Below are 111510 nucleotides of genomic sequence, written 5' to 3' on the forward strand. Positions count from 1 at the left end.
GATTCATGCTCTGAAGATGGCAATTCATTTTAATAAGTGTCCCTCCACCACCACCTGCCCCCATTGCTTTTTGCTTGTATTGTAATTTCAGTTGTATCATCTAAGGATGTGGTGAAAACCATTTGTTTGAAACTTATTGGAGAAGATGGTGCTTTGCTTGCACCCTGGTCTTGATCTTGAGACAGCATTCTCTTTACACCACGCTGGCAAGTGCCAGCTTGGAGAAATGGTTAAAGTGTTGGACTGGGACTCAGGAGATCCGGGTTCTAGTCCCCACATGGCCACGAAGACGGTCTCTCAGCTTCACCTACCTCACAAGGTTGTTATGAAGATAAAGAGGAGAGAAGGAAGACAATGGGAGTTGCCTTCGGTTCCTTGCAAGAACGGGCGAAGGGGAGATGTAAATATAACAACAACGCTAAGTGATTGGAGGTGGGGGGCAGGACATGCATGCGTGGGTTCAATCACACCATTAGCAAAAAATTCCTACTAATTTCATGGTTTGAGGGAAATTAATGATATTTTTGCAGGATGGGACTAAAACTTGCCTTGATGCGCATGCAACCAGCCTAACTATGCCCATTACTTATCCATTAGCAAATTTCTAAATCCCGGTCCCAAATATTTTGTGTATGACAAATATGTTGTTGTTGTTGTTATTATAATATTTGTATCCTGCCTTTTGCCCAATACTGTATTACATATGTGAACTGCCCAGAATGCTTGGGCTATTGGACGGTATAGAAATGCAATAAATAAATAAATAAATAAATGTGTAAGCAAGGGAATAACAGGATAATTACTGTGATTTCCTCCCACATGCCCTTAGCTTAGCACACCTGTCATGTGGATCGCGGAATTAAGACTTCCAATCCAATCTCTCTCGCACACACAGCTCCGTACAGAAGTTCTTTGTAAAAAACATCATTATCTTATTTTTCATTGTTTGAAGAGCAATTTACTTGTTTTTAATTTCAAATCAAGATGCTTCCCACCAGCGTCACACTGGTTTACCATGAAATTGTTTAGCAGCAAAATGCTTTGCTGAGGCTGAGTTGTTGGACTGTGGTGAACTTCCAGGGTCAGCACCAACCTAGAAGTTCCTGGTATTGCTTTTACATTCAGTAGAGGGAAGCACTGCTAATCAGCAAACTACAAATGATACCGGGGGACCATTTGAGCCCTCCCATTTTCTACTACGCCCCTAGTGACTGTTCAATTTTCTTTTGTTTTTTATTAGTCTATACTTGATATCCTACCAACAAAAAAGTGGATTTCAAAGCAGCCAAATCCCACTAAAATACATTTTTTAAAAAATAAATAAATCACCAAACACATAAAATATTAAAAGTTACACACACAAACACACAATCAATTCAGACAACGCGTTTCTCAACGGTGGTTTGGTTTAAGAACTTCACGGTGGAATTTTTATACAACCATTAAGAAATGTGTTGTCTGGCAGGAAAACTCCACCCCACAGTGGACTTTTCCAAAAAAACACTCCACGCTGAATATCCACACTGTGCAGAGGAGAGTGCCTGTACAACCATTGTGTTGTGTGGAGGGCTCCATGGAGTTTTTTGTTGCGTTAAGTTGACTTTTCCCGCTGGCTACAGAGTTCCCTGGCAAGAGGGGCGAAAGGTGTAAGTGCTGCTCTAGGAGAGCCTCCAGGATTGTTTTTTGTTTTTTGTTTTGTAGCAATAGCTGATGGGATACCATAGGGAGGACCGGGGGAGGAGAGAGGGCGGAGGAACTGTCAATCAAACGTCACGATGGATTTTACTCCACAGTAGGCCATAGTCACACAACGGTGGAGTAAGAACATGTGTGGGGAGTACCTCCTAAAAACTCAACCGCTGAGTGAAGTTTTCATAATGCGTTGACTAACATGTTGTCTGAACTGAGCCAGTGTAACAACAATAAGACCAGTCAACTAAAGCCTTCCTAAATAAGGACATTTTTGACCTGCTTCCTAAATTCACTCAATGAGCAGGCCATACAAAATAGATGGGATCCTGCCTCTTCATTGTGCCCATCTCAGGACTTTAGTGTCTTCTCCTCCTCTCTGAAGCCCATCCCTCATGTCCCCCAAATCTGCTCTGGAAGGCCCCCAATTTTCCAAAGAAGATTTGGAAGGCCATATGGGTGGATGCAGTGAGGAAGCGAGAACATGGAAGTTCCATTCCCCGGGTCCAACGCAAACACCTTCAGACAAGTTCCTCAGGAATCATGACATCTAGGCCCAACCCTAGCATTGGGTAGAATGAATCAGTCCACCTCAGTTGGAAGATTTTGAAGGACCATTAAAGGACAGCAAATTGCTGAGTTTAGATGATGATGATGATGATGATGATGATGATGATGATGATTAAGCGCGGGGGCACCATTTAGATATTCTACCTCAGGCACCAAAATGCCTTGGACAATCTCTGGCACCGCCTCAAAAAAGGTCCTGCTACTCCCCTTCACAAACCTGAAGGTTAAATTCAATTACCCATTCCATCTCATATCTGACCTTTTCTTTTCTTCACTGAGGCTCTTTTTAAAAACACACAATAATACACGCTTCTTTTCATGCATTGTTAGGGGTGGGGGTGAGATTTCTGATTCCACTGCAATAATAATAGCAAGTATTATTCACCTAAGATGTTTTTCTCGTCGTCACATTTCTATGCCCCTGTTTTATATTTTACTCCAGCCATGCTTTGCTCTTTCTCTCATAATAAAGCAGCAGAGCAGTGTGTAATTAAATATGACAGCAAGGTTTACAACCTTTTCTCAAACCTTCCTAGCTCCATTTAGTCTGCTTTATTTTATTTTATTTTTTTTTGTTTTAATTTCACAGATTTCTGAGAACAATAGGCTTGTCAGGAATTGTGAACATTTGGAGAGCAATATAATTTAGGAAACTTTGCCTCCATCTCTTCCTTTGTGACATCTCCATTCTTTCCTTTCCCATCTTCATTCTGGATGCTGCCAGCTTTAGCAAATTAATTGTTCTAATAGGGGGGGGAGTGCACAGGTCACCATTTGGAGCCTGTTGTGTGTGTTTTTCAATTCCAGATGTCTTCAGCATTAGATCTGGATATTGTACCCCATGTATATGAGCCGCCCTCATGGGAGAGTAACATACAAGCCAGGGCATCCCCACAGATCCTCCATCCCCAGGAGCCTCTGCTCACGCATTTTTTCTGCCTTCCTTTTGCAGTAGAGAAATTGTGTGAGAAGTGACTGGGCCACATTGTGTGGGATTTTTAAAAGCATGAATGAGGGCTGTATCTCAATATCAGAGCACATAACATAATATAAAAATATAATTTTCTTTTCATATCAACATGTATAGAATATTATAAATGTGCATGTCATACTCGTATTTCTGATCTTTCTCATTTTTCAAAGGAATTTTATACATATTTTGTTTCTAGACTTTGAAGGGAGGTGCAGGGTTTGACTATGTCCAGTGGAATCCCAAGCGTGTACTCTCAGGAGCCCCATTGAGTTTAATGGGACCTACTCACAAGTAAATAAGGCCAGATCCAGATTTGTAAAGGCCTGTAATGAACGTACCCTCCTGGAAAAGACCCACTATTCCTTCTGCAAGACTGCAAAAGTCATTCACTTCCGAAATTCATAATCCAAATCTATTATATCACACCCGTGAGTGCCAGGTTGCCAATTCAAGCCCCCCACTGCAACTTCTAACATTGTCCAAACCCAGGAAGGGTGACTTGTTGGGGTGGTTAACAAACCACCGCATCACTCTACAACAGGCCACGGGTTCTGGGTGGTTTAATAACCACCTCAATAAGCCAGGTTCAGACAACATTTTAATTTTTGTGAACCGCCCAGAGAGCTCCAGCTATTGGGCGGTATAGAAATGTAATAAATAAATAAATAAATAAACATGAGAAGCTGTGTCTGGTGAGGATAATTATGCAAATGCGCCGCACGCAACTTGCACGTGCAACATGGTTAACCATCATGTGATTGCGTGAACCAGGCCAATGAAACAACAGCAAGGACATAAGATTGGATCATGTTGAGTCTGGAGCTCAGCTTGACTGGCACTTCAACCACTCAGAGGCTCTGAGAGTTGCCTTGGATGGCTGGATGCTGGAAGAGGTCATGCCTTGGGGTGCTACCAATTAGAAAGTATTGTACAGCTTATTCTATCTTTTTCTCTCTAACAAATTTCCGGTGGTAAAAAAGAAAAGAAAAGATGGAAGGTGGGAAAACATGCAAGGGTTATGAGTGGAAGACAAATGATGTCTGGATCTCCATAACATTCCATGAATGAGACAGGGCAATGGTATGATAAAAGCCTCATCTTGTCTTTCACTGAGACCCTGAAGGTCCAAAACCATCATCTTTTTATTATATAGTTAATTAGAACACAAGGAAAAATTACATAAAGTGTATGTAACTGAGAAATGTATTTGTGTAAATAAAGTGAATTATATACTTCGATAAATGTATTTGAGAGGATGGTGACATCTGCTGGACAGTGCAGGTTGTTACAAATTATATTCCACTTCCTGTCACCTGCTAACCTAACTAGCTGAATTCATCTTTAAGACAATAAAATAAAAATGAGGAGAGAGAGAGAGAGAAAGGGAGAGGGAGAAATAGAATAAAGGTGTTATTATTGTACACTAAAAATTGGAATGTGAAGAATATTGGAATGCTTATGGTTTTAATCATTTCCCTGAAGAACACTGCTGCATAAAATATATACATGTTGGGGTTTTTAAATGTGCAGTAAAATTATTTTGTTTTGTAAAAAAAAAAAATCCTCTAAAACCCTAATCTATATAACTGAATTTAAGAATTTAGTATGGCATGTTCCTTCTCAAAATATTTTAGACATATACACCTTAAGGGGCCACAATCTAACAGAGAACTACATGTGTTTAAGAAAATGGATTCTCTTGAACTGCGGCCAGTGTAATGTGTGAAGTAGTCAAATGGATAAAACTCCCAGGTAGGTTTGACTTTCAGCATCTCTTTACAAATTAAGTAAATGGGGGTATAAGCCTATCAATGGCTACTACTCGTGATGACTATGTATTATCTCCAGTATCAGAGGCAGATATGCTTCTTTTTACCAGATGCTGAGGAGGAACATGAGCAGGAGATGCCACTGCACTGGTTTGCCACTGTGGGAACAGAATGCTGGACTACATAGGCCTTCCAACCTGATCCATCATGGTTCTTCTTATGTTCTTAAGGTTTCTGTAGCTCCAGTATTTTCATTCATTATTAAATATAGCCATTACTTCAGACATTGAATTAGTGGTGGACATGGACTCTTCTGCATTGGTGGATATGGACTTCTCTGCCTCCTCTTTCCTATGGCAGCCTCGCCGGACTCCTGAAAATACTACACAGAGAGTCAGGAGATCCTGCTGAATGAAGTGAGATGGAGCGTGGGAGAGAGGGGGTATTCCCACAAACTGGGCAGAGAGGCCTTTTGTGAGTGTAGTCCTTCCTCTCACAGAAAGTTCCTTCCTCTCATGGAAGGCAAATCCTGGATCCAACCCATTAACTCAATATGGCATCTCATCTTGCATACATTAAAATTACAGGACCTGTTGGTATGTAGTCATTTTTTACACCAGTCATAACAATTAACATGTTTTTATTAGTTTTTGATCCATAAAAATTATTCTACTTTTTGATAAGATAGTTATGAGACAAACTGAAGAAGCCTAACCTGGACACGGAGGATGTTAACAATTACAGGCCAGTGGTTAATATACCCTTCCTGGGCAAGGTGCTTGAGTGGGTGGTTGCAGGACAACTCCAGGCACTCTTGGATGAATCGGATTATCTAGATCCATTTCAATCGGGCTTCAGGCCTGATTTTGGAACAGAAACTGCCTTGGTTGCCCTATGGGATAACCTTTGCCGAGAGAGGGACAGGGGGAGTGCGACTCTGTTGACTCTATTGGACCTCTCAGCAGCTTTTGATACCATCGACCATGGCATATTCTTCTGGATAGGTTGTCTGGGCTGGGAGTTGGAGACACTGTGCTGCAGTGGTTCTGCTCCTACTTGGATGGCCAATTCCAGAAGATAGTGCTGGGGGATTATTGCTCTGTGCCATGGCATTTAGGCCATGGGGTTTCACAGGGCTCTATTTTATCTGCTATGCTGTTTAACATTTACATAGGGTGACATATGATCGGATTTGCCCGGATTTGCCCGGGTTTTTGATGGTAAATCCGGGAGGGGAAATCCGGATTTTTTTTTCAAAGAGCAGCTCTAATGGGAATTAACAAAAATGCTTATAACTCCGTCATTTTTTAAGATAAAGACATGAAACTTGGCACAATGGTAGCTCTTAGGAAAGGCTTTAGTCATACCAAATTTGAAACAGATCCGTTCATCCATTGTTTTTTTAGGAATTTTTTTAAAAATTGAGGTTTTAAAATTATTATTTTAAAAATCGTCATTTTTAAAGAAAGAGATGAAACTTTGCACCATGAAAAGATTTAGGTAGAGCTTTAGCCACACCAAATTTGAAACAGATCTGTTCATCCATTGATTTTTTAGGAATTTTTTAAAAAGTGAGGTTTTAAAATTATTATTTTTTAAATCATCATTTTTAAAGATAAAGAGATGAAACTTTGCACCATGAAAAGATTTAGGTAGAGCTTTAGCCACACCAAATTTGAAACAGATCCGTTCATCCATTGATTTTTTAGGAATTTTTTTAAAAAATGAGGTTTTAAAATTATTATTTTTAAACTGTCATTTTTAAAGATAAAAAGCTGAAAGCTGGCACCATGAAAGCTTTTAGGTAGAGCTTTAGCCATACCAAATTTGAAACAGATCTGGTGGCAGTAGCAAACCCTGTTAACAACAACAGCAGCTTGCAATGAGTGAAGATACAGTCAGAAAAGGTATTTGAGGGAAGGGGAGAATGCAACACACAGAGTATAGCAAAAGCTTAAAGGTACAGCAAAACCTACAAAAGTAGGAGTGAGTGAAGTTAATTTCAGATACATTGAATCTCTCACTTGTTCTTTATTTCAGCGATTTTAACATTAAGATGTTATGTAGAACAGATTTGTCTTAAATGTGTGCTGTAAAATCAGACATGTGACCAAGGCTATGTTCGGGTGGGCATGCCCCCTTGGTACTGGGCACGCCCCCTTGGGGGCGACCATGTTGTCCTCCTTTTTGGTTTCCAAAATATGGTCACCCTAATTTACATGAAACCACTGGGAGAGGTTATCCGGAGATGTGGGTTGAGGTGTCATCAATATGAGGATGACCCCAGCACTACCTCTCCTTTTCATCAAACCCAGGTGAGGCAGTGGCTGTTCTGAATCAGTGCCTGAGCACGGTAATGGACTGGATGAGGGCCAACAAACTGAGACTCAATCCAGACAAGATGGAGGTAATGTTAGCAGGTGGTTCGCCTGCCCAGCTAGGTGATGTTCACCCTGTTCTGGACGGGGTTGCACTCCCCCTAAAGGATTGGGTTCATAGTTTGGGAGTGCTCTTGGATCCAGAACTGTCACTTGAGGCACAGGTGAACTCAGTGGCAAAGAGCACCTTTTATCAGCTTAGGCTGATATATCAACTGTGCCCTTATCTGGACAGAGATAGCCTAGCTACAGTTATCCATGCTCTCATAACCTCTCGTTTGGATTACTGCAATGTGTTATACATAGGGCTGCCTTTGAAAACGGTCCGGAAACTTCAGCTGGTACAAAATAAGGCAGCATGTTTACTCAGGGAATGGCCACTGAGACCACATCACACCAGTCCTTTTCCAGCTTCATTGGCTGCTAGTCCAGGTCCGGGCCCAATTCAAAATGCTGGTATTAACATTTAAAGCCCTAAACAGCTTGGGGCCAGGCTAGCTGAAGGAACACCTCCTCCCATAAGTACCTACCCAGACCCTAAGGTCATCCTCAGGGTCCTTCTCCGTAAGCCCCTGCCAAAGGAAGTGAGACAGGTTGCTACTAGGAGGATGGCCTTCTCTGCTATGGCATCCCGGCTGTGGAATGAACTCCCTAAAGAGGTTTGCCTGGCACCTATGTTATACTCTTTTAGATGCCAGGTGAAGACCTTTTTATTCTCCCAGCATTTTATCAGTCTATAAACTAATTTTAACTTTCCTGTTTTAAATTTGTATTTTAAATTTATATTCTGCATTGCTGCTGATTTTATTCCTGGTTGTGTTTTTATATTGTATTTTATATCATGTTTTTATACTGTTTGTTTTATACTTTGAACGGTTTTAATTTCTGTGAACCGTCCAGAGAGCTTTGGCTATTAGGCGGTATAAAAATGCGATAAATAAATAAACTGCTCATAAGCACTGGAATACAATTCATACATTTTAAAATTTCCGTTCCTATATTATTTCACAACTACTCCCTCTTCTGGCCTTCTATACTCTTCCGAGAGTAAAATAAGATGACGCCTATTCTTCCGAGGGGGAGGACACTTCAAGGATAGCTGATCTTAGAGTACACCACAGACTAAAACCGGGGGTGGGGTGGGGCTTAAAGAAGGTGAAAGAAAGTTGGCCCGGCTAACTTCTCGCCGAAGGCTTCTTCAGAATCAGTCTCCCTGAAGTTAAAGCATTCTGAGAAAAGGCTTTCCGTTCTTCTTGAAAAGACAACTGTCTTTCTTAGTTTGCATACTTTTGCCTAGAAGAAAGTTCCTAGAAATTAGACTCCTATTACCTAGAAAGAAATTAGACTTCTCACTATCTTGATTTAGCATCTTTATGAAAGTGGTTTCTTTAAAGACATATCATTTCTGAAATCTCTACAAAAAGCAGGACTGGGTTATCTGTCGTATTCCCGAGTTGTAAGCAGAGAAAATGGGGCAGGAGACAACAATGTCAAGGAATTTCTCCAAGGGGAAGAGAAATTCTCTACCTTTCTCACACATAGAGATTACCATTGGCAGGGGTTGTAGCACAGCTTCTTTTTATGAGCTTACCTCATCACTGCATAGGGTGCTTGCTGTTTTTCTTTATTTATTTTTTCTTTATTTATTACATTTTTATACCACCCAATAGCCGAAGCTCTCTAGGCGGTTCACAAAAATTAAAACCATAATAAAACAACTAACAGGTTCTTCTCTCTATTACACAACTCTTTATTGCCCTGCAGTCTCCTGAAGTTCCAAAAATGAAAATCTAAACAAAAAAGCGTATGGGAAGATTTACCACATATAAACTGGGTTTGGATGACACGACGTGTTAAATAAACCTGGACTTTAACTGCAGTACTAGAGAGCAGGCTACAGGTTGCTGGAGAGACGCACACGCTCTCCTCGGCCAGCTCATAAGTAAGGAAAGAACAAGAACCCTAAGCCCAACCCATGAGAATTTCTCCCCCAAAATTTCTTCTGCTCTGAAACTCCCTTTTAAAGCAATTTCTTTTCTATCAGTTTGAATGAGAATGGTCCAAAAATGTGGAAGAAAATTTCAGCACAGCGCTAGTTTATTATTTATACCCCACACTTCTGCCCATGGACCAGTTAGAGGGGCTTAACAACAATAAACAAAGCAAAAATGAAAGACAAGCACATTAAAATATCAATTTAGCTTGTATCACACCCTTTTTTATTGAATACAATAATGAAAAGCAAGTGTGGAATGTGAAGGCTAATGGTCTCTGGAGATCCAGCACATTCCTTTTTACTGTCTACTGTGGCTGCAAATGCTTGGTTGGCTAATAAAAGAAGCTGTAAACCAGGAGGAGCTAGTGTAACCGATTATAGTGGAGATGTTACATTTCAAGAGATGGACAGGTTGCTTAACTGTAACTGTGGTTCTTCATCGTGGTCTCTATGCATCACACATATGGGCTTTGCGCCTGCGCAGAGACCAGACCGGAATCTCCAATAGCTTAGGGAAACGTTTTTGGGCGGGAACCCCTCCCCCGCGCTACCGCGCATGACCACGGGGTTCCCGCCCTTCCCTCAGTTCTTCGTCGTCCGCATTGTGCACAGACCTAGAAACCGTATTCTCTCCAGTTATCTTTAAACCTATACTTACCACTAAATTTTCCTCGTATTTTTCTTTCATCGTATCCTTCTTCGATTCTCTTTTCCTACTTTGCCTAAAAAAAAAAAAAAAAAAAAAAAAACAGTTATTCTTCTATCTTCCTTTTCTTTTTCTAGCGATCCTTCGATCGCGTTGGCGCCTCAGGCGCATGGCCGTTAGGGCCCCATTTCGTAAGTGCGTAAAATGTGGCTCTAAATTGCCACCAAAGGACGGTCACTCGCTCTGTGTGCTTTGCCTGGGTGAGGGACACAAGGTTCAGCAGTGCCATCATTGTATGGCGTTCACCAAACAAACGCGGAAGAACAGAGCGGATAGACTTCGGTCTATACTTTGGGAAAAAGCTCTACGAGCTACCGAGCCTACGCCTCAAAAGCGTAAGGAAAAATCCTCCTCAAGGGCAATGGAAGAGACCCATAGCCCTGAAGTTCAATCGATTGTTATCGATGAGGAGATGAGGGCGGATAACAGGGCCATACCCCTGACGCCAGGCCGATCTCTAGCGGTGTCTGCGGCAAGAAAGATTTCAAAGAAAGCCCGGACCCCTAAGTCGGCAGAACACTTAAAAAAGAAGAAGAAAAAGAGGAAGGACGCTGATAAACGTTCCTCTCCTAGGGTCGATACCGTACCCACGGTGCCCGCTAAACCTAGTTTGCCAGCGGCGACCTCGATACCGACGCAATCGTCGATGCCGACTCCGTTACCAACTGCAAGGAGTTCGATGTCGGAGGGCGAGATTCGTGACTCCACATCGGCTATCTCCGCACCGTACCCTTCGGTACCGTGCGCTACTGCTCCACAAGAACCAACTGGTCTCGCTGTGTCTACCTCTTATCGACAATTGCATTCTCCTAGACCTGACTTTGACCGCATTTCGCAGTACTCCGGTTTTCAAAGAGACTATTCTTATGACTGGGAATACTATCGTCCCCAAGAATTTTACCCAGCAGAACGGAGGCATTACGATCATTATGCTCATCCTCCTCCAAATGCAAGGGTCATTCAAATCCCTCCTGCTCTTCAATCTCACACTCCTCGTAGTCAGCACAGCAGAGTCGACCCTGCTGAACAGCGTTCTATACCGAGGCTGACAACACAGGTCTCTTCACCTCACCAAAGCCAGACCTTGCAGCCAGTGCGTCAAACACTGCAACCACAAGACTCTCCTGATGAGGACTATAGATCTGATTCAGACTCTGTGGTGTCGGTAGCCCCATCTATGCCTTCCCCCGATGACGTTGTAAACACACAAGAGCCCGTTTCCACATCGGAGGACATGGGAAACTTTACCGACCATGTAAGGCGGATGGCACGGACGTTGGGTCTCGATGTCGACCAACCGACAGAGGTCGATGATGACCCAATATATGATGTTATGCAAACGGAAGCTACCTCGACTATCGCTATCCCGTTCCCTCCTACCTTGCGGAGGACAGCACAATCCTCGTGGAAAACTCCTTGTGCAACTCAACCAACGTCTAAAAGACTTGAGTCGATGTACAAAATTAAAGAATCTGATGCAGACTTTCTATTCCAACACCCTAAACCTAATTCAATCGTTGTTGAATCTGCCCAAGGAAGATCCCAAAGAGTACATTCAGCCCCTACTGATAGAGAGGGCAGAAAATTGGACTATTTAGGCAGAAGGGTTTATGCGTCTTCTTCTCTAGGGATAAGAACTGCAGCGTATGAGGCTACGATGGCCAGATACCAGATATTCTTATTAGACAAGTTAAACTCCCTCTGTGACCATCTACCCGAGGAGAAAAAGGAGTTGGCAAAGATTTTCCAGACCGAAGCTACATCAATAGCTCGTCTCCAATTGAATTCAGCAAAACACCAGACGGATTCACATTCAAAATCAATGATGGGCTCCATAGCCCTACGTCGTCATGCTTGGTTAAGATCAGCCAACCTGACAAACGAAACAAAAACTAGGATTGAAAGTCTTCCATTTGATGGAGAAGGACTATTTAACAATAAAACTGACGAGTCCTTAGATTCAATATATAAGGCTCGCACAACAGCCAAGAAGATGGGCTTCTCGCAACCACAACCGCAATTTAAACAAAGGCGCTGGACTAGACAACCGTACCAACAGATGCAGCAGCGCCCTCAATACGACAAACAACCTGCAAAGCAGCAACAACTTCAAAGAAAGAGGCCGTATCAGGCCCGATACCAGCAAGGCAGACACCAGCCTGATTTCTCTAAAAGACAGCGGCTTTGACTTCTCCGTCCCAGGCCTACTACCATTTACCAACCGTCTAGCACCCAAGTACCATCAATGGGAGTCCATAACATCCGACTCCTGGGTGCTCACTATCATCAAGACGGGATACGCCATCGAATTCGATGCCCTCCCTTTTTCTTCGGGAGTGAAGATAACAGCACCATCCCCTCCTCTGCTGCTCGAGGTACAGACCTTGTTATCGAAGGGAGCCATCTCTCCCGTACCTGCGGAGGAACTCAACCAGGGATTTTTCTCCCGTTACTTCACGGTCCCGAAGAAAGATGGAGGTCTTCGTCCGATTATGGACTTAAGACAACTGAACAGATACATCACTCCAAAGAAGTTTCGTATGACAACAGTTACTTCAATCCTCCAACTGTTGCATACAGGGGTCTGGTTCGCGGTAGTAGACCTGAAGGATGCGTATTTCCACATCTCCATCAGGGAATCGCATCGAGCTTACCTACGGTTCGCCATCGGCGTCGAACAGTTCCAATTCAACGTCCTCCCTTTCGGCCTTGCGACGGCGCCGAGGGTCTTCACGAAGGTGATGGCTGTTGTGTGTGCCCACCTGCGAAAAAAGGAAATACATGTTTATCCATACATAGACGACTGGCTCCTGGTAGCGGAGGACAGTCACACGCTCCAGGAGAATATAGCCACGACTTTAGAACTTTTAGAATCCCTTGGCCTGTGGGTCAATCAGGAAAAATCTATACTGACTCCTCAGCGAACGATAGACTTCATAGGAGTGACTCTGTCGTCTCGAGATGGAAGAGCTTACCTCCCGTTAGCGAGGGCAAGGACACTTCGGGATCTAATTCTCGATGTCGAAACCCAAGCAAGACCTTCGGCATGGACAATCCAACGGTTGCTGGGTTTGATGGCGGCGACTACCGCTGTCATCAGATTCGCCAGACTGCGAATGAGGATTCTTCAAGGGTGGTTCTTGAAGACCTTCGATCTTCGACGCAACGCTCGCAGGACTTACCTTTCGATACCGAGTCAGGTTCGGGCGTCGTTGAAATGGTGGCTTTCGATGGAAAACCTCCTGGAAGGGATTCCTTTTCAGCAAGGAGCACCATCGCTTACCATCACGACAGATGCTTCTCTCGATGGATGGGGAGCTCACTGCAATTCGCTTACCGTCCAAGGTCGATGGTCCCCTCGGCAGAAAGGGGATCATATCAATCATCTGGAACTCTTGGCTGTGGAAAATGCTTTGAAAGCGTTTGCCCAGATCATCGAGGGCAAGGACGTTCTGATTGCAACAGACAATACCACTGTTGTCTGCTACATAAACAGGCAAGGGGGAACGAGGTCATACCCCTTAACCCGTTCTGCACTCAGGATCTGGAACTGGTGCATAAAGAGACAGACTTACCTGACTGCGATCCACGTAGCGGGGAAGGAGAACATCGTAGCGGACTCCCTAAGCAGGTCCTTCCATGTCAACCACGAATGGGAGCTCGATACCGAAGTAAGAAACAACCTCTTTCGGTATTGGGGCGATCCGGCCGTCGATGTCTTTGCCACTGCAGAAAACGCAGTCTGTACCAACTTCTGCAGCAGAGCAGGAAGCGGAAGGAACTCGCTAGGAGACGCTTTCGCAAGAACTTGGACGGGGGGACTATTATACATCTTCCCACCTTTCCCACTCCTAACAAAAGTCGTGGCCAAGATAAGAACAGACGGCACAAACTGTGTTCTGATCGCGCCGTGGTGGCCTCGACAACCATGGTTCCCCCATGTTCTTCGACTGTCGAGAAGGGACTACATCGAGCTACCATCGATACCGAGCCTTCTGTCTCGACACCAAGGCAGAGTTCGACACCCAGACCTCTCGACACTCAAGATGACGGCATGGAGAATAGTACCATAACCTCCGGTATCGAACAATTGACGGTACACAGTATTTTGACTGCGTCGAGGAAACCTTCGACAAGGAAATCGTATGCTGCTAAATGGCAGAGGTTTTCTAAGTTTGCACTGCAAATGAATCACATCGCTGAGACTTGTCCCGTCTCTGTGATTCTAGAATACCTACTCTCACTGTTCAAAGGAGGCTTAGGACTTTCGTCCATCAGGGTTCATTTAGCTGCCATCACTGCCTTTCATGAGGGTGTAGAAGGGTTCTCCCCCTTCTCCCACCCTACATCCAAGGAATTTTTAAGGGGTTTGAGAAACACTGTACCAGTCTCTAGAAATATCGTACCATCGTGGAGCTTGTCGGTTGTGCTCCATGCATTGACAAGAAAACCCTTCGAGCCTATGGCTACAACGAACTTAAGACTTTTAACTCTCAAGACTGTGTTCTTGGTGGCCATAACTTCAGCAAGGCGTGCAGGTGAGCTTAAAGCTCTAAGGATAGATGCTCCTTATACAATTTTTCACAATGACAAGGTTGTGTTGCGTACGGACCCATCTTTTTTACCAAAGGTTGTGACGCCTTTTCACCTGGCTCAGGACATTATTTTGCCAGCCTTTTTTCCAAACCCCACAACGCCTGCAGACACTGCTCTCCACATGTTGGACGTTAGAAGAGCTCTCTCTTTTTATAGAGCTAGGACTGAAGGATTTAGAAAATCCAAACAATTGTTTGTATGTTATGGTGAGCCTTATAAGGGACTCCCGGTGTCATGCCAGCGATTGTCACGCTGGATAGTAGAGACAATTGAACTTGCCTACTCTATCTCTAAACTAGAGATACATCGACCTGTGACAGCTCATTCAACCAGAGCGATGTCGACGTCGGTGGCCTTCAGCAGGGGTGTTCCACTTCAGGACGTTTGTAAGGCTGCAACTTGGTCCACCCCTTCTACATTTGTCAAGCATTATAGCTTGGACACTCGATCCAGACATGACTGTTCGTTTGGAAGGGCGGTGCTCTCGGAAGTGTTGAAATAGTACACCAACCCACCTCCAAAGGTATGTGAGCTTGTTACTCGCCCATATGTGTGATGCATAGAGACCACGATGAAGAAATGCAGGTTGCTTACCTGTAACTGTAGTTCTTCGAGTGGTCATCTATGCATTCACACAACCCACCCACCATCCCCTCTTGGTGGTGTGATATTTAATAATGACATTATTGACTAGGGATTATATTTTATCTTATTTATTGAATTACACTCATGTTTATGGGGGCACAATGCGGACTCCTGTAAACTGAGGGAAGGGCGGGAACCCCGTGGTCATGCGCGGTAGCGCGGGGGAGGGGTTCCCGCCCAAAAACGTTTCCCTAAGCTATTGGAGATTCCGGTCTGGTCTCTGCGCAGGCGCAAAGCCCATATGTGTGATGCATAGATGACCACTCGAAGAACTACAGTTACAGGTAAGCAACCTGCATTTCTTCAAGCGGTCACCTCTGCATTCACACATAAGGGTTCTGCGCCTGTGCAGAGCCCCAGCTCGGGAACATTCTATTCTCGCCTACCCCCTCAGTTCTTTTCCAACCGCCACTGTGCAAGCCTTGTGAGGAACTTTGTCCGTTGGATCGCCACAAAGAAGAAGGTCCAATTGTTACCAGGCAGGCATTGGAACTACCATTTACTATCTGAAGGGAAGCTACTGCTGCATGTCATTTCATTCAAGTGTCACTGTTCTAAAGCTCCATTTGAAAAAGTGACAAGCAGTTGCCAAGAGCAGCAATCAACAGTGCCCTTAAGACAGGCATGCTAAAGGGCCAAAAGGGATGAGAGACAGAACATTCATGATTAGATCTCAAAGGGTTGAATTCAGATTTAAGCTGGATCAACTGTGCTGTCAAAAGTTGATTTCCCCTGCCTCCTCCTTGCCATGGCAGCTCCCCTAAAAATGCCACACCTGCTGAAGGGGTAGAGAGCCCTTCTGTTGACCCTCAAATGGGGTGGAGAGGCTCGTTATTTCATCATGTAATTCTCTAATAAACACACGAGGCTAGAGGATTTAACGTAACCATTTACTTCTGATACTGCAGTATGGGGTGCTCTCCAATGATCTGCAAAATGGAGGCACCTCAAACAGAAATCCCACATACATTTATAGGCTCTGATGAGAAGTGGGTGTTAGCCTCTTGATTGGTCATTACATTCAAAGTCTTTTATTGGTCAGTTTTGGATTGAGGGGCAGGGGCAGTTCTCAGCCTTTAACTTAGTACATCACATTCCTTCACAGAGAATGAAATTTCCCCTGCTGACATCACTTCTGTGAGTGAAGACTTTCTCTCAGGTAAGGTTTCTTCCTCTCACAGAAGGCAGATTCTGGATCCAAGGCCCAATGTTCTTAATGTTTACCTAAAAACAGTTGTAGAGTGGTGAATGATGGTCTCAAATTGGAGTACAGGCTTTTCCCTCAATACTGCTTCCTGATCTAAACTCCCCTCTCTAGTTACACCTTTCCAGGCCCACAATGGGAAAATACCTTATTTGATATAAAATTGGGAGAGACAACCCATATTTAAGTGGCCAAATGCAAGGAGAGGGCTCTTGCTCTTGAAATTCTCTTCTACTACAGAGCCAAAAGTCCGCTTTTGCATCTTGTCATCATAGTCACATGATTGTGAACTTGAACTACTCTATAGGGGCAGAGGGAATGAGCTGGTTGCCTGGGCAAACATTCTTGAAGGCCAAACTGTGTCAGCTTTCTCAAAACTCACAAGATGCATGAAGCACATCAAAAGCATTTTAAAATATTGTAACGCTTGTGCTGAGTATAACCTACTTTTGAACATCAATTATCCCAGTTTGGGGCTCAAGAGAAATTTTAAACTTTTGAGAAGGGTAATAAGACTAACAGATGCTATGCACTTTCAATCCATGATGCTAAGGTTTTTGTTGTTTTAAATTGGATTTTAAAAAGGATAGGGCTATGGTTTATGAGCTGCAATTATAAAATATCCACCCCCAAGAACTAAGGAGTAGTGGGAAGTTAAAACGTGTGCTTTTATCTCATCTAAGGAAGTCAGAAAGCTGAAGGATGTCTAATTATATGAAATGAACAAATTCAACAACTAAAGCAATTTTAAACTTTGTGATCTAATGAACTCTTTAACTTCCCTCTTGCTCTAAAGTGGAAGTCACAAACTTCTATTTCTTTTCTCTACCTTCTTGTTTTTCCTTGGTGGGGGCTATGCGCCTTTAACAGCATGTCAGGCAGATACCCAACAGCTGGTTAACCTCTTCTCCACCTGCTGAATTTCTGCCTGTCAGAAAATTGATAAAAGAAATAGCCCTGCAAAAGGGGAGCGGGTATGACAGCACACTCGACTTCTCCCCTCTCCCTCACAGAGCTGTCCTAAATGAAGACTATTTCTCTCGAGCACCCTTACAGGGTTCACTTCATGCCCAGCCCTTGAGAGCTCCGATATATGAGCTCCAATTTATGCAGCGGACGCAATCCTAACATACTTTCTACTCTAGCCAGCAAGACCTATAGAACTCAATGGGATTTAGTATGCATGCGCAAAATTCCAGGAGCGCAACCCGTTTCCCGCCCTTTCCTTAAGACAGCAGTAAGGGAGGGGGGTATTGAGCAGAAAGGAGAGCCTGGTCGTAACATCCGGGCCTTTATGCTCTCAACCCGCGGCTTCCACCGCCCACCGTAAAGCTGCCTTTCCTATTGGTGGATCAGGCGTGACGTTTCTGGAAGAGGTGCGAGTGGAGAGGGAATGGGCGCGCGTTCGCATGTCTATAGTTCGAGTCGCCAGTTCCCTCCGTCCCTCCCATCATAGCTGCTTCTGGCAAGTTGGCAAAAGCAGCAGGGGATGATGGGAATTCAAGAGGGCGGGGCAGGCTTGCCTCGCCTCGCCTTTCAGGGGCGCGGTGAGGAGGTCTGGGCAGCGTGGGGTGTGAATTCCTTTTCTCTGTCACTAGGTGATAGGTAGTGGGGGAAAGCTAAGGTAGGGGGGATGTTAGGGGGGGATTGATTTTTAAGGGTGAGGATGTGAGGGGCGTTGGACACAGAAAATGGGGGGCAGGCGAATTGAATTTGGATTTTGATAGGAGAGAGATGAACAGTGTGGGTGTAGACAGCGTTCAGTTCGAGCTCACCAGGATTTAAGACCCAGAAGTTATTTATAATGCTATAGCTCTGGTCGGAGACCTCTGAATTGGTAAAATGGCGCCTCTGAGTATGTACAGAGAGCTTCCCTCTCACCATTACTTGGCCAGCCCCACGCATTTTAGATTAGGAGGACAAAGCTATCAGATCACGTGGCCTGCGTTTTAAGCATAATTTTGCTTTCTTTTGTTGTTTATTCGTTCAGTCGTTTCCGACTTTTCGTGACTTCATGGACCAGCCCACGCCAGAGCTTTCTGTCGGCTGTCGCCACCCCTAGCTCTCCCAAGGTCAAGTCTGTCATAGGAATTAAAATCCAGATGGAAGATGTCCTCATGGACCCCCCACACACATTAAAAACCCAGTTAGGGTGCAATCCTATGCATGTTTAGACAAAAATAAAAGGCCTACATGTATGCATTTAACTATGGGACTTATTTCTGAATAAAGATACTTAGAATTAGAATCTCTAAATGTTGCATCCTCTGCTACTCGCACTAATCCAAGATATGTGGAGGTTACTTGTGGCTATTTGGTGCACATACCCAAAAGTAATATGCAAGCCTTTCATTTAGCAATCTCATGATGATAAGATAGTGTGAGTGTGTGCATGTATGTATGAATAAATAGGGAGGACCTCTATAAAGCAAGTCTGGGAGTACACACAATACTCTTCCCCCTGTACTCATGCCATTTAATATCTGGGTGATAGATTCCTTCCTATCATACACAAAACTGCTGTATTAGAGGGAATGGTAACCATTCATTTATATAGGGAAATGTAAGTTGTGCACTCAGAAACGTCAGAATGGTTGGGGCTAGATCTGTAGCACCTTGACTTTGTCCCATATAAGTAAGTGACTTGAGTAGAATTAAATTCAGAAGTGACTTGATGAAATCTTTTGGTCTACTTCTTGAATAAAGATCACTTCTGCTCATTAAACTTAAGGCAGTAAATATTTTGTAACCTGTGTGCTTCTAGAAACAATTATGAAATTAACAAAGCTTACAGAACCTGTGGGAAGAACCATATTAGATCATATGTTGTCTTCAACAATAGGTAATTACATTTGTGCCTCATTACTGGCAGTAACCTCAGCCTGCAATACAAGATAATCTTTTCCAGGAGACCACAGAGTAGATGGACAGTTAATGCTTCTGCAGCAAAGGTAATCCAACAATTTATTTTATTTTTAAAAATTAAAATTTCTAACAAAACTAAAAATCAGTGTCTATATCTTAGGTAAAAAGAGTGGCATCAGGGCATTAATTTAAAAATATAGGAGGTACTCATATAGCACCCAGTTTAACCATGTCTTGTTTGCATAATGCAGACATTTTTTGAAAAAGAATGAGGGCTTTAGAAATGCTATATATTATAGATATGAAGTACATTACACTTTTCCTTATACATACTCTCTCCTTCCAACTCTTGGATGAGAATGAAAGATTGAACATAGTTTTAGAGAAGGGCAATAGAAAAGATCTTGGAAAAAGAACAAGTCTTTAGTAGCTCAGTGTACTGCATTTAGATTTTGGAAATAAAAGATCACAGTAAATACTTTCACTTGAGAAAAAGCTTCTGCAACCTACATGCTTTTGAATCTTGCAGAATAGGCATAAAGAGATGGCAAAGAATCAAAACTATATCAATTCAGCCTTAAGAACAAGGCTAATGTTAAGGGGTGGTTTAAATAGTAAAACTGGCTTTCAAGAAGAGTCTTGTAGATTAGGTGTACTGTTGGACTGCAATTGCCATCAGCCTTAGCAGTATAGCCAATGATCAGGGATAATGGGAATTGCAATCCAGCAACATCTGGAGGGGTATACATTCCTAATCACTGCTGTAGATCCATTATTTTTGCAAAGCCTTTACTCTGAGATTAGACATTTACTTCAACCAAAACATGCATTCCAGGCCTTTGCATGGCTGTTATACAAAGTGTCACATATACCCGTGTACACTATATACCAATCTATTAGTTGAAGGATTAAGACAGCAACGTGTTCCTGGTAAAATTTAAACTAGAACAAAGGGGAGCCAGGTTCAAATCGCCACTGAGCCATGGAGCCCATTGGTGACCATGAATCAGCAACTATCTCAGCCTAACCTGCCTCACAGGGTTGTTGTAAGGATTACCTGAATTGGGGGAGAGCCGTATGTGTGCCACACTGAGGTCCTTGTAGGAAGGGCTTTCTTTGTGGCAGCACAAAGGTACTCCCTGCACCAAGAAGTTAGGTCCTCTTTATCTGTGTTCTGCTGGCAATTGAAGACATTTCTGTTCAAGCAATCATTTGATTTTGTTGTTGCTGAATTTAATGTATTGGTTGTTAATTTTGGCTCTTTATTTTTTGTCTTTGCTGCTACTTTTATTTAGGTATAGATGTTTTAATGATTGAGGTGCTTGTGTGTATTTTAAGCTGCTTTGAGTAACTCGTTTTCTGGAGGGGAAAAGTATGACATGTATTTATTTTATTTATTTATTTATTTATTTAGAATATTTATATACTGCTCCTCATTGAAAACATTTCGGAGCGGTGTACAAGGTAAAATGAAAATAAAAACAGAATAAAACAGTTAAAACAAAATTTAAAAAGAAGCAAAACAACAACAACACAGAAATCCAAGGCTGCATGTTAAAAAAAAAAGGCTTCTTGGAATAAAGATGTTTTCAGGAGGCGCCGAAAGGAGTACAAGGTTGGCGCCTGCCTGACCTCCAGAGGCAGGGAATTCCACAGGAGGGGCGCCGCCACGCTGAAGGCTCTTCCCCTGGTGGATTCCAATCGGAGGATGGATCTAGGTGGAACCACCAGGAGCAGGCCCTCGGATGACCTCAGTGACTGGGCAGGTTGATAAGGGAGAAGGCGCTCTCTCAGGTATCCTGGCCCCAAGTTGTTTAGGGCTTTGTACACAAGTACAAGAACCTTAAACCTGGCCCGGTAGCGAATAGGCAGCCAGTGCAGTTCCCTCAGCAGAGGAGTTACATGCTGGAAAGGGGCAGCTCCAGACAACAGCCGAGCTGCAGCATTCTGCACTAGCTCCAGCTTCCAGAGCAGCTTCAAGGGCAGCCCCACATAGAGCGCATTGCAGTAATCCAATCTTGAGGTTACCAATGCCTGTACCACCATGGTCAAGCTATCCCTGTCCAGGAGAGGCCGTAGTTGGCGAACCAACCGAAGACGGTAAAAGGCATGCCGAGCCGTGGCGGCTACTTGAGCCTCCAACGACAGAAATGGGTCTAAGATTTCCTATATAATACATAATAAAAAGAGCAGATACACTACACTCACAATTTATGACACCTTAAAAACGTTTATCCATCTGCTACTGTTCATTTGGTTTTCATTAAAATAAAATAAAAAGCCTGATTGGATATAGGAAGTATTTAAGAGAGTTGTTGATGGAATAAGAGATTTCAAAGAACATCTAATCCAACCACCTGGTGGTGCAGGAAATCTGCAACTACAGATCCCCCAATATGTGGCTATTCAGCCTCTGCTTAAAAAATGCTAATGAATGAGAGTCCACCACTATCTGAACTGTACTGTCAGAAAGCTCTTCCTGATGTGGAGGAGAAATCCTCTTTCTTATAATTTGAACCAGTTGGTTTGAGTTCTACCATTTGCAGCAACAGAAAATACATTTGCTCCATTACTTGTCTGACAGCTCTTCAGATATGTGAAGGTGGCTATCATATTATCTCTTGATTGTCACTTCTCCATGCTAAACCTATCCACCTCCTTCAACCTTTCCTCATAGACCTCAACCTGCATTGTAATATCCTCATCCCTTGACAAGCTTATCTTCTATACTGCTCACAAAGTCATATCTCCTTTCCCTCTCCCATGTAGCCTCAGGCCTTAGCTAGACCGGACTTTATCATGGGGTGAACCCCGGGATCGTCCCTGTGCGTCCACATGACGCACAGGGGATCCTGGGATCAAGGAGGGATCATCCCTCCCTTGCCCTGGGATAAACCCTTCCCCTTTGGGCCCAATTTTTCCACGGTCCAGGGCTGAGCCTGAGACTGCAGAACGTGTGGCCCATTGCCACAGTTTGACCCAGCTCCGCACGAATACTCACACAAAGCTGGGAGCCGTGCACGGGGCGCAGCGCTCCCCAGGAGCACTGCGCCCATTGGGGTTAAGGTGGGGGGAGCGGGGAAAGTAGTTTAACATTTTTAAAAAACTTACCTTTAGCGCACAAGCGTTTGTGCGCTCTGTCCTCTTTAAAAATAAAAAAAGGCAGACGCAACACCTGTCTTCCTGAGGTCATCGTGCCTCACGTGTAAATGGAGGAGGGATCTCGCGGTAGTCACAACATGAGATCTTCCCTCCTCCGTCGCGGACTATAAGGTAAGTCTAGCTAAGGCCTCAGTTACCAGCATTCTTTGGCTGAGAATCATTCAGTAAAAAAATTGGCTCCAGATGTATGGAGAGAAGGAGGTATAAGGTGCCCTGAAACACAGTTGATGTGGGAATTATGCAGCCCCAGTTTATCTAGTGAATGAATACTACTACAGTAGATGTTCAGTAAAAGCTCTAGCTGAAAGAAAATGTACCAAAGCATACTTGCCGTATGTCCCTCTTCAGATGTTGGCGGTAACCAGAATGCCTATCAGTCATTTTTCTGTTTTCCCAAGATACGTTATTATTTCTCAACTTTTTCAGCCCTTTCCCTCCGCAGACCTGAGCAATGTCTTCTGATGAGCACTGGTCTCCAGGCGAAGATGACAGTCAAACATCTAAACTAGTTAGAAAATCTCGGGATTCCCCCTTCGTCCCCATAGGTGAGTTGAACCTTTAAGCATTCAAGAGATCGTGTTGAATACTATCTAGAGTATTGCTGTGGAGACCTGGGTTTCAATCCCTGCTTGGCAGTTAAGATCACTGGTTGATCTTGGACCTGTTGCACACACTCAGCTCAATCTACCTTACAAGGTTGTTGTGAAACTGAAATGGAGTAACTCTCATGTATGCTGTCTTGTGTTCTTTGGAAGAAGGGTGAGATATATATGTGAGACATAAAAACATAAGTAGTAGTAGTAGTAGAAAGGCTTAGTGTTATTGGTACAGCAGCATCTGAAGTCATAAATATGACATGCCTAAGAGTGATGTGGAGACAGTCACTCCAATCAAGGAACAGAGGTAGCAGTCTTATGCCCCCTAGATGGCATCTGGAAGGACATAGGATTGTTCAGCTTCCTGGCTCCAAGCTGGGATCCAGGAAACCATGCTGTCAACCGTGCTGGCTACCTCTGTGTGCACGCAAAATGGAAAGTGGAGATGGGGAAAAGATGCATTTCCAGGGGCGGGAAGAGGAAGAGACCAGCCTTTCCCTCTCTCCTCCAAAGCCACTGCTAGAGGGGCAAAAAACATCCACCTAGCTTAAGTGCAGGGCAAGTTTGGAGGCTTATGAGTAGCCAGGGTGCATCCCATAGGATTGTGTCTTTAATTACCTGTTCCATATATCTGGTTCCTATATCAAGCTGGGTTTTTTAAAAATAAATTTTGCTGTTTACCTGCGGGATCGCCTTCTCCCGTACAATACGCCCCACACATTCAAGTCTTCTGGGGAGAACTTACTTCAGTCAGCCAAAACTAGGCTGACAACTGTTACCCAGAGGACCTTTTCTTCTGTCGCCCCAACTGTGGAATGGCCTGCTGGAGGAGTTTCGGCAACTTAACCCTCCAAGTTTAAGACAGCTTTAAAGACAAACCTCTTCCGGCAGGCCTACCCAAATGAATTTCAAACCAAAGAATTTTAAGATGTCCTGATTGTTAGTTTAATATTATATTGGTCTTATATGTTCTTTTAATTAATTCTATGTATTTGATTTATATTGTATTGTTGTACTAATGTTGTTCCCCGCCTCAATCCAAAGGGAGAGGCAGGTAAGAAATGATGATGATGTTTTTGTTTGCTTTTATTGTTTTAAATTGTTCGCAAATTATTGCTGTCTGCTGCTTTGAGGGTCCTTTGACAGAATCACAGGATATAAATGTTTTAATAAAATTAATGTGCAGAAATGCTATTCTGTCTGTTCTGCTGTATCGGGGTTGGACTCGATGGCCTTATAGCCCCTTCCATACTATTCTATGATTCTATCTACAGAATGGCTTCTCTACTGTAGTGGAGAAGAGTCCACACTCAAGAATAGAAAAAAAATCCCATTAAGTACCCCAACAGGATGCCCAAGCTTATTCATTAGGCACTGTGTATTCACAGCCCAAGCCATTGGGTGCATAGCCTGTGCTGACAACAAGATTTTGTGGCTCAAGACCAGTATTTTGTAGCAAATTTCTTTCTTGTTTTAGAAATAATATACATTTAGAATCATGACTGGTTCTTTAACCCATGAAGTGATGGGGCTGAGCCTGCTGCGTGCTTGCCACTTCTGCTTCCCCTCTGGTTTTGTAAACAGCCCAGGAATGCCCCTTGATGCAACGAATGAACCTGGAATAAACAACCTCACTCGGGATGTAAGCTTCAATCACCCAGATCAGTAACCTCATACCAGTGAAGCTCTTATGCTAAATTTATTATGGAGCCTGACCATTCATGATGAGATGGTTAGATTGTTGTGCTCATTCAATCAGCATCTTGAGAACAAAATGGACCTTGAGAATGCAGAAATTGGAAAACCCTGGCATAAACAATAGGCAGGAAACTTAATATGTATCCATATCTGCATATGCTTTGGACGTAAGCCATCTTTTTAGAAAAGTCAATATATTTTATACTGACAAGTGAATGACATTTTCTTTTAGCGGTGAGGATTTCCTTTTTAAAAGATGTGCCCACGTTGAGAGAGGTAAGCAGAAACCTTGCAATCTGTCACCCATCAGCCTTCATTAGTCTTCCTTTCCATTTATCATCTCCAGAACTGTATCACAACAGGAGCCTTTCCAGAATTTAAAGTGATTTGTACATGCAATGGCCACGAACACATGCTAATTTGTATGCACTGTTGCCAATTAAGCTGGCTGCAAGGACACTGCTTGCCTCATTCAGACGACACTTGCAGTTGAAAGATAAAAAAGAAATGTCATTATATTCAATTATGTATCAAACGTGAAGAAACAAGAAAGCAATTTTACATTATCTGATTAATCTTCCAAGAGCAAGCCATTCAATAGATAAAGCTTAACACATCTGGATATCACTTCAGAGCAAAATAAAAAATTGAGAGTCGTTATGGTTACAGTGAATGTGTCTGGGAAACAACATCCAACTTCGCCCCAGAAAATGAAACATCCTGTTGAAACAAAAGGAGCTGGTGTTTACAATTTACTGCTTTAAACAACACTCTGATTCAAAAAGGAGCCTGTTTTAAAAATTCCGACCATTAAAATAAAATCATAGATTTGGTCACACACAACCTAGTGTTCAGAACAACAGAAATAATTTGGTATGTGTTATATCTAGGTTTTTCAGGTCGTCGCCCCCCACCCCACCCAAATTGGCCCTAGTGACTCTCGATATCAAGAGAGAATAACTTTGGCCCAGCCCACAAATTTAACAGAGACAAACTGGCACAACCCTATACAACTTGTCTACTCAAAAGTAAGTCCCATTAAGTTCAAGTGGAGCTTACTGCCAAGGATAAGATTACAGCCTGAAGCTGACTTTTCCCGTAATACTTACTGGAATGGGGACAAGCAAGCTGTAAGAAAAGGCAGAGAACAGGACCCTATGAATACGATTTATTTACCGGATTTGCATTTCATCCTTTCTCCAAGTTGCTAACATTGGCATAAAGGAGTTACTTCACTTTATACTCACAACAGCCTACTGAGTTTGGTAGGTTGAAGTGAACTTCATGGCTAAGCAGAGATATGAACCAAACTCACCATAGTCTCACCTGGTTCAGACATTACAGCGCAGACATCATGTTTAACCCATGATGAGTTGCAATGTCCGAGGGCGCCACTTTGCATATCTAACCCTTGTTTGCGGGTTGTGTGAATCGAGCAAACCTGGGTTATGCAAGGGTTAAACAACCGTCATATAACGCATGGTCTGTTCTAGGGTCATGCTTGCTGGGTTTGCCCCATACAACAACCCCGGGGCAGGGCTTGGATATGCAAAAAAGTGGCTGCATGCATCCCGCATATGCTTCAGCCTCCCTGTGGGTTAAATGACACATGCTAGGCTGTTGAGTCACGCAATATGGCCTATGTTGAGGACTCCACCAGTTAAGATTCAGGAAGGAACCCTGGGAAGCAGATGGTTACAGAGGTATTTATGTAATTTCATTGGACTACATGGAAACTTGGTCTGGACCAGTAGGGCTCTTTATGTGTTCATTACTGAACTTCATCTTTCTCTTTAATGTTCAGGGCTGGCGGGCTGCTTTGCTGTAGTAGGTTATGGTCTTTATAAGCTCAAGCACAGAGGAAGCCAAAAAATGTCAGTTCATCTCATCCACATGAGAGTTGCAGCGCAAGGCTTTGTTGTAGGTGCAATAACAATAGGTAAGACAACAAGTTCTGGTATCTAGTGGCCTTCAAAAATATTGTTGTTAAGTAATAACCCACCCCACTCCCGCAGTCCATAATTGCTAGAGGATATTGAAGCAACCATTAGCAACAACCATGTTTGGTTTCTTTCTTTTTTTTTAGGTGTTCTATATTCTATGTACACAGATTACATCAAAAACTTGGATGGGAGTGGGCCGAAGAAATGATCAACCTCACAGAAGGAGAGACGAAGAGCAAAGCATTACTTTTCAGTATTATTTTAGAATACCTATATGTATGAGAGCGTTTAAAAATGTATTCCAAGCATAGTGTCAAGATTTCTGCTAGCTCTGCTATTTATTAAAAGAGCTGCTATATGCTCAAGCCAAGCAGTGGACTTGTATCTGCGCTTGGTTTCCAAATGTAAATCCTCAACTTCGGAGCTTTGTGCTGGGTCTAGAGCAAGGGTGGGCAACTGGTGGCCTTCAGATGTTTTGCCCTAAAACTCCCATCAGACCTAAGAGCACAGACAGCAGGGAGGGATGATGGGAACTGCAGGCCAAAACATCTGGAGGAAAAAGCAGGGGAGATGAGCGTCCAAAGTAGGTCAGAAAGAAGAGAAATAGGTTCTCAGGATAAAAATAAATGTATTAACAAAAAGCCCAATGGATTTAGGCCTGTCCCTTGTTTTGAGGCATTCTTCAGGGGGCTGGAACATTAATGATAATTAAAATTACAAATTTGTTAATTTATTTTTGCATCCTAGGGAACCTTTTTCTCTTCTTTGTGACAAAACATCTGGAGGGCCACAAGTTGCCCACCCAGTCTAGAGCATCACTCCCAGGGTTTGGGGATGTTTCAGGGTTTCTGAAACACAAGCAATCATGCCTGTTATTCGAGCATTAACCTGGCTAATACATGAGCCTGTGATGCTGCCGTATACTGACTGAACCAGACTCAGACAATAGCTCTCCAAGGCCTCAGTTAGAGAACTCTGCTACTGGAAGTTCTTTTGGGGAATGTCAGGAATTGCTTGTAATGCATGTGCTCTGCCACTGAGTTAGGCTGCAATCCTGTGCCCATTTATCTGGGAGTAACATCAATAGGACTTTACTTCTATGTATAGGATTGCACTGTTCCAAGTCCTTCCCCAACATCCATCTCAAAACACAGGAAGAACAGAATAAGGCCACTTTTAGTTGCACATGTCAGGAAGCCAGGATTGGCTGCAGCTCCTTGTTAAATGCTCAAACAGTGGCAATTGACAGCTTATGTTGGCGTAAGGTATGAAATGGCCTTCAAATACAATGCAATTAATTTCATTTTGAGAGATGACAGAGTCAACCACATTACCTTGGGGATAGGCCCTCTCTCCGGGAACAGCTTGATCATCTGCATTTTTCTGCCAAGTGATAAAGGGAATTCTATAGCACATCAGATGATAATGTGTGGTAAAATACAGAGAAAAGTGTGTGATAAAACCTGTATGAGCTCAAGAGTTTTTCTGCATTATCTGCTCTAGAATTCTGTATTGCCTGCTTTTTCTTTTCTTCCATTCTACTCCTGCAGCAGCTTCCATGGAATTTACTTTGCTTCTATTTCACACTCATGCTGTAATTAATCCTATGGTAGTTTCTCCACAATCACAACTCTTCCCCCCGACCCCAATAATGTTTAAAAAAGAGGTGGAATGGAACTAGTTAATATATTTCAGTCATTCCTTTTACAAGAATGTATATCAGAAGACAATCAGTATTAACAGAGGAGACTGGATAACAAGATTAGAAGCCAAAAAAAAAGATGAATGTATTTGACATATTTATTTGAAAATCCGGACCTCCATTGGAACAAACAAAATCAAATGACCGATATATTTAAAATAAATTAGTACCCAATATAAAATGAAAATGGCAAAAATCAGGAGGGAAAATGGGTTTTGTAACAAGAGCACAGATTGCAAATGTATTTTTAAAAATGATCTGACAACAAAAGGCAGTTTCTGATGACAGTTTTGTAACACAATTGCAAATGTCTAGTGCAACTGGGGATGAAGATACATGTAACATTTTTAGAGCAGTGGGGTCACTCTGTAAATACCATCACCATGTTCAGTTTAAATGTACCTATTTTGCCCAAGCTTGGTGAGACACTCTTTCTCGCTCTCTCCCTCCCCATACCCAAGTTTGAGCATGTGAATATAGCGTGGCTCCTGAAGCACCTAGACTGTCTTGCAGCCTAAGATGGAAGAGGGCAAAACAAGAGCAACACCTTTGCAGCCTGGTTCTATGGATTTCTATGCAGAAGAACGCCCCACTGAGTTCAATGAGGATATACTAGCAATAAATGTGCACAGAACTACAACCTTAGGCTGTTTGCAATAGGGTAAATCTCCAGTTTTGTTATAGAAAGAATGCCATGATGCAATAGACATGAGTGGAGGGAGGAAGGGAGGGAGGGGGGAGGATTTCTCAATATGATGATCGCAGGATCCCCCCTGTCTACATGCGGTGTGTGACGTCCTGGGAACAAGAGGACATCGCACCCGCTTTTTTTTTTAATCGGAAAAGAGCTCCGTGAGGAGCTCCTTGCCAGGCTCCTCACGGTTACTCGTGAGGGGCCGGGATGAAAACGGGATGCCCAGCCACATGTCCTGCAGTCTCGGGATCATCCCAGGATCATGGGAAAAGTCGAGATAGAAGGGTAGGTCGATATCCTGGGGAAAGGGAGGGATCATCCCTCCCTGCTCCCGGGATCCCCTGTGCGTCATGTGGACACACAGGGATGATCCCAGGGCGATCTCCGGGATATCGCCCCGTCTAGCCATGCCCAGGAAGTGTGATTTGTAGAACAAAGGGGGTAACTTGATGCAGATGTCTGTACCATTTCAAGAGCTGTATTGGCACCAGATTGTTCCATATTACAGGGCACATGCAGACAACCCTAATATATGGTGCCAGGATGTACTTTGCAAACTAAAACAGCTGCAAAATAGTTAAATACTGGTCTTTTCTGCAGACACTACACACACATGGTCATATGTGTCTTTCTTTGCGAGCGTGAGGGCTGAAATCTTGGAACTTAGAAAAAAATACAAATCAAAATTCAGCAGCAGGTACCCTCTTCTGCACTTACAGATGATGAACAACTCTGCTCAAATCCCAAGGATTGGGTGGAATCTTGAAAGCGCTTCAAGGCTGGCCCTGAATTATATTGTGCTGTTGCCACATTTCCTGCTTAAAATAAAAAGCAACCTAACGGAAGCAGAAAGGGATCTTCTACTTCGTGGAGAATTTAAAAAAATAGTTTACCAGCAACAGAGTATGAAATGTCACAACTTTTAAAGCAATGGTTATTTTATGTTTTAGAAAATAAATCAGATGTGATGTGTTGAATGTAAAGTCTGTTCAGTGTGAGCTAAAGCAATCAGCTGATTTGACACTTTACCATCCATGGTATCTTAGCAACTCTATTCTAACTGCAAAATTGAGTGGTCGAAGAAGGGAAAGAAAGGGACTCCTGAAGGCACCATATTACGTTGATGGTGCTGCATGAATAGTAATAAACATAGAGACAGTGAGAAGGTTGGGGAAGGAAGTTGGAAGTGAAGGGACAAGGACCTGTAAAGGATGAACTGAGAAGACCCTACAAATTAGAAAGTTTTTAAATGTTGCAATTGGCATCTTTTTAAAGCCATCTCAGAAATCAAGGAAATGTTCAGGATACAGAACTCTGAGCAAGGCTTCACTGTGTGCCAGAGTTTGTCCATGCCCAGAAACTTTAGATCTTGGGCAGAGCAATTCTATGGAGGCAGATGGGGTGGGAATTCATGGTGAAGAAAGTGCCATTTCTTAAGTCCTACTGGGCTTGTGCTGGCTAAGGCAAAAAGTCTGTGTGGGGTGGGGGCCTTTACCTTTCCCCCTTTCCCGTTTTAAATTTCTCCCCACTCATTGGTTCCAATGGGATGAAAAATAACTACTTGAGGGCTGGTGCAGTTTCCCTCCAGACTGGGGGCCTGAGAAGGACAATCCATCTGACATGTCCCTGGGATGATCCCTTGGTTGGATCAGCCATGCTGGCGAAGCTTTCCTTGCTGGTCAAGAGAAGACTATCACAGCGGACCTCCCTCTCTGCCTGCAGAGGGGAAGGTCCACAGTATCCCATGACCCTGGGTACGCCCTCCTTGAAGGGGTTCGGGATCTCTAGCAACACCAACTAAACTTTCCAAGCACTTTCTCAAAATCAGCCTTCTTTGGAGGAAACCATGGCAATTAAACTGGCTTAGGCTTGAAATTTACATGTGTACAGTCTTCCCTTTAGATTCCCCTGTGCTATGTTTTCACATCCATTTCTGGGGGAGTATGACTGACAGCAGAAAATCCAAAATTTAGTTCTGAAACAAATCTGCAGTCTCACAACGCAGACCTTTTAGACTGTGTCCAGGTTTACCTAATCATGCATTTAACACACACACACACACACACACACACAGAGAAATATTAAATGAGAGCAGAGATTTTCAGAAAACCTAAATGTGAACAAAATGTTGCTTTGCATGAGTGCAAGGAATAGGTGTATTGCCATACATGAGAATAAATGAAGCATTTAAGAGAAGGAGGTGGGGAAGGGCAAAGAGCTGATTAGGGAAAAGGCCAAGAATCACAAAGTAATTCTCTTCTGGCAGAACACATAGTTTGGTTGACAAACTGTCCTAGCAAATCCAACAAGAAATTATTCTGTCGAAACCCTATTAAGGGCATGAACTTGTGCTCTGGCTCACCTTCCAGCCATTTACGTTTTTATTTCAATGAATTCTATGCTGCCTTTCAAAACAAAAAAAATCCCCAGGTGGTGGGGCCTTTGCAGAAGTTCTTCCAGGTGGATTGTGCCCACCAGTGTTTTTCTCCTGTATGGTTTTTACATTGCCGAATTTTCATTTGCACTCATTGCCTACAGGATCATAGTTAGGATGATGAAATGCCAAGAACAGTATTCCTTAATTTATATAATAGTCTCCCTTAGTGTTGCAGAAATTTGGGAGAAGGAAGGGGTGCCCAATGATTTCTACCTTAGACAGACGGAGGCCTGCATCTACTAGAACAATCAATACCTTCACAGAGAAGTGTAGGAGTACCGAAAATATTTTTTTTAAATTAAAAACCATAAAGTTCCTAAAAACAAGATGGTCAGATCAGTACTACAGGTGATAGTAGGCAGCCTGTGATTTCAAATATGGCTCATTGCAAATGATCTGTGAAGCGATGGCAGAAGCCGGTGCTGAACCCCCCTTCTGCTCGCCACTCTCCCAATATGCAGCTTCTCTCCCAGCACTTTCCCCCCAGATGGGCTCTGAGGCCAGAAATAAACCCAACTGGGAGGAAAAAATGCTGGAATGATGAAGAGTGTGTGTGTAGGAAGACACCTTAGGGTTATCCCAGGAAAATGGAGGGATCGTCCCTGCCTGCTCCAGGTATCCCGTCTGGCGTTTGGATGCACAGGAATGATCCCGGGACGATTCCAGGACATAGGGCTGGTGTAGATATGCCCCAGGACCCTCTTTTCCTAGATGCAACTCCACTCCTGTTTTCCGTAGTGACACACATCTAAAGACATGCGTCTGTCCCTATTACCAACAATTCTGCCCCATCACAGTGTGTGATGATGGACCAGTTTACTTTGTCAGTAGCCTTATAGGAATCTTCACAGTCGACTTAGGCACAACCTCTAAAGACGTCTATTTTCCAGTGTACCAGACAATCCCTAATAACATCACTCCTCCCCGCCCCCGCCACTTCCCCTTATGCTCCTCTCTCAAAATAGTCCCAGAGCCAGACCAGGATCTATTTACCCCAGTGAGTGCAAAAGCTTAGTTAATATTTGGGTTTATATATGACATAAGTGTCTCAGAAACGTGAGTCTTACAAAATTCCAGTGGTGGGGGGCTATTGATGATGTCATCATGCATCCCCCCACCACCACTGGAATTTTGTAAGACTCACTTTTCTGAGACACTTATGTCTTATATAAACAAAAAATATTCACTAAGCTTTTGCACTCGCTGGGGTAAATAAATTCTGCCTGGCTCTGGGACTAAAAGACCTGTCTGACTCCGTTTGCTGCTCTTGACCGTACGTACACACTTGCTTCTGAACCAATCAACCTTTGGTTTTGTGCAGCATAGGAGGCCTTTTTTCCCCCTTTCCTTTAAAAAGTCACAATCTTACTACTGTAGTTCAGAGGGATTCATCTATTCATGACTGAGTCGGCATCCATGTTGTTGAGGAGGAAGAGTTCAGGGTGAGCAGCAAGTCCCAGATGATACTAGACAAGGCACAAAGAAAGGACACAGTTAGGAATGCTGTTTAGGAAGCAATCAGGTATGATCACACCTCCAAGGTTTCCTAAGCATGAGGCCATCCTCTAAAGAGTGCCCGGCATTTGTTAGGAAAGGTATTCCCTCCTCTCTTGAGTGTTCCAGGAGACTGGCTCACCAGTTAGTCCACTCCTATTTCAGTGCAGTTCTGGCGCCTATGCATTCCAGTTGGAACCTGACTGATTGCTTCTATCGGGTGCTTTCCAGATGGGTTAAGACTACAACCAATCTGGAGAGCTCCTTTCCATTCATCTGTGTTTTAATCGTAATCAACCGTGGATTTTAACAGTGATTTTTAATATGTTTAAGCGAACTGGTTAGAGATTTTGGGTAGTATCCGATGTCAGTCCTAAGTAGAATAGACCCGTTAAAATGAAAGAGACTTAGATTAGTCACAACTAACTTAGCGTAATTCATTTCACTAACATTGGATACTAGCCATTATTTTATTAAGCAGTACATAAGTATTACTAATAAATAAATACCATCATCCCCTCAGATGGAAGGTAGGTTGGCTTAGTTCAGTGTGGCATGTCCCTGATTTAATTTTGGAAATGTCTGTTTGCACCTCTACGTTGCCCTCCTTAGATAATTTCAACACTTCCAGACTGAAACATTCCAGAAGGGTAGCCATGTTAGTTCTGATGCAGCAGACAACAATATTTTATGACATTTAAAGGCTAACAAATAGGTTATATATATTGAGTGTAGAGAAGGGCAGAAGTGGGGTGGGGATTGTTTTATGAAGGGAGGCCAAAATGGCAAACAAAGCAAGTGATGGTCATAGGTGCATCACAGAACTGTGCAGATTACAATGAACAGCGCATGAAGTTAATTTGAGATTTGATCAAATCAATACAAGTTCCAATCACAGCCCTCTGGACTAGTGACCACTGGTGATGATTAGGCATAGCAAAAAGAAAGGTGCTAATACACACTTTAAAAGGGACAGATACTTTCTGGCTGCATTCAGACAACACAATTGTCAATAGTCAATAGTTGTTTTTCTAGGGAGTACTCCCCACACATGATAATAATCAACTGTGGTGTGGATTAGGATCAGCGTTGACTATTAGTTCATGCTGAGTTGACTCACTCATCCCTGGTCCTTTCTCCCCCTCAGTCCTCCACCATTGGTTATTGTGTTGTCTGAATCCAGTCTCTGACTCCCAGTCTCTATTGAGTCTGAATTCCACAATGCTCAATTTGCAAATGAATGATAACATAGCTTTGAAATCTCTCTCCCAGAGTATGATGACTCCTTCAAAATGTTCTGGAAGACAGAAATGCACCCCTATTGGTTTCCAAATCAAATCTGCAACTATTGATTCGCTTGAGTAAGAGGCTGCCCTGTTTGGCCTATGATAATGACAAAAGGGCATTATCAGATGCCGCTGTGTAGCATGTTAGAAGATGGGTAGGTGAATAAACCCCTGATAGTATTGATCGGTATTGTTTGATCACAGGATAAGTGTTGTTCAGATAGATACGGAGTTTATTGGCCCTGGGATTTGTTGTACTGTTTTGTTCTTGTTTGCATCTCCCACTTAGTGGCTGGTGAGGAGTTATCATTAAGTAGGGGTAGACGTCCCACCCAACACCTGTGAGAGGGAAGGATAATCTTTCATGATGGATGTAGATCCTTGATGATACACTGGAGAGGTTTTTAGCTCAGAACAGAAGGTGACAAATGGTCTTCTGTTGCTCTCTCTTGCTGGGCCTGTTCGGAGAAACTATCTGGCCTTGCCAACCTGTTTCCTCACTGCCCTAGGTATTGATATTTTAAGAATGCCTGATGTAAATTTTTGCAAGTGTTTGTCCTTGTTCAAAGGATCAGAGTAAATGCAACTCTGTTACAAACTTGGCTGTACACGATGGACTGTGTGGTGAACTCTGGATTATTGCTAGCTGCTAGCATGAAGGTATGTGTGTTGCTGTGTTGCAATCTGGTAGGTTCTGGTTATGTATTTATATATTCCTTCACATAGTTCTACTGTACTGTGGTGTCCAGAAAATGAATCCATTGCATGGAATAGTTCAGGCTTAGGTAAATAGTATTGTGGAAATAAATGACGATCTGGTAGGATTTCTCAAGGCTCTCCTTCCTATGGGTCCAGATGTTAAAGGTGTCATTAAGATATCTCTGGTTGAGAAACAATCATTTAGGGCTAGAAACGGAGGAAATATTGTTCTACGTCAGCCATAAATACAGTGGCATATTGTGTTTCTTTATATCATTGAATTGGTTATGCCTGAATTGGTTATGCCTGGTGACACCAAATTTGAGTCACACCCCACACTAACTGGATCTGGTGTTCATCTGAATGCATTTTGTATAAATGAGTGCTATGCAGATTACTGTGACACATCTACTACCATCTCTTGCATAGTTTTGCCTTTGGGAATCATTTTGTAATACACCCCCCCATCCTTCTTGTCTTTGCCCTCAAGGTATATTATACCTACCCATGTGGGTAAGTACTTCATAAAACTGACAAAGTGCACTGTGGCCCGCATGGAAGTTTATTTCCCAATACTGATGTTTGTTAAGGAATCTCAAGCCTTTTCTGCTTCTCCATGGATGCATTTGCCCCTTTGCTAGAACCAGAACGATAGCCCATTTTGTTCTCAGCTAAGCTATGCTGTGAGACCCTTTCCCCCCTACACTTCATTTCTAGAAGTTAGTCTGCTTTGCTATTTTCTTTTCCTTTCCTTACTTTTTAAAATAAAATAGCTACTACAATTTGGGAGTAAATGGTAGAACCAGAATGCTAAAACCAGAGAATGTTGGCTTGAAAACATAATAAATAAATACCTGTTGCTTGGGTGTTAGCTCTCTTCATTTTCTAAAATTGCTCTTCACACATCCCCCCACCCCATCCTTGACAATTACACATATTCAATGTAGGTGCAAGTGTAGAATTCTGGGATGGGAATAGTTGTGAGCCCCACTAATTTCACTGGAAGGAGATATGTGCTACACTTCCTTTGGGCACAGAACGTTTCTCTCGTGACATAAGGTTGGAGGAGCTCATGGAGTACACTGGAGCGCGCCCAGGGCTCATTGCATGAGGACAGGTGCATTTTATTGTATTTTTAGAATTGTGGAGCTGGACTTGGGCTTAGGGACTGATATTTCAGCCAACTGCTAAGCAAATTGATGCCACAAAAAGCGAAAACAAGCAAAAAACAAATTAAGGATCACTTTATACATTATGGTAATTTTATACAGTATCACTTGTGTTTTAGGGAAATGCAAGTTTCTGAATGTACATGCTCTGGGAAGAACTGACTGACAATGGGTTCCTACATGCAACAGAACAGCCATGTGCATTTGCTACAAGTGACTACATACATTCTGAGTGAGTGTATGGCATTTCCAAGACAGGAGTGTTATCTGTAGGAAAATCATGGTTCTTCCAGGAGGTCCTTAGTGAGTTGCCAACAGCCAAGTGCTACTCTCTTCCTGCCAATGGGAATTTGGGCAGCTTAAATTTACATATGCCAGCTTTAAAAAGTTGTGAATTGCTGCTAGAATCACAGCAACTAGAATGGAGGGTTCGTCAACACCTCTTCCAGAAACTCTGGTCTGGGATCTTGAAAGTTTCATGGTGTTCTTGATATATGTGATTTCAGAACGAACAAGGAAGAGAAGTTATCTATAAAACATGATTTCTCGGTGGTGATAGTAAAAGAGACACACAGATCATTACCCATTGGACATGATTTACATGACTTAAGACAAGTGCTACTCTGTCTTCTACAAGTAGCATAGAAACACCCAGGAATATCTGGCAGAGAAATGGACACTCACAGCTGAATACACATATACACAGTTCTACTATTTACCAGTGTCATTTTGTATCTAAGTTGCCAGACCTGGTCTAGACTGATAATTTAAGGGCACATTAATTTTATTTTCACAGTTATTTTTTAAAAATTGTCATTAACTGGCATTTCATGTTAATACACATTGCAAAAACCACTATCCACAAATCTGGCTAACTTCCATTAAATGCTTGAGAAAAGTTTAAGTTTAAACTATAAAGAGAGGTATGAATCAAACTCATCGACCAACTGCTTAATGGACTGAAGAACTTACCAAACTGATTCATGGGAGTTAAAGTTTAGTACACATTTTAAATATTATAGGAAGCTGAAAGTTTCTTAGGAGAAAAAAAGAATTACTTACACCTTCCAGTTCCCTTAAAGCTGGCAAAGAAAGCTTGTAATAAAAGAAGGGGAAGAGAAAATTCCCATAACTATATCAGAATTCAAGCTATGACTTGAAGCAAACTATTTGTAAGAGGAATGTGACTGGAAGAGAGTTTTAATCTGCATGTAATGCTTGCCCTTGGTACACTAGAAATGTTGCTAATTTGGAAGTAGTCATTTGAAGGCTGCTTCGTTGACCAAGAATCTGTTGGCATTTGATTTGGTGTGTTAGTAGGAAATTACTTCTATAGAATGTTAGTTGTTTTGGTAAATTTTCTCTATGGATTGTGACATATGAAGCCGCAAGAAACATGAAGAGGAAAAATACATTATCTAAAACAGACAGACAGTTAGCATCCAGAAGGTTAATCCAAGTCATTTCTAGTTTGCCCACCACACCCCCAAATATCTCTTTACCTTAATTAAGCAATATTCAGCTACTTTCTACCCATACAAGATGAACCATGGATGAAGAGGCTCATTTATCCACCAATTCCCAATGATTAACATCTACAGAGGCTTCAGCTTCACAGACATTTTTTTGCTTGTGTCTGAATGAGCCATTAAGCTGCATTTTCCAGCGAGTCAAAGCCTCTGTTGCTATTCACTCTGGGCAGGCTATTAAAGCCAGTGTCACAGGTTGCCCAAAGAGATGGTGGTACGCTACTAGGCTTTCAGTCCTCATTCAATTAAAAATATGGGTCCTGGTCAAAATTAAACTGCAGATGAGGGATCTAAAAGTAAATAGAGCATACTTATTGTTCCCTACAGGAAAACCATGGGCAGTATCCAGCGGTGTAGTTCCACAAACTGAAATATCACTAGCAGAGTTTCACCAAATCTTTCAGTTGCACAAGCACTTGTGCATTAAGCTAGCAGTATCTGATGGCCCACTCTCCTAAAAGTGGTTGTGCATCTGCTTGCACAAACATAACTTTAAATGTAACTTTAGTTTGATTCGTCTCTTGTGCATAGTTTGGAATTCAGTTTCTGCTAGTTCAATATCATTCATGCCGGTGGAATGACATCGTTAGATACTGCCCCACTTGTGTTTCATGGAATCTTTTGGGTCATTATTTGCAGAAATTAAGATGTCAAATCAACACATTTGGTGGGACCAGAAACATGCACTCTATATCACACACCCCAAAATGGTGGTGCTGGGAATTCAGTAGCTGGTGGGCTAGGAGTGGATTTTGACAAGAATTTGGGCTCTAGTTCTTGAACAATAATAGAACTGTGTCCCATGAAGTTGATTTATGGTATTATTTTGATTTATGGTATGATATTATTTAACCTGATGTGACGGCTACCATTTCAGATGGCTTTCAAAAACGTATTACTCAAATTCAGGAAAGATGAGTCTATCGACGGTTATTAGCCAAGTCAGCTAAATGGAACCTTCTTTTTATTCAGACATTATATTTCTCAAAAGCACCTGGCTGGCACCCATTTTAAAAATGGTGCTTTGTTTCACAGATTATACAAGGACTGATCTGGTAAGGAATTGTTATGCTCTTCTTATTTAATTCCACCACTTCTGGACATTATCATATTTTGTTATGGCCAACCAAAAGAATTATTCTTTTCGTCAGCTTCTCAACGGTTTACCATTTTGTATTGTATCTTCCAAAGCAGCCAAGTGAGCTTTGCCTTGTGTGCATAATTCACTGTTTGCAGCCTATAAACGGCAACACAAAACTACATGCAGATTTTAATGCATGTATGGAGCTCCATGTGAGACAGCAGGAACTTCCTTATTCCTGTCAATATCAAGGAGTGCTTGGCAGATGTGTGTACAGCATTCTTCCACACTACCCTGAATGCACCTGATCCTGTCTGATCTCAGAAGTTAAGCAGGGTCAGGCCTGGTTAGTACTTGGATGGGAGACTGCCTGGGAATACCGGGTGCTGTAGGCTCACTGAAGTGAATGGGAGGGAAGAACTGTTTGTATTCTGGATTGGGGTAAAAGTGTGTGGATTTTACAAAATATTTTTGTGCATATTTGAAATAAGGATATTATACTGCCAACCCAAATAAGATAACATTGATGAAATTAATTTAAATTAAAAAAGGAAAGAGACCCAAGTTGAAAAATGTTCAATTTTTTTAATTGAAATTTTCATTTATACAGACCGGTTTTTAAATTAGGTAAAAATAGACATTTGCTTCACAGATTATACAAGCTAAAATGTAGCTCAGCTATTTTAGTACATAATTGCTACATAGCTATGATTTTTCAGAATCTGGTACCATATTCAAACAGTGTCAGACATAAATTGACAACCCAAGAGGCAGTTTGTCTACCATCCTTCTGAGAACTTAGAAAGTTAAAGTGCATAGAAGAAAAAAACTAGAGTTGCTGTAGGCTGCTGGCCATTTAAAACAATCTGAATCCCCGACAGGCCTCAGTGTAAACTATACTGCTATCAAAAACGGAAGACATTCATCTATGCACTGTACAAAGCATTTTAACTCACACTGCAAAGTCTATATAGAAAATGCAGGACATAATTATTTTCAGAGTTTACAAAACAGAATTTTAAAATGATGTCTATTCTGAGTTGGGAGGAACGTTAAACAAGTTTCTTGATATACAGAAAAGAAGTGGTCAATTGTGCAGCCAGTACAAATAAAACTGGGAGTCATGAGATGATCACATAAATAGTGAATAAACTTTAGCAGCTTAATTGCAGCAAGTCTTTAAACTTGCTTACAATGGGAAGTGAATGCTCCACCATCGGGAAGTCCTGCACAAGCTCCTTTGAAGTGAATAGAGGTAAAAGGAGGAATTGCACCACAAGTATATGGCCAACTCAAGAGTTCTGAACTTTGGAGTTCCTTCTCCGCTGCAGGCAGGGTCTTCTCTTTTTACAAAAAGCCACCCATAAACTAGCACCATGGGATGCCACGCTCAAGTGTCGGAGGGAGAAACTGTCCACTTAATGCTTAATCTAGCTGTCTGAGGTAGAATGCTAGAGTTCTCTAGTTTCATACCACGTGCGGAATAATTCACTTTTGTCACCTTTATGTAACTACATGCCATTCTAGAGTGAGGGAAAGATTCCAGTTAAAGTCCTAAGCACACAAAGTTTTACCTCTCCCAAATAAAGAATTCTTCTAGCAGCCATTTGTGGGGGGGTTTCACAGTTACAACTGGGCTCAACGTTCCCAATGCCCCTCATATAAGCCATCACATACAAAAATGGGAATGGTTTAGGTGCAATCTATCCAGACAGAAAAAAGTCCTATAACTCCCAGCATTCCTAGCCAATCATGCTAGCTGAAAAAGGCTGAGAGGTGTAGGACTTTTTTCTGTCTAAACACGCATAGGAGCGTACCCCTAATTATATTCAGTTCCCTTTAGGGATGGGTGCATCTTTCCACTTTGGTTTGCTGATTCATTCCTATGTGGGCCAGTAGATATCATTTTTATATTGTTTATATTGTTTGTTCAATCCAGCACACAGCTAAGTATCCTTTAGCCCCACTAGTTTCAACAGGATGTGGGCATGCTTAACGATGTGCTGGAATGTGACCTTTGATATTTGTCCGAAACAGGACATAGGTTATCCCTGATAAAAAGTTACTGTTCAACCTCTGAAATCTTCTCAAACCAACAAATACTCAGATAGCAAAATGATAATCATCTCATTTTAACATTGGGACAGGATGCAATCTGAACACAGAACTCAGCCAGGATTAGAATGTAGTGGCACTTCTAAGTTAAGCTTTATCATCAGTATTTGAGAGAGAGAGAGAGAGAGAGAGAGAGAGAGAGAGAAACATACACACACACAAGATTGTGCATGAATGCCAAGGAGGCTGGTGTGCTGAGACAGTGGCCAAACTATACTGCCTATGTGTTTCAGTTCCAATTGCTAGCCCATAGTGATCTTGGGCCTGTCTTCAAGTAACGTGGGGCAGTTTGTGTCACAATATATGTGTGTCAGAAGATAAAATTATTACAATCAAAATCTGGATCCATCAAAATCCAGTTTCATTTGTGAACCACATCAGAATTTTAAACAAATTTATGTACATAACTGTGAAAACCCAAATTCTAGTCTGGCAAAAAAAGAATGCCCATTAGCTTTGTCACAAGATCAAGATTACATTCGAGATCAACAACAATAGTTTCAATCAAGTCTTGCAACCTTCCCCAACCTGGTGCCCTCAAGAGGGATTGGACTAGAACTCCCATCACCCTAGCCCTGCATGGCCATGTGAATTGGGGATGATGGGAGTATTAGTTCAATACATCTGGAGGGCACCAGGTTGGGGAAGCCTGAAGAATTACTTGATGCGACTCTGAGGTTTTCTTCTTAAGAACAGAAAGATATTTTGGGTTCCAACAGTTTAGAATGCAAATCCGTTCTGAAGTAATCCCACATTTGGCTGCCTCAGGGCCAAATTATTTTTAAAAAAGAAAAAAGAAAAGAAAAGCTGGAGTTTTGGTGGTAGAATTGCCTCTAAATTTCTGTGCAGCATATATTACAACATGCCGCTATGTCTCAGTGTGTCACACCACAATCAGTTTCGGGATGATCAGACCCAGGTATCCATCCTGGACCTTTTCAGATTGCACTGCAGCCTTTTGAAGTTCACTCCAAATTCTATTCAATAGATGATAGGCAATGCTTTTCCAGGAACGGTATTCCTGGAGAAAAACGTGTACTTGTTTCCAAGAAAGCATTTGCCACTATTCCTCTCCAACCTACCCAAAGCTACAATTTTTCAAAGGTCGTAATGCTATCATTGGTCCTCTCTCTCAACACCTATCTCCTGTGAATGAAAGGAAAGATTGTGCAAAACTAGGCAAACAGCTGTTATAGGAAATAGATATATAAACAAACAGTTATATAGACAAAGAGAGATATAAAGAAGAAGACAGAAGGAGCAGCCTGGCTGAATTTCAACACACATCAGGTAAACTGAGATCTGTTTTAAAATCTGTGTTTGTATTGCATGCTGTTGGAGACCCATGGCTGAAAAAGAGGGTTCAAGTATTCATACTTCCATGGAATCCAGAAAACCTTAACTCTTAACATTCCTGATACAAAGGATTAGGGGAAAGATGGACACTACTTCACTGTAATACACAAGGGGTTTAGTCCACCAAGGGGTAAAAACTTGTAAACATTGAACACAAAATTATTTGCCCTTTGCGGACCACCAGAATTGTATGCTTAGCAGCATAAGAAGCACTTCTTTTATGCATAAGGCTGGATTATTATTATTATTTTAAGCAGGTGGATTATTATTGTCGGTCAAAGGCCAACTGAATGGACTCCAGCAAGAATTCTGTAATGCAGGTGGAGAAGCAAAGAGGAGATACCTATAAAACTATAGATATTCTCTCTCAATTCAATTCTCAACGGTGATTTTGGAAGCTAGAAAACACTTATGCCGCGTTCCCACAATACTGAGACACACCCGGATAGTGCAGTGGGACGGGGTGGCGGAGAGGGGGTGAGAAGTGTACACACCCCAGCAACAGTGTCCCTTGAAGCAATGTATATGTTTGTACACAAACTGCTTTTATACTCCATAGAGCATTGAGAAAGCTGTTTGTTCTGCAAGGGTCAACTACACAGAGGGAACCCTTCAGAAACTTTCCGGTGCACATGTGGGCACATGGTATGTGTACACATCTCGACAGCTAGGCTTGATCTGACAGCAAGTGGTTTCTTTACCATGAAAAAGAATAATTCATGAGTAGGCCAAGCATCCTTGCCCATAATGTGAAAACACTTCATGGTACTCTATTTTCATGATCTTTGGGGCAGAAATGCTACTGAAGAAGACAGTCTGGCAATAGCTTCTGAAAGCACCAGAGTAACTGGGCTTTCAGGAGCTATTTTTGCTCCCTGACGTGCCGGCCTATTAGCTGGAGAAGTACTCAGCTTGGCACAAGTGTGAGCTTCTCCTTGGTAAAGAAGCCATTTCGTATCAGAAGACAGCCTCGGCGTCGCCAATCGACACAGCCTTGAATCATGATGAGAAGAAGTGGTCAGCTGGTTTTTATTAATTAGATGGGAAGCCGTTTAATTGTCCTGCCAACTTCTACATTCAACTGAATCAATGGGTAAAGCTTTGCCTGGACCGTACCATTTGGGCAGCAGATGGGGAGGGTTGCAGCTCTGAATGCTCCCCTGTGGGGAAACTACTCCCTGGCATCTGGAAAACTAGCATGGCAGGAAACTGCATTGAGTCTAACATTTACCATGCTATTTTCCATCCTATACAGGGAGATTCCCTAGAACCTAAAGCATACAGGCCAGGCAAAGAATTTTCGCCTTTAATTAGGAAGCACATATATTCCAACTAATCATAACCTTCTGGAATCACTCTACTAAAATGCAATCAAGGAAACTTCATTTTATGTTGTTCTCTATTTTTCAATTTGATTCAGAGAAAATCTCCGTTAAATGGTTGCATCTCAGGTGGAATATAATATCTGCTCCTTAGTTAAATTTGAAAGCAATTTAGTGTTAGAAGATTTCACACTGAGAATCTGTTGCTGCTACAACAGAAGCAACGACATCACTTCTGAAATTGATTGTACAGGAACAACAAGGAAAAATACCATCAAAATATTTCTCATTATGCACATCCAGAATTTTTTTTTACACCGTTACAACAAACTTAACTTTGTGCAAAATTGCACATACATTTGGATATGTTCACAGAGTAAACCATAGAAACGCACTGGCCCTGATGGCTACCTGTTGCGTACAGACAGACCCAGTATTAATTAATTGGTGATGAAGGCGGATCTTCAGTAAGCAAGGTTCTTGTGACTCTTACCGTTTGCCCACAGGCCAGGAAGGAGACCCCGAGAGCAATTAAGCACTGCCAAGTCTGGAAGAAGGGAAGAAGAATCTAAAATTAGTGGTGGGTTTAATGAAAAAAGACTGGTCACTACATGTAAGGTATTTTTAACAGGTAAAATACAGTACAGAGTGCCTCTCTGTAGCTGGAAAAAGAATGTTAGAAGACTAGATGGGGCTTGATCTGATGCAGCTTTAAGTTTAAATTAGATGTTTCCACCCCACTGGGGATGGAGGGGATGGGGCAAGGCAAACTCTTGAATGGATGCATATGCATGTGCACACACTCACCCTTCCTTTAAAATTAAGAACATAAGAATATAAGAAGAGCCCTGCTGGATGAGACCAAGGGTCCATCTAGTCCATCACTCTAGTCCAGTACAAACAAGACATTGGTGCAACAGCAACCTCCCACCCATGTTCCCCAACAACTGCCGCATATAGGCTTACTGCCTCTGATACTGGGGGTGGTACATAACCATCAGGCCTAGTAGCCATTGATAGCCTTCTCCTTCAGGAATTTACCTAATCTCCTTTTAAAGCCATCCAAAATGGTGGCCATCACTACATCTTGTGGAAGCGAATGCCATAGTTTAACTATACACTGTGTGAAGAAGTACTTCTTTTTATTTGTCCTCAGTCTCCCACCAATCAGCTTCATGGGATGACCCCGGGTTCTAGTAGTATGAGAAAGGGAGGAAAATGTCTTCCGGTCCGCATTCTCCACACCACGCATAATTTTGTACACCTCTGTCACATCTCCCCTTACCCTCCTTTTTTCCAAGCTAAACAGCCTTTTGATCATTTTAGTTGCCCTTTTCTGCACTTGGTCGCACTGTATATTTGTACAAGGGCAGTATGATACTGGCCATTTTATTCTCAATTCCTTTTCTTATAATGCCTAACATAGAGTTTGCATTCTTTACGGCAGCCACACACTGAGCTGACATTTTCTTTACAGTGGCTGCACACTTGGCTGACATTTTCATTGAGCTGTCTACCACAACCCCAAGATTTCTTTCTTGGTTGGCCACTGCGGACTCAGTTCCCATCAGGTAATACTTGAAGTTAGGATTTCTTGCCCCAACGTGCATCACCTTACACTTGCTTACATTGAAATGCATTTGCCATTTGGGTGCTCATTCTCCCAGTTTGGAGAGATCCTTTTGGAGCACCTCACAATCCCTCTTTGTTTTAGCCACCTTAAGTAAATTGGTGTCATCGCCAAACTTGGCCACTTCACTGCTCACTCCTAATTCCAGATCATTTATGAACAAGATGAAAAGTATTGGTCCCAATGCAGATCCTTGTGGGACCCCACTATTTACAAAACTAAAAATGAAGAGGTTTGCTTTCGGATAACCAAAGCAATTGCAAAGGGACCAGAGATGTAAACAACCTAGATTAGTATTACAGAGCTCAAAAGGCATGGCATGAGAGAGGGTAAATGGAGGGAGGACTTGAATTTGCAAGAGCCCCTTGGGGGAATTCAATGCAACTTGGGCATGCGCACACACATGCACACAGGATTGCTTCCAGTAAGAGGCAGTCCATCCATCATCACTTTACTTCTTCCCCACAGGAGTTAGTGGGATCCATTTACTTATACGGGGGGGGGGGGGGGAGGCTAAAGAATACATTTTGAAATACTAGGGGTGGGATGGATGGCCTTCCCATCCCAAATTGCAGCCAGAATAATCTGCTTTATGAAACACTGTGGAAGCCATTGAGAACATAGCCTAGTATCTACGTAGCCCATTTTCCATAGAAAGAGGTTGCTTTTGATTATTCTAGAGACCCAGACCATTGGCCACTAGCGATGCCACTAAAATTCAAAATTAGTTGATTCATAATTTGAACCTGGCATGTTCATAATTCTCAAATCTTTAATGAGACATAACATTTTACATAATTCAAATGTATTTTATTTTTTCCTGCAGCTGCCCTGCACCATCTGCATGGTTCTTAGTAAAACAGGTTTTTAGTCATGTCTGTTTTTATGAAAAATAGGGCCCATGGAGGCAACCATCTTTTTGTCCATGCAGACCCTGCAAACAATATTATGTGATTATGTAGTGCCATTTCCATAGACAATTCCAATCTCATTTTGAAGGTGTGGCAAGAGCGGCACTTTAGCGCCTGAGAGGCTTTTGCCTTTCAAGAAGTTCAAGAAAATAAAGAAGAAAATGTTTTAAAGCCTTTGGGCCACCTCATATTACTATTTGCTTAAATTTGTTATTAGTTTGAAATATTGTAACAGAGAACTTTCGGGCAGATGTAAAACATTGATTTGTAATTTGGTGAGCAAATTACAAATTATGATTGGGTCAGTTTGTCCATCACTACTGGGAACTAGTTTTGAGAGAGAGAGAGAGAGAGAGAGAGAGAGAGAGAGAGACTTCTAACCTACTATGCATCGGACCTCAATTTCTCTAAGTAAGATTATTTGAAAAAGGAAAATCTAACAAGAACAGAAATAGGGCCGGCCCTACCATTACTTAGAGTGAAGCAGCTGGTCTAGAGTGCACTAAAAAGGCAGAAAATGGATAGTTATTAAATTTATTATTAGTGTTGTACTGCCAAAGAAGGAGATTTTACTGCTTGGAGTTTTCTGCTTTATGTGTCAAAAAATTAAACCTTGGCCAGCCTAGATTCCTGTTCTCCTTGACTCGGGCTGGTGTGATCTTTGCTGCTTTGGCAGCAAATGAATTGGCTTCTGCCCTGTGCAGAACCAGCTACAAACTTATATGCAAAGAAAAAAAGATCAAACTTTGCAGCGGGCAACCGGCAGTTCCCTAATGTATGAAAGGACATTGCCCATTAAAGGCAACACTCCCTAAAATAACTTCTAGCCACAGCCACTGGTAACCTCTTCCTACAAAAGGGTAAGCCACACTTCCTAATAAGGTTAAGAAAGAAAGGAAGGAAGGAAGGCCATTAACTTACCAAATATGCCACGAAGGCTAGGTAGAAAACGCTGATAATTGCAGCACACACATACAATACCATATTTCCCAGGGCTGTTACATAGACCACCACAAAGTAAATATTAATGGCACAGATGATAACAATGAGAATTCCCCCAGCAATCTTCCAGCCCCTAGAAGCAAAAATTAAAAAACAAAACAAAAACAGCATTACAATGGGAGGAGATAGATTGGGAGTAACTAACTATGGCTAATAGCTAAGAACTACAAATCAATAGGCCTGATGCATATTCCAAGGCTCACAAAGATAAAGTTACATGACAACATTTATACAGAACCATCCAAAATAGGCATGCGCTCCGCTCCGATTAGAATGGGAGAATCAGAAGCGAATTGGCCTGCTCCGCCTTGCCCATAGGCGGAGTAGAAGCGGACCGCGGACCCATAGGCGGAGCGCTTCTCTTTTCGCGGCACGATCCAGTGGTCATTTTGAAAAATTTCATCCATAGGATTGCATTGCGGAAAAGAATAGGGGATAACTGTGTTGTTTTTTAAGCTATCTTTCTGAAACTTCTTGTGCTTAGAGAGTCGTGGCTGGGGGTCATTTTGAGCCTACTCTCAGCTCTCTGCGTGGTGCGGTTCACTTGCTAGAATTTTTGGAAAAATTGGGTAAAAAACCTGGGAAAGGTACCTTTTCGAAGTGCTGAGAGAGGCAGAGTCATGATCACATGATCCCAAAGTTGGAGGAGGGGATAGGCAAAACGGGTAACTTAGGATCCTGGGAAACTTCTCTTTCTACTCTGAATGGACTTTTCCCAGTGTTTTTTAAAACAGTAGCCCCACCAAATGCACAAACACAACCTGAAATCATATACTAAGCAAATAAATAACAGATAGGAAACACAGCACTGCTACCCACCCTAACCTTGGGGAACAACTGAATAGATGTGGTGCAAGGGGATGAGGTCCCCTAGGGCATGTGGATGTGCCCAGTGCACACTCCTGCCTTTGGAGGAACATCAGAATCCTCCAAAGGTAAATCACTGGAGATAATGCCTGTCATGAGTTGAAGTGGCAGGTAGCTTCTCAAAGAATGGTCCCTAGACAGGGACAGTCAAAATTGGCATAGTTCCCCCTCCCCCTGGGCACGTCCACTTCCCTCTTACTGGTAACAGACAGATATAGCCTTTCTAAAAAAATCTTCTTGTTGTTTATTCAGCAACACTGCTGCTTTTAATTCCACCCCTCCTTTGTTTATTTATTTATTCATTTATTCCATTTTATATTTACACCCCATAGCCCAAGCTCTCCTGGCTTTTCCTCTTCAGTGAAGTCAGGCAGGCTTTCACTGTGGTTCAACTCCTTATTGTTGTTGTTGTTGCTATTAATATTAATTAGTACTGCTATTATTAACGTTACTATTATTGTTGTTGTTTAATAATGGCTGTGATCACAGTGCAGTCAATCAACTCTGAAGCAAGGATCACAAAGCTTTACTCTTATCCTCCTAGCCTCCTAGTTATGGGATGCAAAAGAAAAGGCATCTCTCTGTGCTGCTCCCGCCTCACAGGGATGGTTTGCATTGCTGGCTTTGAAACTATCCTTGGCTCACTTCCTTATGCCCCCAGAAATGTCTGCTGCCTGCCTGCCTTCCCTCCCTCCTCCCCTGCCCGCCTTGCAGGGATGGTTTGTGTGTCTCTTGCTTTGACTCAGGGGATAAGTCCTTCCTGCACTCACTTAGACTTTTGGAAGTTCCAAATCAATTTTTTAAGTGTGGAAGAACATTCATATAGGTTTATCTCTACTCCCCAATTCATGGCATGTTGGGATTTCCTTTGAAATGGCCCCATTGAGCTGTCTGCAGCTTAAATCCCTGAGATACTGGCGTGTCCGATTTTCAAAAATTCCCCCAAAATCAGGGGATGATGGGATTGGCTTGAAACTTGGCGTCCATGTGGACACATGGATAAACTGTCATGGGACCGAATGTGAGGTTTCTGACATGCAAATTGACGTAGTTGTAGCATGGGTCTTGATTTGGGGTGAGTTAAAAGGTTTAAGCCCCGCCAAAAATCAGGGGATGATAGGATTTGCTTGAAACTTGGCATGAATGTGGATCTAGATGGCATCTGTGAGGGTGCCTGCTTCAATTTTTTTATCTGTCAAAATGTCAGAGAACAGTCCATGTCTGAAAATGGGGTGTCCGATTTTCAAAAATTCCCCCAAAATCAGGGGATGATGGGATTGGCTTGAGGCTTGGCATGCATGTGTATCCATAGATAATCTATCATGGTGCCGAGTTTGAGGTTTCTAACGTGAAAACTGACGGAGATATCGAAAGGGGTGTGAATTTGGGTTATGGGTGGTGCGTTAGAAGTTAAAGCCCCGCCAAAAATCAGGGGATGATGGGATTTGCTTGAAACTTGGCATGATTGTGGATCTAGATGGCATCTGTGAGGGTGCCCGCTTCCAATTTTTTTTTTCTGTCAAAATGTCAGAGAACAGTCCATGTCTGAAAATGTGGTGTCCGATTTTCAAAAATTCCCCCAAAATCAGGGAACGCTTGGATTGGATTGAGTCTTGGCATGCATGTGTATACGTCCATGAGGTGTCATGGTGCCAAACGTGAGGTTTCTAACTTTAACAGAAAAAAAGTTGTATACTTTTTTGGATTTCAATGCAAGCCTATGGGGGGGAAAAGCGGAGCTCCGATCCGGATCCGGAGCTCCGCAGCGGAGCAGAGCGAAGCGGCCCGATCCGCAAATTGCGGATCTGGAAGAGAAGCGGATCGGGGGGTCCGTGCACATCCCTAATCCAAAAGGCTGCAAGACTGAACTCTGTGATGCTTGTGGTGGGAAACCAATGCAAGATCTCTGTGAAAGAGCAAGCAAGACACATATGCTTGGATGCAAGCATATCTTGCACCAGTACAAAGGCATTTTCACCTCTGCAAAATAGCCTCCCACAAATTCTGGCAGTTCCCCCATCCTCCTGTGGTTCCTCATGCTCCATCCCGCACTATTCCAGCGGGTCCCTTGATCCTCAGATGTAGTTTGGGGAGGGGATGGGGGAGGGACACGACAACCCACGGAAGTCCTGTTGCATAAGCAGAGTTCTGCTCGCACTTCTCTGGATACAAATCAGTAACTGCTGCAATTAATAATTACATTAATCTGCAATTAAAATTTCCCCATCTCTAATTAATTGGAGAGCTGCCATTAAAAATGTAGACGTCATCAGGTTTGGGACTGGAAAGAGGACCTGGACTAAACCAGAGCTCAAATGGTTGCAGTGATGTATCAGATACTGCCCTGTTTCCCTGTTTAAGAACTGTGCATTCTCTTCACATGGAAAACTAGCTGTTCTAGCCTAATCTTCTTCCTGACATGCTAGTTTACTACATTCAGTGAGGCTTTTTCAAAAAAAGTTATAAGGGAGTGTTTAATATACAATCCCCATTTGCAGTCAGAAGTGGGACAGTCCAGAAATAGCTTTACCACCTCATCTGCTGCTTGTGTAGACCAGCCACCTGCAGCCTGGTGCCCTCCAGATATTTTGGACTTCTACTCCCATGAGCCTCAGCCAGCACAACCAAGGGTCAGAATGCTGGGAGTTGCAGTCCAAAACAGGGCAGCAGCTTTAGTGTGCCACAAGGTTATGCCCACTGTGGAAAAATGGGAAAGTCAACCAGACATGTGCTTTAAGGCTTGGCCAAATGATGACAGTTTCAATATTCTGAGACTGCCCAGAAGCAGTACTGATTCTACACTCCAGATTTTGATAGTTGCGAAGTCACTGAAGGGTGGGGGTGAGTATGCAATTCTTCACACTTACAAGCCATTGGCAAAGTCATTCATCACAGGACGCAGACTGGTGAACGTGAGGACTGGGATTAAAGCAAAAGGAAGCTGGAAAGAAAGAAAAAGCAATTACACTCAATAAGGCATTATTCCCTACTTTTGCTATTCATGTGAAAATGAAATGATTGATTTGTAAGGGCCAAGAGTTAAGAGTGAATGAATACACACACACACACACACTGCTGCCTTCCCATCAGCTGCTGAAGACTTCTCAGGACTGAATCCCGCATCTTCTACCAATTGAAACAGAAGCTATTTTTGAAGCTTTGTGGAAAGCGAAAACTGATGGCTGAATTCAGACAAAAAGGCAACAAGATTCAATATGGTTGCCACTATGGCTGGACAATTTCCTTTGTGAGGGTAAACATGCAGTCCAATTTCTTTGCTGTTTAGTCAGAATAGGTGTGACACATACCCCCCTCCCTACAATTTAGGCTCTCCAATATTAGTGAATAACTAATGACACCCGGAGTCTGCTCAGGGAATGGCACTGTCCCTGTTGGTCATATTTCCATGGTTGGCCTTGGACCACCCTTGATCTTTATAAATCCAGACACAGTAAGCAAGGTTGAAGATAAGGCATCGTGGGTGGAGATTTGTGAGGTAAGAGTCTACCACAGGATTCACTGAATATTTATTGGCTTGATTCTCATTTTTCTACCAAGAAAAATGACACTCAACATAGCTACAATCACAAATACAACTTGATTAAAATAATAATAATAATAATAATAATAATAATAATAATAATAATAATAATTTCAAAATCATTTGAATTAAATATTCAAAATGGCTTATTTATTCATAGGCAAAACTGCAGGGTTTACAGATGGGGAAAAAGGAGCAACATACTGAGCCTATACTCAGGAACAAAACAAACAAACTTGATGCAATCCCTAGCTACACTAACCCTGGGGCCATTTGTACTAACATTCAAAGCCCTAAACGGTTTGAGGCCAGGCTATTTGAAGGAACGCCTCCTCCCATATGTGCCTGCCCGGACCTTAAGATCATCCACAGGGGTCCTTCTCCGTGAGCCCCTGCCAAAGGAAGTGAGGCAGGTGGCTACTAGGAGGAGGGCCTTCTCTGCTGGAACGAGCTCCCCAGAGAGGTTCGGCTGGCACCTACACTGTATTCCTTCCGTCGCCAGCTGAAGACCATTTTATTCACTCAGTATTTTAACTTATTAGTTCACCCATTAACTTAAATTTAAACTTTGCTGTTTTAATTCCATATTTTAACCTATATCAATTTTTGCTGTGTGGTTTTATCCTGGTTGTGCTTTTTATTTTGTATTTGTGTTTTTAGATTGTTTTTATGCTCTTCATGATTTTAATTTTTGTGAGCCGCCCAGAGAGCTTCAGCTATTGGGCGGTATAAAAATGTAAATAAATAAATAAATAGTAGGGGTGGGGGTGGGACGATGACGGGCACAGATAGAATCTGGCACTTTTTCCCACCGGACAAATCCGAGCTGTCGGTGAGGTTGTGATCTCTCTCCCCTCCCCTGCCACAGTTTCATGGAGGAGGGGCTTATCCCTCGACAGGCAGCTCCTCAGGCCCAGATGCCAAACAGGTCTGATCACTCTGTTGCATTCGGTTCCACGCTATCGACTCTGGTGGTCTGACAGATCTGAGTCACAACACATATCTATCTAGAACAGCCTTCCTCAACCTGGGGCACTCCAGATGTGTTGGACTACAACTCCCAGAATGCCCCAGCCAGCTCTGCTGGCTGGAGCATTCTGGGAGATGCAGTCCAACACATCTGGAGCACCCCAGGTTGAGGAAGGCTGATCTAGAACAAGGGCTTGGCGCCTCAATCACGGGGAATTCAATCAGAAGTGGAAGTGCCATGTGCGAAGCTCTGCTTGCAAAGAGATAGGCACAGCTCAGCGCAGGAACTATGGAGGAGAGCAGGACTAGGCCTAATGGTTTAAGTTAGAGGAGGACAAGTTTTAGTTGAATGTTAAAAGAAACCTTCTAAAGGGTAAGATTAATTTGACAATGGAGCCAATTGCCTAGAAGGGAAGTGAGCTTTCCCTTGCCCAAGGTCCCCTAGGCTGGACAGCCATTGTTGCCCATCTAGCTGAGGATCTCCTGCATGAAGTTGGGGATAGACTAGCCAGAAGAGGGCAGCCTCCAGCCCCCAGAGCCTTGTGCTCCCTCCAGGAACCCTCACTAATTCCCTCCTCTACCCAAGCCACTCCCCATGCTCCTCCCCCTGGTCTGGAAGCTTCTGGGATCTGTTTGAGGAAGCAGGGAGAAAAATCTCCAATGCACAAAAGATTATGCGAGAATAAATAAGTTTGTTAGTCTTCAAGGTGCTACAAGGCACTGAAGATTGCTAGTGTAGCACTGGAGAAGGGAGGGGTGTCCCAGAAACCTTTGGAAAACATCACAATGGAAGAGGTCCCAGGACTTCAAAATTTGAGTAAGGAGCACTTTAGAACCATGATGGATTTTTTAAAGTAAAACTGCTTTCATGACCAAATCTATTTAAAATAGGTTTTGAACTCCCTATCCCTAGCACCCAATACACCTCGCATAGCTTACTGGGGGGGGGGGGGGGGATGCATTTAAAGCTCAATGTACAAAATAAAAAAGTTAGGAAATTTAAGGAGGCAAGTAAGACCAAGATCCTGATGTTTTCCACTTAAACTATGTAGGTATTTCCCCTCAGGATGATGTCTTATTCCCTTTAGTATACAAAATAATTTATCTTTCATGGGGCTTAATAGCATCCATACTGTTAAACTGCCTAAGTATACACAAACTTGCTGCTGAACCCTTTGCAGCAGGGGTGCTGAACCTCAGGCCCATGGGCTAAATCAGGCCCACCTGGGGTCCCACAGTTGGCCCACTGGCATTCCCCACATGGCCACACCCCCTTTCCCCCGACTGCTAATCATCTGCTGGTTTCCCAGCTTTTGTGTGGTTCCCCCCATTCTGGAAGGCTGAAATGCTTTTCCTGAGGCTTAGTTATTGTCAATAAGAGCTTTAAACGACAATATGGTGGTATTTTTTGGTGTTTTGCCCTGCCTCTTTCGTCTTCGGCCCCACCCACCACTGGAATGTGGCTTCTCCAAAATTAAATCTGGGCCTCAAGGCAAAAGAGATTCTGTACCCCTGCTTTATAGGGTTGCACCATACCTAGATTCTGTCTTGTCCCCGTCCCCCCATTACCTATCCTAGGGCTAATTTTACTGCTGGCAATAAATCCCCCACCCCAAATAAATGTTCTTTAGGATAGGCCTCCTCTGGCTCCTCAGGGCCCTTACCTGTAAACTCATGAGAACGTTAAGGAAGTCATTCATGCCAGTCAAGCGCTCCACATCTTGGAAAATGGCTACCAGAAGGGTCGGAGTGATGGCAATGGAACGAGTCAGAACCACTCGGGCAAAGCGTGACCACTTCAGATTGAGGAATCCCTGAAAAAAGGAAGGAAGGGGTAGGGTAGGGGATGGGATGGGATTTAAAGAGAGATCTCTTCAAAGATGGTCAAGCAGCGAAACAGGAGCAGTGGGGAAATTTCTGGGGTGGGATAAAGATACAAGTGGCAGTGACAATCTTCTCCCAGGAGCAGGAAAGCATGGATCCATTTGGAAATCTGAGTCTATGGATCTGATAAATACATCAAAACAGGATGAGTTGACTTGAACTAAAAAAGTTCCTGCCACACTATTGTGAACAGGATTCATCACTGAAATGTTTTCTCGCTGGGCAGAAGAGCAAGAAAAAACATTTGACAGCAAATTATATACACACATATGATACACACACACACATATATACATTTTGCAATCGAAATAAGCAAGTTCCATATGAAGCAGACATCTTTGCAGGGGCTATTTGATATAAAATAGCATATATATTAGTCTGATCTGAATCTGAAAGATTTGCTCTATGCAACGCTACTCATACTGGGTTACATAATCTGACCCAACTGCAGCATAATATAATAGAAAAAGATATTAGATTCATGGTTTACTGAGAGGTTGTCAGCTTGAGGCAAAGGAAGGCAGAGACTTGAGTTCATGGAGGCACAAGCAGCAAATTTTAAGGAGTCTTGTCCTCTGTCTAATGTTAATCACTCCCAGATCCCATTATAGACATTACCATCACCTTTTTGCACTTTTCTTCATGAAGGCCAGAAATCTGTTTTGCTCTTAGAAAATAAAGATTTTCAATAATCTGATGGGTTTACTGGACACTGCACTGAAACCCAAATATTGCAGTTTGACCATTCATTTAACTTGTTTTCATGACGATCATGCTAGAGGGTCTCTGACATGTCCGAACCAAAATATCGAACAACTGCATCTAGATCAGAGGTGAGCAACCTGTAGCCTTCTAGATGTAGTTGGACTCCAATTCCCATCAGCAATGGTGGGGAATGATAAAAGCAGCAGTTCATCAATTCCAATACATTAATAATGTATTACTTTTAAATGTTGTAATTAGTTATATGTATTTGATGGTGTCTGCATTTGTGTTGTACCCCACCTCGATCCACAGGGAGGGGCGGGTAACAAATAAATAAATACATTAATAATAATAATAATAATAATAATAATAATAATAATATGGAGGGCTCCCTAGCCCAGCACGAAAGGATTAATTAAAGAGGACATGGTGGTATCTTTTTATTTCCTCTTTTGCCATAAAAATATCTTAAAATATTTGTCCAACAAATATCCAACTTCTGGAAAGACGTTCTCAAAGGACTAACTAGGTTTCAGCTTCATCCTCAGGACCTTCTGATAGATATCACAACCTTTTAATATTCTCCCTTTTCATCTTTATATGCCTGTATTTTGGTTTTATAATAATACTATACAGTGTTCTTCTATGGTTGCTTTACGATCACGTAAATAAAAAAGTCTAAATTTTTAAACAAGCAGTGCAAAAGGACTGCATGGACACACTGCTTCAGGACAAATAAAAAGTCAGCAGCTGCTCTGAAGCAGCAGGGTGGCATTCTTGGTGCAGGCAATTTCTCTCTTAAAATAGTTCATGCTGCATCGTCACCTAAGCCAGATCATGCAGGAACCAGGCCACTGGACTACTTTTTTACACAGTTACCATCTCATCTTTACAGGGGACACATGGACCTGTGGGGAAAAAGGATCCTGCTGATAAATATAAGCCATCGTGGCTGAAGAGTGTTAAAATACCTCCATAGCAAACTGTCCAGAATAAGTTCCAGTCATTGTTGAACTCTGACCAGCAGCAAGAATCCCAATAGCCCAGATATAGAGAGCAGCAGGGCCAAAGGAACAACCCAGGATGACACCCTAAAACACAGAAGGATTCCCATTAGTTTTATGGAAGTAAAATTCAGCAGGAAAAGGACAAAAAAAGTCCTAGATGTAGGCTTGCTAGTCAGTGATCTAATGCAAGGGCATATTTTATTATATCACTATTTAGATCAGAATGGCCAATTTGTTAAAAAAACAAACGGAGAACCAGAAGCCATGGCTACTGTGCACGTAGATACACTACTGTTAATGCCTGAGAGCAAAGTTGGCAGCTATTACTTTTCTTCAAGACAATGGGCTTGCATTGTTCCTTTGAATGGAAGCATATGGAAGCAAAGACAAAGTAATCTCTCAATGATATTTTACAGAATCCTGGGCAATAATATGGAGGAAAGGCTAACACTTGCCTCGTATTCAAATCCTCCCTCTTGACCTCATTAACTAAATCCAGATGAAAGACAGCTGCTGATACATTTGAAGCCCTCTTGGTTACAAGAGTTTTTACAGAAGTGCAGACTGTTGACCTCATGCCTAACAGTTCCTTTTTATCAGGATGGTCTCCCCAGCGTCCCCAATATCAACCACACAAGGCTATAAGTAGACAGGTACACGTATGGTGGGACTTGCCACATCACAGTGCTGTCAAGGGACTATGAAGATACTTCATGAAAATAGCGGCATCATCCAACTTTCTCCACCATACCAATCTGCCCCTGCTTCTGTTGAACTACAATGGCTTTCTATGGAGTTGCACAGTAGCTCTATAACTCTGCCCTTCTCCACCAGCAAAGCGCAACTGGATTACTTTGCATGCAAAACAGTCATCCTCAATTTCTTGTCCTCAAGTGTGGATATATGAGGATTTTTCAGAGGCTGATTCGAGTTGTGAGGTTTTTTTTAATTTGGAGAATTGACCAGCATTCTTGTTGAATCGCCTTTTTATTCCTCTTTTCATACAGAGATATATGCCATCACGTTTTTATAATTCCGCATGCATGACAACTAGAACTATAAACTCCTTAGTCTGTACAGAATTTTTTTTTCTTTTTAACGCAGACAACTTTATGGTGGGAGTGGAATGATAAAACAAAGCCAAGCCAACATTTCATTACAGCCTCCAGAAAAAAATGCATAATTACCCTTCACTCACCCCTTTATAGATATCCACATCAAGTGTGTCGTTGTTTGCTGGAAACAACCCAGCTTGAACAAAAGTTTTATTTTCACAGAGGTTATGCTGCAAATATAAATAGACACATTTTTAAAAATTACATTTTCACAAGGTAGATCTGCGTGCGAGGAGGGGCATACAAAGAAATTGCATTAAGGACAGAGGAATACAAGAAAAATACAGCCCAATTGCAGTTTACCATTCTTTTTTTACTGTAACAAAAATGCAACAATTTATCATGAACAGGGCAAGACCAGTCCTGAAGAGGGGGGAAAAAACCCAGGATCTCTGTTCATACAGATAAAAGGATGTTCCAGCACACAGACGTGCTCAGTACTGGTCCCAGGAAATGGTGTTGTAAAAAGACAGCTTCTAAGTGTTCAGTGGATGCTTGCCTGGCCACAACTTACAACACAGAAGCTGCTTCCCTAAATGCAGGTTGCTTACCTGTAACTGTAGTTCTTTGAGTGGTCATCTGTGCATTCACACTTAATGGGGCTCTGCGCCTGCGCGGAGCCTTCGTCGGACTTCTAATAGCTGAGAATCTTTTTTGGGCGGGAACTCCTCCCCCACCGTGGTACGGTATATATACGGTGTTCCCGCCCACTCCCTCAGTTCCTCGAGACCGCATGCGATCCCGGGTTTCGGGAGAATCCATCCTCGGTATTGACAGATTACTGACACCGAAGTGGGGACGGTGGGGGGGGGGGGGTAGTGTGACTGCACAGATGACCACTCAAAGAACTACAGTTACAGGTAAGCAACCTGCATTTCTTTTTCATGGTCTCTGTGCATCACACTTAATGGGGCGATTAGCGAGCTGACTTACCGGTGGTGGGTGAGGTGTCCCATTATAAAACGGATGAGAGTACGGCCCTTCCGAAGCGTGCATCAGATCTGGCGTGGACATCGAGTTTGTAGTGTTTTATGAATGTGGAATGCGATGTCCATGTGGCTGCTCTGCATAGCTCTGAGAGAGGAATGCCTTTGGCGAATGCGACGGAAGTAGCCATTCCTCGGGTGGAATGCGCTTTGAGGTGGATCGGTGGATCTGTCTTGGCTATCTGGTACGAGAGTAGTATTGTCTCACGGATCCAGGTAGCGATACGTTGTGTTGAGACTGGAGAACCTCTTTTAGGTTTTCCGTAGCAAACAAATAACCTTTGGGTATTCCTAAATGGTTGCGTACGTGCTCTGTAAAAGGCTAGTGCCCTCCGTACGTCTAATAAATGCAGTTGTCTTTCCAGGTCAGTCGTCGGATTCAAGAAGAAGGACGGTAGCGATATGGGCTCATTGATATGGAATTCCGATGCCACTTTTGGAAGGAAGGAGATGTCTGGACGAAGGGAGATGGATTCTTTGTGAAAGATGAGGTAAGGCTGGTCAACTCTTAGTGCAGTGAGTTCACTAACTCGTCTAGCTGAAGTTATGGCTATGAGAAGCGCAACTTTCCATGAAAGGAGTTTGAGTGAACAAGTCGCCATTGGTTCGAAGGGCTTTGACATAAGGGCCCTTAGAACTAGTTTCAGATCCCATGGGGGGGATTGTATCCTTTGAGGTGGTGCAAGGTTCTTCAGACCTTTTAAGAAAGTTCTAGCAAGGGGGTGCGAAAATAGTGTGTACCCTTGGTTGGTTGGGCGTGCGTCGGATGTAGCTGCAAGGTAGACTTTAATTGAAGATGGTTTAAGTCCTTTGTTGAACAGACTTGTTAAGAATTGGAGTACCTCGGTGACGGGACCGTGGTGTGGGTCGAATCCGTTATCAGTGGCGTATCGAAGGAAGCTTTTCCATTTGGACGAATATGAATGTCTGGTTGATGAACGTTTGGATGCTTGTAATATTTGTTGGATTTGGCTATTGATGAGACTGGTGTCTACGTCTGTTGTATTCTCCACGCGGTTAGTTTCAGAGTGTTTAGATCTGGGTGATGAATCTTGCCCGCATTGAGTGATATGAGGTTGTTTTGTAGTGGGAGATGTATGTATTGATCCTTCGCAAGCCTGAGGAGTGTGTGGAACCACGTTTGTCGAGGCCACCATGGTGCAATGATTATGGCATTGGTTTGTTCCCTCTTGATCTTGGCCATTACTCTTGTTAGTAATGGGAAGGGTGGAAAGATGTAGAACAATGTCCCCGACCAGTGGAGGGAGAAGGCATCCCCCAGTGATGCATGATGACCTCCCCTGGAGCAGAATTTTTTGCAAGCTGTGTTCTGTGGCGAGGCAAAGAGGTCTATTGTGGGGTGTCCCCACTTGCGGAATATGCTCAGGCGAATGGAGTGTATCAACTCCCATTCGTGGGATGTTGTGTTGGAGCGGCTCAGTGCATCTGCAAGGGTGTTGGATGTGCCTGCAATGTGTACTGCAGTGATCCGTATGTCCTTCTGTATGGCCCAGGTAAGTATTTGTATTGTTAGTTTTACTAGTCTCAGGGAGCGTGTGCCTCCTTGTTTGTTGAGGTGCCAAAGGACGGACGTATTGTCCGTTAGGACTTGAATGTGATGTCCAGTGACGTAGGGTTCGAAAGCAAATAGGGTTTTCCATACTGCTAAGAGTTCCAGTCTGTTGATGTGAAATCGTTTTTCGGTTAGGGACCATAGACCCCGCGCTTGGAGAGTGCCGCAATGGGCTCCCCATCCCATTAGGGATGCATCTGTTGAAATTGTTCTGGTATGCGTGGGGGTTAGGAACGGAATGCCTTGAGTTAGATTCAATGGGTCCATCCACCATAGGAGAGATGTTGCTATGACTGGTGGTACAGTTAGTTGGACTCGACGTCCGTCAGATGCTGCGTTGAAGACTTTGAGAAGCCAGAGTTGGAGCGGTCTCATCTTGAGCCTGGCCCACTGTACAACTGACACCGTTGCTGCCATATATCCTAGTAATGTCTGGATAGCGTGGGCTGTTGTCTTTCTGTTGTTGTAGATTAGTGTCGCCATGGAACTGAGTTTGGTGACCCTGTCTTGGGGAAGATAAGCTCTTTCATCTCGTGCGTCTAGCTGCGCCCCTATGAATTGAATCGTTTGAGTAGGTTGTAGACTGGATTTCTCGGTGTTGATTCATAGGCCAAGCTCGTCCAAGAGTTGGAGTGTGTATGCGAGATGGGCTCGAAGGCTGTTCTTGTTGGATGCGACGAAGAGCCAGTCGTCCAAATACGGGTAGACTTCGATGCCCTGGGTTCGAAGGAACGCGCATACTGGGGCCATGCACTTTGTGAAGACTCTTGGTGCGGATGAAAGGCCAAATGGGAGTACTGTGAATTGGAATGTGTTTGGACCGATTGAGAAGCGGAGGTACTTTCGATATGTTTGGTGTATTTGGATGTGGAAATACGCGTCCTGAAGGTCTATTGATGCAAACCAGGTATCTTGACGGAGGAGGGGAAGTATGTTCCCAATGTGTTGAGTCTGAATTTCTTGGGTTGGATAAATTTGTTTAGGTGGCGAAGGTCTAAAATGGGGCTAAGTCCTCCATCTCGTTTGGAAATTGTGAAATACCGGGGGGGGAATCTGCCAGTATGGGGGTTGATGGTGATTCGTTCTATTGCCCCTTTGCAAAGTAAGTTTGAAGTTTCTATGGCGAGAACGTTTGATGGGTTTGTAATTTTTACAAAGCCTAATTGAGGTAGGGAGATAAATTCGATACGGTATCCATTTTTGACGATATCGAGAACCCAAGAGTCTGTAGTGATTGTGTCCCAGATATGGATAAATTGGGATAGTCTGTGGCCGAATATTGTGGGCGCAGCCGGTAGAATGTCAAAGATGACGTCTTTGAGGAGGGTCGGTTCTACCACGGGTTGGTCGAGATTTGTTCGGTTGGTATTGTTTTCTCTGTTGTTGTGTCTGATATCTCGGACATTCGGGATATTGTTTGTTAAAGTATGGATTCTGATTACGGAACCATCTGCGTGGTTTGGTGGCTGGTTGGGTGTGTTGTTGTTGTTGTCCCAATCCCATCTTTTTTGCTGTGGTACGTGCCTTCTGCACTGAATCCATTTGATCGTCGGTTGTGGCATTGAATAGACCTTCCCCGTCGAATGGGAGGTCTTCAATTCGAGATCGAGCCTCTGGTGTTAAACCTGCTGATCTGAGCCAGGCGTGACGTCGTAATGCTATGGAGCCTACCATAGACTTCGCATGACAGTCTGTTTGATGTCTGGCCATGTTGATTTGATGACGAGAAAGTTTCATTGCTTCCGCTTGAAATACTCGTGCAAGCTCCCTTTGGTCTTCAGGTAGGAAGTCGCATAGGGATCCGACTTTATCCCAAAGGAAGAGTTGGTATCTCGACATCATGGCACCGTAATTAGACACCTTGAGGCCCAGTGATGAAGTGGAATAGAGCTTCCGTCCCAGCGCGTCGAGTCGGCGCCCTTCCTTATCTACAGGTGCGTTATGTTGTTTGTGTGATCCTCTTTGAACCGATTCTACTATTATAGAATTTGGTTTGGGATGCGAAAATAGGAAGGATGCGTCCTTCTCCTGCACTCTGTACATGGCCTCTAAACGTTTCGACGTTGGGGCTATTGTCGAAGGTGTGGTCCATGATTGTTGAACGGTTTGGAGTAGGGCTGGCAAGAAAGGCACAGCTACTGGTACGGTGGGATCTGTATACACGGCGTCGTAGACAGGATCTTTAACCTGGTCTACTTGTTGTTGAGCTTTGATACCGAGACTTTGTGACATGCGTAGGATTTGATCAGAGAAAACTCCGAGTTCTTCTGATGGGGATGCTCTCCCTTTAGACGGTACCGTGTCCTCTGGAGATGGAAGAGAGGGGGGAGGCGAATAGACCAAAGATGAATCCGATTCATAATCCTCTTCTGAGAGAGTGGATGTGAGATGAGTAGCACGTGATGTGAGTGTCTGAGTCGTCACTGGTGGTGGTGGTAGAGGACGGTCTTGTATGTGGGTACGGTGAGGTCTGTGGGAATTGGTGAGAGATGCACCTCTGGGTGGAACTGGAGGTGGTGGTGTCGGTTACCTGGGCTGAGTTTGCGGTGACACAGGTTCGTAGTAACGATCTTGGTATCTTGAGCTTGTTCTCTCAAAATGGTATCTCCAGTATTCGTAGTACTGGCGACTTGGAGGTCTGTAGAATTCGAAGGAGCAGTCCCAGTCCCCGTGTGGAGAGCGGGAGCGGGTGCGGTATCAACTATGGTCGGAATACTATTGCCTTCCTCTGTCCCGAGAAGAGGGATGCGAGGGGAATCTGCTCCTTGGACGGTTTCGAGTTGGAGACGGCGACTGTCGGCGCCGAGGAACTCCTATGTCCGCAGCCTGATTAGGCGGGATAGGTCGGTCGGTGGATGTTTCCCTGGACCGATCTCTCGAATTAGGGCGTTGCCTCTGGGGAGAGGGCTCCCTAATTTCTCCCTCCGACGCTGTCGAAATGGGTTCGATTACCAGCGGGGGTAGTGGTGATCCTACCACTATTCGGATTGGAGAATCGAGTAAGGTCGGTGGTGGTGGTGGAGTATTCCGTATTGGACTCCGGTGTTTTGTTTTATCCCTCTTCTTCTTAGGTTGGTTTTCAGAAGAGGGTTTTGATTTCTTTGCTCTTTTTGTAAGTATCCTGGCTGCGGTTTGTGCCGTCGACACTCCTGAGGTAGGAGGGTTCATGGGCGGATTTAGAGAGGTAGACGCTGAAGAGTCTTCCATGGCGGCCATATTAGGCGGTCGGTTGGAATCGACTGCGAGGAGAGCCCTTTGCCAGAGGAGAGCTTTTAATCTGTCTGCTCTGTTCTTTCGGGCCTGCCTCGAAAAGGACATGCAGTATTTGCAAGTCTCAATTACGTGGCCCTCTCCCAGGCACAAGAGGCAGAGTTTGTGACCGTCCAGGGGAGGCAATTTATTGCCGCATTGGATGCATTTTGTAAATGGGGCCTTAGAGGCCATGCGCCTGGAGGCGCGTGGCGGAGGAAAAAACGCCAACTCAAAAACTAAATTGTTCTTCTTCTTTTTTTTTTTTAGAGAAAAAACAAAGAAATTAGAAGGAGAGAAGATTGGAAAGAAAGGATGATGATCTCAGCAAAAGGTGAGTATGTAACTCTAGTCGCGACGAGGCATAAGCATCGGCGGTCTCGAGGAACTGAGGGAGTGGGCGGGAACACCGTATATATACCATACCACGGTGGGGGAGGAGTTCCCGCCCAAAAAAGATTCTCAGCTATTAGAAGTCCGACGAAGGCTCCGCGCAGGCGCAGAGCCCCATTAAGTGTGATGCACAGAGACCACAAAAAAGAACACATATTTCAGGGCTTGCTTTACCAGCTAGGCTCACATAGATTTTAAAAAAAGCAGGGATTGGCGTAAGGTTTCTGCATCCTTTAATTTGATCTTGAAAGAATGGTTCATGCAAGAAGAAATGGAAACAGCATAGCTAACTGCAACCATCTGTTAACTTCTGGAGAATGGGGAAGTAAAGATAAAGGTGACCCCAACGGAGCACCATAATGAATTCTTCTCCCATGAAAGCTTTGTTGCTTCCATGGCTGGTGAAGCACACAACCTTGTACACACGGAGGTGTCTTATACCAAGCCAAGCCACTGCTATCCCTTTAGCAAGCTGTCAGTTCTAGTGTGCCGGCCCGGCGTCAGGGGTCAGCATGGACAGGTAGCTGCCAAAGGCTCAGGAGTTCAAAAGGGCCCATGCCCGGGCCCTTGAGCCCACCAGCCTGCCTGATATCCCCCTTCCCCTCCTCCTCCCCCACTTTTTATCCAACTACAGTTATTCGATTACTGTAATACATGGTTACTTGTTATTTCATTTTAAAGGAAGGGGGCTTGGGTTCCGCTACTACAGGGAGCTTGAACCTCTTTCACCCTGAGGGCCAATTTCACTTTCAGAGAAGTTCTCAGGGGCCGCATTCCAGGAGTGGGCGGAGCCCGAGGGCCAGGGCCAAAATAGAAAAGATACCAACATGTTTTAGCTTCAAACTCTTAACACCAAGAACTTACGCCTCAGGAGAGGCATTTCAACCTTTTTGAACAAGGGGGTTAATGGCCCCAAAGCCAGGAATCCACTGACCAATCAGTGGTCAGGGGAAAGGAGGTGCGGTGTTGGTCATCTGGGGAAACCCCAAAGGGCCAGAATGGGACCCCATGCCCAAGGTTCTGTATTCCCGCACTACAACTTCAGGCAGTTAACTTGAATATTATTTGATAGCTTCTAGTAACCTCTTAAACACTGCAGAAAAAAGCATGACAGCGGAGAGAGAGAGAAAAGTGAACGGAGTGCTCACCGCATCTATGTTCTTCTTTCCAAAAAAAGCTTGAGCAAAAACTGCGACGACGAAGAGGTTGATGATAAAGGAGATGAAGAGAGCAATGCAGGATTCTATGAAGAAATATTTGTTGGCCTCGCTGACCTCCTTCTTGTTAGCCCGATTCACCTGTCGAGACTGGACAAAGAGAAAAAAGATTAACACCGCCTGCAAGAAGAAAAAAACCACTCATCTAAGGTATGTCCAAGGGAGTTCGTGTACAACCATAGGTGGCACCCCTACACATTTAGAACATTCCTCCATCTTTCGAAGTTAAATATTAGGGGACCGTAACTGTGTCCATCGGCCTTAGAGACAAACATGTTGAACCCTATTATAATATACTCGGGAGTATCCCAGCCTTTGAGGACAGAAGATTCATTTATGGGCACTTCTAACTCGGCCGATCCAAGGCGGCATTTTATACACAAACATAAAATTGAAGGGAATACCCACACCAACTGAACAAGAATGGTAAAAAGAAAAAGTGAAATATCAGAAATAGGGCTGTTAAGCCAATTCACACTCCTCAAAAAAGGTTACAATGACTTTAAGCCTGTAACTGGTTGTGACAATCTCACGGGTGAAGTAGAGACATAGGGCAGTATCCAACACTGCTACAGCGCTAGTGAAAATGAATGCTAGTGTGACGAGAAGCTGATGCTTCCTGGCGCAACAGGAAACTGACCCAAACTAGCGCTTCCAGAATTGGGTAAATCAGCAGAAGTTGCAGAAGGAAGCCCTGCTGATTCGTCCCATTCCAGAAGTGTTGGTTTCCGGGATTGCACTATCAAGTGCTCGCTTTCTGTGGTGTCTGGAAAAGGTGCCATGAAGTTGTCTTGGTCTTTCTGCTGTTACTATGTGTTGACTGACATCTTCCATGCAGGGCATCATTGGGAGACTCACTGTGATTGCTGGGTGGTGACAGAGTTACTAGAGATGCTGTGAGAGTGGATGATATTGCTATGTCGCCCTTTCTCCCTGCCCACCCACCCAACCCCACTCTTGCATTAATTTACCACAGGACCCAAACTAGCTAGACTGGCGTAAGCTCCAACGTAGAGATGACCATTTAAACTGGACCCTAACATTTTCCTGCTTGTGTGCATGTATGTGCACATGCTCAAGACTAAAGCAACTGTGGAGCAAACATGGCTTTTGTGACAGAACAGGTGACCACTTCAGAACCAAGTGTGTGAGTATTCACACGCGTGACCTTACCAAGGCATTTCTGAGGGGAAAATAAGAGGCTTGCTTGAAAATGCCCACCCCCATGTGGAAACCCAAGCTTACCTTGACCAAAGCAGAATGCAAGTACATGTTGTGTGGCATGATGACAGCGCCTACGATCCCAACAGCTTGCTCTAGCTGCGGGGTCCCACAGTCCTGACAGTATGGCATGAACATCCCTTTCAGCAGTTTGCCCTGGTCTGGTCGTACTGTCACATACTGTGAAATACACAGAGGAGGAGCATGAGTACAGCGGGAACAGCAACTGGCCTTAACCAGCCATAGACTGTAAGTCTCATTTTAATCTGACATAGAAAAGCCCTCGTGAGGCTCTTTTCCTATCTTCATTTTCACATAGTGAAACTCTCCCCTCAGTCGGCTCTCCCAAAGTTCTCTGGGTGGTTCACAAAAATTAAAAATCATCAAAATACATTATATAAAATATAAAACCATTCACGTATGGACATAGAACAAATAGCACACACAACAACCTCTATCAAACAATTTAAAATCATCAGTTGGAGATAATCCAGGACCTGATAAAAAAGACTCACTATATGCCTGAGAGAGGAAGGCAGCTTTAACCTAGCGTCGGAAAGATGACAGTGTTGGTGCTAGGCGGGCCTCGTCAGGAAGACCATTCCATAAATGGGGGCCACCACAGAAAAGTCCCTCTCCCTTGTTGCCGACCTCTGAGCTGGTGCATGCTGCCCAATCATGACTCCTCCTGCAAGTGGCAGCGCCTAACTAACTAGGAACAAACTAGGATGGGAGAGTTTAGCATTGCATCCAAATTGGGACTCCTGGCTTCTCACTCTAAAAAGCCAGTTTGAAGCTGGCTTCCAGATCTAGGCTTATTGGAGGAGCAATTAGCTGGGAATCCCAGATAGGATGTATGGAGTGGCACAGAACGTTGATCTGTGCAAGTTCTAAGCCAGCCTCATATTGGGGAAAGGGGATTTGCAACGGCATGCACAAGATGCTTTGCTATATCAAAACAGAGAAGTCCTACAGAGAATAAAATGCAGCTGCCACCTTTTCATCTCTTCTAAGTCTCAGATATTCAAAAGCAGCATTACCTCATATCCAAATGTGACGGCCATAATAGTTATCAGAAAGCCGAAAAATGCTTCCAGTTTCCTCAACCCTGAAAAAGATACACATGCACCATATTAGCAGCTTTGGGAACCTGAAGTTCTAGTATTACCCATTCACAAAAAGTAAAATTGTGTTTCTCAGGTCCCCACTGTGATTATTCACAGTGGACATCATGTTTAATGTACATATTCCAACACCAACACAATTGCATTCTTAGGGTGTAACTAGATCAGCAGTTAAAATACACTCCATGTCCTGAGCTGGCACCCAGGACAACGCTATCCTGTTCCTCCAGCATGGAAAAATGGCCTTGCTGCAAAGAAAACAGTGGTCCGCTGCTATAACACACACCCAACAAACATGCATTCCAAAGCTTTCAAAGAACGACATTTTCCAAAAACGAAAAAGGTCAGAAACAGGTCTTGCACTGGAAAACAAGGAAGAGGCCAGTCATGTTTGCTTTTAATTATGTTTGCTTTTAATTATGCATGGTGCGCAGAATGTGGAGAGGAAGATATTTTCCTCCCTTTCTCATACTACTAGAACCCGGGGTCATCCCATGAAGCTGATTGGTGAGCGATAGAGGACAGATAAAAAGAAGTATTTCTTCACACAGTGTGTAGTTAAAACTATGGAATTCACTTCCACAAGATGTAGTGATGGCCACCAATTTGGATGGCTTTAAAAGGGGGTTGGAGAAGACTTCCTGGAGAAGACTATCAATGGCTAATAGTCCTGATGGCTATGCACTATTTCCAGTGTCAGAAGCAATAAACCTATGTGCACTAGTTACTGGGGAACATGGACGGGAGGGTGCTGTTGCACTTGTGCCCTGCTTGTGGGTTCTTGGTCGACAGCTAGTTGGCCACTGTGTGAACAGAGTGCTGGACTAGACAGACCCTTGGTCTGATCCAGCAGGGCTTTTCTTATGTTCTCATGACCCACGTGTACTTCTATAATTCAGTGGTACAGTAAAGGAAAACTCTGATTTTACCATGGAAAGGAAACACCAAAGCCTTCAAAATTCAAGGAGTTTGAGAAATGTTCTCAGAATGGTACAGGCAACTGCGAGGATGGGAAAAGCAAAGAGAAGCGTTGTTCATCAATAGTGATGTCAGAGACCCATGATATTCTCAAGCTGAGTGCAGCACTCTTATTGTAATAGACACACTAGCCAGGGTGAGTTGTGGGAGGAAGAACAGGAGCTGCATTCTTCCAGCATCCTTTAGTGCAGACGTCCTCAAACTGACCCCCTACAACACCCGTCACTACCCTTAAGAAGAGCCATGCTGAATCAAACCAAGGGTCCATCCAGTCTAGCACTCTGTTCACAGTGGCCAACCAGCCACAAGAACCACAAGGCAGGGCACTAGTGCAAGAGCACCCTCCGGCCCATCTTCTCCAGCAACTCGTGTACACAGGCACATTGTCTCTAATACTGGCCGTAGCATAAAAGCATCAGGACCAATAACCACTGATAGCCTTCTCCTCCAGGAGTTTTTCTAGACCCCTTTTAAAGCCATCCAAATTGGTGGCCATCACTTCAGCTTGCGGTACTCACTACGTGACCATACTGACTGGGGATAACGGGAGTTGGAGTCCAGTTGCTACAGGAGCAAGAAAAGCCACGTCATGGGATTAACTATTTCAATCAGATGCCACTTGCCATGCAACAACTCACACTCATGGTATTCAGAGCTCGGCAAAATGTGTGAGGAGGTTTCACCCAGAGAACGATGCAACTCTACGGCATGCTCCCAAGACCTATTTTTCAAGCAGCTTTCTGCCCTGCATGGCAAGCCACTTTGGAAACTTGGGAGAGCCACCAAAAAGGTCCTTCTGGGTTTTGCAAGCACACAGAAAAGGACGAGTTCTCTTTAGCCTGGCTAACAGGACCTTTTAGTGCTGCTTGTGAACACACCCTTGCAACGCAAATTACTTGGGAGAGAAAGAGATTTGCATAAATAAGAAAGCTGCTTACCATACTTGTCCAGGAAGAGAAACACGAAGGTATCGGCAATTGTTATGATCACTCCGCCCCATAAAGGGATTCTGCAGGAAGACAAAGCAGTTGTGCAAGTGTTCGAATTACTAGAGCACATCAGCTTAAGCTAAGTTTCATCAAGCGTCCCTTACATTTACGGTAGAGATCACAGTCACTTTTAAAGCTGCGTTGTAGGCTTACCTCAAGGTTGTGTTTGGAAAGCTGGACAAACCGCTTGCTTATTTAGAGGCAAAGGGCTGCGGAGCCTAATTCTACAGTAAGAACTCAGAAAGGACAGCCAAAGAAACAAGCTGAGCATCTTACATATTTCCAGTGGGGAAATGTACAAGAAAAATGACAATTCAGTGGCTATGCCTGGCTAAAGTCTGAATTCTCCAGCCGACCTTTGAGGGAAAGAAAGGAGGAAAAACGGCCAGGCTGACATTCTCAAAACCATGGCTTGTGCCTCCCCTCCACTGCAACCACTGCTTTTATAAATAAAGAGTGTGTTCAGACAACACGATAGTCGGCAGTGGGGTAATAATCAACTCAGTTGTTCATCCCCACACAATGTAATAATAATAATACTCAACCATGGTGTGAATTAGGACCAGCCTTGAGTTGACTATTAGTCCACACTGAGTTGACTCACTCATCCCCCATTGTTTGTGCAAAACTGGGCTTTCCCGTTGACGAGGAGTTTGCCGGTGATGGAATTCCCTAGCTTGAGAAATTCCCTGCTTCTGGGAAGTTTGCTAGACTACATCAATGCACTGATTCTCTTGGCAAACTGTAAGCCCCAACCTACCCAGAGGATACAACAGCCAACTTACATGCCAGCAGACAATAGGTTAATAGCAATTGCTGAGCCAATGACTTCTTGCATATCTGACCCAATGATAGCCAACTCCACCATCAGCCACAAGATAATACGAGGGACCTGGGTAAAAATAGGGTGACAAATAGTACCATTTCGTTTAATACATAAAAATGGAACCTTCTCCCTGTAACGCCTGTTGTCTAGAACGGGGGTGGGCAGCCTGCGGTTCTCAACTAAATTTCAAAAAGCCTTCTGAAAGCAATCTGTTTAGATCTCTGGCGACAGTGATCAATCCCTTCCCTAGCAGCCTACTGAGCAGGAGGAAGAGCGGGGGAGGAAGAGGGCAAGGGGGAAGAGAGAGAGAGAATCTGAGAAAAGAAGAGATGGTTCCACCCACTTTTGGTTCTGAACCTACACAGCCTTGGCTTGTGATCCCCAACAGATATTCTTGCAAGGGAACAAAGGAGAGCCATTCTGAGCATCAGCTGAGGATCTGGGAAGGAAACCGAGGATGCCCACATCCATGTGTGCACACCCTCATTCGGGGTTCAGACCATGTCAGCCTTGAAAAGCAACTTTCATTACATCTAGAAGTTTAGCTAGGATGTAAAATATTAGTCAAATTAGTTAAATGTTGGTGAAAATCCAGTGCGAGACATCTTAATGTTGCAGAAGCAACAGTATTTCCTCCACACAGTAGTAACACAACAATTAACAACTCTGACATTGAACTCTTCTCTCCCTACTCCGCCCGAATACACTACTTTTGCCCATCAATCTCATCTTTCCTAGGGCAGGAGGGCACACAAAGGAGCCCCCTTGCTGAAGTTAAGCAGATCTGGGTCTGGTCAATGCCTGGATGGGAGACCTCCTTGGGACTCCATGTACTAAAATAAATGTTGCCCTTTTCCAAATCTTTATCCCAACCTTCCCCAGTCTGTTGCCCTCCATATCTGTTGGACTACAGCTCAAGACTGCCTTATGCAATCAGCTTGGGTAACTGAGGTGCAAGATAGGTTTGCCCACAGTTAATTGATGGCCTGGAGATGAAACTCCTCCGTGTGACATCTTCCCTTCTTCACATCAGGGAGAGCAGCCCCCTGTGAGGAGGAAATGACACACTTATACTTCTAAAGCGCAGAGAGGCAGCAGTATGCATTTTACTCACATGCAATAGGTAGTTTGGGGGAACACAAGGGACAGTACCAAAAGTTTGATAATGTTATCCATAGAACAAATAGTAGGGGTTAATTCCAGTGGATAAACCTTGAAACTAAGCACAAACCACAGCTACAGAGGCCCACCTCTTCAAGTTACCACAGGCATTGTGCAATCAAAAACGAGCTGTTGTACTCTAATTTGAGAAAGCAAACACTCCGGGTAAAGGGAGGATTCAGCATCTGCTGACCAGCAACCACCTAGGTGGATTACACTGCCTGGAATTTGGCAAGTCACAAACCAGCAGACACTAGCAGGATTTGTTAAGCCAAGTCTGTGCTGAAAGCAACAGGAGAAAGAGGAGCATGAAGACGCACACTTTTCAGTCAAAGGTTCTGCTACTAGTCAGAGCCTCTGCTCAAGGGCATTTCGTAAAGGAAGGAGCTTCCCTTTATTGGGAAGTACTGTACCGTATAGTATAGAGTACTGTAGAAAGGAATCCTTTCCCCAGCATTTTCAGTTTGCTAAATGCTGTAAGGCCCTTTGTTGCAATACCTGCTTGTGCCAAAACAAAGGGGAAAACATCAGAAGCCCCAGGCCGAACGAGAGGAGCCCACGCTTGCTGCTCCGCCTCACGCCAATGGTATCGGCCCTCCCAGAAACGGGCTCCTCCCAGGTGGCTCAGGGGTTTCTGCCATGACCTTCATGGTGCAGGAAAGAGCTGTGCTGGTGCAGTTGCAACACCACCTTAGTCCTCATAGAACCTGGAACAAACCTCCTCCTTTGTTCAGGTCTGGAAAAAGTTACTCAGACCAGTCCAGCCTGACTTGGGACTCAAGCTGAATTCAACTCCCTATTTATTGAGCACATTTCAACACAACCAAAGGGAAGAGAAGAGCAGCAAGTGGATGTGTCTGAATATTCAAAAGAGGTAATTTATTCCCAAGTCAGTTATGAATACACAAACACACAAGCTGGTTCACACAACATGCTAACCCACCACAGGTTATCATATTGTCTGAATGCAGTGTGTTTTCCACAGAGTGGGTTAACATGTTGTCTGAACGCAATGCTTTTTCCATAGGGTGGATTATCATGTTGTCTGAACACAGCACGTTTCCCACAGAGTGGCTTGTTAACCATGCAGTGTAATTTATTTTTCCTCAAACGAGGTACCTTGCGAACCCATGGCTTGTTGTTGGGTTGTTCAGGATGGTTAACAAGCCACACTGCAGGGATAATGAGCAACCCAGCGGAAAACGCCCTGTGTTCAGACAACACGATAACTCACAGTTCCACAACAACTCACATTGGGTGGGTTAAGGTGTTGTGTGAACCCAGCCACACACACGACCACCCAAAGATATGACACCAAGTACACTGTGGGAGCAAGGAAAAAAGGGATTTTTTTTTGTATATATATATATATATATATATATATATACACACACACACACACACACACACACACACACACACACATACACGTATGTATGTTTCACAGCCAAGCTCCACATCCTAAGGCGATTGTGTCTTGCCAAAACAAGCCCAGAAAGAATTTAATACTGAACAAAATACTCTGTGTGCATGTTTAAATCCAGGCTTTAGCAGACCGGTTTCTCCAAAGATCAGTAATTAAAATGATTACAGAGGCAATGTAAAGCAAGTGCTGCATGGATATTATTAGAACAGAGAGGGTCTACTGAGAAACCAAAGGCCCTGCTCCATAAATCCAGACGCATTTGATTACTCAGCGATGAGAGAAGTGCTCTCCACACATGTTCAGAGGACATTCACTTACTCTCTCTTTTTTTTAAAGGGAAGATCCTGCCTCAAAATTATGAGAATCACCCCCAAAAAGAAAACATTCTTCCAGATGAAAATTATATTACACAACAGATCTGCACACTCAAGTTAATCAAACCAAGGTCCTCCTGCCTGACGCCAGAAATACAGAAATAGTGCAAAAGCCAGGAAGATTGGGACTTTGCGATGAACTTTGCATCAATTTCACTTCAGGGCCTCACTAACTCCACTCCACGTTGTTCTTTGGCAAAAGCCCTCTGCCTTGCTCTTGACTATCTCCTTTGGATCTGCTGCTGCTGCTGCCGCCCTGCCCCTTGAGTCAGTTCCCCTACACTCAAGTTTCTCTTTAGCCACAAGCAGGGGAGGCCAACATGTGGCCTGTGGAGCACATGCAGCCCCCAACCTCTGATGCGGCTTTCCCCCCTGCCAAAAAAAACCCCAGCGACGTGGCAGCAAAAAACCCGGACATTTACTGCCCAATCCCAGCTGCAAACTACTATAGGACACATTTAGCTTTGAAAGCAATTTGGCGGGGACATGGTGGGGAGCCCTGAGCAGTGGAAACAGGCCGCCAGACTCTCAGAATTTGCTGGGCTACAGGCCCTGGCTCAGACTTGGGACTGAGCCAGGGCCTCAGACTAGCCCTAGTGAGTCTCCCTGCACTTGCCTCGTTTCCTGTTTTTAATCCTCCTGGCCTGTTTCAGCCCTAGCCCAGGTTTCCCCAACACGGTCCCTACAGATATTTTGGACTACAATCTTCATCCTGCCTCGGGCTGATGGGAGTTCTAGTCCAGAGCAACTGGAGGGCACCATGCTGGGGAAAGCCAGCCTAGAGACTAAGGCCAACTATGTCCAGAACCTGCCTTGGATTTTAAGCACACTGGAAGGCCCGCACCGACAACTAGGTGTGCCCCTTTGCTTCAAGAACAAGACGGTAGCTGCACAGCTAATTCACCCACCTTGGGATATTGCCGGTTGCATACTTCTGCCAGATGAAGTCCTGTTACTACCCCTAGCCTTGCTGCCAGACGCTGCAACAGTAAACCAATGATAGTGGCCAGCAAGAGAACCCAGAGCAGCTGAAAGACAGAAAAACACACCACGGGTCAAAAATAACCACGGACTATGAAAACGCTGGAAGCCCACCAGCCAACCCAGGGATTCTCCTAACTAAGTGGTGTCTGCATTTCTACAGGAATGAGTGAAAGGGCGCAGAAAAGGGGGTGGCTTGTGTAATTCTCTATAAAGCTGTGTAATTCTCTATGAAGCTCGGCACACATGCTGAGGTCTCAGGAAAGTGGGGATTCTTAGCAGGCACCCTCAAGGGTTGGAACAAAACCCTGGGGATCACCCTGCTAAGGGGGTGATCTGCATCTCTTTTCCCCACCTGTCAATTGTAAAAGCCTGAAAAATTAGCCCATAAATGTAGCTGAAACATACAACGTATCAGCACTTGCACAACTCCAAAAAATCCAACAAAAATAATAAAAGCAAAATAAGGGGACATTTGCACACATTACCCTGGCCAAACTTTTTTTTTTTTTTTTAAAGTCGGCTAGTGAGCAAATCACAGCCCCTCCAAAGCACCAGTTAGGCACTGTTGGGAGGGTCTGTCACTCACTCATGGGCGAGATCACTCAGCAAGAATGGCAGGGGGTTCTGCTACTCTTGCCAGGCGGATCACTCTCTGATGCTCGCAAGCCACGATGGGTTCATAGTGCTGGGTTCAGACGACATGCTAATCCACTGTGAGTTAAACAACCCCGAAAACAAGCCAGGGGTTGTTAGCATAGCTTGTTGTCCATGGACAACAGCTGGAATTGGTCTGGGTTCAAATGACACGGCATCCCACTGTGGCTTATCAACCACAGTGGGTTGGTGTGTCATGTGAACCCAGCCTATGTAAATCTCGCCAGCATGCAATAGGCATACGCAGATGGTTAACAAGTCACTGTGGGTGATTAACCACCCTCATGTCAAGTGTAACAAGTCAGTATAAGGCAGCTTCCTTTATTCCTCTGTGTGTGTGTGTGTGTGTTTTAACTTTGGTTTTTAATGCCTAGGTTTAAAATGAATATTTTACGTTTAAAAATTATTCCAGAATAGCTGTCCTGCCGACATTGCCTTAGTACATAGCCTTATGTTATCAGTAGAACTCCAGGCTTTTTTCTGATTGGGGAACAATGGCAGCAACTGAGCTCCCAAATTTAAAGATCTGATCGAGATTCGGTTCCCCCTACTTCTTGACCTATCTACGGTAAAGGGGTGAGATATCCTTGTCTGAGTCAGCTGAGAGGAGGGAACACTTTGTCAGATTAGCCTAATCTCATCGCAATTAATCACCCACGTGATTCCATTTCAGTGACTCAGATATGAAATACGACAACACCAAAATATCAGGAAGATTCTTCTAACATTAAAGAATGGGAGAATTCCTCAAAAAATATAAGCATCTTCCAGAGAGTACCTGGTTTAGAACTAACCGCCCAGACAGCCCCGGCTATGGGAGCGGTATATAAGTGAAATAAATAAAATAAATATAAATAAATAAATAATCCTACTTTGGTGCATGGACTAGGATGAAGGCAGCCTCCCCCAACCTGGAACCAGCCCAATGTGCTGGGCTACAACTCACATCATCCACAGCCAACATACCTACTGGTGTGCTGGGGAGTATGAGAATTGTATTCCAACACATCTGGAGGGTGGCAGGCTGGGGAAGGCAGGATTAAGTATCTTTCTATGGAAGGTTTTAGATGCTCAGGCTCAAAGATTTCATAGAAAAATGGCCTAGCCACTTACCTTAAACTGTGCTACAGCACCAGACTGCAGATCTGATTCGATGTTGCCTGGATCCAGGTAAGCAATACTCATGAGAAAGCCTGGCCCAGTGAAGGCCCAGAGTTTTCGAAAACTGAACCACGGGTGCTTTAAAAATGGAGGTGAAGAGACAAATAAAAAGACATTACATTTCTTTTAAAAAGATATTAAACATTGCATTTTCATAGAATGTGTGTGTGTGTTTTGAAGCAGGAGGACAATGCATGTGGAGGATTAACTCAGGCAAAAAGCTGCTTCCTTTCTGGTGCTTTAAACCCAGGAGAATCATTCATGTTAGAAGCAGGAAGAGGACAACCCAACAATACTGCATCACACACATTATACAAACCATGTGGCTTAGTGATGTCATAATAGTTTATTTCAATAATACCTCAAATTAGAGTTTTTATAGAACCACCAGGTCTATGAAAGCTCGCCAGGGGTTGCTCAATGGGAACATCAATGGCTTAGTAATGATGGTTACAGGCTATCACCATGACGCCTCTGAATACCAGTTGCAAGGGGAACATGAGCGGGAGTTTGCTGTTGCATTCATGTCCGGCTTGTGGGGTTCCCATGGACATCTGGTTGCCACTGTATGAACTGAATGCTGGGCTAAAGTAGGCCTTTGGTCTGATCCAGCAGGGCTCTGGTTATGTTCTTGTGATCACTGGTGGCATGCATGTTTCCCTGAAAGACAGCATGCCCAACATCACCAACTCCCGATCACAGGGGAATGTTGGGAGCCATCAAGGAAATGCTCTTCGTTGATGCGAGGAGACAATAAGGTTCAACCTGTCTGGCCAAGGGCCAACGTATGTTGTGTGCATCCTAGAACAGGGCTGGGCAGTGTTACTTAGGTCCCTTTTTGGGTTCAAGTACAGGGAACAGCGGGTTTATAAGGACACAATGGAATGGAATAGGAGTGACACTTTGGTTCATAAGCAGGCCTCTCTTTCCTTGAGGGTAGAGAGTTTTTGCTCCCTGGCATCTGAGATGCAGACAGTCATGCCGACAAAGCTGTGGTCAAATTGTGGAACAAAAGACTACTATGAGAAGTTACAATGTTTGTTACTCCTCACAAATAGCAGCTCCATAAGTCCGGAATGTTCCCGTATACCCTGATAAAGCCTAAGATAACATCAGATGCCTAAAACTATGAAAAGAAACACTGTTTTTGCAGGTTTCTGCTCACCCAACATGTCTTTCACCAATCCAGAACAAAATTTCAAGTTGGCAAGTGAAAAGAAAGAAAAAGGCCAATCAGAAGGCAGGAAAATTTAGGGGAGTCAGAGAATTAAAAAAAAAAGCAATGGAACCCTAGGAACTTCCGTTTTCAGTTCTTTTGCTAATTTAAGGGCCTTTTGGCCCATGGTTTGCATGCATACCTTCTTTTTGAAAGAACAGGAAATTTCTTACTTTGACACTGTGTCTTCTTCCGTTTTAAGGCTGCAGCTGGCCACTGTTTCTCAACTAGCTTTTGGGGGGGGGGGGGGCTAGATGCCTAGCTCCTAAGCAGCTTGATATAGTTTTCCTCTACTGTTTTATTTTACTCACTGGTGAGGCTCAGACTTTACCACCTTTTTCATTTCAAAACATTTTCTCTACTTTGTACCTGGATTAATTTTTCTACCTGGACTTTGTTGAGTATTTTGGACTACAACTCCCACCAACTCAAGTGAGCAAGGCAATGGTTCAGGGATGATGGGAGTTGTAATTGGAAGCATCTGGAGGGACGTAGGTTGGGGAAGACTGTTTTAGACATTTAAGACCAAAAATTACCTTCCCCTGGAATTTTTCACTGCATTTCTACATGACTGATAGAGCGGCAATGGGCACCTTCATAGGAAGATGGGTTAATTATTTTGTATGTCTGCATCAGGAACATATGGATGATCCAATCATACCTTATGCAGAATCACAACCCTTTCCTATAGGAACTGATTGGAAAACCACGACACATAGGACCAGTAATAAATAATACAATACCCAGGATGAGCTGTACACAGTTGTGGCTGAATTAGCCAGACGTTCTTCATATTTATTACTTATAACCAGGAGCTGACTGGACGGCTGCCCGGTCAAAGCAGTCAATCGCGCAAGGACCCGGTGGACAACCTCCTCCATGACTGGTTATTTTCTCCCTCCATGCTAGCAGTTTTTACATGGCACAGTGCCCACTGACCTTTTCATCTTCAGGTATAGGCACTTTCTGATCAAAGTAGGTGGTAAATTCATCTGTGGAGTCTGAAATGTGTGGTGGTGCTGTGCTGCTGCAAATGGTGCTAACGCCATCCCCAGCAGAATCTTCTGCAAAACAACAACAGAAGTCTCGATGAGCAGACTGGAGGGTTGGTAGAAAGATGCAATCAATGTTCGAGGCAAGCTCATTCTGTTGCTCCCTTCACCCAAAATGAGTCTAATGCCAAGTGAAAATATTGTACTATGGCACTCACTATGAGGTGTAGTATAGCAGACAGAATATAATGCATTAACCTCCAAGAGTTGGGACCCAATTGTAGTAGAGTCCTGACCTTACTGAACCTTCCAGCCACAGTATCCAATCTGTGAGGACACTTTTTGATCCTACAGTATATAAAATTATTGTGGGAACATAGGAGGTAAATATGGCAGAGTACATTGCACATTAAAAGCAAGAGGCATGTGATTCATTATAATCACATACTGCCTTCATTATCTTAGGACACAACCCTATGGGATTGCTGCCCGTTAGAGGGAAACTCTGAGCTCAGAGGCTTCCAAAAATCCTATGCCCTACTGGGCATAGGCAACCTCCCACTCCTCTTCTAAACCTACCCATCCCCAAGCCCCGCCAGCAAAGCCTCTGAGACCATTGAGCTCAATTAGTGAAGGGGAGGGGTGATGGAGAGGCCAGAGGGGAGAGGAGATTCCGGCCTCTCCTCTCCCCTCTGGAATGCCCCCTTTTTGACTCCTATGAGGTCATCAGAGGTCGCCATTGTAACCTCAGAAAATAGCCACCACAATTCTTTCTGTGGTGTTGTGAGGGGAGGAATCTGATGTCTAATTATACACACACACACGGTCATAGGAGTGTCTACGGCCTTGGGAAGTATCCAAAATATCCTATGGTCCCTGGGATGCTCTCCCAGGAACCATCGGATTGCTCTGTACTGCTCTTTAAAGACAAAAGCTCCGGAATTCTATATCCACTTAACTGGAAGTAAGCCACATTAAAATCATTGTTATTTACTTCTGAATAGGATTACACTGACTGTCAGGCGTTTTAGCGAGAGAAGCTACTTACATATCATAAATATTGTAAATAAATAAATAAATAGCATCACCTAGACTATCCATCCCTCAACAATGTACCAGGTTTCATAATGCTTAAAACCATCTAAGCCGTGCATGCATTTGAGTGTGTGTATGTTTTATAGTGTTTCATGACAAAGATGCTTATTCTCCAATTCCTTGAAAAGGCTATTTGCACAACAGAACGAAAGCTGAAATTTGGCATACACACATATACACGCTAAAGCCCCAATTGTCAGAAAAGACTGAAAATTGAAGTTTTAAAGATCTCTCTCAACTCAGGACATGAAGTCTATTGCCTATTAGTAACCAGTCTGCACTAAAGCATAGAGCACACCAACCTCCACAAATGAGAGAACGAAGGGAAATAAGAGTGCCTTTCACACTGCTCAACAATCCCACCCACAATGGCGATGGGGAAATGGGGAGAAATGGAACATTTGTATTGTTTGCTAGGAATCTGTACATAATACATGCAAATAAATAACAATGCTTTCAAAGAAAGGTGACTCCACCCCCACAAGAATTTATGGCTCTTCCATTTCACATAGACGTTGTCACTTGTAAGGATGGTTCCAAAATTTGGGGTCCTTGCAGTCCACAACCTGCAGCAATCCCCACATATGACAGGGACCAGGGTGAGCTTTAAATTCTATACGTGTCAAGCAGGGATCCACAGGGTTGTACAGTGACCAAGGGAGGTATTTCTTTTCTCTGGGACTTTCTGTACTTCCAGTTGCAGGCTAAAACTCCCATGAAGCATGAAGCCGAAGAGGCTGCTATCTGGACGCATGAGAACATGAGTCCTCTTTTTCAAACCAGATGATTAAAGTAAACAATTTGCTCTCCCTTCTACTTAACTGTTATTTAACTTAATCAATTTCTCTCTCCTTTCTTTCACTGTCTTCCCTTGCTCTCTTTCCCTTTGTCTGAAGTTCTCTTATCAAGTTTGCTTTGATCATTGAGTGAACTACAGAGATTTTAACCAACTCTACTCCGGACACACAAGTGCCCATAAAGTATTCAAACACTCCTGAACTAAACTTCATGGAACAGCTGCGCCTTCATACCTTTCTCATGGTCTTCCCAAAGGAATCCGATTGGTCACAGCTGGAAAAATGCTGGGCTGGACAGACCTTTGGTCCAACCAAGCAGGGCTGATCTTGGGTGCAAATGTTCACCCTTACAGTGGATCTTGCGGCTTCAGTTCTCCCCAAACCAAGCTGATTTTTAAGATAAACAAGACAAACACACTTAATTCAGGTACAAGGCGCAACTTGCACTTGGTTTTATCCATGGAAAGTGCTAGAGAGGGCAGGCTCAATTGACTCTCCCATCACCTGGGAAAAAATATATCAAAAATTGCTGTGTAGGCATATCTCCAGAGAAGGAATTCACAATGGTTTTCCTTAAAACAGTTTTCTCCCCCACAAAGGGAAAAGTTACAAGAGACTGAAGAGAGTTTAACATCAAGTTCTGAAATGTCATTCTACCGCCTCCCCTCCTATTTCAGTGCTCTACTGTACTCACTCTTGTACTCAAGCTTGTATTCTCCACGTGGCATTGTGCTTCTGCTTGACCAAGAAAGCAGTACTCCACTTGTACTGGCCTCCTTAGATGTGTAGAAGTGACCAATTTATATTAGAAGACAGAGCAATAATAGATGCACATACGCACACAGCTTTTCTATTGCAACAATGAACTTGGCTTACTCCTCCTACATCTCCACCTTCTAAACCTCCCAAATAAGAGGAGATGCCACTCAGCAGAGAGCTGTTTACATGGTAGATTTAAAGCAACAGCCACATTGTGTAATGAAAACCACTGCCACAGGAAGAATTCCACCCCGAGAAGAGCCAAACTCACCTTGCCCAGCTAGTTAAACAAAGATGAGAACGTCTAAGGAACAGTATGTAGCACACAGGACCAACCTGTTGCCAGCAACTTCCCTGAAGTTGCATCCTGAAAGATTGGCTGCATGACAAAAATGAGTAAGCAACTGCAAGACTTTGGCAGACAGCAAGAATCTGGAATGCCCTCTTTGGTGTGGAAGGCAGAGCAAATAGAAGTCAGTAAAGGAAGGATTCTGTTCTACGAGAAGCACAGGGAAACAACGGAACAATTTCCGTTTACAACCAGCCATGCGGGATTGCTTGCTGGGGACCAACATCAGCACGAGGCAACAGGCTGATAGAGTTCTGGAGTGGTAAGGGGAAATTTCAGTCTGGAGATTTGACTAGATGACAGGGATTTTCCCAGCCCTAATCTTACCTCTGTGACAGTTCAATGACGAGGCAAGATTTAAGCAACGATCTCTGATCTGCTGCTCTTAGAGGCAGCATCCAAAATGCTTCAAACGCTGCTTTTTGTTGACCCATTTGTGCCGGCAAGTGCATGTCCATACAAAATCACCTTAATCGTTTTGGGTCTCATCCATTTTTCTTTGAGGCCAAAGCAGCTGCCCTTGGGTCTCTCATCACCCATTGCTCTACTTTTATTTCCCCTCATTGCCACCCACTTTATAATACACCTCATCTGCTTACAACCATGTGCCTGCTTCCTGAAAAGAATCAGGTGGCAAAAACCATCCATAATTCCTTTCTCAAGTGACCAAAAGGAGGAAAGCTGGAAACACCAGACTACCTCACCAGAAGAGGGGCGGCAATGCTGTGAATGCAGAGCACAGTTTTGACTCTCTCAGTTGTCCAGGGTTGCCATCTTGTGCCTAGTAGAAGCACTTGGTGCTTCTGACAGCTGTACGAGAGGTAGATATTAGGCAGCAGCACCATTTCCCAAGACAATGCAATGATGGGGATACTGTGCCTGTTCAGTGGCTACTCTAAGCAATTAGATTAATAATAAATATTGTTTCATTAATGTTCTTTGGTTTTGTTTTCACCATCTTAATGATTTATTTTAAATTTGTTGTGCACTGTCTTGTTGTTTTTTTGGCAAAAAGGGTGGTATATAAATATGTATTATTATAAATAAAGATATTCAAAATTGTGCAATGACTACTCAAGAATTAAAGCAAATAGATTCTCATGCCATTAGAAGTTTCTGCTGAATTCAGGGTCTTTAGAAGCTTGAATATTTTAAGCTTTTAACTTTGAAGTCCAACAGACAAGAGGTCAATCATTACAATTTTCCTGGGGTTAAGAAATGGGTCTTTTCTACAATTATTGGAACATGATTAATGGGGGAAAGGTCCACCACGTGATGTCAGTAAAAATACTGGCAGAAAGAGAAGGAAATTATTCAAGCCATCTTGTGTTTGTGAATCATTCTGACCAGTAAGTGAGTAAGAATGAATGAATGGTCATTTTAGATTATAAACTTAAGAGGATTGCTAAATGTCATAAAGAACGTAAAAATGGTTTGAGGTAATGACATGGCCCAGTCAACAAGAAAAATTCAGATTCTGCATTGTCTGGTGGGAAAGGAAAGTATACAAGCTCAGCTGCATTGAGATTTTAATCTCCACCTTTTATTGTTTAACCAAACATTTGATCATTTCACTCACATGAAGCAACCTAGAAAATATTAACATTATCACATCAAAATCCAAAACAAACACTTAAAATGCACTTCTGGCCTGTTAAAAACAACTACCATATAAATCTAAAAATTACTTTGCCACTTTGATGATAGGTCCATCTTGAATAATACCAGAAATATTTGTGCAGCAAATTATAAGAAAATATTTACAATTTACTACACTAGCTACAATATGTGGCACTTGTGGCTTTCGTGCAACGTCTGCAAATTTGGCAACTCCATCATCATGCTTGACTTGGTTAGCCAACAAATGCTTTACTTTAGATACATCACCAATATTAGACACACTACTTAGCAGGTTCCTCACAGACCCATCATGCTAAATATTTTCAAGTGTTTAGGCAGATGCTGCTCTCCTGGGATTTTGGAGAACTGGCTCTCTAGCCAGAGAAGTGGAAATGGTGGTGTCCTGCTTGGAGAATAAGGCCTTCCTACACAGCAACACATGGTAGCCTCTGGGAAGCAAATCCTTACATTTGGAGGATCCTCAGGAATAGAGCGCTCTATGGAAGGGATGGATAGGCTGCCAGGAGAAGTGGGGAGTTAGGGAAATCTCACACCTCCTTTGCCTTTCTCCTTGGCACAAAGAACCTCTGAATCCAACCCATTATGAGGACACTGTCTGAATTTTGAGGGCCTGGAATGTCATCTTTTGTGAAAGGGCTGTAACTCAGCGTTAGAGCATCACCATCGATTCCATGAAATTTAAAGAACAGAAAAAACTGTTGAAAAAAATACAAAATGTGACCAGCATAAAACCTACTGCTACTCTCAAACAAGAAACAAGACTTCCTGTTAGCCAAAGTAACACAAAAAAGGAACACTCACAAGAGATTTAGTAGTGAGGTGCAGCTGAATTACATTTTAAGTGGAGCATTTAGAACAGTAACTGATATTTAGTCCCCATTTATCATGGTTACAAGGTAGAAATAGAGAATTAACCATGAGCTATTCTATTCCCACTTATAAATATTTGTGTTGATTCCTCCAACCCTATTAAGAAAAATGTACTCTGTCATGACCAAGTAGAGGATTCCATCATCATAGGTTAGTGGTGCTCTTTAAAACTGTAACTGTTGTTAGGTGCAAGAAGGATTTACTCTACAAAAAATTAAATTATCTCAGACATCCCATCTTGTTTGACCTTCCTTAGCATAACTGAAATTCAGAGGCAGAACCAACTACTGAGTAAGTCTTGAGAACACATAGAGCAGCTTATGGTCTATATGACAGTGCTTCTAGCTATATAGGAAATAAGGGTAATTCAAGACAAACTGAAAAATGTTCATTACAAAGACTGGGAGGTGGTGATAACGTGATCGTACAGGCCATAAAAATTATCTTGTGGAACATTGCTGGTGGTTTTAACAAGCTGGCAGATAAAGATTTTCTGGAATATGCCTCCCAGTTCTACATAGTTTGCTTACAAAAGACTTTGTCTCATGAGGCCCAGCTCTGGGGGCCCAGTCATTCCTAACCCAGCCCTTAGAGAAAGGCAAAAGAAGGCCACAACCCAGCCTTCCCTAACCTGGTGCTGGTACCCTAACCTGATGTCCTTCACGTTGTTAAATATGCTGGTCCAGGAGCTGGAGAGCTCCTCACCATTTCTTCCAGATTACTTTGACTTTAGGGCTACAAACCTATACATACTTTTCTAGGTGCAAGTGCCACTGAACTCAATGGGAGTTACATCTGACACGTATAAGATTCAGCTGTAAATTTATTTGCATAAATATTTCAGAACAGCCGTTTTTATAAGGATACTGTTGTTTTCATGCTTTTTAACTTTGTATATTTGTTTTTAATGTTTACTGTTTTAAACTTTTGTAAACTGCCCAAAGTATATAAATGCAATAAGTAAATTAATTAATTAATTAATTAATTAAACTGTATTTTGTATAAATTTAGTGTTCATGACATCAACATCTGGGAAACTCTCAATATATGATTGACTTTAATGCCAGACTAGGAATTAGTGATATTTGTTCTTGCTATCAGTATTATTATTTGCAGGCTTCTACTACTTTTCTAGTTATAATTGCAAATACATTTTTAAAAAAGGTATTAGCAATACAGAGATTGTGAGGATATTTGGGTTCCTCTTCAATGATATTGAGGGTTTTTCACTGGGATGGCCCATAGTATAGGAAGATGTTGGTTGAATCACTAGATCAATACAGTTTTGCCTTTCTCTGGTAGGAGCTATGCACTGCTATTGAGGTTAATATTTCCAATTTCCTTCCTCCACTCAATGAAAAAATAAAGTAACCATCAGCTTCTTGGCCAAACTTAAGCCTTAGAGACTGCTTAAAATGCCAGCATATAAACAAGGGCAGTGCAGGTTTTGGAGAACCTTTATTTTGATTATCATATGAGCCACCTTGAAGGTCCTACATTGGGTGGAGGCTTTTCATATGAAGCAACCTTCCCCAACCTCCAGATATTTTGGACTACAACTCCCAGTACTGCTGACCATTGATCATACTGGCTGAGACTGATGGGAGTTTAAGTATAAAATATCTGGAGAGTACCAGGTTAGGGAAGGCTGATATAAAGAAAAGTTGGGAAGCAAAAAGGGAAGGAAGCTCTGTTTAATACCAGCTTAATTCTGCTGAGAAATATCCTTGTGGAAATTAATGGCACCCTAAACCTCTATGAATCTGTGATCCAAAAGCACAGCCCATGCAGATTAATTCCAAAACGCCCTCCCAAATGTAAATGTAAATTAGTACGATAGCTATACGAGGACAAAACAACTGGATTCAGACAACACAACAACTGACACTCAAGGGTTGAGTATGGTTCTAGTGTGGGCTGTAATTGAATTGTGGGTTGTTGAAATATGCGTTGTTTTATTGTCTGAACCCAGTTGTGCTAAAAAACCATGGTTTGTTAACCATAAGCAACCCATGAAGAAAACCCCTGATTTGTTGTTGGGTTGTCAGCCATAGTTCTTCCACAAGGATATTCCTGCTCTGTTGGAATTAAACAGAACCTCCCCACTTTTTACTTCACAACCTTTTTTTATAAAAACTTTCCCCAACCTGTTGCCCTCCAGATATTTTGGTCTTCAACTCCCTTCGGTTTCAGCCAGCATGGTCAATGGTCAAGTTTCCATTATGGATAAAGCCTTAAAACATGCAAGCTTCTAAAAACTCAATTTAATAGAAACATCTAATGGGCAAAGCACAGTCGTTTATTAGCTTTACTCCTTGAGAAGCCATTGCACAACTTTGAATATATTATTTATAATTAATAATAATTATGCAGTAACTGCAACAGTAAGTGCTCCGAAAAAGAGCCATAAAAAGGGGAGAATAGCTTGAGACTTGAGGAAGTGCTGAAAAGGTGGAGAGCAGTGTCAGTTCAACGCTTAAAAGTAACCGAATCATATAGCCAAGGGGGAGATATTGCCCCCTCGGCTTTTGGTGCACCTACATTTGCCACTCCCGCACCCTTTTTTTGCTTTTTAATTGACAACTTGGCAATTGGTCCCTGGCAACTTTGTGAAAATTAGCCTATCTGCAGTCTCGCCTTGTCAATTTCCAGGTATGCGGATTCTGCCGTGAAGGATACTGGAAAACTGGCTGAAGGACAGAGTGGGAAGGAGGGGGAGAACAAGCCAGAGGGAGCCCAACTGACCCTCAGGCACATTGTGGGTTGTTCTCCGAACAATCCATATTGGGTGCATTTGGACAACACAATAGGTGGGTTAATAGTCAACTCCACAGTTGATGATACTCCCCACACGACATGATTATAATCAACTGTAGTGTGGATTAAGGGCAGTGTCAAGTTGACTATTAGTTGACAGTGTGTTTGATTGACCCACACCCCTCCCTCCCTCTCTCTCTCTCTCTCTCTCTCTCTCTCTCTCTCTCTCCCCCTCAGTCCTCCTGCTGGTATCCTATCAGCCATTGCAAGTTCTGCCAGCTGGACTAGAGCGGCCACTGCCACTTTGGTCACTCTTGCCAGGGGATTCTGTAGTTGCTGAAAATAATCAATTGCGTGTGACAAATAGTCAACAGTGCCTGACACATGACATGATAACCAACTGTTGTTCAAATAATCAACTCTATACAACATTGGTTGTTATGACCAAATAGCCAACCATGGTATGAAAAAGTTCTGAAAGACGACCCATTTCCCCTTCCAACAAGACATGCTGCCCAAATTCAGACAATGCAACAAGCAGTGGTTATGAAAAGGCAGTGGTTATGAAAATTGTGCCTGGTACGTGCTGTGATTTGAATAGGGATTATTTTGATCAGACAAACCAGATCACCCTATTTAGAAGGACTATGGGCAGATCTGGAACAGGCTTCAGAGGACAGAGAACTGCCATAAAATTCTAGCATTTCATGGCAAAAAGACAAGAGAGGTCGAAAAATTGGGGCAGATGTTCAGTTTATGTCCAAGAAGCAGGAAATGCACATTGGCAGGGCCAGCGCTACCACTAGGCCAATGAGGCAGCCACCTAGGGCGCAGACCTCAGAGGGGGCTGAGCTGGGCACCCTCGGATCCCCCAAGGGGGAGGCCAGGGGAGAAGCGCCACCCCCGGGGTCCAGGGGCCGCCCGCTCTCCACCCAGGCCCACTTCGAGCCGTAATGGCCGCCTGCAAGTATATGGCCAGTAGAGGAGCAGCCAATGGGCATTGTGGCCGATGTGATGTCAGAGTGGTGCTAGAAAAGGTGCGGAGTCTTGCGCTGGGCTGGGACTACAATGGTTCCTGCCCAGATCATGGCTCTTCCTCCAGCGCTCCCACTCCCGCCCACCCCCATTCCTTGGTCCAGAGCAGCCGCCGCTACCAAAGCAGCAGCAGCAGCAACCGAGGCACAGCAGCCATGCCTGCCTGCTGCCTAGAGAAGGGCGCTGGAGGTGGATCTGGTGTGTCCAGCCACCCCCGAGAGCTGCCCAGCCTCGCACATAGGCCTCTGGCGGCCCCGGCTGGAGCTGGAAGTGGGTAGAGCACAGCTAGCGCCGCCTGTCAATCGGTGCACGCCAGGCCCCACAGAGGTGCAGCGCGATGCAATGACGCTGCCCGAGCCGCCGTCCGCTTGGCCTGGCCTGACCCGACCTCGGGGAGGGACGCGAGCCCACAGGAAGGAGGCGAGACGGGGCAGTTGCGCTGGAGGCATGGCACTGTCTCGCGAGTAACCGGAGCACAGAGACCCAATTTTGGGGTGGGGTGCAAGTAGCTCGCCTTGCCTAGGGCACAAAATAGTCTAGTGCCAGCCCTGCACATTGGGATCTTCTATGCGCAAAACTTGTGCTCTACCATTGAGCTATGTTCCTTCCCTCTCAGTGTATATCAGGATAAATTACAAAAGAATTTGAATGTAACCCATAAAAACACTGAAAGGCTTATGTTCTAATCAGAACACTTCACATGGACACAACAACTGAGATTAGAGTTGACACAGAGAGCCAGTTTATCCGCGTGGGTCCACTCTATGAGAGGAGAGAGACGAGGCTGCCGGCTGCTTTTTTTATTCGGAAGAGGCCTTGTCTCAGAATTGTAGGCTACTTTCCTTTAACAGTGAACAACATATAGGGTGTCCATGCCATTACATGCAAACAACAGGTTGCTGCAGCCTTCAGCAGGCAAGACTATTGAGACACTCTGGGGAAGAAAGAAAAATTGACTATCTCCAATAAATGCCGGAATTAATATGTTTATTCTAACACTGGTACATGAAGAGGGAAAACAAGTTACGTAAAAACACAAATAGAATTGAAAATTTACCATATAATGGTTCTCGGTCCTTCCCCGGTGCCATGGTGGGAGCTATCTCTTTGGAATCTTTAGAAGGGGTCACGTTAACTGCAAAAGGAAGCAAATCAATTAAATCAAGTATTAGGGAAAGGAGTAGAGGCTTTATCCGGCTTTGTTAATTATCAGAGAGATAATTTTATCTAGCTTTCTGTCCATCCTCTTCCTCCCCTTGGAAAACTGGTGCTGAGGGAAATAAATATAGTAGAAAACACAGATTTGCAACCATGGGAGAAAAACTGATGGGAATGAATGGCACACGGAATCACACGGCCAGTGTGTGTATCATTTAGAGAAATGGAGGATGTTGGTGCACTGAGATGATACAAAAACTAAAAGAAAAGGATGCTGGGAGTATGGAAGATCTGTGGTCCTAAAACCTTTGCCTCCCCACTAGCTCAGTTTGCAGATATGCCATGAAATGGAATATCTAGCCTATGAAATCCAAGTTGAAGGGACTGTAAAGGATTTAGCATCCAATCTTACATCATGTGGATGGACTTGTCCTACAACAGACCCTGCACACCACTTATCCCACAATGTGATGGAAACAGAAAACAGGAGTCAACAAGGTATATTGCCACAAGATGCCCACAAAGCATGTCTTCTCAACTAGTTTTTGTCATAGTTAATACTTTGTAGGTTGGCTTACTTCTTTGGTTCATTTGGAGCTAAGGTTCATCAAGCAATCAACTCTAAGCAAAGGAGCACAGTCTCCACTATTTATATACTGTTCATTCCGATTAATATCTAATCCTTCACCAATATTGTATCATAAACAAAAGAGCCAATTCTTGAACCTGATTTGCAGACTACACAGATACAGAAAACCTCAGTGCACTAAGTGGGAAGCCTGGCTGCAATCAAAGGGTGTTGAATATTTCCTTAGGAGTCAGCACGCTTGGTTTCATTAAAATTGATCTCCACGTGTCCCTTTGCTTCATCTTAAAGTGTATGTACAAAGAAAATACTGAAAAAAGGCTGGTGAATGGGTGACACATTCTCAGAGTTTGTGGATTCGCCTGCCCACCCAGCTTCACATACTCCTCTTATTCCCACACTGTAGAAACAGACACTTATGAATGCCGTTTTCAGAATTACTAAACTTGACCACAAAATCTGATTGCAGCATTACAGAGAGAGAAGAAAATTTTCCAGAAACTTTGAAGTGTGCACAGCCGGGGGCGGGGGGAGGTGCATCTTCCCACCCCCTAGTTTCTTTTGGGGAGGGGAAACAGAAATTTTGGGGGAAATTTAAAAGTATGTAATAGTTTCTTATTAAACCTAAACTTAGTTTACTGCTTTAACATAAAACGTATAATTTTGGCATGTAAAATTGCACTATTTGGCATATTTTTTGAAGTTTACAGAGCAATCCAATGTGTGTTTACTCAGAAGACCCACTCCTAGTGGAGCTTATTCGCAGATAAGGAGGCATAAGGACTGCAGCTTCAAAAGAATACAAGCAACATTGTGAATACCGTATTTCTTCGATTGTAAGACGCCATCAATTGTAAGGCGCATACTAATTTCAGTACCACCAACAGAAAAAACATCCCTAAGACACACCCATGATTCTAAGACACACACCGTTTTTAGAGATGTTTATATGGGGGGGGGAAGTGTGTCTTAGAATCGAAGAAACAGGGTACATCTAATACTAGAGAGAGCTACAAACCGCTGCCCTGTATGCTACCTAAGAGTGAAGTGGGGTTGACAATTTTTCCAGCGCTTCATTTTTCCATGGAAAAATTTCTGTATCATAAGTTCATTAGTAACAATGAAAGGATGCCAAATGCAAATACAGTATTAGGCAAGCTTGGCCATTTTCAAAGTTGTAATTTCCCCCCCAGGTGATTACACTTTGCAAGTATGTGAGAGAATATATATGTGTACATATATAATGTCACTGAAATACATACAGGCCTCAATGAAAAATGGAACTAATAAGGATTGACAGAAAAAAGGAAGTTGCCCGAACAATCTCAGTGGAGGAGAGTTGAACTCTGTTAAAACAGATGAAATAAATGCTGACTGAAGGATACTGGGAGCTGAGGTCACCAGATTGTTGAAAAGTACCTTTGTTTCTTCCTAACATTAAAACAATAATTTGTAAAGCAAGTATTCCAAGGAAAATGTTCACATAACTTAACATTTAATTCTCAATAAATGTGATTTCATTTCCCCACTCAATTATTTCAGGTCAAATACCTGTGGTCTACCGGGACAAAAAATTAACATGGGGTACTTTTTTTTTTTGCTTTGTTTATTTTATTTGCATTTAGTACACATTCTAAACTACATCATTTTCTCATGCTTTTCTAATGCAAACTGAAAAATTTCCAATGCGAATGACCCTGTGCAAATTAGGCTATTTTGCATTTAAAAATCTGGGAAATTTTCTAGTTCAACATTTTCCAGAAAATCCATATCACTGTAGCAAAGCATGTCTGAAAAATAGGGGGGAAATGAAGTCAAAACCAGAAAACGCACACATTTTAGAGTAAACAAAAAGTATTATTTGAACAGAAAGAGTCTCATACGTCACAATATTAAGAGCTATCAGCGTATTTGGACACTGACCTGGTGTAAATATCTCAATAAACCATGGTTCCATCACGATAAGCCAGAGTCCTGGAGGAACCCTGGCTTATTATGTATAAGCAGTGTGTTCATGCATGCTGGTTGACTACAAGCCGCTTGCAGCAGGAGCACTCAGGCAACGTTTACAAGCACAATACTGTTAAATGTAAAGCCAAAGCTCTGGAGAAAGCATGCCTTATTGTCACATGCAAACCAACCCATTGAGAATTATTTTTATTACAACACTGCAAACATTTTGAGTGCTGTAAATGTGTACAGTATACACAAGAATGACTATTCTCTAATGCTGTGGACTGAATAAAATCTACACAAATCTACGGCTTGGGACCACAATACCTGACGGAACGCCTCTCCCGACGTGAATATACCCGGTCACTACGTTCAACATCTAAGGTCCTCCTCCGGGTGCTTACTCCGAGAGAGGTTCGGAGTGTGGCAATGAGGGATAGGGCCTTTTCAGTGGTGGCCCCCAGACTGTGGAATGATCTCCCTGATGAGGCTCGCCTGGCACCAACGCTGCTATCTTTCTGGCGCCAGGTTAAGACTTTCCTCTTTGCCCAGGCATATGGCGGCACATCCTAATTACCCACATGTTTAGTTTTTAATCAGTTTTTAGTGCTTTATGTGTGTATGTTCTGTGTTTTAAAGTTTTAAATTTTGTATACTTGTTTTTACTTCAATTTTAGAATTTCTGTAAACCGCCCAGAGAGCCTTGGCTATGGGAGCGGTATATAAATGTAATAAATAAATAAATCCTTGTCTTGAAAAGCATTACACTTGCTTCAAAAGAGAAAAGATTTCCTAGGAGTTTTTCTCCCTGGGTTTCCCCAAATGTTCCATTTTTCCATTGGAAAAGTCCTTCCCAAAAACGTTTGTTCTTCAGTAACCTTCCTACGGATCAAACTAACTTTTCAGAACCTTCAGTGTTTCTAATAAATACTGAACTCTGCACAGCTCATGCCCCTGATGGTGGCGACTTGTGCCAGCCCTTTGATATGGTTGGAGTTTACTATTCTCAGCATGGGATGCAAGAGCATGCATGTTTTAGATAAGGCAGGTTTATGGGATGCTCATTCCCTTTACAGGCAGATTGTCTCTTTCAGCTTATCTTGGCCAGTTTTGTTAATGTAACACTACAAAACTACTTTGCAGTATTTTGTAGGGCTGTGCAAGGAACCTCCCCGAACTGCTTTGTGGCCCGATCCGGAAATTTCAACCTGCTCTAGGCAAACCCAAACTCAGTGGTCATCCTAGAAGTGGAAATATTTTAGATACATGCTATTCAGGTTTTCAAAATTATTTTTGTTTGTTTGCTTAGGAATTGGGGAACAATAATCAGAGAAAAGTCTATGTTTAGAACTGATTGGAAGCATCTTATAGACTTTTTTCAGGATCTAGAAAACAATTATTTGTTTATCTGTGGATTCAACAAATAAGAAGATAATTTTAAGACTGCAGAAAGAGGGGAACTTGGAATTTTGTAACTATAAGCAAGGGAAAATATGGTTACTTATTTTTGAAGTAGAGAAAATCGGAAGTCCATCTTAATTTTGTATGTTTTCTTTGTGGGTTTTTGTTTTTGTTTTTTAGTCTTTTTTATTATATGTTTGTTAGTTTGTTGTGAAAATAATAAAAAAATTAAAACACGAAAGGAATTGGGGAACAGATATGAGGGAGGGGTGAGGAAACTAGAGATAAAAGGCAGAGAAAGCAAGCATACAGGAAGGCATACAGCGTGGGGCCAGTACTTCAAAGCTCTACAAAAGTCAAAGGAGTAATCAACCAAGGCAAAGCTCGTTTTGAATACTTGTACACTTCTTACTTTTTAATCATATCAATCAGGAGCATTATCTTCAGAAAATAGATGTGGGTGGCAGGAGCCAGAACTAAGCCCATGCTTTCCCTCCGTGGAGATACATGTGAAAACATGTTATATAAGGGAAGGCAACATTCACATGGATTAGCAAGCAAGGTGTGAGCAGAAGCGGATAGGAATTTAGTTGGCTTGTGAATCTTTCCTTTAAAATTAAAGTTTTACACTCCAGTTTAAACTCTTTTCTCTTTTCAGAAAGTTTGCCTCCACAAATATAGTTCCATAAAAAGGGGAAGGAGGAGGAGAAGGATCCCACAAGAATTGTCCCATTCTGAACTGATCAAAAAGAACGGCTAAGATAGTCTAGTGGTTCTCACATTTTCCCGAAGGAATCTGCAAAACTGCCTATACAAACACTTCTTCTGGAGGTTAGATCCAGCACACACCAGTATATACTCCACCAAAGCCAGACCATAATTGTCCTCATTCAATCAGATCTTATCTATTTACTGCTCGATTAAACAACATGCACCACTTGAAGAATTTGCCTTAAGGGCAATAGCCAAAGTTTTGAACTTGCAGTAAAATGGATGCCAAATCCCCAGCAATTTCAACCCACAGCTGTATTTAAGAATGCAAGAGTATCCTGCTGAATCTGTCTAAAGGGCCTATCTAGCCCAGTAACTTGTTTCCCATGGTGGCCGGTCAGATACGTCTGAGAAGCCCACACATAGAGCATGGAAACGTGAGCACTCCTCTGTCATATTGCCTCTGAATTTCAAGGTGCCTTTTACTTATCATGGCTAATAACTGTTGACAGACCTATCCACCATGAAAGTGTGTTTTCCCCTATTAAAGCTATCTAAGCCAATGGCCATGACCAAATCTTGTGGCAATGAATCCCATAATTAAGTGCACATTGTGTGAAGAATCGCTTCCTTTTCTGCCATCTTGAACCTATTGTCAATCAAATTGGTTGGGTGACCCCAAGTTTTAGTGTTATGGAAAGGGTGAGAAGGAGCTCTATTCACTTTCTCCACGCCATTCATAACTGTATTGATCAGGGGTGGGAAGCTTGTGGCCCTCCAGATGTTTTGGCCTACAATGTCCAGCATCCCCCACCATTGGCTATGCTGACTAGGGCTGATGAGAGTTGTAGGCCAAAACATCTAAAGGGCCACGAATTGTCCACCCCTAAGATAAGACCTATATCAAGTCCCCACTGGGTGTGTGTTTTTCTAAAGTAAAAAGCCCTAAACATTGTAAAATTTTCTCAGAAGCGAGTTGCTCCTGCTTCCCGATCATTTGGTGGATATTTTCTGCACCTTTTCCAGTTCTGCAATATGTAAACCTTCCAGATGTGACCATAAAATAGATTTGTATAAAGGCATTACAATACCAATGGTTTTAGTTTCAATTTCTTTCCACTTGATTCTCAGCATGGAATTTGCTTTTCCCCCAACACGAAGTTGCTGTTTTCATTGAGCTATACCACCACAACTCCCAAGATCTCTTCCCTGGGCAGCCACTGCCAACTCAGACCCCATCAGTCCAGGCATGTGTTTTTGCCTCAATGTGGGCAAAATCCGAGATGGTGCCCCAGCAACAAACATACATAATGGCACCCACTTGGACGTGCCATTTTGCACATCTTGCTGATAAAAGTGCTTCTCCACGGTTAGAAAACACCCTCCATAAAGCTGGGTGCAATTAAAGGAGCAGCAAAGCGTAGGCAGTAAAGCTATCATTTAAACTTTACTGTCCTTTAAATGTGTTATTTCTGAGTTCTGGTTGCGACCGCAAGGTGGGTGAAATGGCATGCCCAAGAGATTACTCTTGTGCATGTGGAAGACATACACATGTGCAAGAGACACCGTCTTGGAAATGAATAGGAATATATGAACCTGCCTTATGGTGAACCAAATTATTCATCCATCTAGCCTAGTAATGTCGACTGAGTGGCAACAGCCTTCCATGGAAGGCTTTCACAGCTCTACTAACCACAATTCTTTTAATTGGAAATGCTAGGAGACGAAACAGAAGCCCTTCTGCATGCAAATCATATGCTCTGCCACAAAACTGTGGCCAATTTCTCAAAGGCCATTTCTTACCATCTCTCAAATGGGTGTGCACATATGGCAGACATGGGCAACACCAGCCCATGGGCCACTAGGATGGGTAAAAATGGTGAGGGCAAGCTTGGGCCAAGAAGCAGAAAGGGCAACATTGGAAAGAAAAAGAGAAGACAAACTTGTCCAGTGAGCATCTTCTTGTATTCTTATACTAAGACAGATATCCCATACCCCACTTACCTGGCAGTAAGCCCCACTGAACTCAATGGAACATATTTCTAAGGAGACATGTATAGGATTGTGCTGTTAACCTCAAGCTGTCATGGATACTGGTCATAAGGGAGATCCTATATGGGAATATTTTAAAGATATTCCCTCTATAGGTAAAAAGGAAAGCGTGCAAAATATATACAGCGAGACAAAGAAATGCAAAGCCTGCTTGTAAGAATGAAACAGCGCAAATAAGACTCAGATTGTAAATTAACATGATTTAATGGTCGGATTTGCACCACCATATAGGAAATATATTAAACTTGATTTAAATCAGTGGTTTTCAACAGACCATAGCCCATTTTTTTTAAAAAAACTGCACAACCAACAAAATGGTGCTTCTCTGGAGCTACAGAGCAGTAAAACTGATAAATATGGCTTCTTTTAACCGTTTTAGCACTGCAGAGTGCTTTGTTGTCAAATTTCGTTGGCAAACCAGAAATCTATGTATTTTCCCTCCTAGTATGGCCTGCAGATAGGGAGTGTCAGGGGAGCAAAAACGGTCCCAAACCTCTCATAGTTGCCCACCCCTAACCTATGGGAGAGTAGAGTGAACAGAAAATGGGTCAAAAGCCCTCACCAGCCTTGAAATTCTCTTTGTGGGAGTGAAGACAATTAAGTTTTATCTGGATTGCGTGCCTAAATGAGTTCAGAGTCACAAATAACCTGAAGTAGGATAACAGTGCTGTTATAGTCTTTGTTGTTTAACTCTTGGCAGACAGACCGGTTGACTAAGAGATGGTTACGGTCTGAGTGAAACTTGGCTCTGTCCCATCTCTGTCATGGACTCTATGTGTGGCCTTTGTCAAGCCAGGAGCTCTCTCCTCAATTCCCCACCTCCTTCAGCATTGGGAGGGTGAGCCCAATAACAATTTTAAGACATGACAGCCCAATCCTTTTGCGTGTCTACTCAGAATTCAATAGGGCTTACTCCTAGATAACTGGTTGTAGTGCATCCTGAAAGTTTAGGTGGCAATCCAAGGCACGCTTACAAGGAAATATGCCATTTAAGTTGATGAAACAAATACATCCGTTTTTATGTAACGTACTAAAATACATGCTATATCTTTATATAGAGGCCATTCCATAAGATGATATCAATTATAATATGCAATGAACAATAAAAGAACAATTGCCTAGATATTAAAAAACAGGAAACCTTTATGCTCAACTCAAGGACAATGTCATCAAATTTAACATTCAAGACAAATACATCAGTGACCCTGTTCACGCAATCAAAATAGCCCACTGTGGCTTATTTAAGCCATGGTGGGCTGAGGTGCATACCTGGCAGGATTTGAATATTCACCACCTGGCTGTGGTTTGTCATGTTCTGCGAATCCATGCAGCAGAGGTTGTGTGAGGGTTAAATAACCTTGTGTAACCCTAGAATAGACCATGGATTATGCAAGGGTTGTTTAACCTCTGCACATGCTGAAGTCCACCATGGCCAGTACCGACTGATAACATTAACAGATAATTTGCACGACATGAAACAGTGTTAGTGCTTCTCCAAATTACCACATTCTCTTAATCGCTCAGCAAAACTCTGTTTACAAGACCAAATCTACTGACCCTAGCTGGAATTTGCCATGTGAGAATTTAATATTGAAAGCGCAAACAACTGCGATGTGCTCTTTATAGCCTACCACACACTATTCCACTCTAATCTTGGGTCAAACACTCATGCTAAATCCCTATAAAGCGGAATAAGTAAAAAATTACTTAAAGAACACTTTCATAAACGGATGCAACAAATTAGAACAGTCATATTTTCCACACTTGAACCTATAAACACCACTGAATGAACTTCATATCTCTAGATTATAAAGATTAAAAGTCATGATTGTCTATAGTACCTATATAAAGAGATAAACTCAGTTACTTCCTAAGGAGCGGGGTGGGGGGAACGTTTTTAATTTGGAAAACAAACTTTTATTGAACACTACCGGAAACTATTTCCTAGCGCATTGCTGGTTCAAGCTAGCTTACTGCCTAACCAAACGTTTTATGGGCAGTATCCAAGTTGACACAAGCACCATTGTAAATTCTGTTGTGCTACTAATATCCATAGCTGGCACGATGAATTATCGAGGGAATCCCATGGTGCGAGCTAATGCTATTACTGTTTCGCTAGAGGTCCCTCAGGCTAGCGCAATGCAATTTACATTAGTGCTTGTGTCAACTTGGATACTGCCATATTTATTGATTCAAAGTTATTTTTTAGGGCACCTTTAAGGATGGAACCCTTACATTTTGCCACTTCTCCCTGCTCATCCACCCTCCCTTTCTTCTTCCTGCCGGCACATCTTGCTATACACTGCAAATATAAAAACTGGCACATAAAATGATAGCTAGAATACTATTTTTAATATTCAATTTAAATTTCAGCAGTATTATGAACAACAAACAATATTAACAAGCCGAGAGTGAAAACAGAGGAACGAACTAGCTCCAAGAATATTTTATTTCATTACATTATTATGGAAGCTGCAGTCTTGACTAAAAAACTGACTTGGTAAATAGGGAGAAAAGAGGGGCTGCTTAACTTTTTCCTTCTTTGGTCATTTTCCTACTCTACCTCCCCACCAACACACACACACACACACAAACGCTTTAACTTCGTAGAGCGTGATTTTGATCTGGTTTGCATGAAGAGACGAGGTCTTTGGTAATTTAACCCAAGATGAGCTGCGGTGTGTGCTGGGTGCATGTGGCCAGAGTTTTCAATATGCAACTCCCGATCACAGCGAATGGGGGGTTGCACTGTGTCATGCAAACCCAGTCATCATAGGTTATTCAAGAGTTAGTGCTCACATAACCCTTAACTGGTAGTAGGGTTATGTGAGGGTGGTTTAGCCCTTGATTAACCCACAACACAACCCAGCCCCCTATCACCCTGACCAGAAGTCGTATATACAAAATGGTGGCCACACACATCACAGCTCATTGTGGGATAAATAACTCATGATGAGCTAGTTGTGTCATGCAAAATGGCCCTTTGAGTCAGAAAATGGCCAAAGATGAAAGAACTAGGCAGTGCCTCTCCCATCCTCCTCCACTCAAGGTTCAGCCTCTGTGGCTGCTTTTAGTTTATTTTAAAAGGGGGGGAGGGGGGGAGGGAATACACGTGATTGAGCATCAAAGGTAGTTTGGCCCAAAGACAAAACACACTATTTATTTAAATTAGACTGAGACTTGAACATGTAGAGAAACGCCTAATAAATTGACACAAAGCCCTGATTTGTTTTTAAATCTAGTGTAACTAGGGAAAATTGTAGATACTGTTCAAAGAGCCCTACACCCATGATTATTACTGAGAAGAGAGGTACTGGAACTTTAAAACATTTATTTATTATTTATACAAATGTATTGACCACCCTATAATTAACGTTCTATGGGCAGTTTAGGATTAAAACAAACAAAATGAAAATAAAAAACCCTAAATCCATATGGAAGCATGATGTGTTTTGAAAGCCAGGGCTGGGCAAAAAGTAGGTCTCGAGATGTTTTGGCTTCCAACCCCCAGAATTCCTGATCACTGGCCATGCTGGTAGGGGCTTCTGCAAGTTAAAATCCCAAACATTTGGAGATCTACCTTCTGCCTACCCCTGTTCTAAGTTGCTTTCCTTGGTATTGAATATATCGGGACACAGCATATATTTCTGCAGTGAAGTGAGCTCAGCTTCCTCCTGTATTTAAAATCCAGATGCACTGATTAGCAAATTAAACACTAATTCAGTTAATTTCTCTCCTCTGCATATGCTTCTAGCTCACCTTTGGAGGAAAAAAAAGCATTTACATTCATTTAGTTGAACATTCAATCCTTGCCTTATTTAAGGAGATAAAAATACTCCTGTACAGAGGGGTGGGGTGGGGAAATGGCCTGATGATGTCATGGGACAGTAGGCAGTCAGGGCTGTGCCCAGCTGATTTTGGCTGCAAAAAGGAAGAGAACAGGATCCCCCTTAGTTCAATCATTAAGAAGGCTATGTCTGAACAAAATACAAGTGTGCTTCAACATATGCAGGATGGCCCCACGACTGTTCTATATGTCAGAAAGAGGTGGCTGCTAACGAGGAAGGAAGTGAAGAGGAGCAAACAAAGGAAGAAATCCAACAGTAAAAGCAAGAGGTGTGTGGACCAGCCACATGCTGCCTCCTCCCTGACTTGGCACAAAGGTTTGTGCGCGTGTATATGCAGTCCATATACATGCAAGTCATCTGCTGCTGCCCTCCTAGCTTATGTTCCTGTGGGCTACTTTAAAAGAAAAAAACAAGCAAGAACTCATGAAAGCTTTCCACTAAGATCTCAGAGCTGGAGTACTATAGCTTGGCACCCCTTGAATTTGATCATACCACATGGGAAGTGACAAAAATCACCTCCTCTCCTGTTCTACCCACGGGATTTCTCTGCTGGAACAGAAGCCTTCTGGAGATGGAAGGAGTCCTTCCATTCACACAAGGCAAAACCTGGATCCACCCCATAGTTTCTCTCCTTTTATGTTAACTATAGGCAACAAGCCTTTTAAATCAGTACCATAAACTGGACGTTTTTATAGGCCAGCAGAAGAAGCATGACTCTTTTAACCTACAGTATTTCTTGTTAAAGAAGCGTTTTAGGTCAGACTAACTCAGCGCCTAACTTGGTGCCCTCCAGATGTTTTGGACTTTCATTTATTTTTAACATTTATATACCACCTTATTTGTTAAAAAGCCATCAGGATAGGGAATAACAATTTAAAACAACAAAACTGTAACACAATAAAAAGAACACTAAAACTGTAAAATATTAAAAACCACATAGTTTAAAAGGCTAAATTAAAAAGATGCATCTTCACACTCTTTCTAAAAGCCAAGAGAGTGGGGGCCCAAGTAACTAACAACCTGAATAGCCACAAGATTATGATTTCTCCTGTGAAGCAAACCTAAAAGAGCTATGCCCCCCCCCCGCCCCACAATCTTGAGAGGGATGTGAAATCCCCTTGGCACCCAAAGACTCTTGCCATGCAAACAAATACTTGCCTCCTCACCAACCCTGGTCCAGAATAAGTCTGAAAACCAAGCAGTTAATGCCCTAGTAAAGCGAAGAGGGGAGTAGGCATCTAAACCTTGTTGTGAATTTTGCCCCCTCCCCATTTTTACTGAAATGGCACTCCGGACACACGGGGATTGTGCCTCAGCACACACAAACAACAGTCCTGCGAGAATGATCACCAGTCTAGTGCCTGAACACTTGCATTACTACACACTTTTGCAGCCAGATAGCATGTGATTCTTTGAAATTAAGAACAGCAACAAAAAATATTTAGCTCACAGCGCTGCTGTACAACTTTGATGCTGCCTTTTCAGTCAATCCATGCGTAATGTCTGGGTCAGGGCTGCAGGGCCTTTTTGAAAGCAATAATTACTATTCTGCCAAAAAGGGCCTTTGGGATAGTTACTTCTCCTACCAAAGGTTTCAAGAGAACTAGAAAGGCCTGAGAAGGAATTAGTCATTTCCCTGTAACAGAACTGAACAGGGGTCATGTGTGGCCTGGACTAGAGAAATAGCCTTATTAATTAATTTATTTTAAAAAAGCAGCACCCTCTTGCTTCAGTCCAGAACACCCAAATCCCTATCTCACCACCACCCCTCAAAAAAAACCTGTAGCCTGACCCACACTGCTCAATGACATCAGCAAAGAATATGGGAAGCTAAGTACTTTTGCCATAATGCTGCTCACCTACAACTGTCCCCACCCTTCCATCAGAATGCCTCAACATTTGTACTGCCCTCATGTTGAGTTAGCAAAATTGCAAGAATGGCATTCAACTCAACCCTTCTAGAGATTAAGTAAGCTTGCAGACAACTGCTTTAGAGAAATGATAAATCTGAGAGAGGAAAACATGCATACATCCACCAGGGGTATTTTGACCTCTCATTCACCCTGAAATTGGGCCTCCTTTACATGAAATGCTACACAGTAAGCATTTCATGCAAATGAAAATAAGAACACTGCAGATCCATGATAAAGGGTTAAGAATTGGAACAAGATACAGGCTCCCAATGGAATCAGACCATAGATGCACAAACTGCAGCATTATGTTTCTGACAGGGACTAACATACCTCTGGAAAACTCTCAAGCAGGGAACTAAAGTTATGGCCCTTGCCTGCTTGTCCCGAACACTTGGTATTCAGAAACACACTGTCTGTGCATGGAGATTTTAGCTGTGGGGTAAGATGATGTGTCCCTATACACTTGGAAACTTCAGAAATAAAACAGTGGCCTTGATGCTTAAGAGTCTAAACAGATGACGAGGTTTTAGACTTTACTCTTACCTGGAAGTAAATCCCACTTTAGTCAACTGCCTTTGTGTCTAAGTAAACAGGCTTCAAATGGATTGTAAAATGTTTCAAGTCACATGCAGTCACCTCTGCTTAGTTGCTTTTCCCAGAGTGCCCCCTGTCTTTCTAGCCCAGTCTAAAACCTGAGATGGACTGCTTTGCAAATCCTTGGTATATACAGGAATACAGGCTATGGATGGATCCACTGGGGGAAGGTTAGGAAGGGAAGGGGTAAATTATCATAATCGGGTCATGCTGACTTGCAACTCTGTTTCGTTTGGGGAGGGATCTCTCCCTTCTTCTGCTGATTTCACATACTAAGATTATCCAGGCTTGCTCTGGCAAAATATCAGCATAATAGCAGTATTCCATTCTCTCCAATCAGACACTTGGAAATGTTTGGACAGGAAGGCTCCTGCTTCAATGCAAACACCAGACAAGTTCCAGGCAGAATATTCTCTCCTACCCCTAGCACTCTTTTAATGCATGCTTTTGTGGCCAGGTGGAGATGCTAAAGTACATTAGTAAAGCGGGGGGGGGGGGGGGAGAGTAGCTCATCCAGATTCCTCGACATATATACACGTACATATGCACCCTGTAGTGTAAGATGACCCCGGTAAACCCCACAGGGGAGGTTTGGCAGCTTCGAATGGGAGATAACTCCAAAAGGCATCGGTAAATTGGAATAGAAGAAAGGAAATGCAGGGTGAGGAAATACAGGATGAGGAACTCGCCCCCATGAGAAAAAAAAACTTCCTTTAAAAAAGCACAGACACACGCACCCAAGGTCAGGTCCCTGGGATCTCCTTTAAACCAGGTTTTGTGGCGCTGCTTATTATGTCCTTGTTCTAACCACCCTTCATTAAGAACGGAAAAACACAGTTTAGAAAACACCCCATCCCCCGGAGTTGTGGTGTGTGTGGGTGTGTTTGTGTGGGTGTGTTTTAGTAAACACAGTCTCGAAAATATATATTTGGCGATTTCTAAACTTATATTAACGTACCTACTTTTTTTCTTTTATCGCATAACCTTGCTCATTTATACAAGCCTCTTCTGCCTGTGATATACTCTGACGCTTTCAGACTTTTAAGTATACACGGTAATAATAGTCAACAGAAGGATATTAACCACGAGACACGTGGGTACACGTACACACGTCCAAGCTACACTCCCCCCCAACCCACGAAGGACACCCGTGTCTCTCCACCCTGCTGAAATTAACTCCGGTTCAGCATACGTGCAATTCAGCCACGAACGAAGGCACCCCACCCCGCACTTTTGGCACCTCCTCACCTCAGCCTGAGACGCCCCACCTCCGGCAGCGTTTGCCGCCTGCCATGGCCCGGCTCTGGCGAGAAAGCGGCCAGGCCCCGCCTCCCCCGAGGCTCGCTGGACCACTGAGGAGAGGAAAGAGGGGCTCCGCCGCAGCGAGGGCGCGCCCCCTGGCGGAGCTCCGCCAAGAGTGCATGAAATCAAGCTGTTCTTTCCAGCAACCTTGGAACCACCCCCTACGGTGGGGTGGGTGTCGCCGTGGCCAGAATACCCAGGGCTAGCAATGGTGTAGTTAGGGCCGGACCCCAGGGGCCCGCAGCCCGAAATGGGGGGCAAATTACCACCCAGAGAGTGGCAGGGGATCAAGACAGCGGCCATCAGGCTGGCATCAGCAATTATCCAGCCAGCCCCTATGTACCTGATTACAGAAGCTCATATTATTATTTTTAACTTTAAGATACACATACCCTTTTCTACAACAAAATGGTGCTTGTTGCCAAATAAATGTGCTTCGCATAAAGGCAGCAGCAGACACAAATTCCCGTTTTTATTTATATCCATATTTAGTCGTGATGACGCTTAGATTTCAGTGAGTTTAAAATGTGAAGCTGCACATGCTCAGAGATGTTATTCCTTTAAGTCAGGGTTAGCAAATATTGTGTGTGTGTCCCCTCTAACATTTATCGGGAATGTAGCAGCAGTTGTAAAGCATGGAATGGTGTGTGAGAGTAGAAGAGAAATGTTAGCTGTATGCTTTACAGCTGAAGTACTAAAACAACAGCTATCAGAAGCGTAGTCCCCACAAGACTTTTAAGTCCAGGGTCTAAAATTACCTAGCTACACCACTGAGTGTCTGTGGCGGTGGGTAGGTGTTGATCCCAAATGCAATATTTTCCTTTCCCCACTGGGAAGAATAACAACGTTCACTTACATTGGAATTAGCAAGTAGGGCCTGCAACAAAATGTTGCAGTATGGAATACTTCTGTTCAGGTTGCCAGCCAGCCATGCCCATTTCCATGAAACTCCATTCCATCCCCAGCCCATCCTCTCCTCAGTTTTTCATCCTCCGGAACAGTCAGACAGCATTCCATATGATTGAGCACACACAGTCCTCCTTGAACTGTTTTGAGGAGAAGCACTTGGAGATTGAGTTCAATATTAGTACCACTTTTGATGTAAAAGACCCCACCCCCACTTTATACATAAAGGAATCAGACATGGGAACACGCCTGCCCACATCACATTTAACCCAATCGCCCCAGGCTGGAAAGTGTCCAAACTTACCTTGAAAAGCCTCCAAGAGATAGGCGATTCCATAATCTTCAAAGGCAACCACTTAAATTGATGGTTTTGTTCAGATCATTATTAGGAAGGGTTTTCTCACCAACATACAACTTAGGGTTTAATTTACATTTTCAACCATTAATATCTCGACTAAGCATCAGAATCCACATTGTCAAGAAATTCCATTAACATGATATCGTTTGGAGTTGTTCCCGTTTTGGGGGGGGGGGAAGGTGTTCAAAACGAAATAGAAGTAGAACAAATGCTTAAATTTAAAGTCGTTTGTTCCCTTGTTCCTTCTAAGGTGAAAAAAAAACCCTCCAGCAACATTTTATACTCTGGCTTATTTAATTTTATTTATATCCTACCTTTCTTCCATAGGCTCCCAGGTGGCCTCTGGTCTTCCAGGCATTGACCAGATCCAGATCTGCTATAGCTTTAGAAAGGTGACTGTGTTACATGCCTGCAGACCATGCCCTGGACCAGTGAATCCATAGAGAGACAGAACAGAGAGATGTTTGGAGACTGTCATTATCCTGTCTATTTAGATTGCTGGCTCTTTGAATAATAAAGCCAGGTAGATTCATAGGCAAGAGTGATGAGATGCACAGGAGCACTGAGTGCCTGTACCTGTAACAGTTGTGTAGGAGAGTGTATTTCAGGAAGTGCGGCTTCTCATTTAGGGGTGGAAAAAAAACATCTGCTGAAATTCTCTCCTAGAAGTACCTTCTTGTCCTTTGCATTTAGTCACCTTGCCAAACCAAAAGGCCAGCAAGTCCAATCCACCAGAAGGATGCACTATCCACAAATTAGCCCATCATGCAACCCTAGATCACAGTTTCCTAGGGAGTGCAGAAAGGTACCAGCAATGTAATAGCCCCAGCAATTGAACCAAGTTGAATGCTACAGGTAAAGTTAGAACAAAGCAGAATGAAAGAGAGAAAATGTGTATGGATTTCCCAGCAAAACATAAATTACATCTCAATTTGGGTCTCTATTTGTTTTCCGTAGCCCAAATAATAATTAATACTTACCCAGTTCACAGTTCTGCTTTGGGAGGTGTTTCATAGACATTATGCAGAAATGATGCTGGCTGCTTTTTGTTCCACAGCTTCTGCCGGGAAGAAAGAAACCCCCACACCTCTTTCACTATATACAAGTGTCTCCGATTGATAAGATAAGGGCTCTCCAGGCTTGCCCTTTCTCAGCCTGGTAAGGGGCTGGGTTCTTTGAAATATCTTTGAGAAACCAATTATACCTTTGCTTTTGCCATTTTTTTTAAAGACGTACACACAATTAAATCTAATAGGACAGGCTGCCCTGAAAATAGTTATGTCACTGACTCATTAATTAATGGAGAATCAATTGAGCAGGTAGAACTTTGATCTGTTCACCAGGGCAATTGACAGTTCTGGACTTGTGCACAGCAAGGTTATTCCAAGCAAATGTTACTGATATGGGGAAAGGAGTTTAAAAAGCCATTCAGTGAAAATTACGGTATATCATGCTTAAGATATATGAACTCTGCACTGGAGCAGTCTGGTTCATGCTGGGTTCTTGTTGGGCTTTTTTTGCCAGTTAGGATCAGAACTTGGCACCACTGGACATTTTCCATTGTTGGTACGTGCAACCCAGATAAGTCCCATTAAAAAGTGCAATGTAATACAAAGTGTAGCACTGATCGATGATGATCTGAATGCTCCAACAAGACTGAAGTCATTAACCAACGGACCTGAACATTCTCAGTAGTCTCCCTTGGCTTCTTTGCTTTGCTTATGATAAGAAAGGGCTGAACATGCAAAACCACTGGAACCACCACATGCCCCATTGGACCAGCCCTATCACAGACTTGCCAAGAAACCAAATACGAGTGCAGGGCCATATTGAAAGCACCAGTAGCCCAGGCACTCCAACTGCAAGTCGCAGCTGTTCAACACAGGATAACAAGCATGCCATCATTATGGCACGTTGTGCACATGTGGAGGGAGGTCTTGCATTTTCAAGGATATTTAGTGGGGCACAGAGGTACATTACATCCTCCTTGAAAGCTGTGACAGGGAGGATCAGCCCACCCAGCTTCAGACCTAGAGGGCAGGTTTTGTCCTCACTACAATGTCCCCATGTTCTGCCCTTTACTTCTTCCCCATTAGGGTGAAAAGCAGCTAGCAGGGTCAGCGACAAACGTTAACGTGGTCAGGCATCTTCCAAGGGCCATCTCCCCAGCAGGAGTACCCTGACTTGCTTCTCTTCTTCACCTTGTTCACCAGCGGTGACGGGGAGAAGGAGCAGCAGTAGCTGCCATGGCCTACCTGCTCCCTGGCTCTCTGCCTGTCGACCAAGCAAGTGGCAGCAATGATGAGAAAGAGGAGGAGGAGAAGGAGCAAGAGCTGTTGGTAATAAGGTAGACTCACTAAGAGAAGGGATCCATTGTCTTGCCCAAGAGCCCCACAAAACCAGAAGCCAACATTGGCAGCCAATCACTGCTACAAGAGATATTGGCCCCATTCAGAAAACACTTAGCAGGGTGACTATATGAAAAGGAGGACAGGGCTCCTATATCTTTAACAGTTGCATAGAAAAGGGAATTTCAGCAGGTGTCTTTTGTATGCATGCAGCACCTGGTGAAATTCCCTCCTCATCACAACAGTTAAAGCTGCAGGAGCTATACTAGAGTGACCAGATTTAAAAGAGGGCAGGGCACCTGCAGCTTTAACTGTTGTGATGAAGAGGGAATTTCACCAGGTTCCCCATATATACAAATGACACCTGCTGAAATTCTCTTTTCAATGCAACTGTTTCTACAGACAACTGCACTAACGTTATAAAGCCCTGAGGAAGAACGCAACCGCGTTCGAAACGTGTAGGCACCTGGCACTTTAATAAACCTTTTACTAATAATATTATTGTAGAAGATTACTTGGTTCCGCCTTTGCCTTTGGCTATTTTTTTACCACCCTAGGTTAAGCCAGAAAGCCTGGCTGTGCTCAGAAGACACCTTAAACCACGGCTTTAACCACGGTGGTTAAACCAGAAAGCCTTATTCACCTTGGTTAAAGCTGTGGTTTAAGGTGACGTCTGAACATGGCCTGGCTTTCTGGCTTAACCACCGTGGTTAAAGCCGTGGTTTAAGGTGTCTTCTGAACAGGGCCAGTAAGGGCACAATCATATGCATTAAAAAAGGCCTACAGTTTCCAGTGAGCATCAGAAACCATGAGGTAGGGATACCACTAAGGGTGAAGATAGAATTTACTCCCTGCTTCTAGTGATCTTGGCCACTGGAACCTAATCTTCTACCTGCATAATCCCATCTGGAGTCCTGGTTCTTGGTCACATTACAGTGTGACAGAATATTGGAAACTGGCCTTTTTTGAGAAAGAGAAAGAGAAAGAGATGCCACCATTCTACACAACATTGGTTCTCAAGCCTCACATTAAAAATAATTACACCAAAACAATTTTAAAATCCCTTTAAAATGAAGGGTTTCAGGTGTTCTGTGGAACCCTGAGGCAGCACAGAAGGTTAGGAAAAGCATAAATAGTCCTAAATCTGACATCAGAAGCAGCAATATTCAAAACCCAGTGGGAGTACACTTCATCCTCCCAGGTCACTCTATCACTGACCTTAAAGTGGCCATTCTAGACCAAAGAAACTTAAAAAAGAGCTTAGAGCAAGAGACTGCTGTGTTAAAATTCAACAGGTTTAATTCTATTGCCAGAGGCATGAATTGGGTTAATGGATATTAAAAATTACACTATATGCCAGGATGTTTGTTATTAGCAACAGCTGCACTGTTAATGACCACTCTTAATACTGTGATTATCACTTTTTGCATTTAATGTCCTTCCAACCTCATTGTTTACTATTCTTTTCTCCCTGTAATATATACTGTATAAAAACCAGAAACTCTCCTTAATACTGTGAATAATCACATGAAAATGTATAACACAAGGCTTTTTGGATATGGAGTTGCTTGACCGCTCTGGAAATGTTTGAATCTGGGAGCCATTTAGTGTGGCCAATGACATGTTCCTTATCATGTACCAGAGTCAGTGACTTTGCAAGAAAAGAGAGTGACAATCAGGTGATAAGGATTGTTACTAGCCTATAGGGTGGCCATATGGAAAAGGGCACAGGGCTCCTGTATCTTTAACAGCTGTAGAGCAAAGGGGATTTCAGCAGTTTTCATTTGTATGCATGCAGCACCTGGTGAAATTCCCTTTTTATCAGAACAGTTAAAGCTTCAGGAGTCCTGCCCTCTAGTGCAGGGGTAAATACCCTCACTGTAAGAGGTGGCTGCCTCATGCATTTGAGCACTGACAGCTATAGTTTTCCTGAATGAAATGGGTTTCCTTAAGCTGTTTTCTTCCAACCTTTGTCCTGCTTATGGCACAGCAATGGGCTTTGGTAACCCTAAATCTTTACCTGGAATTCAACAGGTGTATTTCTTTGCTGCTAATATACAGATGTGTATTGTTTCTCATAAAGAACAGCAGATCAAAACATGGTGCCCTCCAGATGGCTTGGAGTAGGATGCTCATCAGCCCAATGGTCATGGAAACTGGGAGTTACAGTCCAAAACATCTGGAGAGCACCATGTTATGGAAGACTGTCCTCTACTTTCTCAAACCACTGGAAATTGGGGTTATAAAATGAATCTGATTAGCAGTAGATTTGCAAAAAGAACGAAAAAATAATTCTTAACGCAACGTACACTTAACTTATGGAATTTGATGCCAAAAGACATGATAATGGTTTTAGAACAGGCTTCCCCAACATGGTATCCACTAATGCATTGGAATATAGTTCCAATCATCCCCAGCCAAGCATGATTAACAGGTTGGGGAAAGCTAAATGAGAAAACATTTGTGTCCTTTTTTGTAGATTTTGACCTGGTACCCATTTTTTCAGCTTTGGACCTACATATACTTTGTGTACTGCTGGACTACTGTAATGAAGTCTATTTGAGGCCAGCTCTTTTCAACCATCCTTTTGATAAATTATAGATCTCTAAAAATAAATGGTAGAAATAGAAACAAAAGTGATTTTTTTCAAGTGGTCTAAAAAGTTATCAAGTGCTTACTAGAAAAGGGAGGCAAGTAATTTCCTTCAAACTTTCCTTAACTCAATAATTCTTGCAATATCAACATCACAGTGTTACACCCTAATGTGGATGTGACTGATTATGCTTGTGATGGGTTGTGGACCAGAATAAAGGTCAAAATAAAAGATAAGGTGTTCTTTGGCGAAGAACACAGCAGGTTTCTGATCACTTCAAATTATACAGAAATTAATAAATATAGAAATGTAATAAATAAATAAATATTGGGTTGCAATCCTATTTATTTGGGAATAAACTTCATTGAATTCAGTGGGACTTACTTTTGAGTAACACATGTAGTATTGCACTGTTAATTGCATTTGTATATTCTCCTTCTTCCAAAGGCCTCAAGGTAGAATAGGTGGGAGGATATCCTATTTCATCCTCACACCTTTTGAAATAGGCTAGGCAGAAAGATCACCCAGCTCAAAGTCACCCAGTGAACTTCATAGAAAAGCAAGAATTTGAACCCGGGGCTTGTCAGTCCATGTCCAATATTCTGCCCAGTACACCACATGGCTCTTGTGAGTGGCTCATGTGAGTCAAGGAAAGTGTGAGTGGTGTGTGTTTCTATGAAGTTATCGGTCATGATTTTTGGATCTACTTCTGAGTCTTGTAGATAAAAACAGTTAGGGTTTGTTTTTAATAATAATAATAATAATAATAATAATAATAATAATAATTTATTACCTGCCTCTCCCTCTGGATTGAGGAAGGGAACAACACTAAATTAAAAAATACATAAAATTAGTTAAAAGAGCATATAAAACCAATACAATATTAAAATAACAATCACAACATCTTAAAACTCTTAGGTTTAAAATTCATCTGGGTAGGCCTGCCGGAAGACAGTAGTCTTTACAGCTGTCTTAAACTCAGAGTGTTAAGCTGACGAATCTCCTCGGGCAGGCCATTCCACAGTCTGGGGCAGCAGAAGAAAAGGTCCTCTGGGTAACACTTGCCAACTTGTCCAGTGGTGCCAAGTTTTAAACTAAGGAAATACATCTTAAGACAATTTTTCTCCCAACTTATTTTTTTAAAACATTCCCTATTTTCTTCCACTGACTCTATTCTGTGTTTCCCCTTCATTGGTTCTCCTCAGCCTCCAAGGGCAGGGCCAAAGTAGCTAGTTCAGAACCATGCAAGTCCATGGTTGCTGATGTCTGTGTTCCACACCTGCATCCAGCATTTCTAGAAGAGCAGGAGCCTCCCCCGCCCCGCCGCAACACAGCTTTTCCCAACTTAGGGGTCCCAGATGTTGTAGGGCCACAACTTCCATCATTCCTGGATCATCGGCCATGCTGGCTATGGATGATGGGAATTGTGGTCTACAAACATCTGGGGACCCCCAAGTTAGGAAAGGTTTTGATAGTAAATAATAACAATCCTTACTGGGAGTGCCTACTATTACTCTTTGGAACTAAGAGGAAATGTGAATAGGGTAGCCAGACAGCACTCTTGCTATACCTTTAATAGTTGTGTAGAGGTTTGCTCTGTTGTGAAAAGGTGGGGTATAAATGTTTTACATAAAACCCATCTGGCCACTTCTCTACAAGCAAGAGCCTTTCTTTCCACTATATCATCCTAGAATAATAATGCCTCTGATCCCTATGGGTAATGTTACCTTCTTGTTGCTTCTCTGTAAAATAAACAACCAAGAGACCTGCGACACCTTTAAAAAATAATACATACAATGTGTTCAAAGCCTTCATAGGCCAAGCGTCAATACATCAGATACACCTCTGATCTTCAAGTGATCAAGATGCACTTCACTATAGCTCTGATGAAATGGGATCTAGTACATAAAAGCTGATGCCGCAAATAGATGTGTTAGACTTTGGGGTGCCATAGGATTCTTGGTTGGCTTTGCTGCAGAAAACTGTATACATGTTTACACTGAAATATGCCCCACTGAGTTCAGTTGCAAATGCTCCCAGATAAAAATGGTATAGAATTGCAGTCCAAGGCTGCAAGTTTATTCAGATTTAAGTCCCACTGTGCTAAATAGATCTTACTCTCTAGTAAGTGTAATTTGCAGCAGATCACCAAGGCTCCCAATTGCGTAGCAATAGCAGCACCAAAATGGTTCTTCCCTACCCTAATTTATACGGCTGAAATCAAGAAAGCTTGGGGTAACCCCTGGAGTGGATATTTGTGTGGAAGGGCTACAAGATGCTCTATTCAGTTCTGGACTAGAAGCAAATTCCTGAGATCAGAATTCTTTCATTCTAAGTCCACGGATAAAATCCAACATAAATCCTACTGAAATGAGTTGAACTAACAGTAGTCCTGGGTAACTTTAGGGTGACCATATGAAAAAGAGGACAGGGCTCCTGTTTCTTTAAGAGTTGTATTAAAAGGGAATTTCAGCAGGTGTCCTTTGTATGCATGCAGCACCAGATGACATTCCCTCTTCAACACAACAGATACAGCAGCTATGCTAGAGTGACCAGATTTAAAAGAGGGCAGGGCTCCTGCAGCTTTAACTGTTGTGATGAAGAGGGAATTCCACCAGGGGCTGCATGCATACAAATAACACCTGCTGAAAATCC

The 111510-nt window shown here is 43.1% G+C and overlaps 2 protein-coding genes and 1 pseudogene across 3 annotated transcripts; 2 read left to right on the top strand and 1 right to left on the bottom strand.

Moving 5' to 3' along the window:
* The first annotated feature begins 19402 nt into the window (after window positions 1–19402).
* HIGD1C (HIG1 hypoxia inducible domain family member 1C) lies at window positions 19403–27206 on the top strand. Its single transcript, XM_063123123.1, has 4 exons — window positions 19403–19477; window positions 22980–23098; window positions 26652–26786; window positions 26934–27206. Exons 2-4 carry the CDS (start codon window positions 23005–23007, stop codon window positions 26996–26998), a joined length of 294 nt encoding a protein of 97 aa, XP_062979193.1. The 5' UTR covers window positions 19403–19477; window positions 22980–23004; the 3' UTR covers window positions 26999–27206.
* Window positions 27207–28576: 1370 nt separating this feature from the next.
* Window positions 28577–102676, bottom strand: SLC11A2 (solute carrier family 11 member 2). 2 transcript variants are annotated; one of them, XM_063119731.1, is made up of 17 exons: window positions 102597–102676; window positions 88190–88267; window positions 77777–77901; window positions 75574–75699; window positions 73731–73850; window positions 69821–69927; window positions 68985–69055; window positions 66985–67052; window positions 65969–66124; window positions 64655–64813; window positions 57389–57475; window positions 56155–56274; window positions 54259–54408; window positions 50952–51025; window positions 47137–47290; window positions 44168–44221; window positions 28577–33089 (listed from the first exon to the last, which is right to left on the bottom strand). In XM_063119731.1, exons 2-17 carry the CDS (start codon window positions 88221–88223, stop codon window positions 33012–33014), a joined length of 1683 nt encoding a protein of 560 aa, XP_062975801.1. In that variant the 5' UTR covers window positions 88224–88267; window positions 102597–102676; the 3' UTR covers window positions 28577–33011. The 2 variants fall into 2 exon arrangements, with proteins under 2 accessions (XP_062975801.1, XP_062975802.1); XM_063119732.1 differs by lacking the exons at window positions 88190–88267; window positions 102597–102676 and adding an exon at window positions 80416–80658.
* LOC134397044 (5S ribosomal RNA) lies at window positions 39158–39276 on the top strand (annotated as a pseudogene).
* Window positions 102677–111510: the final 8834 nt, after the last annotated feature.

Source organism: Elgaria multicarinata, chromosome 3 (genome assembly GCF_023053635.1).
Source record: "Elgaria multicarinata webbii isolate HBS135686 ecotype San Diego chromosome 3, rElgMul1.1.pri, whole genome shotgun sequence".
In the NCBI taxonomy this organism is placed as follows: domain Eukaryota; kingdom Metazoa; phylum Chordata; class Lepidosauria; order Squamata; family Anguidae; genus Elgaria; species Elgaria multicarinata.

Coding starts and splice junctions, on each gene's coding strand:
- HIGD1C (XM_063123123.1), top strand. CDS start 23,005: ATGTCTTCTGATGAGCACTGGTCTCCAGGCGAAGATGACAGTCAAACA. Junction 23,099..26,651: donor TTCCCCCTTCGTCCCCATAG/GTGAGTTGAACC, acceptor TTTAATGTTCAG/GGCTGGCGGGCTGCTTTGCT. Junction 26,787..26,933: donor TGTAGGTGCAATAACAATAG/GTAAGACAACAA, acceptor CTTTTTTTTTAG/GTGTTCTATATTCTATGTAC.
- SLC11A2 (XM_063119731.1), bottom strand. CDS start 88,223: ATGGCACCGGGGAAGGACCGAGAACCATTATATG. Junction 66,125..66,984: donor CCGTCACATTTGGATATGAG/GTAATGCTGCTT, acceptor TGTATTTCACAG/TATGTGACAGTACGACCAGA. Junction 51,026..54,258: donor ACGTTCTCATGAGTTTACAG/GTAAGGGCCCTG, acceptor CTTTCTTTCCAG/CTTCCTTTTGCTTTAATCCC.